Source organism: Lepus europaeus, chromosome 4, assembly GCF_033115175.1.
Source record: "Lepus europaeus isolate LE1 chromosome 4, mLepTim1.pri, whole genome shotgun sequence".
In the NCBI taxonomy this organism is placed as follows: domain Eukaryota; kingdom Metazoa; phylum Chordata; class Mammalia; order Lagomorpha; family Leporidae; genus Lepus; species Lepus europaeus.
This window is the reverse complement of record NC_084830.1, coordinates 139,184,567-139,306,462: the sequence shown is the minus strand read 5'-3', so window position 1 is coordinate 139,306,462 and position 121,896 is coordinate 139,184,567. Positions and strand designations below refer to the sequence as shown.

The following is a 121,896-nucleotide window of genomic DNA, read 5'->3' as shown; positions in this document are numbered from 1 at the left end:
CACAGAGAGAGGTAGAGACAGAGAGAGATCTTCCATCTGCTGCTTCACTCCCCAGATAGCCACAATGGCCAGAGCTGCACCAATCCAAAGCCAGGAGCCAGGAGCCTCCTCTGGGTCTCCCACGTGGGTGCAGGGGCCCAAGGACCTGGGCCATCCTCTACTGCTCTCCCAGGCCACAGCAGAGAGCCGGATTGGAAGAGGAGCAGCCGGGTCTCGAACTGGTGCCCATATGGGATGCCAACGCTTCAGGGCAGGGCTTCAACCCGCTGCACCACAGCGCCGGCCCCAGAACTGCTTACTTGAAACATTTTGAAGGTTATACTTATATGTAATTTTATGTCCTTTGAGTCTAATATTAGAAGGCAGCATTTTTAAAAATACAGGTAGTTGATAGAGAATAGACATCTATTTGGTTCACAGTTCTAGGGACTGAGATGTCCCAGAGCATAGCACCAGCATCTGCTTGGCATCTGGCCAGGGCCTTCCTGGAGCATCATCACACAGTGGAGGGCACCACGAGGAGAGACAGAGCAAATGTGCTAGCTGGATCTCTCTTATAGAGTCACTACTGCTGTTACAGGGGCTGCGCCTCATGACCTCATCTAACCCTAATTACCTCCTAAAGGTCCAACCCCAAGTACCATTCATGTGGATTTGAGAGGTAAATTCCAACACCTGAAATTTTGGGAGCAGAAGGGCTTCAGCTTCTTTCCCACACAGTCGCACTCACTGGCTTCCAGGCTGCCTACATTGATGTATCCCAAATCTTTAGGTGTTTCTAAGAGCTTATATAATCCTTATATAACCCACCTCATTCCCTTCTTCAGTAAAACGTGGTCCCTGCCCAACCTTTCTCCCAGTTTGCTCACTCTGCTGCCACCTCTGTTACCCTTCTTGGAAATGGTACAATGAAGGATGGTGTGGAAAGAGGGACCACAACCAAGGGACCCTTTGAAGCATCCAGAGTGCTCCATCTGGCAAATAAGATTAATAGCTGTGTCTGACCATCTGTGCACGGGTCTCAGCATGTGTTTCTCTTGCCTGCCTTGCTGGCTTTTTAGGGGCATTTGTCTTGAGGCTCAATATAGGACTCTGAGGTTCTGGGCCTATTTTCAGAGAACTCACTTGGGCCCCATCAGAAGGAGTGTGTGGCTCCAGGCCTTCCCAGGACCTAGGAAAAGTGGCCTTCATATAAACTGTTATGAGGGAAACCAAGGGCTAGGACCCTTAAATCCTGCCTGCACCCTGTGCCTCTGTTTCCTTACCTGAGTTGGCCCAGCATTCTTCCTTTCCTAAGAGGCTCTCCAGGGATGTACTCCCTGAGAGAAGAGGGATGTGTGTGTGTGGAGGGGAAGTAATGGTTTATTTTATGTGTCAATTTGGCTGAGTCACAGGAGGCCCAGATATTTAGTCAGGTGTTATTCTAGGTATTTCTGTAAGGTTGTTTTGAATGACATTAAGGTCGAAATTTTTTTTAACGTTGATAGATGCATATTTTTATTTATTTATTTGACAGGTAGAGTTACAGTGAGAGAGAGAGACACAGAGAGAAAGGTCTTCCTTCCATTGGTTCACTCCTCAGATGGCTACAACGGCTGGAGCTACACCGATCTGAAGCCAGGAGCCAGGTGCCTCTTCCCAGTCTCCCATGTGGGTGCAGGGGCCCAAGCACTTGGGCCATCCTCCACTGCCTTCCCGGGCCACAGCAGAGAGCTGGCCTGGAAGAGGAGCAACTGGGACTAGAACCCGGCGCCCATATGGGATGCCTGCGCCGCAGGTGGAGGATTAACCTAGTGCGCCATGGTGCTGGCCCCTAATGTCAAAATTGATGAATGTTGGGTAAAGTAGATTTTCCTCAGTAATGTGGGTAGGCTTTATCCAAGCATTTGAAAGCCCAGATGTAACAAAAAGACCCTGAGCCAAGATTCTGTCTAGCAGACAGCTTTTAGCTTTCGTCTGCAGCATCAGCTCTGACTGCCTCGGCTGGGGAACTATAGCTTGGACTCTCCTGGGTGTCGAGCTTCCTGGCTCACCCTGCAGATTTTGGATTTGTAAGCAGCTATAATTGCATGAGCCAATTCCTTATAGCAAATCTCTTTTTACACATGTATATGTACATATCTTAGTAGCTTTGCTTCCCTGGAGAACCCTGCTTAATATAGGGCCTTCTCACTTGGTTCCACCCCAGCTGCACTTCTACCACCACACGATCAGCTTTGCCTGTAGGGTGAGAGGGACACTGAGGTGAGGGTTGAGGGAACTGAGCTTCCCTCGTTGCACTCATGGCCTCTCCACGCTCCATGGCTTCCGTGCCTCTCAGATGACTCTCAATAATTCACTTCGGGACTCTGGAAGGGGGGAAGCCTCTGAGCAGTTACATTAAGGGAAGTGACAGTCCCTTCTTTTCTGAGTCAAAACAGCGATTCTTTCTTTTCCCTTTTTTGAAAACTTTGAAACATATTTCACCGTGGAGAGACTAGTGTAATAACCTGTGATACCCAGCTCCAGCAGTGAGCTCCTGTGGCCAGTCTCCTTTCCTCTCTTCCCTTCCACAATCCCAGGGGATTATTTTGGAGCAAATCTCAGACATTCTTCAATTTTATCTGTAGTTATTTCAGTATATATTTTTTAAAAAAATATTTATTTGAAAGGCAGAGAGAGAGAGAGAGAGAGAGAGATCATCCATCTGCTGGTTCATTCCCCAAATGCTCATAACAGTTGAGGCTAGGCTGTCTGTTCCTGTTAAGAACTATTTGTAGTCATTCAGGGCTACCAGCATTGGTTCAGCTACGTGTGAAGCCTTCCCTTTGGAGACGCTGCCCCAGAGCCTCCTGCAGTGACTGTCTTACTGTCAGACAGAACAGTTATTATTAGCATTTGTGCCTCAAGAGTGCAAGAGACTGCTTGAATTACTGCAGGACCCTACGTCCACTCATTTCCTGGACTCAGATAGCCACCTAAAGGAAGCCTAAAAGGCAGCTCTGTTGGGCATCAGCGTTTCCTATTTTCATGCATGCCTCAAATTCCTGTAGGGCACCCTTTGAATTGGCCAGTTTTCCATTGCCTTTCTGTCTGACCCTAAGGACCAGGATGCTGTCCAGCACTCATGAGGTGAGGAAACCCCAGGAGCAAACAGCATACACAGCAGCCCACCGAGCTAATGTGTTTCACCCTCCTAGATCATCATGGTGGCTTTTCAAACAAGATGCCATATATTCACCCTGCAGCTGCCACTGTGACCCAGCTAACTCCTTCATAGTCAACACGATGGTTCAAAGGACACTGTCCAGATGCCTTGTGAATCTGGCAGCTCCTCAGGGGAAGCACAGGTTCGGGGGACGTCTGTCTGCTTGGGAATGTGGTGAGTACGTTATCTCCTCCATCCCCTGGTAGTATGTTCCTGCAAAAACCATTTGCATTTTGCTATGGAACTCTCCTGGAAGCTTTTCTTCCAGTTACGGAGTTTCTTCTATTATCACTCAAAATATTGTGGATGGTTCATGTTAAGATTATGTTTTATCTTTCAGTTACAGAGAATTTGTAATGACTGGCACTTTAGCTTGTTATACTTACTTAATCAAAAATTTTAATGATATATGTATTTATCTATTTGAAAGGCAGAGTGATGGGGACAGGTGAGATTTTTCCATTCTCTGGTTTACTCCCTAACTGCATCAGAAGTGGGCACAGGATCATGTCCCAACTGCCCCACTTCTGGTGCAGTTCCCTGCTAATGGTCTAGGTGCTTGGGTGCCTGCCACCCATATGGTAGACCCAAATGAAGCTCCTAACTCCTGGCTTCAGCCTGGCCCAGTACTGGTCGCTACAGCCATCTTAGGAGTAAACTGGTGAATGGAAGATATCTCTCTCCTTTCTCTCTCTCTCTGTAACTCTGACTTTCAAAATAAATCTTTTCTTTAAAAAAAAAAAAAAAGAAAAGAAAAGAAAAGGCAGTCCAAGCCCACACAATTTGAAAAAATACACACACACACACACACACTTAAAAGTTGAGGGGCAGGAGTTTGGGGCAGCAGTTAAGACGCTGCTTGAGATGTTCACATCCTGTGTGGGAGCACCTGGTTCAAGGCCCAGCTCCTCTGCCTCCAGTCCCGCTTCCTGCTAATGTGCACCCCAAGAGGCAGCAGATGATGACTCAAGTGATTGGGTCCCTGCTACCCACGTAGGAGACCCAGAATAAGATCTGGGCTCCTGGATTCAGCCTGGCCCAGCCCTGGCTGGTACAGGCATTTGGGGGGTAAACCAGTAGATGGAAGATCTTCATCTATCTCTGTGTCTCTCTCTGTCTGTGTGTCTGTCTGACTTTCAAACAAAATGAAAATAAGTAAATCAATGGTTTTTAGAGGACAGCACTATGATATGGTGGGTTAGGCTGCCATTCGTGAAGCTGTCATCGTCCCCTATCAGTTTCAGCATAATGGCCCCTTTGGAAACAGCCTGGGGCTAACTTGTCTCCAAGCTGGAGTCTCATCGGCCCAGCACTGCGACCTTCCCCAAAACCATCCTGTGGTAGGATCCCGAGACTTGAGACTACTGCTCAGAAAGGCCACCATGTCAGCATGGCTCCCATTTTATTATCATTTTAGCTTTTACAGAAAACAGTAGCTGAAGGATGATATTGTGAAAGGAATGTGAAAGTTGTCAGAATTCAAATAGAGTTGCTTATGTCAGTCCAAACAAAAATAATTATAAATAAAGCCTGGAGACTGTGAAGAAAGGGTTCTTACACATAATGTCGTGATGATGACTATTACAAAAGACTCTGCCAGGACTTCAACATTACAGACATTACCACAACTTTATACACGGACATCTGCCCAGCGGCTGTTGGTTCAACCTTAGGCTGACTTCACTCTGGTTATTAATCGTTGTAGCCAAAAATCACTGTTTCAAAATATCTGATGTAATCCTCCTCATTTTTGCCTTTAAAATCTTTCCTTTGGGCTGGGCATTGTGGCATAGCAGGTTAAGCTGCCAGTTGGGAGGCCCATGTTTCCCATGTCAAAGTGCCTGGTTCCAGTCCTGCCTGCTCCATGCTTCCAGTCCAGCTTCCTAGTAATGCATGCCTGGGAGGCAGCAGGTGATAGTGCAAGTACTGTGGGCTCTGCCAACCATGTGGGAGACTTGGATGGATTTCCTGGTTCCTGCCTTTAGCCTGGCCTATCCCTGATTGTTGTGGACAATTTGAGGTGAACACCAGCAGATGGAAGATCTTTCTCTCTCTCTCTCTCACTTTCTCTCTCTCTGATGCTTTTCCTTTCAAATAAGTAAATAAATTTTAAAACAAACAAACAAACAAAACTTCCCCTTCCTTCAACTTTTTTTGACTATGTTGATAGTTTATTTTGGGGCCAGCACTGTGGCATAGAGGGTAAAGCCGCCGCCTGCAGTGCCGGCATCCCATATGGGTGTTGGTTTGAGTCCCAGCTGCTCTTCTTCCAATCCAGTTCTCTGCTATGGCCTGGAAAGGCAGTGGAAGATGACCCAAGTCCTTGTGCCCCTGCATGCGCGTGGGAGACTTGGAAGAAGCTCCTGGCTCCTGGCTTCAGATCGGCTCAACTCCGACCACTGTGGCCAACTGGGAAGTGAACTGGCAGATGGAGGACCTCTCTCTGCCTCTCCTTCTCTCTCTGTGTAGCTCTGACTTTCAAATAAATAAAATAATCTTTTAAAAAAAGACATTTTATTGTGACATACTTATTCCCGTTGCAATGCTCTGCTATTCCTGAAAATATTATTATCTTTAGAGAGTTTCTGATTGTTGATTGCTATTATTTAGGTTGTTAGTTTACACTTCCTTATGCCTCCACTGCCAGGTATTTTATCAATCATTTCTGAATTCCACTGGTAACATTTATCTGCAGTAACTGACTACAGATGGGAGCTGTTCTCCATGCCCTGAGTAACCCTGTGGCCACCTCCTCAGGAATCAAGTTCCCCCTTCTCCACCCTTTCACCAACCACATTCAGTAGTTGCCCTTTGTCTGCAGTTTCAGTTACTCACAGTCAACCATGGCCTGAAAATATGAAATGGAAAATCCAAAAATAAACAATTCATAAATGGAAAAAACACATACTTTGTTTTGCCAGTCTTTTTGTTCTTCTTCTTCTTCTTCTTTTTTTTTTTTTTTTAGTTTTATTTATTTGAAAGGCAGAGTGACAGAGAGAGTGAGAGTCAGAGAGAGAGAGAGAGAAATCTTTCATCTGCTGGTTCACTCCCCTGCTGTGCAATAGTTGGGGTTGGGCCAGGCTGAAGCCAGCAGTTTGGAGCTCCCTTCATGTCTCCTATGTGAGTGACAGGAATCCAAGTACTTGGCCCATTACCTGCTGCCTCTCAGGTGAGTATGAGAAGGAAGTTGAATGGGAAGCAGAGGTGGGACTGGATTCCAGTGTCCCAAACAGCAGTGACAGAACACACCACACCACAGTGCTCACTCACTTTTGTAAGCTTTAAATAGTGCTCTGTTCGGGGTAGTGTGAAGAAATCTTGTGATATCCCACCACAGCTTGCTGGTATATGAATCACTGCTTTGTCATCCACACTGTGTGTCTATACGATCCACCCTTACTCTAGTTTATCAGATGGACTGTCAAGTGTATATTGGATGCTCTGCTACCTGGTTTTTTTTTTTTTTTTTTAAGGGAAAGGGTTTATTGGGGAAAACTCAGCAGACTGGAGGGAAGGGGCAAAGAAGGAAAAGAGAGAGGAGAGTATAAGAGAAAAAGAGAGAGGAGAGGAGAGGAGCTATTGAGGAGAGAAGAAAGAGGAGAGAGAAGAGAGATGAGAACAGACGAGAGTAACCAGGAGAGCAGGAGAGAAGGGCCAAGAGACTTTTTTTTTTTTTTTTTGACAGGCAGAGTGGACAGTGAGAGAGAGAGACAGAGAGAAAGGTCTTCCTTTGTCGTTGGTTCACCCTCCAATGGCCGCCGCAGCCAGCGCGCTGTGGCCAGCGTACCACGCTGATCTGAAGCCAGGAGCCAGGTGCTTCTCCTGGTCTCCCATGCGGGTGCAGGGCCCAAGCACTTGGGCCATCCTCCACTGCACTCCCGGGCCATAGCAGAGAGCTGGCCTGGAAGAGGGGCAACCGGGACAGAATCCAGCACCCTGACCAGGACTAGAACCTGGTGTGCTGGCGCCGCAGGCGGAGGATTAGCCTACTGAGCCACGGCGCCGGCCACTATCTGGTTTTAGGCATCCACTGGGGACCTTGGACTGGATCTCCTGCAGATAAGTTGGGGAGATTCCTGTAGCTCAGTTAGCCAGAGTTGTTGTAGCAAATTTCATTTCTCCTGTTACCTCTGCAGTGATTTCTGACACCAACTGTGCAAGGAACCTCACAGAATATGGGCACAGCCCTCCACAAGATTGCCCTCACTTTGGATACTAGCTGTAAGCATGGGGGTTTCCAGGGTAACCTCACTTCTGATCAGCAGAAAGAAACTTGGAGGTTCTTAGTACCTCCTTATGTTGATAATTCACTAGAATAACTGGTAGAATTAAAAACTGTGCTACACTTAGTGATTATATTTTTATTATAGGGAGATATATAAATCTGAAGAGCCAAAGAGACAATCACAACCTCCCAGGAACAAAAATTCTTTGTTACCCATTGATAGGCTTACATTTTGCTTACCCATTCTTCAGCTGATGGACATTTGGGTTGTCTCCACTTTTAGCTGTTATGAATATTTTAGAATATTATTTATTTATTTATTCTCACTGTATTTGAAAGGCAGGGTGACAAGCAGAGAGAAAGAGACAGAGATCTGCTGTTCATCTGCTGTTTACTCCCCAAATGCCAGCAACAGCCAGGGCTGGGCCAGGCTGAAGCCAGGAGCCCAGAACTCAATCTTAATCTCCCACATGAGTAGCACAGACCTATGTGGTTTGAGCCAACATTTGTGCCTCCCTGGGTGTGCATTAGCAGGAGGCTGGAATTGGAAGTGGAATTCAAAGTGGCAGCTTGACTGCTGTACAGAAGGCCCACCCCACACTTCTGGTGTATATTGAATATTGCTGCTACAAGCTTTGTATATATACAAGCTTTTGTGTAGATATAGGTTCTTATTTCTCTTGGACATACTAGTGGAATTGCTGAGTTGTATGATAACTGTTTAATATGTTCTTATTTATTTTTATTTATTTGAAAGTCATAATGACAGAGAGATAGAGAGAAATCTACTTGTTGTTTCACTCCCCTAAATAGTCACAACAGGTAGGATTGGGCCAGGCAGAAGCCAGGAGCCTGGAATACCATCCGGGTCTCCCAAGTGAACGGCAGAGGTCCAAGTACTTGGGCCATCCTCACTGCTTTGCCAGGTGCATCAGTAAGGAGCCAACATGGAAATAGAGCAGCCAGGGCTCCAACTTGTACTCCGATATGGCATGCAAGTAGCTGCTTAACCTGCTGCACTGTGACATTGGCCCCAATGTTCTTTTTTTAAAGGAAGCCAGGAGCCCAGAACTCAATCTAGATCTCCCATGTGAGTGGCAAGAACTCCACTACTTGAGGCCTCACCTGCTGCCTCCCAAAGTGTGTGTCAGCAGGATGCTGAAATCAGGAGAGCTGGGACTCAAATCCAGGTAATCTGAGGTGGGTGTGGTCACCCAGTGTGCCATCTTAACTGCTATGCCAGATACCTGCCCCTGAATAAATTTTTATGTATGAACTGAAGTAAGGATCCAAGATCACGCATCTGCATGTGAATATCCAGGTGTTCCCAAGCCTTTAGTTGGAAATATTAGTCTTCTTATTGAAACATTCTTGTTAAAATCAGTTTTCTAGAAACACACAGCTTTATTTCTGAACTCTCACTTCTACTCCATTGGTCTCTATGTTTATCCTTATGCTAGTACCACCCTGTTGTAATTACCATTGTTTCACAACACATTTTGAAATAAGGATGTGTGAATCTCCCAACTGTGTTCTTTCGCAAGAAGTTTTTTGTGTATTTTGTGTCTGCTGAAATTCCGTAGGAACTTTAAGATAAAGTTGTCAATTTATACAAAGAAATCAACTTAGAGTCTTGTAAGAATTTCATTGTAGGTGAATTTGGGGAGAATTACCATCTTAACAATATTAAATACATGATCACAGAATGTTATTCCATTTACTTTTCAGTTCCTCTCAACAATATTTTGTAGTTTTAGGAATGTACTTTTTTTTTTTTAAAGATTTATTCACTGATTTATTTGAAAGGCACATTGTCGGCCAGCGCTGCGGCTCAATAGGCTAATCCTCCGCCTGCGGCGCCGCCACCCCAGGTTCTAGTCCTGGTTGGGGAGCTGGATTCTGTCCCAGTTGCTCCTCTTCCAGTCCAGCTCTCTGCTGTGGCCTGGGAAGGCAGTGGAGGATGGCTCTGCACCCACATGGGAGAACAAGAGGAAGCACCTGGCTCCTGGCTTTGGATCGGCGCAGTGTACCAGCCATAGCGGCCATTTGGGGGATGAACCAATGGGAAGGAAGACCTTTCTCTCTGTCTCTCTCTCTCTCACTGTCTAACTCTACCTGTCAAGAAAAAAAAAAAAAAAAGAAATAAAAAAAGAAAAGAAAGGCACATTGTCAGAGAGAGAGAGAGAAACCAAGAGAGATCTTCCATCCACTGGTTCACTTCTCAAATTGCTGCAACAGCCAGGCTGGGCCAAGCTGGAGCCAGGAACTGAGAACTCCAATATGATGTTCCCATGTGAAGTCTCCCAGAGTCTCCCACGTGGGTGGCAGGGACCCATAGAGTTGAACCATCATCTATTGCTTTTCCAGGCACATTATCAGGGAGCTGAGTTGCAAGCGGCAGTTGGGACTGAAACTAGCACTCCAGCGTGGGATGCCCGTGACACAAGCAGTGGCTTAATCTGCTTCATCACAACGCTGGCCCCAAGAATATTAGTTTTGTTCACCTTCTGTTGTCTTTAAAAGTATTTCATTCTGGGGCCAGCATTGTGGTATGTCAAGCTTAGCTGCTGCCCACAACACAGGCATCCCATATGAGTACTAGTTGGAGTCTCAGCTGCTCTGCTTATGATCCAGTTTCCTGCTAATGTGCTGGGGAAGGCAGCAGAGGATAGTTCAAATGCTTGGGCCCCTGCTACCCATGTAGGAGACTCATACGGAGCTCTGGACTCTTGGCTTTGTTCTGGTCCAACCCCAGCTTTTGAGCCCATTAGGGCAGTGAACCAGCAGATGGGAGATTGATTTCTTTCTGTCTGTCTCTGCCTTTCAAATACATAAATGAATATTTATTTTTAAAATATTTCATTATTTTGCTCCTATTATAGATGATTTTTTAATTTTTACAATGTTTATTGCAAGTATATTTCCTTTTTTTTTTTTAATTTAAATGCAACCCTCCTGGTACTTTTTTTTTTTTTTTAAGATTTATTTATGTTATTTGAAAGGCAGAGATACAGAGAGAGAGAAAGTGAGAGAGAGAGAGAGAAAGAAGAGAGATATCTTCCATCTGCTAGTTTATTCCCCAAATGGCTGCAATGGCCAGGGCTGGACCAGGCCGAAGCCAGGAGCCAGGAGCCAGGAGCTTCTTCCAGGTCTCCCACATCGGCACAGGGGCCCAAGCACTTGGGCCATCTTCTGCTGCTTTCCCAGGTATATTAGTAGGGACCTGGATTAGAAGTGGAGCACCCAGTACTCGACTCAGCACCTATATGGAATTACGGCACTGCAGGCAGAAGCTTAACCTTCAAGGCCACAGAGGTGGCCTTGCAAGTATATTTTCATACAATGGATTCTAGTATATTGATCCTATTTCTCACAATTTTGCCAGATGTGCTGACTAATTCTAATATATTTTAGTGATTCCATAGGATTTGGTTTGCCAGTATTTTGTTGAGGATTTTTGTATCCACATTTACAAGAGATACTGTTCTGTAGTTTTCTTTCTTTGTGATGTCTTTAAAAAAAAGATTTAATTTTTTTTTTTTAATTTTTTTTGACAGGCAGAGTGGACAGTGAGAGAGAGAGACAGAGAGAAAGGTCTGCCTTTTCTGTTGGTTCACCCCCTAATAGCCGCCGCGGCCAGCGCATTGCACTGATCCGAAGCCAGGAGCCAGGTGCTTTTCCTGGTCTCCCATGGGGTGCAGGGCCCAAGCACTTGGGCCATCCTCCACTGCACTCCCGGGCCATAGCAGAGAGCTGGACTGGAAGAGGGGCAACCGGGACAGAATCCGGCGCCCCGACCAGGACTAGAACCCGGTGTGTCAGCACCGCAGGCGGAGGATCAGCCTATTGAGTTACAGCGGCGCCGGCCAAGATTTACTTATTTATTGATTTGAAAGACAGAGTGACACAGAAAGAGTAGACAGAGATCTTCCCTTAGCTGGTTCACTCCCCAAATGGCTGCAACAACCACGGCTGGGCAAGCCAAAACCAGGAATTCATTCAAGTCTCCCATGTGGGTCACAAGAGTACTTGGATCATCATCTGCTTCTTTCCCAGGTGCATGAGCAGGGAACTGGATCAGAAGTAGAAAAACAGGGATTCAAACTAGAACATTGATATGGGATGCCAGTGTCACAAAGTGATGGCTTAGCTCAATGTGTTACAGTGCTGGCCCCTGTGATGTCTTTGCCAGGCACTCTTCTTTAACTTAACCACAATATTTATCATATACAACATCTTACCTTTAAAAACTACCAATTTAAGAATTATGCACAAGGATTCAAGTCAATGTTCATATTTCTTCCATTGCTCATGATTTAAATGGCCCATAAAGATCTCTCTCTGATGTGGACAATAAGGGAGTTCTCAGCATTAGAAAGAGTGGCATGAGGTTGTGTTTGGGAAGAGAAAATGGGATGGAAGAGAGTAAAAAAAAATTTTTTTTGAGAGCCCAACTCTTGACTTGGTGTGGAAGGAAAGAACTAGCGTGTGTTTGGTTTCAGATGAAAACACTACCACCAAAAGAAGGAAAAAAAAAAAAAGAAGAAGAGGAAGCTACAAGGAAACTGATTTGGGCTCAGAAAAGGAAGTCCTGTGACCACATTTTCAGCATAAAATCTATCACACTGCACCAGACATCTGACCACAAAGGCCACGTGGAAATAGAGCCCTTGCTTCCTAGTCCATCTGCCTCTCCTTGCCTCACTTCCTTCCTTCTGTAGGGTACATTACTCAGCCTTGCTTTATCAGCAAAATTTGCTCCATCTTTGGGCTGCACTTGGGGAACTCTGAAGCCCCACACTGAACTTGGCTGGATGAATCCTATCTCTAGGTTGGGATCTCTGTTCGATTCCGTTGGTATATATGTGTTTGCTGGAGCATCACACCATTTGGATTATGTAATTTTATAGTAAGTTTTGAAATCTGAAAGTTTGAGTACACCAGCTTTGTTCTTTTTCAAGATTCCCTAAATAATCCTTGATTTTGGTATCTGTTTCCTCAAAGGACAGTAGTAAAATATGCGGATTGGCACTTGTCCTTGGCCATGGTCTGAGTAGCACCCATTTCTGAGGCCCTGTGTGACCTGGCTCTGCTACCTCTCTGGCCTTATCCCCTCTCCTTCTTCTCCCCCTGCCCCACCTTTGGTTGCTCTGTTACAGCCTCACCGTCCTCCTCAGTATTTACTGTCACATCCCAAAGACGTCAAGATTTTTGAATTTGCTGTTACTTCTGCCTGAAGTGCTATGCTCCATACACCCCCAACCTCTCTTTCCCAACTCCCACGTCTCTGTTTAAATATTCCTTATCAGAGAGGCATTCCATGATAATCCTATATAACAATATCTGCTCCCTTTCTCTGTTTCATTTGTCTTCACGGCACAATCAGGTGTGTTACCACTACTCTCAGCTCAGGCTGTGTGACTTAAACAATAGTTTATTTTCTCACAGTTCTGGAAGCTAGAAGTCTGAGACCAAGGTGCCAGTGTGGTTGGGTTCTGGTTCCTCTTCTGGACTTATACATGATCCCCTTCTCACTGAGTCCTCACGTGGCCTTCGTGTGTGTGTGTGTGTGTGTGTAGAGGGGGAGAGAGAGAGAGCATGTGTGAGTTCTCCGATTTCCTATCAGAATACTAATTCTATTGGATCAGGGCCTTACCTCCCCACCTCCTTTTTTTTTCTTTGAGAGACAATGAGTTCCCACTGACTGATTCACTCCTCAAATGCCCACAACAGTCAATGCTAGGATCAGAACCAGGAGCCTGGGGGCTGGCGTTGTGGCATAGCAGGTAAAGCCACTGCCTGGGACACCAACATCCAATATTTACATCAGTTGGAGTCCCAGCCGCTCCACTTCTGATCCAGCTCCCTGCTAATGTGCTTGGAAAGCAGTGGAAGATGGCCCAAGTGCTTGGGTCCCTGAACCCACAATGGGAGATCTGGGAGAGGCTCCTGACTGCTGGCTTTTGCCTGGCACAGCCCTAGCTGTTGCACCCATTTGGGGAGTGAGCCAACAAACGGAAGATTTATCTCTCTTTCTTCCTTTCTCTGTATAACTCTGACTTTCAAATAAATTAAAAAACCAGGAACACCATCCAGGTGTCCCATGTAGGTGGCAGAAACCCACTCATTTGAACCAATACCACAGCCTCCCTGGGTCTGCACTGCCAGGAAGTTGGAGTCAAGAGCCAGAACTGGAAATTGAACCCAGGTACTCCAATGTGGGATTCATTTTTTATTTTATTAAAACAGGTCTCTGGTTTTTTTCAAGGATTTTATTTTTTTAAATTTTTTATTTATACTTTCATTGGTGGGGGAAATCTGACAGGTTGGAGGGAAAGGGCAAAGAAGAGAGACAGAGGGGATGGGGCCGGTGCTGTGGCATACATAGTAGCTAAAACCACCGCCTTCAGTGCCGGCATCCCATATGGGCACCAGTTTGAGTCCTGGCTGCTCTACTTCAAAGTTTTCTGCTATGGCCTGGGAAAGCAGTATAAGATGGCCCAAGTCCTTGGGCCCCTGCACCCGTGTGGGAAGACCTGGAGGAAGCTCCTGGCTCCTGGCTTCAGATCGGCACGGCTTCAGCCGTTGCAGCCACTTGGGGAGTGAACCAGCATATGGAAGACCTCTCTCTCTCTCTCTCTCTGCTTCTCTGCCTCTCTTTCTCTCTCTGTGTAACTCTTACTTTCAAATAAATAAATAAATCTTTAAAAAGAGAGACAGACAGAGGGGGATTGAGAGAGGGAGAGAGATCAGTAGAGATAGAGAGAGGGTGAAGAAAAAAGAGTTCAGGAGGGATAAGGAGAGGGGGAAAGAGGGGAATGAGGAGAGAGACGAGAGAGCCAAAAAATTTTATTTATGTATTTGAGAGGTAGAGTTACAGAGAGAGGGAGAGACAGAGAAAGAGAGAAGTCTTCCATCAGCTGCTTCAGTCCCAAATGGCCGCAATTGCCAGAGATGAGCAGATCTGAAGCCAGGAGCCTGAAGCCTCTTCCAGTCTCCCACTTGGGTGCATGGGTCCAAGCACTTAGGCCATCTTCTACTGCTTTCCCAGGCCATAGCAGAGAGATGGATTGGAAGAGGAGCAACCAGGACTAGAACTGCCACTCATATGGGATGCTGGTGCTGCAGGCAGAGGCTTAGCCCACTGCACCACAGTGCTGGCCCCCTGTGGGATGCATTTTTTTTTTTTTTTTGACAGGCAGAGTGGATAGTGAGAGAGAGAGACAGAGAGAAAGGCCTTCCTTTTTGCCGTTGGTTCACCCTCCAATGGCCGCTGCGGCCAACGCATCGTGCTGATCCAAAGTCAGGAGCCAGGCGCTTCTCCCGGTCTCCCATGCGGGTGCAGGGCCCAAGGACTTGGGCCATCCTCCACTGCCTTCCCGGGCCATAGCAGAGAGCTGGCCTGGAAGAGGGGCAACCGGGATAGAATCCAGCGCCCCAACCGGGACTAGAACCCGGTGTGCCGGTGCCGCAAGGCGGAGGATTAGCCTGTTAAGCCACGGCGCCGGCCGGGATGCATCTTAACTTCCAGGCCAAACACCCACCCCAGGGCCCTACCTTCATGACTTCTTTTAACATAAATCACTTCCTCAGAGGCTCTGTCTCCACATACTGCTGTGCTGTTGGTTGGGACCTCAACATATGAATATTGGGTGGACATAAACATTCAGTCCATAACATACATCATCCAGTTAGAACCTGAATTCCATATGAACAGAATTCCTGCTTCATTCCTGCTACATTCCCAAGGTTTAGCTTAGTGCCTGACACACAGTAAGCATTGAATGCATCAGTGTTTCTAGCTCCCAGCACTGTGATCTCCAGCACCACCTAACCAGGTCAAATTCCCAGGTCTGGCCGTCTACTATCAGGCTTCCAAGCCTTTGAATGTGCTGCATGTTTTTTTCTGGGATGTCTTTGCTAGGCAAACAAGGTGCTATTCATGGCTCAAGACCCAGATTAAAAATTTCATCTTCTGGGGCCAGCGCTGTGGTGTCACAGGTAAAGCCACTGCCTGCAGTGCTGGCATCCCAAATGGGTACTGGTTGGAGTCCTGGCTGCTCCACTTCCGATCCAACTCTCTGTTATGGCTTGGGAAAGCAGTAGAAGATGTCCTAAGTCCTTGGGCCCCTGAACCCACGTGGGAGACCTGGAAGAAGCTCCAGGTTCCTGGCTTCAGATCAGCCCAACTCTGACCATTGCGGCCATTTGGGGAGTGAACCAGTGGATGGAAGATCTCTCTGCCTCTGCCTCTGTGACTCTGCCTTTCAAATAAATAAATAGTTTTTTTTTTTTTAAGTTTCATCTTCTGCAAAAGTTCTTCATACAACTACCTCCCCTTATAGAGTTGATTCCTTCGTTTCAGTGAATCACGACTATTTTTCGTGTGTCTTCGTATGTTACTAGATTGAGAGTTCCTGAGGACATATGTGTTTCTGTCTCAGTATACCAGGCTCTAACACAGGGCCCCTGGTGGAGCCGAAATCCTGTAACTGATAAAGTATGATCAGAACAAGCCGGCGCCACGGCTCAGTAGGCTAATCCTCCGCCTTGCGGCGCCGGCACATCGGGTTCTAGTCCCGGTCGGGGCACCGATCCTGTCCCGGTTGCCCCTCTTCCAGGCCAGCTCTCTGCTGTGGCCAGGGAGTGCAGTGGAGGATGGCCCAAGTGCTTGGGCCCTGCACCCCATGGGAGACCAGGAGAAGCACCTGGCTCCTGCCATCGGAACAGCGCAGTGCGCCGGCCGCAGCGCGCCTACCACAGCGGCCATTGGAGGGTGAACCAACGGCAAAAGGAAGACCTTTCTCTCTGTCTCCCTCTACTGTCCACTCTGCCTGTCAAAAATAATAATAATAAAAATTAAAAAAAAAAAAAAAGGCCGGCGCCGCGGCTCACTAGGCTAATCCTCCGCCTTGCGGCGCCGGCACACCGGGTTCTAGTCCCGGTCGGGGCACCGATCCTGTCCCGGTTGCCCCTCTTCCAGGCCAGCTCTCTGCTGTGGCTAGGGAGTGCAGTGGAGGATGGCCCAAGTCCTTGGGTCCTGCACCCCATGGGAGACCAGGAGAAGCACCTGGCTCCTGCCATCGGAACAGCGCGGTGCGCCGGCCGCAGCGCGCTACCGCGGCGGCCATTGGAGGGTGAACCAACGGCAAAAGGAAGACCTTTCTCTCTGTCTCTCTCTCTCACTGTCCACTCTGCCTGTCAAAAAAAAAAAAAAAAAAAAAAAAAAAAGTATGATCAGAACAATTCAAAGGTGAGGCGCCCTGAGCTGACTGATTTTCTGTTACCAGAAATCTCTCAACAGGCTGGCTGAAGGTCTGTTGGGGACACTCCAGTGGGGTGTGTCCAGCTAATTCTGTGATCTTCCACTATTCTTTGAGTCTCATTCTGGTGGCCTCTTTAACTCTCCCATCAATGTTAATTTCCACCCCACCCACTCCCCATTCCCCATTCCTACCTGTTGGGCTATGGATGCAGGTCAGAGGCAGGCAGGAGCTCTGGGCATTCTCTCACCCCTCTCTCTGGTCCCGTGTGAGGCAAGTGTGTAGCTTTCTGCTGTATTTGCCCCCTCATTGTAATGAAGAAGGAATTCAGAAGGAACAGCATTCTCAATGCTTGATATCCTGGGTCTCTGTGTTAATGTGGTGCAGGGGGCACATCTTGCTTAAGCAGAAGTTGTCTGAGATGTTGTCCTATTTGCAAGTCAAAGTCAAGCCTGAAAGGGTTATCCACATATGTACTAAGTCAGGATCTGTCAGGTGGTGGGGCACAAATAGTTAACCCCAAATCTGGTAAAATTCACTGTGTCAGCAATCACTTTTTTTTTTTAATTTGACAGGCAGAGTGGATATTGAGAGAGAGAGACAGATAGAAAGGCCTTCCTTTTTGCCGTTGGTTCACCCTCCAATGGCCACTGCGGCCGGCACATCTCACTGATCCGAAGCCAGGAGCCAGGTGCTTCTCCTGGTCTCCCATGCGGATGCAGGGCCCAAGGACTTGGGCCATCCTCCACTGCCTTCCCGGGCCATAGCAGAGAGCTGGCCTGGAAGAGGGGCAACCGGGATAGAATCCGGCACCCCAACCGGGACTAGAACCCGGTGTGCCGGTGCCGCAAGGTGGAGGATTAGCCTATTAAGCCCCGGCGCCAGCCTCAGCAATCACTTTTACAAGCTCCCCACCTGGGACATTCCAAACCACCTGAACGATGAATTATAAATGAATAGCTCTGGTCAGCAGTTACTGATAAGTTTTCCTGCATGTCCTGTTCCCCATCATCTATCACAGTCTATGGTGACAGTAGCTTAAAAGTTCCCTCCATCTGTTTCCTTGGGAGGGCTGATGTCTTACTTCAGACCCCCTGCCCACTGTCTATGTGGGCTGAAATCCTATTTCAGACCCCACCTTGCTATTCTTTCTGCAATAAAAATGTTTTCTGCCTTGCCCAGTATGCTGTGAGCCTTCTTTGAACCCATATCCTAACCCTAACGTTAAAGAGAATGGAAGAGCTCCAGGCTTCTGCATTAGCAGGAACCTGGGTAGCCAGCTGGGACTTAAACAGCACTCTGACGTGGGATGTGGACAAGTGCTAGGTTCCTGCCACCCATGTGAGAGACTTGTGTTGAGTTCTGGGCTCCTGACTTCCATCTGGGTTGGCCCCAGCTGTTGCCAGCAGTTGGGGGGTAAACAAGCAGATGCCTTTCAAATAAAATGAAAATAAACAAAAATGTTGAAAAGGAATGGAAGATCTGGGTTCAGAGATAACTGCATCTCACATCTGTTTCCTGTACCAAATTTCCCATTATGTGGGAGCAATAACACCGTGAGTCTGCACCTGTGGGTGCAGAGGGGATTTGCACTTCTGGAGAGGACACCTGTGATTAAGAAACTCAGAGCTTGTGTAGAACAGGAGGCCCCCCCCTTCCCTGGGGTGGGGGTGTGGCGAGGAGAGGGAGAGGCAGAGGGGGTTAAGGGGTGAGAGAGGGAAAGAAAACAATTGGTTATGGGTTTTATTGCCTTTGAAAGGGAACTGCTAGCTCCTGAGCAGTACATAGAAGAAACATTGTGTATCTTCCAAGATAGGTTTACCATTCAAACTTTATTTTCTCAGGTGCTAGTAAGCCTCTGGGAAAGCTCTGACCACACAGCTGGGTATTTCTCCCATGCAGCCCAGCCCTAGCCAGAGTACATGCCCCAATCCTCTGCACCTGCACTCCTTTTGGAAGGCTGGTCGGGTTTCTAGGGAGTTAGGATGAAGAAAGTGTAAGTATGCTTAATTCCTCCGATTGGTACTATGTCCAGCACATAAACACCAGTAAAGTTCTGTTGAGTGAATGACACGGATCCATTTTTTAAGATTTTAATAAAGTGGGAAGCGGGGTGGGTTAGTCCAGAAGTCTGAAGGTGCTAACCAGGCTCCTCTGAAACCAGGGCAATCGGAACCCAGTCATTCTTTGCTGGTCCTTAGACAAAGCCCCGTGCTCCTTGGAGCAGCGCCAAGGTTCCAGACATCCCCAAAGCCAGGGGCGAAGGCGGACATGCTGGGAACACACCGAAGTTCGTCAGGTCCTCTTGGAGTTTGGAGGCTCCAGGGACCAGGAACGGATTTCCGTCCAGTGATAGGTTAACCACCTCGGGGAGCTCGCCCGGCAGCGGGGCCCTATTCAGCTTGTTGCAGCTGAGATCCAGCACATTGAGCTTGGCAGGCAGTCCCTTAGGCACCTGCTCCAGTCCAGCAAATGACAGATTGAGGGAGTTTAGCGCGCTGGGCCAGATGCACCCTGGAGTGTCAGCGCGCAGCGAGTTGTGGCTGAGGTCTAGGTGATGGGGCTGCACACCAGCCTCAGCCAGCGCAGCGCACATGCCCCGGAGTGTCTTCATTCCCGCGTTCCGTAGCGCTAGGTCCTGGAGGGCTGGGAACTTGTGGGGACAGAGAGCAGCGACCAGCCCGCGCTCGCCCAGCCCAGGATTTTCAGATAGGTCTAGGGTGGTGAGGGCGGAGAAGGTGCGGACCTGTTCGCAGGAAAAGGCAAGCGTGTGTGCTTGGGCAATGGTCAGTACCTGGAGGCCGGGCTTGAGCCACCGCTGCAGTTCGGAGAGCCAGGCGCCCCCTGTCGGCCACGACACGTTCCGGAGGCTCAAGGTGGAAAGCGCAGGTCCGGTGGCTTCCAGGGGCGGCGGCGGCGGCGCCGTGCCAGTTACCTCTAGGTCCTCGAGCGCCAGCTCCTTGAGGCGGGAGTACCCGAGCACGCGTAGGACGCCCAGCAGCAGCGGAGCAGGAACCTGGACGGCTCCCACGGTGAGCCGCCGCACGCGCAGAGCCTTGACTACGTCAGCATAGCGCCGCTGGTCGGCGTCGAGGTCGGCGTGCTGCAGGAACTGCTCCAGGCTGTGCCCACCGCCCCACATCTCCACCTGGACGGCAGGCATGCATTGTAAGGCGCTGGACCAGTCGGGCTGCGGATCCGAGAAGTTGCAGACACAGCGGATGTCGTCGTCGTCTAGCTCGCAGGGTTCTGGCGTGGCCGCAGAGGCGCGCAGCAGAGGCAGGAGCAGTAGCAACAAGCAGGGCACGCGCTCCTGGGAGAGACAGCAGAGGTCAGGGAGGCCCCAGCCGGTCTCTGGGGTCTCCAGGGGATCTTGCTGGGCCCCGAAACTGCCCACTCACCATGATTGATGGATCCTCAGGACCTCTGCGGCCCAAGTCTCTGGGAAGGGCTTTGGCGTGCTCGGTACAGTTGCGCTCTCTGGCTTCCAGGCTCCGCACACCGAACTGTCCCAACTGCTGGCAGCCTCTGAGAGTTTACGTAATCCGGAGATGTCACCCTGTTCCCTCTTCTGTGAACCCTGGTTGCTTCCCTGCCCACCCCCCACTTCCCTTCTGGGAAATAGTGCCATGAAGGATGTTGCAGGGAGAGGAGGTGGGGGCTCCATCAGTGCTCTGATGACGCAGGTGCCCCAGCTCGCCTGGTGCGTGTGGGCAGAGGGCGGTCCCGAGTGTGGTAGGCCGGGACTCTGCCCCCCTCCTGCCTGTGTCCCGGCGACTCAGCCCGATTCATTTCCTTCAACTTTTTCCTGCCTTGGTTACTATTAACCTTCCGCCACCCAAATGTAAGCTGCTGAATCTGCTCAGCTGGTAACTGGATGTTTTGTGAAACACTCCGTGAACTCCAAAGGGTAGAACTGGTTCAAGAGAAGGCAGTGAGTCTGAAAACCAACTCCCCTTCCTGTTTTTGCTTATGCGTTCCTTGGTTTCAGTAAGTAACTTTCTGAAAAGTAGAGGTGTTTAACAGGCACATTGGCCAAATCACTGGATCACTTAAAGTATCCGTTTCCTGTCCTGAAATTATGAAGCAAGGTTTTCTTTTCCTGATTGAGAAACATGAAATGCTTTGATGACTCTGGGACTGGGCCAGCTGCTTTATTTTTTCCTGCAGGCTTGAATCCAACCTGGGGCCTAGAACATTCCTGGGCATTGATAAAAGCTGTTTAGCTTGTTCCTCAAAATACAGAAGAAAACTAACCCCTGCTCTGAGCCAAATTCCTTAAACCCTCATAGAAACTCCACGTTCCGACCCTCCTTGTTGCAGATGTACATAGGTAGAATGTCTTCCTAACTTTCTCTACAAGTTTGTTTTGAGGATACTGAAGCACATTTTAAAGATTTGTTTATTTGAAAGGCAGCATGACAGAGAGAGAGAGAGAGATCTTCCTTCTGTTTGTTCACTCTCGAAATGACTGTTACAGCCAGATCTGGGCCAGGCTAAAGCCAGGAGGCAGGAATTTCACCCTGATCTCTCACACAGGCAGCTGGGGCCCAAGCTCATCCACTTCTTTCCCAGTGCACTAGCAGGGAGCGGTATCGGAAGCAGAATAGCCATAATTCAAACTGGCACTCCAATATGGGATGCCAACATTGCAAGTGGTGACTTAACTCACTGCGCCACAACAGTGGCTCCTGAAGCTCACTCTTCAAGTTCACCTAACAAATGCTTTGGACTCGTCACCCTGCTGCTTAGCGCTTGTTTCTTTAGAATCCCAACCAGCCCCCTCTCAGAATGGTTTGGGACACCTTTGTCGTAGAGGCATTCCTTACCTCTGCTTTTGGGGTAAATGGTTGGTGGGTTCGACAAGGATCAAACAACTTCCAACGCACATCTTGCTTTCTCCTGCATCTGCCAGTACATTTCCTGTGTCCTAAATAGGAAGGGTTGGACCCACACTGAATGAGGATGAATTAGTACATCTCTCATTTCACCAAGAAAAAGAGCAGCTGTGTGGGGGAGGGGTGTTGGTGCTTCCCATGAACAAGTCTTCCCAAGTCTATGCCCCTAGACTTCTGGGGAAAGAGCTACACGGAACTCTTAAATTCCATTTCCCCTTTAATTGAGGAGGAGCTGCACATCTGGTTCTAAGCCAAACAAGCAGGCCTCAGAACGCACTGCCCCCCGTGTGTCCTGTGGGGCATGTCCTGGCATCCTGAGCTATGCCCTGAGGCCAGCCCAGGTTACTGTGGCACCCTGGAGGACCAAGATATGACCATGGCCCAGAAGTCAGCAGGCAGATGTGGAATTCCAGCTCTGCCACTGATACTGCGAGGCTTGGGCAAGTTTCTGGGCTTCCTCCTTGTAAAACGGAGATATCAGTAGCACTTGTCTGTGAGTAAAGCTGCATCTGTTAAGGGAGCCTTGAGTGTTCTTCTCAGAGCCTCCACATTCAGTGGACTGAGGTCACGGCGGCTCCTCGCCAAAGCGTATCACTTGGGAGAGGCACTCTGGGCTGCCAGGTCCAAGCCACTAGGGGAGATGCTGGTTCTGCAAAGACCCCGGATTCACACCTCAATTCAACAAATACATATGAAGTCAGGGTTGGGGTGAAGGTCTGGGAAGCACACGTGACTAAGACAGCACCTGACGTGCTCCAGGTGGTGGAGGAGGCAAACATGGATCCAGAAATGTAGTCCGCAGACAATAGGACTTTTGCAGAGAGAAACTCAACGCGGCTTCTGGACAGAGGCAGCCAGCACTGCAGAAGACAGGACATGCCTGGGACTGGTTTTCGCAGGGTTGACAGTATTGCCAGGCAGAAAGAACCTAGCCTTCTCGGTGACAGGCCGCTTGGGGAGCTTTCCCTTTCCCAGAGCTTTGTAGGGGCGCGACCGCACCACATCAGCGGCGGATGTAACTCCAGCCTCGGTACCGGGTCTGCTCGCTGACCCTCGTCCACAACTTAGCAAGCTGCACGTAAATAATGATATTTTTCTCACTCGCAAAATGGGGGTAGACATTCAAGGAAGCAGCGCGCGTCAGCCGCTAACGCCGCGCGCGCTGGCGGTCGCCGCGTTATTCGCGAGATGGCATCGCGGCTCGTCCCGAGGCGCGTGTTGGGGGTGGGGAAGTTGTGTTTGCTGAGTGGACGGCGACAATGCCTGCCTGCGGCGGCCGGGTTCGCGGATGAGTTACTTTCATTCCCAGAACCGGTAAGGAGAGAAATCGGAAGCCGAGGGCTGGAGATTTAGACTCCAGCTTCCGTGCGGGCTCGGGGAGGATCTCTCAGACTCCGGCCCTAGCCCCGCCCCCACGTCGCCCCGCCCCCACGTCGCCCCCGCCCCGCCCCATCCCCGCGTGCTCCCCCCTCCTCCCCGCTCGGCTCTGCGGCTGCGCAGTTCCTGCCATTTCCTAAGCCGCCAGGCGGAGTCCCAGCCTCGGCGTTCCCTGCAAATATCCCGCAGCTTCGCCATGTGGAGGCGGCGGCAGGGCCGCCTCAGGCCGGTGGTCTGCGGGGTGGAGGAATTACGTTCTCGCCGGCGGGAGCGGGAGGCAGGTGCGGGCGGGCGAGGGAGCACGGGGGATGTGGCGGTCGGATAGGGTGAGGAGACTCCCGGCTCAGAGCCGCGGGCTCCGGGGCCTGGGCGTCCCTCCCACGCTCAGCCCGTTCCTTTGCCGCCAGAGCTGCGGAAGGCGCGGAGGGAGCAGCAGCTGATCAGCAAGAGGCTGCTGAGAGACGCCGTCCCAGAAGAAGCCGGAGAGGGCTGTGCGGCCGCCGTCCTCGGGGAAGCCGAGGTGAGGCTGCGGGCGGGCGCGCGGTGCTGTCCGCGCCCCCTGACGCCAGACTCCCGCCGGTGCCCGAGGTCTGCCCCAGCCCAGAACGCGAGCCGCCTGACGCCTCCATCCGTCCAGTGGGTTAGGACCGAGCCTGTGACTTATCATCCTGACGCCTTGTCCCTCGGGCTCGGATCAATTCCGGTCCTAGCCATTAGAAGTCTCAAGTCTTGAGGTGGCCCGCGGTCGCAGCTGCCACGGCTCTCTGTGGATACCACAGCAGCCTCCCGAAAGGTCACCTCACATGGATGGCTGCCACCCCCCATACATCTTTTAAAAACAAATAGAGCCGGCGCCGTGGCTCAACAGGCTAATCCTCCGCCTAGCGGCGCCGGCACTCCGGGTTCTAGTCCTGGTTGGGGCGCCGGATTCTGTCCCGGTTGCCCCTCTTCCAGGCCAGCTCTCTGCTATGGCCCGGGAGTGGAGTGGAGGATGGCCCAAGTGCTTAGGCCCTGCACCCCATGGGAGACCAGGAGAAGCTCCTGGCTCCTGCCTTCGGATCAGCGCGGTGTGCCGGCCACGACCCATTGGAGGGTGAACCAACGGCAAAGGAAGACCTTTCTCTCTGTCTCTCACTGTCCTCTCTGCCTGTCAAAAAGAAAAAAAAAATAGAGACCAGATTCCTGGGTGTGCCCCGCAAAGCCCAGCTTGTTTTAACCTCTGCCCACCCCCAGCCTTATCAGTTCACTCATCCCAGCCCCTTTCAGTAAACCAATCGCTTTCCTGCCTCAGGGCCTTTGCACTTGCCACATCTAAACTCCTTATTTGTCATCGTTGAAAACCCAGGTACCTGCACAATATCTGGAATATGGCAGATAGTTAGTGCTTACTGACTGAGTAAACGAAAGGGTCTGTTCATTCAGTGAGCACTAGGCATGCCTTGTGTGTGTTGCCTGCATTTGCATGTGTAGTTTACAAACCAGCAGCAAAGGCCGGCCGTGGCTCATTAGGCAAATCCTCCGCCTTGCGGCGCCGGCACCCCGGGTTCTAGTCCCAGTTGGGGCGCCAGATTCTATCCCGGCTGCCCCTCTTCCAGGCCAGCTCTCTGCTATGGCCCGGGAGTGCAGTGGAGGATGGCCCAAGTGCTTGGGCCCTGCACCCCATGGGAGACCAGGAGAAGCACCTGGCTCCTGTCTTTGGATCAGCGAGATGCGCCGGCCGCAGCGGCCATTGGAGGGTGAACCAACGGCAAAGGAAGACCTTTCTCTCTGTCTCTCTCTCACTATCCACTCTGCCTGTCAAAAAAAAAAAAAAAAAAAAAAAACAGCAGCACCACACGTTGGGATCGGCTGAGGCATAGGTTTTGCCAGGTTGAGAGGTACAAATGTTTTCTTTGAAGTAACCCACTAAGAATGCAGGGTAGATGTTATTCCTGCTTTTCAGGTGAGAAAACTGAGGTTCACGTCCCTGGTGGAGTAAATGGCAGGGCTGGTATTGGATCCCAGTTCTGATCATCTCCCTGACTGCTCGCTCGGTAAATGGGTACTTAGCAGCTGTGTTAGTGTCAAGGACAGCTTCCGGGATGGTGTGGTACTGGAGGACGCGCGGCAGAGAGCGAGCCAGGGCTTGAATTCTCTCCCTGCCCTGCCCTCCAGGTGCAGCAGTTCCTGTGGCTAGCCCAGCGGGGGACAGAGGAGAAGGCGAGAGAGAAGGCTCTGGTCAGCCTTCGTCGAGGCTTGCAGCACCTTGAGACACAGCAAATCTTCATTCGGTCCGTGTGGGCGGTGTGAGTGGATGGCTGGGGCTCTGAGGGGACAGGAAGGGTGGCAGGGATGGACCCCAGGCTGAGCAGGGCTCTGGTGCTCACCCACACAGGCTGGAGGGCAGCATGCGGACCCTAGTCGGGCTGCTGACCGGCAGCCGGGCCCTGTTGCAGCTTGAGGCGGCTCGGTGCCTGCACGAGCTCTCTCACTCGGAGCAGTCCGCGGTGGCCGAGGCCTGCCTGCCGGCCACTTCCTACCTCCTCACCTACCTCTCCGGTCACAGCTCAGACTTCATAGTAAGCCCTGTCCCCTCCTACTTTGTTCTTGGCTTAGATTTACACATTTTAGGCTTTTGGATCCAGTTTGAGTTGGCATGTGGTGGGGGCTGGGGTGCAGCAGAAAACCTGTTCCTCCTGATACCCATAGCTGGGCATCCAGCTGCTGTCTCCTCACCTTCTCGTAAGCCTCAAAGAGAGGGCTGCTGCACCCTCTCTGTTCTACCCTCAGGAGCTGTGTCTATATACGCTGGGTAATCTGATCGTGGAAAGTGAGGCTGTGAGAAGGCAACTCCTGCCACAGGGCATTGTTCCGGCCTTGGCCACCTGCATCCAGGTGAGTGCCTTTCTCCCTTGACGACTTTTACTCCTCTCCTCTCCACTTGCCGCTTGCTTTGGTTAGGTAGTTCCAGCCTCTCCCTTTGCCATGGGGCTGCGAGTTTCGGGAGACCTTATGATCCAGCTTCCAGAGTCAGATCCCTACTCTGTCTGCTTCCAGTCCCCACATGTGGCTGTGCTGGAAGCCCTTGGATACGCCTTGTCGCAGCTTCTGCAGGCTAAAGAAGCTCCAGAGAGGATCATTCCGTAAGTAAAGTTATGTCTCCAGATGTGTGGCCTGGAGAGGCCCACCCAGTAGTCCCTGGATGTATGTAGTCCCTGTCTGATGTAGTCTGACTCCCAGAGTTGCTGCCTATTTCAGGCCCTTGTGTCTGGCTAGCATGGGCTTTGGGTATGGAAACCTTCCCACTTGCTGTTAGGGTTTGGCATCTTTGTGGGTCCTACTCATAGCTCTGCTTCTGCTGGCAGCTCTGTCCTGGGCTCCACTCTCCCCCAGCACATGCTGCAGTTGTTGCAACCTGGTCCAAAGCTGAACCTTGGGGTCGCCGTGGAGTTTTCCTGGTGCCTTCACTACCTCATATGCAGGTAACACAGGGCAGCTGGGAGAATGCTCGAGCCTTTCCCAGGGCTCCCTTCTGTGACACCTTGGTCTTTGCACTTCAGTTTCAGAAATTGCTGTAGTCTGTTTTCATCTCCCTGTGGTACTCTCTTGCCCACAAGATCCACAGCCATAGGCTGTTCCCCAGATTAAAGGTGGAGCTGACTGGATGGTGACTGCTTCTTCCCTAGCCAGGTCAACAACGCCCTGCTTATCGCTCAGGGGGCTCTCTCTACTCTGGGGCTGCTGCTGCTGGAGTTGGCTGGGGCTGTCCAGAGACCTGAGAATGCGGGACTGGAGCTGGTAGGTGAAAAGGACAGGTCGGAGTCTGGGAAGATGTTGCTTTGTACTTCGCCCTTCCTCCCTCAACACTTACTGTCTTTGCAGCTGGCGTGTCCTGTGCTGCGGTGTCTAAGCAACCTGCTGACGGAGCCGGCAGCGGAGGCTGTGGCCGAGCACATGCAGCTCAGAGATGAGCGTGTTGTGGTGGCCTTGTTTGTCCTTCTGCAGTTCTTCTTCCAGAAACAGCCCAGCCTGCTTCCCGAGGGCCTCTGGCTCCTCAACAATCTCACTGGTACACACCAGAACCTGCCCAGGCCTGGGCCTTGACATACAGGGGCTACTCGCTCACGACCTATGCTGAGGTGGGGCCGATTAGGGGAGGCAGTGGTTCAGGTCCCAGTTTCAGGGGCTTCACACCGACATTTTTCCCTTCCAGCGCACAGTCCTAGTTTCTGTACCTCCTTGCTCTCCCTGGATCTGATTGAGCCGCTCTTGCAGCTGTTGCCAGTATCTAATGTGGTGAGCGTACTGGTATGTATGGAGTCCAAGATGCAGAGCAGTCCTGAGCCCCTACATATACCCTTAGCAGAGCTAGCAGGTGGTGTGGTGTGGCTTTAAGTTCAAACCGATGCGAGCAAGTCTCTAAGCTGTGCATGACTAGTTACTATCCTTGGGCAGGTCAACTAGCCACCAGACGCTTCAGCCACCTCATTTATAACAGAATAATCCTATCTCAGAAAGCAGATATGATGGGGTTAACAGAACATGCACACATAACAGCTTAGCATGGAGCCTGGGCATATATATGGTCAGCACTGCATACAAAGGTACTCTGGTGAGTTTGTGGAAAGCGGCATTATAAGGCTGGGGTGGGCGTTTGGGCTAGTGGTTAACGTGCCAGTGAGATGTGCATGTCCCATAGTGGAGTGCCTGGATTAAGTCCCAGCTCAGTTCCCAATTTCACCTTCCTGCTAATGCATACCCTGGGAGGCACCAGGTGATGGTTCAAGTAGCTGGATTCCTGACACCTACATGGGAGAAGTGGTTCAGGTTCCCAGTTCCTGGCTTCAGCCTGGCCCAGCAACTGCCATGTAGTTATTTGGGGAGTAAGCTAGCAGTTGGGAGCTCTCTTTCTGCCTTTCAAATAAAGATTAAGAAAAAAAAATTGATAAGGGAAAATTGATAAGGGGTGAGCATTGTGATGTAGTGGATAAAGTCACTACCTGTGATGCCAGCATTCCGTAGGGTGGCACTCATGTTATGGCCGCTTTACTTACCATGCAGCTCCTTGATAACAGCCTGGGAAAAGCAGTTGAAGATGGCCCTAGTACTAGGGCCCTTGCCACCCACTCCTCAAAAGCTTCTGGCTCCTGACTTTGGCCTGGCTCAGTCTTGGGTGTTGTGATCAATTGTGGAGTGAACCAGTGGATGGAAGACCTCTGACTTTAAAATAAATTAATCTTTGTTTATTTTGGGGCAAGTACTTGAAATCCATGTAGATTTTCTATGAAGTTTTTGAAAATTATTTATGTGCATAGATTTCAAAGTGTTTTTGCACTAAAATTAATTTTTTTGATTTATTTTTATTTTTTTCAATTATTTTTTTGGACAGGCAGAGTGGACAGTGAGAGAGAGAGACAGAGAGAAAGGTCTTCCTTTTTGCCGTTGGTTCACCCTCCAATGGCCGCCGCGCTGCTGCCGGTGCACCACGCTGATCCGAAGCCAGGAGCCAGGAGCTTCTCCTGGTCTCCCATGGGGTGCAGGGCCCAAGCACTTGGGCCATCCTCCACTGCACTCCTGGGCCATAGCAGAGAGCTGGCCTGGAAGAGGGGAAACCAGGACAGAATCTGGTGCCCCAACTGGGACTAGAACGCAGTGTGCTGGCGCCGCAAGGCGGAGGATTAGCCTATTGAGCCACGTCGCCGGCCTAGATTTGTTTATTGGAAAAGCAGTTACAGATCTATCTGCTGGTTTACTTGCCAAGCAGCTGCAATGGCCAGGGCTGGACCAGGCTGAAGTCAGGAGCCAGGAGCTTCATCTGGATCTCCCACGTGGGTGCAGGGGCCCAAGAACTTGGGCCATCTTCTGCTGCTATCCCAGGCATATTAGCAGGAAGCTGGACTGGAAATGGAGCAGCTGGAACTCGAACTGGCACCCTCATAGGAGGCAGCCATCACAAATAGTGGCTTAACCCACTGTGCTACATCACCAGTGCCCCACATTAACTTAGTTCCAGTTCCCACAAACCTTCTGAAGCACCCTGGTATGTTTTAGCTGGCATTGACACTTCTGGCTTTCATCTTTGTGGGGACCATTCATGTCTACCTGCAGGTGCTCACAGTCCTATGCAACGTTGCAGAGAAGGGTCCTGCTTACTGCCAGCGACTGTGGCCAGGGCCCCTGCTCCACTCTCTTGTGAACATACTGGCCTTCTCTGACACTGAAGTAGTAGGTCAGAGTTTGGAATTGCTGCACCTGCTGTTCCTGTATCAGCCAAAGGTAGTAGGCTCTTGGCCATGGTCCTCAGTTGCTGTGCTCTGAAGCTTCAGGGCTTACCACGGTCGCTTTCCTTTCCTGTCCTAACTGTAGTTGTTTCTCTGGGCTTGGCTAGTCTGTGTGGCCTCCATGGCAGAACCTTTAAACCACCTTTGGGGTGTACCCTCCTCCGGGAAGTGGGCTAATCCCCGGAGCTGTGGGAATCCAGTATTAGGGCCCAGAGACCCAAGCACTGGATCCTTTTCTCCCCTGCCCACAGGCCGCGGAAGCCTTTCTGCAGCAGTCAGGACTGCAGGCCCTGGGAAGGCGTCAGGAGGAGGCCCAGCTTCGCGCTCGAGTCCACGCTCTCCAGCAGACAGCTCTTCACAGGTGACCTGGCTTCTCAGCGCCACCTGCGCCTCCCCAACCCCACCAGCTTTGGTGCCCTTATTCTCTGACGAGAGAATTGGAGCCTTGGGGTGTTTCAGTTGATAACAAGGTTTTATGCTCTCTGTTCCCACACTGAAGCTAAGCAAAGATGACTGGATTCAGCTCCTCTTTGACCCAGCAGTGTGCATTCAGGAGGACCAGAGGGAGCTCAGTGTGGCTTGTTTATTTTGGGGCCCTGGATTTCCCCCACCTTTATTTGCCTCAGCAGCTGATGGCTTTTGGTGAGAAATAATAAAGTTTTATTTTTATATTAAACTGTTTTGCCTTGGTTGCACAAAATGGGCTAGAGGGTCGAGTGAGGACAAGAACACTCTGAGCATTTCACAGCACAACTTTATACAGAACACGGTTTTCCATACTGTAGTCAGTCCAGCAGAGCCCAAGTTTTGGGGCTCTTCCTCCTCTGGCAGTTTCAGGCCTTGCCACTTAGCACATTCTCCAGGGCTCTGGTTACCTGATCAGCACTGAAGTTGTTCAAAGAGACATTCTTCTCTTGGCCAAATGCTGTGTAGGGGAGACAGAGAAGTGGCTTGAAGAGTCAACTGTGCACAATCATAAAAGTCTATCTTACGATCTTGTTAGGATGGGAAGAGTGGTAAAGGAACATGACCAAGGGAGACTGCGTATGACTGGAATTAATCCAGTAGGTTCCAAACTCAGGAAGCTCAGTTTCAAATACAATCTTGGCTGATTCTGGGCAGCCACGATGAGACTGCAAGTGTTCCAGGGAGGCTTTAAAGGGGACATGTAGATGTTTATTTTTAACTTCCATGAGCAGTGTACTGTGTAGGCCCAGCCTTGGCTGGGGAACCCATTCTTCACTAGCACAATATACTGAAGACTATCTCTCTACTGGCTTTTGGAATGTGAACTTTCCCCCTTACTCCAATTATTAGTGCATGGCACACTACAGTAAGAACAAATCTGCCTCTCCCCCAGCACACAACATCCCTAGGGTGGGGTGGAGTTACAGGCTATGATTAAAATCCCACGATTCAGTTCACATGAATACTGCATATCTACTATGTATTAGGCAACATGCTAAGAAATTTCCAGATTGCAATAAACTAGAATGGGGTAATACGATAAGGGGCTAGAGCAATACAACATGGACAGGGAATGCCTTTTTAAGGTGGTAATACATCCATTTCAACCCAAATCACAACAACCTAACAAGGGGCCAGTCATGGAGACCTAGTGCATTCCTGGAAAAAGGAACAAAGGTAATGCATCTACCACGTTCTATCCTAGCTGCAGAGCTTTAGCTGTGCTCTAGACAGTTCTTATTCGGTTTCCAATCTCTACAATAAGAAAAAAAATCCCCTCGTGATTAACGAAATAAAGTGAGCCTTAGGTTAGGTAGAAGCCACTCAGCACAGGGATGGCATTACGCGTCCAACGTTACGGAGACGCTCACACCACTTGGAGCGGCACCGGCCACACGCAGTTGGGAAGGCCCTACGCCGCTGAGCGTCTCCTATCTGAAGTCGGCTCTGAACCACAGAAATGACAGCTCCTGGTCCCCGCGCAGGCTTCGACCACGTCCAAGTGGGTGTTGTCTAGGCTATAGAGCATCATAGGAACCCTGCGAATCTCAATTCCCTCACTGGCAACAAGGTCAACAGCAAGGCCAGAGTCCGAGTTCCTGTCTCTTCGCAGGTTTCTGCCTCACTCTGGGTGGCCCCTTCTCTTTTTTTACCCCCAAACCCCCGGCAGCCCGCGCTCACCGTAACGGGCCCACAGTTTGGGCTGCACGTCGGAGCATTCACGGATTAGGATGGGCAGGTCGGGGTTTGCCTTCTTCAGCTCCACGTAGCGTTTCTCGATGAAGTCCCTGTGGGGCCGGGAGAGCGCCGCGCGTGCTGTGGGCACGGTCCTGCCCAAACACTGGGAGGTCGAGGTCGTGACCCCGGCGTCCCGAAGCCCGCCCGCCTGCTTGCCTCACCACGCCACGCCTCACCTGACGCCCTGGCTGCCGGGCGAGCGCTGACATAAGTGGATGCGAATCTCACGCAGCCCCAGTTTTGCCCCGACCCCTCGGGCCGCTGCGGCTGCCGCCATCTCGGCTGCTACTGAAGCCCCCCCAAGGCAGGTACTTCCGGCCAAGTTCTCTAGTCGGACCAATAGCGGACTCCCCAACCTCCGCCATCGATTGGGTGATGTAGAGGGCGGGGTAAAAGTTTAGCCAATGACAAAAAAGCGTTGTAGGGCCGCAGTGAGGTCATCTCTGTGCGCAGGGTGGGACGGATGCGAGAGGGCGGGAGCGGAAAGGCTCGGAACACAAAGCACTGTGGGTTGATTTCCGAGGTGCACTGTGGGAAGGGCTTGTTGCGACGGTGTTGTTGGAAATTAGGCTCTTGCTGTCGTTGAAACGCAGGGGACAAGATGCCGGAGCGAGATAGTAAGTTCGGGTCATCTGTTCTTTTTTCCCTGCGGGACTCGGGGCACTTGACGCTTTACTTTGGCTGCTGAGCTTGATGGTGTGTGTGTGTGGCTTGTAGCCCAGCGAAGCTCCTGGGCCTATCAGCAGCTGCAGGCTCCGTTCTCAAGCCTGGTTGCTGCCCCCAGAGAGGACGAACAGCTTGTGGCTGTGGCCCCTCCTCCCTCCCCGCCCCCTTATTTACTCCTGGCTTGTGTCTGTTCCTTTTTCACGGAGTATTTTAGATGTGATCTTCAGGAAGCCTTTGTTGACCAGCCAGCGCGGGTTTAGGGGCCACTCTGCGTTACCACGGCTTCCCCCATGTCAGTACTTAGTACATTATATGGACGCTGTCGCTGTTCTTAGGTTTCTGCTGTGTTCTTCACGACTGCATTCCCATTTTGACACAGGACCTGACGCATGAAATTAAATTAATGCCAATTCTTTTCGATAGGCGAGCCGTTCTCCAATCCTTTGGCCCCAGATGGCCATGATGTGGATGATCCTCACTCCTTCCATCAGTGAGTATTTTGTTGTAAGGCCAGAGAAAGGAATACGCTGAGCAACGGTGGAATGGAGTAGCGGTGGGAGGGTGAAAGAATTGTGAATTTCTTATCAACAAGAATAGGCCAAAAGCAGTACCACTTGGCCTTTCATCGCTGTGAACCTTCAGTGGGATAGGCCAAGCACAAAAGATAATTCAGTCAGTTCTGGCGTGGAAGGTGCTAGTATTTTAGTTTTTTTTTTTTTTTTTTTTTTTAGTTTCCTTGATGTATTTTGAAGGGATTGCAGAGTGACAGAGGTAGAGACATAGAAGAGAGATTTTTCACCCTCTGATTGTCTGCCGAGGTGGCTACAGCCACCAGCACTGGGCTAGGCGGAAGCCAGGAGCTTAATCCAGCTGTTACTTGGGTAACATGGACCCACGCATTTGGGTCATCTGCTGCTGCTTTTCCCAGGCCATCAGCAGGGAGCTGGATCAGAAGTGGAGCAGCTGGGACATGAACCAGTGCCCATATGGGATGCCAGCACTGCAGGTGACAGCTTTTACCTGCTATGCCAAATGCCAGCCCCCGGTGCTAGTTTGTTTTTTTAAAATAAAGATGTATTTTATTTATTTGAAAGAGTTACAAAGAGAGATAGAGACAGAGAGAGATTGGTCTTCCATCAGCTGGTTCAGTCCTCAAATGGCTGCAATGGCCAGAGCTGAGTTGATCCAGGAGCTTGAACTCTCTTCTGATCTCCCATGTGGGTGCAGGAGTCCAAGGACTTGGGCCATCCTCCACTGCTCTCCTGGCACATTAGCAGAGAACTGGATTAGAAGTGGAGCAGTTGGGATGCAAACTGGTGCCCATATGGGATGCTGGCACTGCAGGCTGGGGCTTTAACTCGCTGCACCACAAGGCCAGCCCCAGTGCTAGATTTTTAAATGTTGTTTGATTAGACATTATACAGGAATTAATTCTTCTCATAGAATATTAAACTGTAGGGGGGCTAGCACTGTGGCGTAGTGAGTAAAGCCGCCGCCTGCAGTGCCAGCATCTGATATGGTCACCGGTTTGAAACCTGGCTGCTCTGTTTGTGATCCAGCTCTTCTGCTATGGGCTGGGAAAGCAGTAGAAGGTGGCCCAAGTCCTTGGACTCCTGCACCTGCATGGGAGACCTGGAAGAAGCTCTTGGCTCCTGGCTTCGGATCAGTGCAGCTCTGGTAGCTGCAGCCAGTTGGAGAGTAAACCAGCGGATGGAAGACCTCTCTCTCTCTCTCTCTCTCTGTCTCTCTCTGCCTCTCCTTCTCTGTGTAACTCCGACATTCAAATAAATAAATAAATCTTTAAAAAAAATTAAAGTATAGGAATTAAAGGTAAAGTTGTCATTGATAACATCCCCAGTTCTAGTCTGTTTCTTAGAGGTAACCATTGGAGAAAAATTTTCGTGGCAGTGACAAAGAACCCAGGAATCTTGTTTTTGACTAGACCTTGGACTGCAAAGTCCTGTTTTTTTTTTTAAAGATTTATTTTATTTATTTGAAAGAGCTACAGAGAGAGAGGTCTTCCATCTGCTGGTTCATTCCCCAGATTGCTACAACGGTCAGAGCTGAGATGATCAGGAGCCAGGAGCTTCCTCCGGGTCTCCCATGTGGGCACAGGGGCCCAAGGACTTGGGCTATCTTTCACTGCTCTCCCGGGCCATAGCAGAGAGCTGATTTGTAAGAGGAGCAGCTGGGACTAGAACTGGAGCCCATATGGGATGCTGGTGCTTCAGGCTAGGGCTGCAGGGCCGCCGCGCCACAGCGCCGTCCTCCTGAGTCCTGTTTTAGCAAAGAACTGAATTCCCCCGACCTCCACCTAACCAAGTTCATATTAGTAACATCTCCCTCCGTCTTTGTTAAATGTATCTGGAGTTGTGTTCAGTCTCACTCCTGTTATTACAGTCTTCAATAAATTCTTCCTTGGGGGAAGAAGACTAGCTTAAATACAAAGGGTGGGAAAGGAAAACTTCATTGGATATCAAGAGTAGGGAGGTTCTTGACAAATTGATCTAGCAGAAACCTTTCTTTTTAAAGATATGTTTAATTGAAAGGCAGAATTACAGGAAGAGAGAGGGAGAGAGAGAACACTCCCCAAATGGCCACAACGACCAGAGCTGGGCTGATCCGAAGCCAGGAGCCAGGAGCTTCTTCTGGGTCTCCTACATGGGTGCAGGGGCCCAAGGACTTGGGCTCTTTTCCACTGCTTTCCCATGGCATCAGCAGAGAGCTGGACTGGGAGTGAAGCAGCTGAGATTCGATCTGATACCCATATGAGATGCCAGCACTGCAGGTGGCGTCTACCTGCTACACCACAGCCTGGCCCCATAGTAGAATTCTTTTCAAAAACAGGTTGACAGGCTAAGGGAGAGCCCTAGTCAGAAGAGAGCACAAAGGAACTTGACTAGAGTTTGGTCAAGGACACGGTCCTTGTCAGCGTACCAAGTGATGTTATCTCTCATGCCATCAATGCTGTGTGACTGATACTTGGAAAACTTTGCGGTTTAGTGTCTCCAGTGAATGGACGTTTAGGTTGTTTCCAACTCTTGTTATTTTCAAAACTATAATGAAATATCCTTTACAGGCTTGCTTTTTTTTTTTTTTTTTTTTTTTTTACTAAGCTTTATGTATTTATTTGATGGGCCAAGATAGAGAGAGTGAGAGAAAGAGATCTTCATTCCAAATGACCCCAATGACTGAGACTGAGCTGGGAGCCTGGTATTCCATCCAGGTCTCCAAGCATGTGGGTCATCCTTCACTGCCTTCTCAAGTACATTAGCAGGTAGCTAGATTGAAAGTGGAGCAGCAGGGACTCAAACCAGTTCTCCTATGGGATGCTCTCATCACAAGTGGCGGCTTAATTGGCTGCCTCATGGTGTTGGACCCACAGACTTTCTTAGATACCTATGCTAGTAATCAACCAAACTAAATATAAATAAGTGGAGTTGCTGGGCCACAAGATACTTATACTTAAATTTTCATAGATACTGTGAAATTGAAATTGCCCTCCAAATTGGTTGAACTGTTTGTATTCCCGTGAAAATAAACATTTTCCCCAATTCTCTAATACTTTATTTATCAGACTTTTTTTTAATTTTTATTTTTTTAACATTTATTTATTTGAAAGGCAGAGTTACAGAGAGGCAGAGAGAGAGAATAGTATCTTCCATCTGCTAGTTCACTCCCCAGTTGGCTGCAGTGGCTGGAGCTGGGCTGATTCAAAGCCAGGAGCCAGAAGTCTTCTCCAGCTCTCCCATGTGGGTGCAGGGGCCCAAGCACTTGGGCCTTCCTCTACTGCCTTCCCAGGCCATAACAAAGAGCTAGGTTGGAAGTGGAGCAGCCCATAGGGGATGTTGGCTCCGCGGGTGTCAGCTTCACCCACTATACTACAGTGCTAGCCCCTATCAGACTTCTTAATAGCTAACATTCTAATATGTTGAAAGTGGCATGTCTTTGATTTAGTTTGTGTATTTCTCTGGTTTCTATTTAAGTTAGTCAAATTTTTCTCTTGAGTACTAATTTTTTTTAAAACTTTGCCTTTTCTTTTAGATCAAAGCTTACCAATGAAGACTTCAGGAAACTTCTCATGACCCCGAGGGCTGCGCCCACCTCTGCGCCACCCTCTAAGTCACGTCACCATGAGTAAGTCTTAGGTGACCCAACCCGTCTCTCATCTCCTTGGTGCCTTATCCCATTCTACTGAACCAGAATGTCTTAGGAGTTAGACTACTGTGTTTATGCCTGTGGTTCTAATGTTTTCACTGTTTCTCAGGATGTAGTCCATGGACCACTTGTACTAGAGTCACTATGGGTGCAAATGGGCAGCTTTCTGGGCCTATTCTAGCTCCATAGACTTAGACTCTCTGGAGTAGATACTTGGAGACACATAATTTTAAAAATCCCGTAGGTGTTTATGACGCTTTATGAAGTTTGGGAATTGCTCACCTGTTAATGATGTGGATCTCCACCTGCTTGAAATTCTTGCATTGTTTACTTTTTGGAGTTTCTGGAGCCATGGCAATACTTTGCCATCACTGAATTTGTTTCTTCTAGGATGCCAAGGGAGTACAATGAGGATGAAGACCCAGCTGCACGAAGGCGAAAAAAGAAAAGGTGAAGACACAGTGGGGGGATGTTGGGAAAGGTGGCTAGGGTTTGAGGGAAGGGAGTACAGACTGAGGTTTTCTGCTTTGTTACCGGAGAGGGATGATACTTAGAGTAGCAGTATAGGCTTTTGGAGTCAGCCTGGCTGTATTTAATCTCATTATCACCTTTTTTTTTTTTTTTCTTTTCAAGATTTATTTACTTATTTCAAAGGCAAAATTACAGAGAAGAAGGAGAGACAGAGAGATCTGAGAGATCTTCTGTACGATGATTCACTCCCAAATGGCTGCAGCAGCCATGTCTGGGCCAGGCCAAAGCCAGGAGCCAGGAACTCCATCTGGGTTTTCACATGGGAGGCAGGGGCCCAAGCTCTTGAGCCATCTTTTGCTGCTTTCCCAGGTGGACTAACAGGGAGCTGGGTTGTAAGTCAATAGCTGAGACTGAAACTCGGACTCTTACAGGATGCTGGCATCTCGGAGGGCAGCTTAAACCGCTGCTCCACACTGCTGGCCACATCATCACTCGATAACCTTGGGCATTTTCCTTAACCCCTCTAATGCATGGATGGAATAGAAATAGTGGTAACTTTTGTCAGCTTGTTAGGAACTTGAACTGTGAAAAGTATATTGTAAGTCCTTAATACCAGTGTGTGGCATGTAATGACCACTCACTAAATCTTTTTTTTTTTTTTTTTTAATATTTATTTATTTATTTGAAAGTCAGAGTTACACAGAGAGAGGAGAGGCAGAGAGAGAGAGAGGTCTTCCATTCAGTGGTTCACTGCCCAATTGGCCTCAATGGCCAGAGCTTCGCCGATCCGAAACCAGGAGCCAGGAGCCTCTTCCAGGTCTCCCATGCAGGTGCAGGGGTCCAAGGACTTGGGCCATCATCCACTGCTTTCCCAGGCCATAGCAGAGAGCTGCATTGGAAGTGGAGCAGCTGGGACTTGAACCAGTGCCCATATGGGATGCTGGCACTGCAGGTGGCGGCTTTACCCGCTACACCACAGTGCCAGCCCCTACTCACTAAATCTTGATTGCCTTCATTATGATTTATATGAAACAACCTTCTGGACCCATGCTGTGGACCAGCAAGGAATGAGTTACTTCCAGTTTAAATGTGGAAAATAATAAAAATTCAGAGGATTTTGTGATTGCTTTGTAGAAAAATCTGTCAAACATGCAGAGAATCAGTAGATATGGGGGGATTCAAGGGTTCTGAAGTGACAGATGGAATGTCCTAAGCTGGCTTTTCAGCTTTATTTACTTTTTCTTTTTTTCTCTAAAGATTTATTTTATTTATTTGAAAGAGTTACAGAGAGAGGTAGAGACAGAGAGGTCTTCCATCCGCTGGTTCACTCCGCAGATGGCTACAATGGCCAGAGCTGCGCTGATCCAAAGCCAGGAGCTGGGAGCTTCGTCCAGGTCTCCCATGTGGGTGCAGGGGCCCAAGGACTTGGACCATCTTCTACTGCTCTTCCAGGCCATAGCAGAGAGCTGGATCGGAAGAGGAGCAGTCAGGACTAGAATTGGCGCCCATTTGAGATGACAGCGCTTCAGGCCAGGGGCATTAACCTGCTGAGCCATACTGCCAGCCCTTCAGCCTTATTTCTATGAGCTGGAAAAAGCCTGTAGTTCTGGTGTTGAGGACGGGGTCCGCAGTTCTATCAGGAAATGTATGAGCTCTGACTGTCGAGCGCTGGGAGATCTGAGAGACTGACAGGAATAGTTCTGTTGACCTTGAGATAGCTGCTGGTGAGCCTTACACATGTACCTTTATCCTTTCACAGTTACTATGCCAAGCTTCGCCAACAGGAAATTGAGAGAGAGAGGGAGCTAGCAGAGAAGTACCGGGACCGTGCCAAGGAACGGAGAGATGGTGTAAACAAAGATTACGAGGAAACCGAGCTGATAAGCACCACGGCTAACTACCGGGCTGTGGGCCCCACTGCTGAGGCGTGAGTACCAGGGGGCGAGGGCATGGTTCCCTCAACATGTCAGTCACCTTATGAGCTCTTCCTAGTACTGCCCTTGCTCTGAAGCCCACACTCAGCTGTTTCAAAGGACACTTAGCGGCCACAAAGGATCACTGTAATGCGACCTCTCTCATCATACAGGGATAAGTCCGCTGCGGAGAAAAGAAGACAGCTGATCCAGGAGTCTAAGTTCTTGGGTGGTGACATGGAACACACCCATTTGGTGAAAGGCCTGGATTTTGCTCTCCTTCAAAAGGTGTGTCCTGGTGGACTGGTGGGGGAAATGCTAGTGTGTTGAATATTCTGATTCAGCCTATGAGGCGAGGCAGGCGACTCCTGGTGGTTTACACTATCTAACCTGGAAGAAGTGCTAAAGATGACTCCTTCTTAGAACTAATTGCGTACATCGTCTAAGTATCAGCCTCAATTTTGTATCTTTGGGAAAGCCTTCCTGATCATGTAGGTATGGTTAAGCAGGACCCCAATTCCTTACCTTCCAGTTCCTGCATGGGTCTTCTATTTTACTTACAGCAGTTACTGTTTCTTCTGCTACATGCTCCTTTAGAATAAGAACAGTGTCTGTCCTGTTTAATATTGTGTTCTGAGTTCCTGCCACAGTATGGTATAGTGGATGTTCCATAGAAATATGACAAGTGAATGTGTTTTTTTAAACATTATTTGCTTTCCTCTTAGGTACGAGCTGAGATTGCGAGCAAAGAGAAAGAGGAAGAGGAACTGATGGAAAAGCCCCAGAAGGAAACCAAGTAAGTAAATATCAAAGAAGTCTTGAGATTGTAGAAACGTGAGACCTAAAGTAAGGAACCCATTCAGTCTCCCCCCGATAAAAAATTTAAAAAACAATTTTTCCCCCCAGGAAAGATGAGGATCCTGAAAACAAAATTGAATTTAAAACACGTCTGGGTGAGTACAGGTTTTTATACTAGTGATTATGCTTTATAGGTGAATGAAAGGGAATTTATGGCCGGCGCCGTGGCTTAACAGGCTAATCCTCTGCCTTGCGGCGCCGGCACACCGGGTTCTAGTCCTGGTTGGGGCGCCAGATTCTATCCCGGTTGCCCCTCTTCCAGGCCAGCTCTCTGCTGTGGCCTGGGAAGGCAGTGGAGGATGGCCCAAGTCCTTGGGCCCTGCACCCACATGGGAGACCAGGAAAAGCACCTGGCTCCTGGCTTCCGATCGGCCCCTGGATATGTGATTTTAGACCATGACTTTGTTTCCTTTCCATTTGTATAAATTGGGTTGATGTTTACCTCATGGGATTATTGCAGGGTTGAAAAATGATACAGATAAAACATGCTAACCATGTTGAACCCTCATCCTTTTCCTCCCAGGGCTTCATACAGTGCAGGCTTGCAGTGCTGTCGAGAGGGCAGTGTAGAAGAGTGAACAGGAGCCCAGGCTTTTGAGTTAAGACTGCTTAGGTCCAGTTCTTGGCTCTGTTACTTGGTAGTTATTTGACTTTAGATAAATCACTTAATTTTCAGCCTTAGTATTCTAAACAGTGAAATAGGGATAATAATATTGTGAAGATTGAATGAAGCAAAGCATGTGTAGCGCATGGCATGGTGGCTGGCATAGAGTAAGGACTTAATAAATGGTGGCTGTTATAGAAGGATCTCATTGGCTATTCACTGTTCCTTGCCATTTTGTAGGTCGCAATGTTTACCGTATGCTTTTCAAGAGCAAAGCATATGAACGGAATGAACTCTTCTTGCCAGGCCGCATGGCCTACGTGGTGGACCTAGATGATGAGTATGCGGACACAGATATCCCTACCACTCTTATTCGCAGCAAGGCTGATTGCCCCACCATGGAGGTGAGTCAGAGTCCTGAGAACCTATCATATGAGCTTCAAATATGACAATCAGCCCCACTTCTGTCTTGTTTCTCACCTACCACACGACCAAGTACTGCTCATTTTTGGCTTCCTAAGTCTGGTTTGGATCCATTTACTTTTCTCCATCTCTATCAGTATTCTAGTCTATGCCACAATCTCTTGAAGCTACTAAAAGAAGTCCTTAATTGGTTCCTTACTTCCATTCTAGTTTCCTTCCAATATATTATTATTTCTATTTGCTGAGATGTAATTTATATGCCATATAATTTACTCTTAAATTATCCACATCAGTGCCTTTTTTCTTTTTACTGTCTTTACAGCTGTGTAACCATGACAATCAATTTTAGAAAATTTTCCTCTGTAATCATCAACACCATGCCTCCATCCCAACTTCCATTATGATTTTTTTTAACATAGGCTAGGGGAATCTGTTTCAAATTCAAATTTTTGTCTCATTACAGTTAAGTTTTCAATAGTTTCTTACTGTCCTTGAATTAAAGAGAGGAATCCACCACTGCCTTGGAGCCTTACAACATCTGATCTTTCTAGTCCCTTCACCATGACTTCCTGGCTATCCTGGCTTTCTTGACTGTTTTGGATTCACTTTGTGCATATTGTTTCATCTGTCTGGAGAGTCCTCATGCAACACCTCTTTTCCTTGTTTCCACCTCATTAATTGTAACTTACTTTTTACTATGTTAATTGAGTGAAAGAATAAATGAAGAGACTCCTGCTCAGCTGGATAATGTTCTTGCTTGGGGTTTTCAGGCCCAGACCACACTGACCACAAATGACATTGTCATCAGCAAGCTCACCCAGATCCTGTCATACCTGCGTCAGGGAACCCGCAACAAGAAGCTTAAAAAGAAGGATAAAGGTACCCAGAAAGCTTGGGAGAGCGCCGTCACCATTGTAGGGGCACCTGGGGATGGGACCAAAGCCTCCTGAAAGCTGTCGGCATGAAGGGAGCAGAGAAAAATGGAGCAGTGGAACATTACAAGGAGTTGGTTATATTCAGGTTCTGTCTGCTTCGCCCATCCAGGAAGCAATGGTCAGGTTTGAAGCATGAGGAGAGAGTGGGTAGCTTTTGTCCTTTAAACAGAAGATGTTTCAAAGTGCATTGAGATTTGGGGAGGTTGGTGAGGCAGAGTGGGAATTAATTCAGGAGTGTTTTCCTGACTCCTCTCTTGACTTTTCAGGGAAGTTGGAAGAGAAGAAACCTCCAGAGGCTGACATGAAGTATGTATTCCAGCCCCTGGCACCTAATCTCATGGCGGGGATGCCACATTTCTTGGCTTTGGCCAAGAAATTGTGGGGTGGACATGGTGTAAGAATCTGGAAAAATAGGGGCAGGTGTGTGGTGTAGCAGATGAAGCTGCTGCCTGCAATGCTGGCATCATATATGGGTGCTGGTTCAAGCCCTAGCTACTCCACTTCTGATCTAGCTCCCTGCTAATGTGCCTGGGAAAGCAGCGGAGAATGGCCCAAGTGCTTGGGCCCCTGCACCCACTTGGGTGACCTGCTGGAGCTTATAGCTCCTTCTTTGGGCCTGGCCCAGATCTCGCTGCTGTGGCCATTTGGGCAGTGAACCAGAAGGAAGATCTCTGTGTTTCTCCATTTGTAACTCTGCCTTTCAAATAAGTAAAATAAATCTTTTTAAAAAGTCTGGAAAAATGACCAGGGGAAGTGGAAATATGTGTGACTTTGCCAACTAGTGGTCTCTGTTTTCTTAGCATTTTTGAAGACATTGGTGATTATGTCCCTTCCACCACCAAGACACCTCGGGACAAGGAACGGGAGAGATACCGGGAACGGGAGCGTGATCGGGAGAGGGACCGAGACCGTGACCGAGAGCGTGAACGAGAACGAGAGCGGGAGCGGGAGCGAGAGCGGGACCGAGAGAGGGAGGAGGAAAAGAAGAGGCACAGCTACTTTGAGAAGCCAAAAGTGGATGATGAGGTGAGATGTGGGCCCTTGGTACCACCGGTGGAGCCGCCCAGCCAGGTGCAGGACCTCCCATTTATTATGTAAGTGCTTTGTGGCTTCCCAGCAGCCACTGAGTCAGCTAATGTGGGGAGCGGGTATGGGGGAACCATCCTGGACATGGGGATGAGGTGGGGTAGGGAATTGTTTCAGGGAGAGATGAATGGGAATCCCTCTTGGTGACACTCACCTCAGTTTTCTCTTTTCAGCCCATGGACGTCGACAAAGGTGGGTCATGTGCATGGTTTTTTCCATTAGCTATTACAGTGCTGCTTTCCCCGGGCTGAGTTTGATCTAGAGCTCAGAGCTGGTAAAGGTCAGATTGGGAAGCTTCTTGATTGTGGGTTTTCAAAAGAATCATGTCTTGCTTGCAGAATAGACAGGATGAGCCTGGAGTTCCCTTCACCTTCCTGGGCAATGGCAGGATATAGTTGGTCTTAGATAGCGTTTCCTGTAGCCCTCGGGTTTTGAGCAGGTGCATCGAGGTTAATTGTGCAGTGTTCTGGGTACCTTACCACCATCTCCTCCACAGTAACTCATTAATAATTGGAATGTGGATAAAATTTTATTAGATGAAAGGGTCTGTTGCCAGGAAAAAAATATTTTTACAAAAGGCGCAGGTTGGAAGTGTTTCAAGGGGAGGAAATTGTGAGTGCCTTGGTTCTAAGGCTGAGCAGAGTTCTTTTTTTCTCAGGACCTGGCTCTGCCAAGGAGTTGATCAAGTCCATCAATGAAAAGTTTGCTGGTTCTGCTGGTTGGGAAGGCACTGAGTCATATCCTTTATTTTAATATGTTCCTGGGTTCTGAAGAACTATCCCCTTTTCAGCTCTACCTCACTTGCCTCCCTGCTCCCTTTCGCCCCCTCACTCCTGCTTTATGCTGAATTTGACAGGGATGAAAGCGAGCCTTGCCCCTCCCCTGGGGGTCCCACTGAAGCTTAGCCCTCTCCTTAGAATTTTCACGTTGAGACTTCTGACCCTTGGACTCTCTTGCCTAAAGTTTTTCTGTAATGAAATTCTATCTAGTAGTTTCTTTTTTCCCTCCCCTCCCCTCCCCTTCCTTCCTTTCTCTCTCTCTCTCTCTCTTTCTTTCTGTCCTCCCTCCCTCCCTCCCTCCCTCCCTCCCTCCCTTCCTTCCTTCCTTCCTTTTTCTTTCAGATTTATTCATTTATTTTGAAAGGCAGAGGTACAGAGAGGCAGAGAGAGGGGTCTTCCATAATCTGGTCCACTTCCCAGATAGCCACAATAGCTGGAGCTGCACTGATCCAAAGCCAGGAGTCAGGAGCCCCCTCGGGGTCTGCCACATGGGTGCAGGGGTCCAAGGGACTCACTCAGGCCATCTTCCACTGCTTTCACAGTCCATAGCAGAGAGCTGAATTGGAAGTAGAATAGCTGGGTCTCCAACTGGTGCCCATGTGAGATGCCGGCACTGCAGGTGGCAGCCTTACCCGCGCTGCCACAGTGCTGGCCCTTACTATTTTCTTTAACATAGCATATGTTAAAGAAGCCAGAAGACAAAAAGCAGCTGGGAGATTTCTTTGGCATGTCGAACAGTTACGCAGAGTGCTATCCAGCCACGTACGTGAGACCCATTAAGGAAGGGGGGTGGCTGGGATTATGGAGAAAAACTTGGGGGGATGAGGTGGAGATTTGATTTGCTGGGACTCAGGGATATTTCTTACTTGGATTAACTGTTAGACTCTGGGAAATCCAGAGGGGAAGTCATTTCTAGGCAAACAGCCTCTGAGTCTACAGCATCTGTTTTACCATTGCTTCTCTTTAGGATGGATGACATGGCTGTGGATAGTGATGAAGAGGTGGATTATAGCAAAATGGACCAGGTATGGCATTGGAAGGATGGGGTCCTTTTCCCATATCTCTTCTTTCCTGCTCTACAGGAGTCTGTGTCTCACTTACTGGGCCTGACCCTCCTTTATTGCACCATTAGAAGCAGCAGTATTACACGTCAGGAGCAGCTGAGCTGTTTTTGAAGTTTCTGCACATGATCAAATGAGCTAGGGCCAGGAATCTTTGTTTCCTACAACAATATGCCAGGCTTTGATTTTCCTCCTGGTCCGTAAGAAGGCATTAATGCATGTGTGGAGAGGGCAGGAGGAATTGCAGTCTTCAGAAAATAAATGAACTTTATTCTAGCCAGGATTAAAGTTTTCCTTTAAATATTAAACAGAATTAATGTTGAAATATTATCTGCTTTTCCTTTATTCTCAGTGCACTGCAGTAGCTAAAAGCATTCTTTATTCTTGGAGCTTTGTTTAATTCCACCTCTGCCATTTACTAGTTTTGTGACTGCCAAATTGTTTTACTGTTTTTTTTTTTTTTTTTCAAGATTTATTTATTTGAAAGTCAGAGTTACACAGAGAGAAGAGAGGCAGAGAGAGGGGGTGGGGGCGGGGTAGGGTCTTGTCTTCCATCCGCTGGTTCACTGCCCAGTTGGCCGCAATGGCCAGAGCTGTGCTGATCCGAAGCCAGGAGCCAGGAGCCAGGAGCTTCCTCCGGGTCTCCCACGTGAGTGCAGGGGCCCAAGGACCTAGGCCATCCTCCACTGCTTTCCTAGGCCATAACAGAGAGCTAGATTGGAAGTGGAGCAGCTGGGTCTTGAACCGGCACCCACATGGGATGCCAGCGCTTCAGGCCAGGGCATTAACCTGCTGCGCCACAGTGCCAGCCCCTTGTTTTACTGTTTATGCCTCATTTTTATCATCAGGAAACTGGAGAGAAATATAGTTCTGTCTTAACTGACTTTGTGAGAATTAAATAAGAGGTGTTTAGGTGTGTATGTAGAATAATGCCTATCACATAGTTTGCAGTAGGTATTTATTATTTGTTAGGATAAGACTTTTTAAAAAAATTTTTTAATTTATTTTTTGACAGGCAGAGTTAGACAGTGAGAGAGAGAGACAGAGAGAAAGGTCTTCCCTCCGTTGGTTCACTCCCCTAATGGCCGCTACGGCCGGTGCTGCGCCGATCCAAAGCCAGAAGCCGGGTACTTCCTCCTGGTCTTCCGTGCGGGTACAGGGACCCAAGCACTTGGGCCATCCTCCGCTGCCCTCCCGGGCCACAGTAGAGAGCTGGACTGGAAGAGTAGTACCCAGCGCCCCAACTGGAACTAGAACCCGGGGTGCTGGCACCGCAGGCAGAGGATTAGCCTAGTGAGCCGTGGCGCCAGCCAGAATAAGACTTATGAATGGTGAAATGTGGGAATTGGGGAGAGTCTGGCTTTAACTAAGGGCTACAATTCTATTTCCACTGACTGTCTCTTCCCTGCCTATCTCCCCTTTCTGTTTTGCAACAGGGTAACAAAAAGGGCCCCTTAGGACGCTGGGACTTTGATACGCAGGAGGAATACAGCGAGTATATGAACAACAAGGAAGCTCTACCCAAGTGAGTTGTTAGAGAACACGGGCAGGGAGTGATGAGGCCTGTGGTGATTGGGTGAACTTGCCCACAAATCAAGTTAGAGGATGTCTGGATGATAAATTCTTCAGTAAGTTGTGACCCTGCAGGGCCCTCTGGGAAACCTTGCTTCTACTTTGCAACCTCTCATGCCTGCTTCGCTCAATGGCTCTTTTCAGGGCTGCATTCCAGTATGGCATTAAGATGTCTGAGGGGCGGAAAACTCGGCGCTTCAAGGAAACCAATGACAAGGCAGAGCTTGACCGCCAGTGGAAGAAGATAAGTGCGGTGAGTGGGACTGACCCTCAGGTGTGAGGCTTTCAGCTGAGAGGAGGCCCTGGCTCACGGGCCCAGAAATAGGCAGGGAGAGCCATGCAAGTGACCGAGGTCAGTCTTGAGCCGTGTCTGAATTTACTCTGGCAGTGTGACTCATTTATCACTCGTCTTTTTGCAGATCATTGAGAAGAGAAAGAAGATGGAGGCTGATGGGTGAGCAGCTTCCTCTGTGGGTCTGGTAAGAACTGCCTAGTGTGTGTATCTTATGCTGATCTGTTTCTCCTTTGATTGCAGGGTTGAAGTCAAAAGACCAAAGTACTAATCTCCAGTTCCAACTGGAGAATTTCCACAGGCTCCCCACTGCTTTCTATAGTTCCCAGAAAGGTTGCAAGGTGTTTTTGTGAATGTATATAAAATTTTGTCGTATAATCATTGGTTCCATTAAAATTGGTTAACCTGCTGTCTTGTCTTTTCTGTGTTGACCCTCCCTTCTGGGTCCCTGGAATTCCACTCCTCTGGTTGTGATTTTATAGTTAAGATGCCACTTGGGATGCCTTCATTTCATATAAGGCTGCCTGGCTTCACGTCCTGGCCCTGCTCCCAATTCCAGGTTCCTGATGATGTGCACCCTGGGAGGTACCAGATGGTGGCTCTAGTAGTTGGGCCCTTCCACCCACTTTGATTGAGTTCCAGGCATCCGGCTTTCTGCTTCACCCAGCTCTGCCTGTTACAGACATTTGGAGAGTGAACCAACAGATGGAAGATCTCTTTCAAATAAAAAAAAAAAAAATTTTTTTTAAAAGTTTTATTTATTTATTTGAAACAGTTACAGATAGGGAGGGAGAGACAGAAAGGGAGAGACCTTCCTTCTGCTGGTTCACTCCCCAAATGACCGCAATGGCCAGGGCTGGCTTTGGGCCTGGCTGAAATCAGGAGTCAGAATCTTCATTTGGGTCTCCCACGTGGGAGCATCTTCTGCTGCTTTCCTAGGTGCATTGTTAGGGAGCTGGATTAGAAGTGGAGCAGCAGGGACATGAGCTGGTGGGATAGTGACATTGCAGGTGCAGCTTAACTTCACTGTAACATGCTGGCCTTCAAACAAGAAGTTAAAAAAAAAAATTTTAAAGATCTATTTATTTGAAAGGCAGAGTTACAGAGAGGCAGAGAGAGAGAGAGAGAGAGAGAGAGAGAGAGAGAAGTCTTTCATGTCCTGGTTCACTTCCCAAATGGCCGGAGCTTGGCTGATCTGAAACTAGGAGCCAGGAGCATCTCAGTCTCCCACATGGGTGTAGGGGCCCAAGGACGTGGGCCTTCCACTGCTTTCCCAGGCCACAGCAGGGAGCTGGATTGGAAGAGGAGCAGCTGGGATTTGAACTAGCACCCACATGGGATGCCGGCACTGCAGGCATTGGTTTTACCCAGTATGCTACAGCACTGGCCCCCCAAATTTTTAAAATTTAAGAAGAAATCACACCTAGACGGATGTGTCAGTTCTTTCATGAGCTGTGCTGCTATATTCCTCGACAATAAGTATATTTATTGGCCAGCGTGCCCAGCAGAGAAGGAAAGAGTGACCCTAACTGATGGGCAAGATGTGGACAGAGGAACCTAAATGATTAAACTAACGTTACTCAAGCCTGTCTGAGGGCCTGATACCTGACACCAGGACAAATTCCCTGCATATTGGAGGCTGCTTAGCAGGCTGCTGGCCTGATCCCAAGGCAGTGCTGGACTGGCATCTGGGTGAGGGCATATGATGAAAATCATCATCTTTAGGGGGGTCGGTGCTGTGGTGTAATGGGTAGGGCCACTGCCTGTAGTGCCAGCATCCCATATGGGTGCCAGTTCGAGTCCCGGCTGCTCCACTTGATATCCAGCTCTCTGCTATGGCCTGGGAAAGCAGAGGAGGATGGCCCAAGTCCTTGGGCCCCAGCACCCATATGAGAGACCCAGAAGAACTGGCTTTGGATTGGCACAGCTCCGGCTGTTGTGGCCAACTGGGGAGCAAACCAGCGGATGGAAGACCTTTCTCTGCCTTTGCCTTTAACTCTGCCTTTGAAATAAATAAATCTTAAAAAAAAAAATCACCATAGGAACAAAAATATCTTATGAATTGATGCCCTCCTCGGAGCTAACGTAACACTGAGTGCCTCTGGCTGAAAGGATAATGGTGGGGAAGTGCTTTGGTGGAACTGGTGTAGTGTGGCCCTGCAAATATGGGAATCCCTATTGTAGGGCATTAGTTTTGGTGCCTCCATTTCACCAGAAAGTCTGCCCAGGTCCAGGGTGGGTTTCTGGCATTTGAGTCATTGTATCCTGCCCTTTTCTTCCTTTCTGCTCATTGTCAGAACTTTCATCCTGAGCTCCTCAATTAGGAGTCGCCACTTCTTCCTGGCTGGATACCAAGCTGGTGCTACCTGTGCTAAACCCGAGACCTGTGAGCTCACCAGATCCAAGGAATGCTAGAAAATTACCTTAGTTGTTGCCCTGGTCCCCCCCCCCCCTTGTATTATTTATTTTATTAGAGAGGGAGAGAGGTCTTCCATCTGCTGGTTCACTCCCCAGATGGCCGCAGACTGGTGTAAGCCAGGGCCAAGCCAAGAGCCAGGAGCTTTTTCTTTTTCCAGGTCTCCCTCGGGGGTGCAGAGGCCCAAGCACTTGGGCCATCTTAAGCGCTTTCCCAGGTATATTAACAGGGAGCTGGATCAGAAGTGGAGCACTTGGGACTAGAACCGGTGCCCATATGGGATGCCAGCGCTGCAGGTGGTAGCTTAACCCCCACAACGCTGGCCCTGCCCTATTTTCACCTGGATAGGACAAGGCTTTCTGAGTAAGTCAGCTTTGTGCATGACCCGTGAGGCTGACATTACACTGATGCAACAGCACCGAAAATGGCTAATTTCAGACAACACCCAGATTCAATGGTTGTAGGCTGTTGTCCCTATTAGGTCACAGAGACCTCTGGCTCAGATGAAGAAACCTAGGGCACTAGGAGCAAGATGTTTGGCTTGACTGCAAGGTTAAAATTGAGTCTCTCCAAGCTTCACGAAGTGGCCAAGGCCCTCTGATTAGCCACATAGCGAGAGACAAGGACTCTCAACACCACACAGCAACTTTTTCAGGCAGCTGCCCGGGTGCCTCAATTCTTTCACGCTTCTAAAAGCCACAGGAGCACCTGTTCCTTCTCATCAGCCCCACCCTGCAGGTGCTCCCATCACTGTGCATCCCCCGGAAACTGAGATAGCCGGACTCGGAGCCGTAGTGCCCGTTTTCCTCTTCAGGAACTCATTGGTAGCTCTAGGCATTGCCATTCCATCCGGCCTACTGAAAGTCCGGAACTAAACTGTAGCAACAGGTGCAGGGCACCACTGTTCGGTCCCGGAGAGGTTTGGCGCGGACGGCAGCGGCCTGAGCGTGTGCGCTGGCTGCCGGCGGTCTACGACCCCGTCTCGTGTGGGACTTTTGCCGCTTCCTGACCGCTCTGGCTGTTGTTTGCCATCTTGGTTTCACCACGCTACGAATGACGTCCCCTCTCCTATCGCGAAGGCATTAGTTCCTCCTCAGAGTTAACAGGAGCAACAATCGGTCAGGGAGAAGAACTTTAACGCAATTCCCGACTCTACGTGGTGACGAGGGAGGGAGGGAGGGGGCGACGGCCACACAGCCTATTCCAGCACGGGCTACAGCCTTACACAGCGGGCCGCGGGGCACCGCCTCTCTGTCAGTTCCTCCTACTGCGACGGCCGACCCGCCTCTTCCGGGTGACGTCAATGCCTGGCGACACTTCTGGGCCCGACTCCCGAAGAGGAAGTCGTGCCTTGGGCCACGCCTCCTGCCGTGTGCGTGAGTGCTGGCGTCCCTTCAGAGCCTCGCCAGCTACTCTCCGGAGCATGGATTACACGTGTGAGGAGAGGCCTGCAGAGGCTGCGAGTGACGAGGAGGACCCTGACTCCACGGAGGCCCCGGCCCGGATCAGGGACACCCCGGAAGACATTGTGCTGGAGGCGCCGGCCAGTGGGCTGGCGTTCCACCCCTCCCGCGACCTACTGGCGGCAGGAGATGTGGACGGGGATGTGTTCGTGTGAGTGAGCTGCAAGGTCCGGGACACGGTGGGTGCGGGAGCGCCTGGTCTGGAAGCTCCCGAGGGACGGAGCTGAGAACGTTGCAGAGCGACAGATTTTGCTGGACCCCTCTGGTCCGATGCGTCCTAAAACATTCGGCTCTGAACATGTTGCTACACAGATCTGTTAGAAGAACCGAAAGGAAATAAAAATAGCAGGGGTATCGTGACCGAGCCCAGAGACCATAGCAAGATAAAGAGGCATCTAAGGCCCTTTGTTCCCCACCAGATTATTGATTCTGAAACAGGCTCTACGGGGCGCTTGCTTTGTAGCTCCTGTCCGTTTAATTGATCTTTCAAAAACACAGATCAGACCATGGCCCTCTTTTGATTAAAACCCTTAAGTGGGCCGGTGCTGTGGCTCAATAGGCTAATCCTCAGCCTTGCGGCGCCGGCACACCAGGTTCTAGTCCTGGTTGGGGCGCCGGATTCTGTCCCGGTTGCCTCTCTTCCAGGCCAGCTCTCTGCTGTGGCCCGGGAAGGCAGTGGAGGATGGCCCAAGTCCTTGGGCCCTGCACCCCATGGGAGACCAGGAGAAGCACCTGGCTCCTGGCTTCGGATTGGCGCCATGCGCCGGCCGCGGCAGCCATTGGAGGGTAAACCAACGGCAAAAAGGAAGACCTTTCTCTCTGTCTCTCTCTCTCACTGTCCACTCTGTCAAAAAAAACAAAACAAAAACAAAAAAAAAACCCTTAAGTGAACTTTTGGGATTCAGTACAGATTCCATAATCTAGCTTTCAAGGCTCTGACCTTCTGACCCTTGCTCGCGCTTCCTTTTATTTCTTGTGCTCATTCATCCTTACCATTTTTATGTATCTTGAAGTCTCAGCTTCTCTGCACTTGCTAGTCTTTCCGCTTGGAAATTTCCTTTCCCCTCAGCAACCTGTTAGATGCTTACCTTAGAACTGGGGCCAGGTACCTTCCCCTCATAAACTTTATTATGACTTGTAATCACACATGCGTTTGTGTTATTATTTGAATTCCTGTCCCCTCCACTAAAGAAATGTTTTTCAAACTTTTAAATCTTGCTCCACAGTAAAAACTTTCTAGATTACGAATGAGTTGCTCTGGTCACTGTATCATGGTGACAAGGGAGGGAGGCATTAACAGCCTATCCTGGCACTGGCTACAGCCTTAACTGGGACACGGTGGGCCTAGGGGGTGCAAATGATTTACTCTGATAATTTTTAAAGGATTTATTATTTATTTGTCAGGGAAAGTGTAAGGGAGGGGCGGGGGAGGTATTTTCCATCCCCCGATTCACTCCCCAAATGGTAGCAACCACCTGGTCCAGTATGTAGGAGCCAGGAACTCTCCCACTCTGTCCCATGTGGGTGGCAGGAGCGCAAGTACTTGGGCCATTCCTATAATGTGCTCCTAGGCACATCAGCAGGGAGCTGGATTGGAAGTGGAGCAGCCAGGACCCAAATAGGATGCCAGCCATTGCTTAACGCATTGTGCAGCACTGCTGGATTTATCCCATCCTTATTACGTGTACACAAAATGCCACTTGCAGCAAATGGGTTATGACTGGAATGTGTAAAACCTTTTTGGAATGTAATATGTAGCCCATTATGTTTTCCATTTCGTCTGCCTCTAGTCCAGGGTAGGTGCTCAATACATGTTTGATTTTGAGCACAAGATGTAGGCTGGAAGCAGTGAAAGCCATTGAAGGTTTTAAACAGCAGAGTTCTGCTATGTGATTCGCTTATTTAAACCTCTTTCCCTTATTACTTAATGGCCATGGGCTAGGTGACTTATGTATTTTCATTTTTAAGATGGGAGTAACTACCACTTTGTAGAAGGGACAAGGTAGTCAGTCAAGTGTCCAAATGTAGGCCCCCTTCTACCACTGCCCGTATCTACAGTGCCCGACACTGAGGAGTCACCCAGACCTCCACCTTTCTGCACATCCCTCTAACTTCGGTTTATCAAGTTCTGTTTCTGCCTAAGAAAAGGTTTTAGACAGGGCTGGCACTGTGGCACAGTGGGTTAAGCCGCTGTCTGAGGTGCTAGCTTCCCATATGTGCATCAGTTCAAGTCAAGCTGTTCCACTTCCAATCCAGTTCCTTGCTAATGTGCCTGGTAAAGCAGCAAATGATGGCTGAAGTGCTTGGGTCCTTGCACTCTCGTGGGAGGCCTGCAAGAGGCTCCTGGCTTCAGCCTGGCCTAGCCCTGGTGGTTGCAACCATTTGGGGAGTGAACCAGCAGAATGATCTGTCTCTCCCTTTCTCTTTCAAATAAATCTTTTATTAAAAACAGAGAAAATGGGCCAGCGCCGTGGCTTAACAGGCTAATCCTCCGCCTTGCGGCGCCGGCACACCAGGTTCTAGTCCCGGTCGGGGCACCGGATTCTATCCCGGTTGCCCCTCTTCCAGGCCAGCTCTCTGCTATGGCCCGGGAAGGCAGTGGAGGATGGCCCAAGTGCTTGGGCCCTGCACCCACATGGGAGACCAGGAGAAGCACCTGGCTCCTGGCTTCGGATCAGCGAGATGCGGCGGCCATTGGAGGGTGAAGCAACGGCAAAAAGGAAGACCTTTCTCTGTCTCTTTCTCACTATCCACTCTGCCTGTCAAAAAACAAAAAACAAAAAACAAAAAAGAGAAAATGTACTTTGAATTAATGTACAGGTACTCCTGTGACTTAGAATGGGGTTACTTTCAGATAAACTCATTGCAAGTTGAAAATATCCTAAGTAACTCATTGAATATATTTGATCTATCAAACATCCTAGCTAGCAACCCAGTACACCATCCAGTATCAGCTGTGCAGCGTCACAAGAGTATCTTACTGCTTATTGCTAGGGTGGGAAAAGACCAGGATTCCAATGACAGTTTCTTTTTATTGTTTTATTTTATTTTTGACACGCAGAGTTAGAGAAAGGTCTTCCTTTTTCCATTGGTTCACTCCCCAAGTGGCTGCTGAGGCCGGCGTGCTGCACTGATCCGAAGCCAGGAGCCAGGTGCTTCCTCCTGGTCTCCCACGTGGGTGCAGGGCCCAAGCACCTGGGCCATCCTCCACTGCACTGCCGGGCCACAGCAGAGAGCTGGACTGGAAGAGGGGCAACCGGGACTAGAACCCGGGGTGCCGGCGCCGCAGGCAGTGGATTAGCCTAGTGAGCTGCGGCGCCGGCCCAAAGACAGTTTCTAATGAATGTGTACTTTGACATCATCAGAGTTGAAAAAGCCCAAGTAGTCTGCATATTGAAAGAAAATGAGACCTAATAATTTAAACTTGCTGGAAATGGAAAAATGGGATGATAAGCTTATAGGGGCCTGGAGATGTGTAAACAGGATCTCCTGAGTAGGTGGGCGGGGGTTTTATCGGTTTGGTCTCTGTACTCCATGCATCACCCTCCTACTGTCCCCCAGGTTCTCCTACTCTTGCCAAGAGGGCGAAACCAAGGAGCTCTGGTCCTCAGGTCACCACCTCAAGGCCTGCCGTGCAGTGGTGTTTTCTGAAGACGGGCAGAGTGAGTAAAGGCAGGCAGCCGGCAGTGTGTGGCGATGGGAAGGAAGCACTGACCAGCACTGACCTGTCACCTTCTCCCCCAGAACTTGTTACTGTCTCCAAGGACAAAGCCATCCACTTTCTGGATGTGGAGCAGGGTCGGCTGGAAAAACGTATTTCCAAAGCTCATGGGTAAGGGAGCCATTTGTGTGTATGAAGCTGGGGGTTGTGGGGGGAGGTAAGGACTGGGCAGTTCCTGCTGGGACAGAAATCCTCCAAGTGCTGCATCTGTGTGTCCAGGGCTCCTATCAACAGTCTGCTGCTGGTGGATGAGAATGTTCTGGCCACTGGGGATGACACAGGTGGGATCCGGCTTTGGGACCAGCGGAAGGAGGGCCCCTTAATGGACATGCGGCAGCATGAGGAGTACATCGCCGACATGGCTCTGGACCCAGCCAAGAAGCTGCTGCTGACAGCCAGGTCCAACCTCTGCCCTCCCCCCCCCCCTTTTTTTTTTAATGGAAAGGGGTTTATTGGGGAAAACCCAGCAGACTGGAGGGGAGGGGAGGGAAGGAGGAGGATAAGAGAGAGAAGAGTATGAGGGAGAGAGAGACCGAGGAGAGGAGCTAGTGAGGAGAGAAGATAGATGAGAGGCGCCAAGAGAGCCAGGTGTTCAGGAACAGGCCCTTTTAAAACTTTGCCGGAGGGCGGGCAGGGAAGCAGGAGCAGGAATCCCATTAGGATGGGGGTGGAGCTTGACAACAGTGGTTGGGCCATTTTTTTTTTTTTTAAGCTTTCCTTAGAGCTTCTGGCTAAGCCTGCTGCTTTGCTCTCTGCAGTGGGGATGGCTGCCTTGGTGTCTTCAACATCAAGCGACGCAGGTTCGAGCTGCTCTCAGAGCCTCAATCTGGGGACTTGACCTCTGTCACCCTCATGAAAGTACAGCTGAGTATGATGGGATCCTGGTATGTGTGCACTAGGGGCTCGGTCTGAGCTGGCGCCACAGACATGATCTGCCCTGTTTCCCTGCAGTTTGGGAAGAAGGTGGCCTGTGGCTCCAGTGAAGGTACCATCTACCTCTTCAACTGGAATGGCTTTGGGGCCACCAGTGACCGCTTTGCCCTGAGAGCGGAGTCCATCGACTGCATGGTTCCAGTCACTGAGAGTCTGCTGTGCGCTGGCTCCACCGATGGCATCATCAGGTGAGGGAAGCCAGGGCAGCCCTCAGGCTGTATGGGAAGGGCAAGCCCAGTTAGCCAGTACCCAACACTGTTCTTTCCCGGCAGGGCTGTCAACATCCTGCCAAACCGAGTGGTGGGCAGCGTGGGCCAGCATGCTGGGGAGCCCGTGGAGAAGCTGGCCCTCTCCCACTGTGGCCGTTTCCTGGCCAGCAGCGGCCATGACCAGCGCCTCAAGTTTTGGGACATGGCCCAGCTTCGAGCTGTGGTGGTGGATGACTACCGGCGGCGCAAGAAAAAGGGCGGGCCCCTGCGAGCGCTGAGCAGCAAGGCCTGGAGTACTGAGGATTTCTTTGCAGGGCTGAGGGAAGAGGAAGAGGGTGCCAAGGCTCAGGAGGAAGGGGAGGAGACGGAGGATGACAGTGACTGAGGGGCGAGTGGACTCTCGGCACAGGTCCTTGCTGGGCACATCTTTGTTTGCTGGAGTGGATCCTAAGGGAGGGTTGGAACCTGTAATACCCTATTGTGCAGCTTCAGATGCACAGCAGGCCCAGGACTCAGGGCGCTGATGGGACGGAGAACTTGCCCTGTGGCAGCTGTTCCCTAGGCCAGTGTAAAGACAAACCCTACGCTGGGGGGCCAGAGAGCACAGACACATGTATATACTAACCAGGGTTTAATATAAATACAACCAGCATAGAAAATGTCGAAACGATACATAAACCAAAACCATAGTGCCAAGTGCTAGGGACGAAGGGCAGAATTTCTGACCCTTTGGCTCAGCCGGTCCCCCCAAATAAAAAACCCGAAGTCAAAACAATAACAGATTCATGTGCAGAGGGCGGGAAGGAATAGCAGGGGAGGGCAGGGTGGGTACGTCACAAAGGGAAGACCAGGGTTAGGTGGAGACTCAAAGGGGAGAGGACAAGGCCCACCAGCGTAACTCAAGCCAAACCTGAGCTGCCCCAGACACACTGGGGCTATGTCCCAACAGGGAAGCTATCAGGCCGAGGCGCCTTCCCCCTTTTTAATCAGCTGGTCGGCTGCCCAGGCCTGCTGGGCTGGGGACCGACACAGGCTCTGCCAACCGTTGTAGGTTGCCTCTGTTGAGAGGACAGGGGTCACTGCTTAACTATGGTACCTGCCTCAGCCCCAGCAGACCACAAGAGGCTGGCCCCAGACTCACCCAGGGCCTCTAGCAGCCGTGCAGACACGGCATCCTTGGCTATCTCATGCCCATCCTGCCCATCTGTGGCTAGCACAACCCAGATGAGGCCACTGAAGGGCACTGGATGCCCAGGGATCACCACCTGGTACCAGAAGCGGTGCCAGCCAGCAGGGCCCGTGCCCAAACACTTGGTGAGGAATACTGGGCTGCCCAGTTTCATTCGTTGGCACAGCAGCTGCAGGGCAGCCCGAGCTCCTTGGGACCCTAGCTTGTCCCTGGCCAGGGCCAATCGGTTGCCCTCAGGCTGAAGGTACCGTAGTGAGGGACCCACAAGCTGCTGGCGCAGTCGCTGCCTCAGGTCTGGCTTGAGCCACTCCACAGCCACCTGCTCTCCGCAGAGGCGGGACTGCCCTGCAGGAAAAAAGACAAGAGACAAAGCAGCTCTAAGCCCTGGGCCCACCCAGTCCTGACCCTGGGAGCCCCAAGGAATCACACAGGTGTTTACTTAACAGCATGTGCATTTCCTGGTGTGACCTTCTGTAAAGGGGGGTGAAGTTAACTGCTCCTTGCTATAACCATCACAATGGCTTATCTTTTCTGTGATATGCTTGCTGAAAATCAGGCAAACTCCCAAATACCACATGCACATAGTTAATTCTCAAAACAGGAAAAGTTTCTAGTTTCTTTGAAATGCTGAAAATTAAAATTGTTAATGCACCTACAGTGGCTCTACTGGAAATAACTTCTGACATCAAACACGATGTAAGGTCATAAACCCAGGCACGCTTAACCCCAAATTTTGTGACTTCGACTGCTGTGTAAAGTGACTAGCAGAATGTGTCAGGCCCCCACCACGCCCCCGCCCCGCCCCGCCCCGCGCCTCCAGCCCTACCTTCCACCAGGGCCTTTTTGGCCATAGCAGCAGCGCGGTGCGAGCTGAACTTGAGCAGCGCGATCTGCGTGAGCGCCGGCCCGGGGCTGGGCAGCAGCAGCGCCTCTTGCAGGCCGGGGCCCAGCGGCTGCAGCGCGAGCAGCAGCGCGTGGTGGCTCAGACCCGGCGGCAAGCCGTCCACGCTCAGCTCGCACTTCTCCGTGCTGCGGCACACGAGCAGCGGGCAGGAGGGCCGCAGCGGGTGGTTGTGCAGCGTGGCAATGGCGGCCTGCGCGCCGCGCCGGGAGCTGTAGCGGGCGTAGGCGAACCCGCGGTTCAGGCCGCTGAAGGTCATCATTAGGCGGAATTCGTAGAGGCGGCCCACGCGCTGGAACAGTGGGATCAGCTGGTGCTCGTACACGTCCTGGGGCAGCCGCCCTATAAACACCTCGGACCCGGCCGGCGGCGGGCTGCCCACCCAGCCTGGGGGAGGGGGTGTGGAGGGGGCTCTGTCATCCACCGGACCGTCCCGAGTTCGCACCCGCGACCCTCAGTCCAGTGGCACAGTGCCCTTATCCCGGTCCCTGGCACAATTACGTAACTGGACTAAGGGGGCTGGCGGAAAGTAGGTTCAAGTTATGGTTCCTTTACTCGACGGGGCGGGTGGGCGGGGAGGCAAAGTCCAGTGTCCTCATCTGCTGGGGGAGGGGGTGTAAACTCGGGCAGTTTGGGTTTTTTGTGATGCCTGGGGCAGGCCCCTCCCCCAAAGGCTGGTCGGGCGCCGTCGAGGCTGCGGCTACTGTACCTGGGGGTGGCCCGCCATACTTCCTCTGCCCGTTCACCTGCACCAGCCGGATGCCCGTCTCCCTGACCCACGCCTCCAGGGCCGCCTTGTTCTCTGGATTCACCCTCTCACACCATTGCTGCGGGAAAAGGCAGGTTGGAAAGGCCGAGCGCAGAGCTGGCCCCCACCTCGCCTGCCGTTGGCGTCCCGGCGGCCACCCCCCGCTGAGCAGGCGGAGCTCGTCTGCGCCCACGCTCGCCAACCACTTACCTCGCACTCGCGCTTGGACTGCATGGCTCTCCCTCCTTTGCCCTCCCGCACCCTATTTATAACCTCCTCTGCGCTGGCCTCTGGAAGCTTCTCTACTCTTCCACCCCCCACGTTCTCATTGGCTCTGCGCGCGACCCCGCCTCTCAAGGGTGGAAGTATCCACTGCACGTGCGCCGCCGCGGGCCCTCGGGGAGCCGCAGGTGAAAGCCACAAACTCCGGCGGTGGAGTGCGCAGGCAGCCCTGCCTACCAGGCGCTGGGCGCTGGACCCTCAGGGCACCCTTCGCCCCACGGACCAGGCGGTGGGCTGCGTTTTCCGCTGAAGTGGCCTGAATGGGAGGCTCTGGCTCTGCAGCTAGACGTCAGAGATGCAGGCAAGCTCCAGTGGTTGAGGCAATTTTATTGGACCTTTGGCGACTGGCACTGGGGCCGAATCTGCCCCCGCAGAGGGCACCTCAGACCCAGGGCCCGTAGCCCAGGGGTGCATGCTGCACTCATCGGCTGCGGCCCTCTAGAGAAAGCGATGGAGTTCTTGCCCATTTTTGCCAGTGACTACGGGTAAAATCATAATACAAGTCTCTGTTTAGTCCACTCTCAGGTCTTCCTGCAGGGCCAGGAACGTCCAGAGCTGTTTTGGTGCACGTGCAGTTTTGTCTTCACCTCCGATGGTGCCGGTTGCACTTCCTTTCCTGACAGGCGGCTGCCTTCAGCAGATGCAGTGGGGCTGGTCTGTTCTCCTTTTAATTTCCTCCACCAGGTCTTCCCTTCGGACGTCCACCTGGCCAGGAAGGGGGAACAGGGTGGTATGAACATCTTCCACCGCACTGCGCCCAGAGCGCCTGATTCTTCCAACAGTCAGCAGCTCTGACTCGGCTGGAAGCAGGAGCCCAAGCCAATACTTTAGGCAGGCAGGCATGGGGTGTATGTGCTGATGGGGTGTTTACCCTGCGACAACCACAGCAAGAGGTTAGGCATGCCCTTAGGTCTTTTACAAGTTGGGACAATGTGAATGGCAGACCTTTGTTCAGGTCTTGAATGGGCATAGGCCTGCCAACATGGCATACACTCCCTAGTCCGATAGCTTTTCCTCGAGCCCCCTTACCTCTTCCCTGCTAGCCACTGAACGGAGCTTGATGACCCCGTCCTTGAGCTCCTGCTCGCCAATGATGGCCACCAGAGGGATGCCTGCCTCCTCACAGTACTGCAACTGGTTCAGCAGCTTTGGGTTCTTCTTGTAGAGTAGCTCGGCCTGTGGGGGACCAGGTGGAAGATGAAGGCTGGCTTCTGTTGTCCTCAGAGATAACCTCCTGGGGGCCCAAGCTGGCACGTGGTTCTTAGCTTCATTCCAAGATTTAATGCCAGGAGCCACTAGGGGGTGAGCTTTTATGTAGTTGGTGTCCAGCCCTCCCAGGTACGCTGTAGCCCTGGGGTTTGCCTCCCGTACCTTGATCCCAGCGTCCCACAGCTCAGAGACAAGCTTCAGTCTCTCCTCCAGGAGCTTCTTCTGTGCAGAAGCCACAAGGACCTGTGTCTCTGTGGTCCGTACCTTCTCCTCTAAAGCCTGGGGAAGGGGCAGATGAGAGAGAGCTGGGCTAGCATCTTCAGGGAGCAAACACAGCAGCCTCTAGTTAGTGCGTCCCCGCAGGGAAGGGGCCCAGTGTCTCAGCTAGCAAGTGGGTATAAGATAGGAGAGAGGAAAAACAGAAATGAACGGATTTGTAGTTATCATTTGCCAGAATAACCTTAGGCAAGGACAAAGGTACCTTATTTACAGTAACTTTAAGTTCATCTCCACCTAGGGCTTTTATGGTCCCCAAGAACATGCACACAGAAGTACCACTGTGAGCACCCCAGACAACCAAATCAATCCTGGCAGTTCTAGCTGCCACTTAGTGTCTGCCCATTTAGTAGACCGAGCCTCTCATTATTCAGCTACAGGGAAGAACTCAGAATGTGTGAGGATGAGGGGTAATGGGCAATGCTGTTGTTGTCCCTTGAGTTTTTCTAGAAAACTATTTTTTAATTTTTTTTTATTTGAAAGACAGCGCAAATGCGAGTGAGCTTTAATCCGCTGGTTCACTCCTAAAATGGCCACAATGGCTGTGATTGGGCCTGGCTGGAGCCAGGAGCCAGGAGTTTCTTCATGTGGGGTGAAGGGGCCCAAGCACTGCTGCTTTCCCAGGTGCATTAGCAGAGAGCTGATTTGGAAGTGAGCAGCTGGTTCCTGATCTGGTGCCCATCTGGGATGCTGGTGTCATAGGCGGTGGCTGTACCTGTTATGCCACAACACAGTGAAACGCCTGGCTGTTTGGCCTGGCCCAGTCCTGACTGTTGCAGCCATCTGGGGCGTGAACCAGTGGATGGATGACCTCTCTCTCTAACTCTGGCTTTCAAATAAATAAATAAAGTCTTATTTAAAAAAAAAAAAAAAAGGGATAGGGACAGTGGGAAAGTTGTCAGAGCATTCCCCAAAGGATGAAATGCACTGAGCTATTTAAGAGCAGCAGCAAAGGTCTTGGACTATGACGAGCTCCCCTGGTGCTATTCTAGGTACTATAGAGTCAATGCAGTCATCTGAGGGATCCCAGGTCTTCAGACACATGCTTCCCTCTCGGAGACAGTACTACAGCGTGCTGAGACTCTCGAGTTAACTGCCTGGATTTCAAGTCTGACACTGCCACTTGTCTAGCTCCCTGCTAATGTGCCTGAGAAGGCAGTGAAAAATAGTCAACATACTTGGGTCCCTACCACCCATGTGGGAGACCAGGACTGTGTTCTTGGCTTTGGGCTGGCCCAAACCTGGCTGCTGCAGCCATTTGGAGAGTGAAAACAGAGGATGGAAGATCTGTCTCTGCTTCTCTCTTTTCTCACTCTGCCTTTCAAGATAGTAACTACATTTTCAAATTCTGACCCACTTAGAAGTTTCAAGACCTTCAGCAAATTAATTCACTATAATGCAAATAATACAAGAGGACTCTACTAATTATGTTAGACAACGCATGAAAAGTACCAAGTACAGTGCTTGGCCCATGGCAGCAAAATGTAAGTATTCCGTGTCAGGAGGAAGCTCTGGATCGCTGATAAATCAACCATGATTCCTGACAGCCCTGAGGGAAGCAGGGACCCAGGGTACAGTATTCAGTGGAGAAAGGGAGAGCAGAGATCCACAAAACTGGCCTGTAATGGGTGGGAGTCTGTGAAGCGGAGCAATGTTCTTTCCATTTTTCTGATAGGCTCTTTGCCCAAACAGCACCACTTTCTCCCTTGGAGGTCAAAGATAGCTCAGATGCTATCCCATGCCCAGACTCTCTTCTTCCTACCCCCTTGACCTACCTCTAGTCTCTGCTCCACGATGGAGAAGATCCGTTCCACCCCAATGCTGAGCCCCACACATGGAACCTTGCGCCCTTTGGGGTCGAACATGCCCACCAGCCCATCATAGCGCCCTCCAGCGGCCACACTGCCCACGCCCAAGGGCTCGTCCCCTGCTTGAGCTGGGGTCTGCAGCAGCACTGCCTCATAGATCACTCCAGTATAGTAGTCTAGCCCTCGAGCGAGACTTAGGTCAAACGAGATCTGTGGAAACAAGGATGTGGTCAGTACCAGATTAGGGTCAGGGACCTGAAATCCCATTCCAGGGACCCCCCATGCCCAGCTTGACTCACTTTGTCATTAATGCCAAACAGGGTCAGATACTCAAACAGCAACTTCAGGTCTCCCAGGCCCTCCATGGCCTGTTTGTTTTGAGACAGCTTAGGATCCTGGAGCAGCTGCTCTACTAGAGACACTCCACCTGGGGAGACAGATTTGTGTGCCAGATTGACACAGAGAAGAAAAGGGTAGGACTGTAACTGTATGTACATATGTATGTGTGAACACACACTCTTCCCCCTACACACACCCACATACAATTTCAGGGAGGTTGGGAACAGGGAATGGCAGCTGGGGAGGCTGCTTTCGTTCCTCACCATGCTGCTGCACGTAGTCACCAATGCGGTCAGCCACCTCGGGTGCGAGGCCCTTCTCTCCCACCATCTCGTTCTTCACTTCCTCCCAGGATACCTGGACACACAGACACCAGTTGGGAACCTGTGGCAGCTTCCCTCCCAAAAAACAAGTATGGACCCTCTTTGGAGAACAGTCTAGAAGCAGAAGCTACCCTTTGACCTACATCCTGTGGCTACTCTTCCTTTGGTGGGCATGGTGGTAGGCACCCCTCTCTCCTAATCTCATTTTCCATTTCTTAAGGCAGGGTGAGATCTAGGAAAAGAGTCAAGTGTTTGGGTTGTCACCTTGTCCAGTTTGTCTACTGAGGAGCAGATAGTCCGGAACTTGCTATCAGGAACACCGCAGATGGCAAACATTCCATCTAGGATGCGCCGATCATTAACCTGCGGGGACCCAAGGCATAGTTAGCAAAGGTCTCTTTCAGTTACATGATCCTCAATAGCCCTAGTCATTTGGGCTACTGGTCCCTCTGCTCATTCTCCTGGGCAAGGCCAGGCCCACCTTTGCCCTCCCAGCCCCATCCAGCTCTGACCTTGACGAGGAAGTCGCCTATCTGAAGTGAACTCAGGATCTCACACATGATCTTCAGGCACTCTGCATCAGGGATCATGGGGTCAAACTGCCCAGCAATGTCAAAATCCTGCAGCAAGAGGGACAGCCAGAGATTCTCACGGTTCAGCCCCCTCAAGCAGCCTTCTGGGAGCTCTGTACTCTCTCCATGAAGGCCTATTTGCATGCAAGCACAGACTTTGTCCTACATTCTGTATGACTGATCAGCCTAGAGGAAAGCCCCAGCATTCTTGGGCTTTTCACCAGTCCTGGTTTCCTTTCCATCTACTACACTGTCCCTCCATTGTTTATTTCTTCATCATCTTAATTCCTCCTCCTGCTGTGGGGCAATTATTTAGTCTTAATCCTTAATCCTTGTTTTCTATGCTCATCTAGAAGCTTGCTATCCATCTTGGTGATTTCATATCTGAAGTATAATTTCCTCATCCTTTGTTGCTATCCCATCACTGTGAATTAACAGAAAAGATACCAGCCGTAGAGTTCTCCTGCTGACTTTGATTTTCTTATCCCTATGATGCCTTCATCTGCTGAGTATTAAATTTACACATGTAAAATAAAGATACTAATGTCTCCTGCCCTCCCCTCAAGGCCACTGTGAAATCTACATGAAAACACAATAGAAATCTTGAATTATCTGGGACAACCAGTTGCTCTGGACACCATGAGTATTCAATAGATTCTTGTGGTTTGAGGGAGGGCCCAAGTTACCCATCCTGTTCTACCGCTTCCCGGTACTCACACACTGGTAGAATTCCCGATATCGGCCACGGGTCATGGCTGGGTTATCCCGTCGATATACCTTTGCTATGTGGTAGCGTTTAATGTTGGTCAGTTTATTCATTGCCAAATACCGAGCAAAAGGAACCTGGTCACAGAGAGTTAAGGAGAAAGTGCCTCCTAAGACTGTCTGGAAGTTATCGCCACCAACAGAAGCTGGGGTCTAACCCCTCCCTGTGGGTACAACCACCACTCGTAAGATAAACAGCACTTGAACATCAGAATCAACTGTGCTACCACAAGGGGCAACTGAAGTGTCAAGAAAGAGAAAGGCTCCTTTCTGCTTGGTAGTGTCTCCCCAAGGCTACAGACTACTATCTAGCTGCCCGCCAAGTGCAGCAGGGGGCTAGACAGACTGGACAGAGCAGGAAAAGGGCCCCAGGTGGGCTCTCTAAGCAGATGATCTCTTACAACTTGGAGATAGCTTACTCATGATTAGATTGACAAGGCTATGTTCTGTTTAGCCAAAGATCAACTCATGGTTTAGAGAAATAATTCCCCTACTGCTAAGCCTCATGTTTAAACCTACCTATGTCTTCCTCTCCCTATCCCTGAGGCTGGAAATAGCCTCAGCCCCACTGAGGGCCAATCCATCCAAGGTCTTGAGAGCCCTGGCTTAGAAAGATACAGTGAGATCATAGCGAAGGGACAGTAACTCGCCACCCTGGTCCTTCAGGTCATAGATAAGTTTGGAATCTTCGCCATACTTTCCGGTCAGTGTTTCCTGGAAAAAACAGAAATGTGCTTAAAATCATAAATATAATACTCAAAAAGAACATAACAATTTAAAGAAAATTTGGCAAAAACCCACTACTCTATTGTGACATTTCAATCTGTCTACCTTTCTCTTCATCCCAGTTCTTAGGTGTTTAACATAGTTACAATGAAAAGGAACAAAAATTTTGTGTTGATTTTCTTCTTTCCATTTTGTGACACAAGTGAAGTATTATTTTTAAAAGACTCGTAACATTCTGGTGAGAAAAAGCTCAGTATTTACTTTCTTCCTAATGTTATACTGTTAGATGTTTAGGTTATCCTAATTTTCAAAAAATTTTCCATGACTTTTTAATAAGTATGTTTTGGTACTTAGCCTTTACTTTTCAAAACTATTATTCTTGAGGATAAACTCCTATGAGTGGATATTAGACCAGCAAATATACATGGTCCATGGTTTTATGATATCTGAGATTTGAGCAATGTCAAAAGCCCAGTGTCCTCTGGGTGTTACAGAGAAGTCCTTATCTGTCATGTCTTCAACAGGTGATAACTTATTTCACTTACTAGATTGGCAAGGATAAAAAGTCTAAAGATTCCCAACGTGTAGAATCAGAAAGAACCATATACTGGTTGGTATCATGGGCTGAATTGGGTCCTCTAATCCCCAAATGTGCAAGCTGAAATCCTAACCCCTGTCAACCTCCAAATTACCTTTAAAGAAGTTATTAAGCTAAGATGAGGTCATAGGGAAGGCCCTAACCCAATGTGACTGGTGTCCTTATAGGAAGAGGAAATTTGGACACAGAGGGAAAATGATGTGAGGACGAAGGGAGGAGCTGGTCATCTAAAAGCCATGGAAAGAGTCCTTGGGTCCAAGAAGGAACCATCCTGCCAATACTTCATCTCAGACCTGCAGCTTCCCGAACTGTTAGAAACCACATTTCTGTTGTTCAGGATACCCACTCTATGACATGCTGTTAGGGTAGCCTGAGCAAACAAATACAGTTGGTAAAACATAAATGGGTATACTCTTTCGACCGAGAAATTTCATTTATATGATTTGATCCTACAGATCAATGTCCACTACGGTGGACATTGATCTGAGCACTAAGTATCTATCAAAGAGTAAGACAAAGGCAGTGCCTGCTATCAGGTAATCAGAAACAGGCACTACGTTCATGCAGGGAAACAGTCGATGGGTGATTCCAGTCATAGCTACTCTAAAGGAAATCAAACAGGCTGATGTGGTAGACAAGGGCTACTTTAGGAAAAGACAGTTGGAAAGGATTATTTGAGGAATGGTATTTTAGCTGAGACCCTAAATTAAAATGTGCAAAATAATTTAATCTGAAATTAAAGTCATGCAAAGAACTTACGAAAAGGGAATTCAGAAAAGGGAAGAACAAGAGAAAAAAGAGGCCCTGAGGTAGAAAGCCAGTATGTTCTAGAAACAGAAAGAAGACCAGAATAATGTAATGGACAAGAGGAAGAAAAGCATGAGATGATGTGGGGAAGGCTGTGGTCAAATCATCTCTTGGTTTGTAAACCCAAGTAAAAGAGTTTGGGTATTTTTTTTTTTTTTTTAAGATTTTTTATTTATTTATTTGACAGCCAGAGCCACAGACAGACAGACAGACAGAAAGGTCCTCACTCCGTTGGTTCACCCCCCAAATGGCTGCCATGGCCGGAGCTATGCCGATCCAAAGCCAGGAGCCAGGTTCCCCACACCTAGTCTCCCACGTGGGTGCAGGGGTCCAAGCACCCGGGCCATCCTCCACTGCCCTCCTGGGCCACAGCAGAGAGCTGGACTGGAAGAGGAACAACCAGGACTAGAACCTGGAGCCCATATGGGATGCCGGCACCGCAAGCAGAGGATTAACCAAGTGAGCCACAGCGCCGGGTCCCAAGAGTTTGGGTATTTTAAGTACAATGGAAATCACTGAGCTTTAAGCAGGGAATGGTGAAATTTGTTTTGAAAATTCTTATTAACTTATGGGGAGAGGGTAGGAGTGACTGAGGGAGAGAGAAAGCACTTCCCTATTTACTGGATCCAAGTGCCCACAATGGCCCTGGGCTGAAGTAGTCTGAAGCTGGGAACTCACTCCAGGTCCCCTACATGGGTGGTAGGGACCCAATTATTTGCACCATCACTGCGCAAACCACTGTCAGGAAGCATTTGCAGGAAGCTGGAGTGAGGCGCTGGAGGCAGGGCGTGAACTTAGGCTCTCTGATACGGGACGTGTGCATCTTAACTGCTAGGCCAGAAACAGTGAAAACAGTAAAAAACTAGAACCAATGTCAAGGTCTACCAATAGAAGACTGGTTGCATATACATATGGTCTGCACACATATACATATGGTCTGCATGCATCTAGAAAATATCTTCATTAAAATGCAGGGGAAAGGAGCTAGAATAACCTCCACTCCTCATCAGGGCTCTCTTGGAAGCCATGGACACAACCAGGACAAATAAAAGGCTGCTCCGTGCCACTGCTGGACTCTTCCTCGTTGGAGAAGGCCTGTGTCCACAAGAGCAGCAGGGTCTTAGGCCCTCTCTCTTCTCATCCTCTTTGTTATTTGTATGTCCACTCTTCCACCATGCAGCTTCTCCCTAAATGTCTCACCTTTAGTTCAAACACAGGTGTATCAATGACTTCTGCACCGTGGCGCTTGAAGCAGCGGATGATGACATCAAACACCTTCTCCCGGACTGCCATCTGCCGGGGACTGTAGTCTCTTGTGCCCTTGGAGTTAAACAGCCAAGGAACCAGGGATGAGATTAAAAACAAACATGAGTAAGTTATAGAAATATAAAAGGATGACGTCAAGAACAAGAAAAGCAAATCCTGCCCCAAATTTAGATCTTCCTACAGGCTGCTGGGCTGTAAAATGGGCACAGCAAATTCCCTATTAAGTCCACACCCATTTGCTGTCAGCCTCCCAGATTCCATTTCTTTTCAACTTGGTTCTAGTTTCTAGAATTCTCAGAACTCTTTTCTCCAAGGAATTTTTCTAAAAACTCTTTCTGGGAATAATAGAGTATTTCCCTGCCTAACACAAATACCTGCCTGATAACAAGAACATAACCAATTCAAACTCGGTCAGCTAGTTGAATTCTAAACTCTATAAGCGCTTTTTTCTCCATATGACTATTCTTTTGAATCCTAATTAATAGTACTATTTGTTCTCTAATTTGCTTCTGACAACAGCCTTAAGGCATGGGCAGTTTTTTTTTTCCCCTCTGAATATCACAATCCCCCCCCCCCTTTTAAAAAAGATTGTATGTGTTTATTTGAGAGGCAGAGTTACAGACAGTGAGAGGGAGGGAGGGAGGGGGAGAGAGAGGTCTTCCATCCACTAGTTTACTCTCTCCAAATGGCCGCAACGGCTGGAGCTTTTTATTAAAAGCATTACTATAGTCAGGAGCAATTTACAGTTTATCTGACATGAAAGCAATTTTTAAAGAAAAAAATAAAAGGACATCATCACAGCAGAGAAAAACATATTTACCAAGTCGTGTCTGTAAACTTCAGGGCTGGTTCAGAGCTGAGCCAATGCTGTTTCAGCTATGTGGCTAAATAACAAAGTCCTTTAATTGGAAAAAGGTACCCAATTCTCTCTTTTCTCACTCGTTACTTATTCTTCTATTTATTTGTTTTTTTCTCACTCTACTTATTCTTCTATTTATTTGGTTTTACACCGGTGCGTCACCAGAGCACCAGACAAGGGAACTGTGGTGCTGTCTGCAAGAAGTCTTCCGGGACGTTAACTTTTCCGAAGGACTCTTCTCATGCAGTAGCTTAGGCAGAAGCATTCTGTGGCTGGATTACAGGACACTGAGAAGCCAGGCATTACTAAGGCCACTCAGCAAGCGCGTGGCAGTCAGGACTAGAACTCTGTTCTCCTTCCAGAGCAGTTTCTACTCAGGGCTTTTACCACTTACTCCAGCGCCTTTGGTCTCAGGCCCTCGTCCCACTCTTGCTATTTATTAAGGTTCCCAAAGAGGATTATACTTATCAGTATTTGCTGTATTAGAAATTAAAACTTCAAAAATGTGAGGACATTTATTAGCTCTTTTAGCAAATAATAAATCCATTACAGGTTAACATAAATGATACTTTTGGAAAATGCAACCATTTTCCAAAACAAAAAGATTTAGTGAGAAGAATGGCACTGATTTACATCCCTGCAAAGCTATAATGTCTGGATTCTCAAATATGCTTTTTATATTCAATCTATTGCAATGTTGTTTGAAGTATGTGAAGAAAATGTAGCCTTATACACATAGGTTTTTATAAAAGGAGGAGCATTTTATGAACTTTTCAGCTAAGCTGGTGTACAGAACTACACCAAAATTCAACTAGTACTAGTTTCTTTCTTTCTTTCTTTCTTTTTTTTTTTTTGACAGGCAGAGTGGACAGTGAGAGAGAGAGACAGAGAGAAAGGTCTTCCTTTTTGCCACTGGTTTACCCTCCAATGGCCGCTGTGGCCGGCGCATCTCGCTGATCTGAAGCCAGGTGCTTCTCCTGGTCTCCCATGCAGGTGCAGGGCCCAAGGACTTGGGCCATCCTCCACTGCCTTCCCGGGCCATAGCAGAGAGCTGGCCTGGAAGACGGGCAACCGGGATAGAATCCGGTGCCCCAACCGGGACTAGAACCCGGGGTGCCGGGGCCTCAAGGCGGAGGATTAGCCTGTTAAGCCACGGCGCCGGCCCTAGTTTCTTTCTTCCTTCCTTCCTCCCCTCCCTCCCCCTCTCCCTGTCTTTTAGGTCTTATTTATTTGACAGCGAGGCAGGCAGGCACAGAGAGAGAGAGAGAGGTCGATCTTCCTTGCACTGGTTTACTTTCCAAATACCCATAACAGCCAGGGCTGGACCATGTAAAAGTTAGGAGCCACTAACTTGATCCAGGTCTCCCAGAGACGTGGCAGGAATTCGAGGACTTGGGCCATCATTTGCTGCCACATTAGCAGGAAGCTGGATTAGATGTGGAAGTAGCGGGGTCAGCATTGTGGCGTAGTAGGTTAAGCCACAACCTGCATGCCAGCATCCCATATGAGTACTCATTCAAGTCCTGGCTGCTCCACTTTTGATCCAGCTCCATAAGTGCGTGGGAAAGCAGCAGAAGATGGCCCAAACACTTGGGCCCCAGCCACCCACATGGGAGACCAGATGGAGTTGCAGCTTTCTGGCTTCAGCCGGACCCTAACCTGGCTATTGTGGCAGTTTGGAGAGTAAACTAACAGATGAAAAATCTCTCTTTTCTCTGTCTCTCCCTCTCTGTGTGTAACACTGCCTTTCAAACAATAACAACAAAAAAATGGAAGCAGGCAAGATTTGATCCTTTGCATTCCAGTATGGGATGCTGGCATCCCAAGTGGCAGCTTAACCCACAATGCCTGCCCCACAAAGATTGGTTGCAGTATAGGCTCTTAAAGCTACATCAATGAATCCTTCCTACTGTCACATTAAAATCCTGCAATCTCTCAATTGCACAGGTAACTAGGCTAGTCGGATTCATAGAGGTAGAAAGTAGGATAGTGGCCACTAGATGCTGAAGGATATTGGAGCAGGGAGGTGCAATTTGGTGGGTACACAGTTTCAGTATGAAATGACAAAGGTTTTGGAGATGGATAGTGGTGACAGTTGTACGGCAATGTAAGTGTACGATGCTGGGGGATCTTCAAAACGTTCACAGAAAATGCATATTATTAACAGAACTATGCAGGGATTTTGTTAAAAATTTACACCAAAATAAACTTACCTTTTAATTCCATTTCTCCCCACAAAATTATAGAAATGTCTTTTACTTCAAGCTACTGAACTATACACTTAATTTTTTTTTTTTAAGATTTTTTTTTTTTTTTTTTTGAGAGTCAGAGTTAGAGAGAGAGAGAGAGAGAGAACGAGAACTTTCATCCACTGGTTCACTCCCCAAGTGGCTTTAACAGGGCTGGACCAGGCCAAAGCCAGCAGCCAGAAACCAGGAGCTTCATCCAGTCTCCCACATGGGTGGCAGGGGCTTTTCCCAGGCCATGAGCAGGGAGCTGAATCAGAAGTCCATCAGCTAGAACATGAACCAGTGCTCATATGGGATGTCAACGTCCTAAGCTGCGGCTTTACTTGTTAGCACACAACATCGACTCCCTCAAAATTTTTTAATGTGATAAATTTCATGTTACATGGTAAATGCATGTTACATGCATTACTATAACCTATACTTTGAATGGATTTTTAACCCATGCATATTGATTATTTGGAAAATATTGGTTTGCTGGTGATAGTTATACAGATATTGCAAATGTTGATAATATTTCATTACACAGGGCTGGCACAGTGACATAGCAGGTAAAGCCCCAGCCTGCAGCGCTGGCATCCCTTATGGGTGCCGGTTCAAGTCGTGGCTGCTCCACTTCTGATCCAGCTCCCTAATGTGCCTGGGAAAGTGGTGGAAGATGGCCCAGGTCGCTGGGCCTCTGCACCTGCATGGGAGACTTGGAAGAAGCTCCTGGCTCCTGGCTTCAGCTCAGCTCAGCTCCAGCTGTTGCAGCCATTTGGGGAGTAAACCAGTGGGTGGAAGACCTCTCTCTCTCTCTCTCTCTCTCCAATAAATAAATCTTTAAAAAATATATTTATTGGAAAGTAGAGGTGCAGAGTTACAGAGAAGGAGCAAAGAGAGACTTTCCATCTGCTGATCCATTCCCCAATGGCTGCACTACCAGGGCCTGGAGCCAGGGGCTTCATTCAGGTCTCCCATGTGGGTGGCAAGGGCCCAAACACCTGGATCATCTTCCTGCTTTTTCCAGGACATTAGCAAGAAGCTAGATCAGAAGTGGAGCAGCTGGAACATGAAACAGCACCCATGAGATGCAGGCATTGTAGGCAGTGGCTTTACTTGCTATGCCACAACACCAGCCCCAAGTGCCACTGTCTTGATATGTGATAAGGCATTAGCAGTTCTATTCATAAATGCTTTTGCACCTTTAATGAAAAATGTTAACACAGTGAAAAAGCTAATTATGTCTTAATATTATTGTAAAAAAAAACTTTTGCCCATGAAGATCCTGTGAAACAGGCTTTTCCCTATCATATTACAATACTGAGCTTTCTGTTATTAGTATGATTCACATGTCAAGAAATGTGTTTTAGGGGCTGGCGTTGTAGCATGATGGGTTAAGCCACTGCCTGTGATGACAGCATCCCTTATGAGCACAGGTTCAAATCCACGATGCTCCACTTCCTTTCCAGCTCCCTGATAACATGTCTGGGAAAGCAGTGGATGACAGTCCAAGAACTTGGGCCCCAGCTACCAAATGGGAGACCCAGATGGATTTCCAGGCTTTTGGCTTCAGCCTGGCACAGCCCCAGCCATGCGAGAAGACCCCTCTGCCCTGCACTCCTGGTCTCTCTGCCTTTCAAATACATAACATAAATCTTTTTTTTTTTTTTTTTAAATGTGGTTTAACAAACTACAGTGGATATTAACTCCCCAACATAATCTCATTTTTATTAACATTATGGAAACTTTCAGACATACAGAGAATAGTATTATGGCTTACTATGTGTCCCTTTCCTGGCTTCAACAACCCTTAACATCCACTGTTCTTATTTCATTTAAATGCTGACATTCTTTCAGAAGTACTTTAAAGTAAATCTCAGACATCGCATCATCGCATTCATACATACTTCAGTATGATTCTCTAATACATAAAGGTTTAAAAAGAAAAACTCAGAATATGAAAATGCCTTTCTTATAACCAACAAAACTAACTAGCCTCAATCTACCAACAAGTCATGTTATACATGCCCCTATTGCCTCAGCAATACTTTTTTATGAGTGGCTTATTTGAATCCAATTCTAAATGAAGGCCATGCCTTGTATTCGGTTGATACGTATACCTATATAAAAGTTTCCTTTTTTGAAAAAATAAGTATTTGTTGATGAAAATGAGACATTTGTTCTTAAAAAATTTTCAGATCCCAGATTTGATTAACAATGTTCTGAATATGTCATTAAATGGTCTAACACAGCATTTCCTATAAACTCATAGTTCAAAGATCTGGTCAGATTCAGGTTCAGCTTCTAGCAAGAATACTTCATGGGTGGTGCTATATACTTCTTACTGCACCACATCAGCAGAAGACTGTGTCTTGCTACCCTACTCTAGTGATGTTAAGACATCATTCAGTTTGGGTGAGGGCCAACCTATTACAAAATATCCATTAAGTTTTCTATTTTACAGATTGCATAATCATTGACATCACTGCTTTGAGATTTTATTCTGTCTCTCTAACCTTTGAAAATGAGTTGTGTGTAGTAAAAGAACTGTTCAATGAATTTAAGAGCCCAAAGTGTTAACCTTAACACAAGAAAGACAATATCATCTCTCTCCTTTGGAATTCAATTTTAAATATTCATTAAATACTTTTCAGGCACTGATTCTGAGCTTCAAGGTAAATAACTACAAAAAGTCGAGGCCGGCGCCGTGGCTCACTAGGCTAATCCTCCGCCTTGCGGCGCCGGCACACCGGGTTCTAGTCCCGGTCGGGGCACCGTTCCTGTCCCGGTTGCCCCTCTTCCAGGCCAGCTCTCTGCTGTGGCCAGGGAGTGCAGTGGAGGATGGCCCAAGTGTTTGGGCTCTGCACCCCATGGGAGACCAGGATAAGCACCTGGCTCCTGCCATCGGATTGGCGCGGTGCGCCGGTCGCAGCGCGCCTACCGCGGTGGCCATTGGAGGGTGAACCAACGGCAAAAGGAAGACCTTTCTCTCTGTCTCTCTCTCACTGTCCACTCTGCCTGTCAAAAAAAAAAAAAAAGTCGACACAATTATAAAGGTATGAGGCTAGTGCTGTGGTGTAGCTGGTAAAGCTGCTGCCTGCAGTGCTTGCATCCCAAATGGGCACCAGTTCGAGCCCCAGCTGCTCCACTTCCAATCCTCCTCTCTGCTATGGCCTGGACAAGCAGTAGAAGATGGCCTAAGTGCTTGGATCCCTGCACCTGCATGGGAGACCTAGAAGCTCTTGGCTTCGGATTGGCACAGCTCTGGCCGTTGTGGCCAATTTGGGAGTGAATCAGCGGGCGGAAGACCTCGCTCTCTCTCTCTGCCTCTCCTTCTCTCTCAGTGTAACTCTGCCTTTCAACTAAATAAATAAATCTTTAAAAAATATATAAAGGTATGAATGAGTGCCAAGGGAACCCCGATGAATGGGTAAATAATCTGTTTACAGAACTTACAAAGTGACACTTGAACAGAAATCCTGGAAGATGAGCTAGGACTCTCCAGCTTCATTCCTTTCTACTTTGCTTCTGTATTAGTCTTACAGGTCTTCCTTTGGTCCTGGCGACTACCAAAGTTCCCTCCTGCTTTAAGATTTCCATATTCTACCTGGATCTATCTTCTTCACACCCCTGGCTATCTCCTCCCTATCAGTTAGTATATGACTTCCTCAGTGACATTTTCCCAGACTCCTCAGTCCTGCTTTATTTTCTCAGAGCATCCTTCTTTATTTCCTTATACCACTTGCCACAACTGACAGTCACAATTGGATGATCTGTTCGGATTTTGTCTCCTTCGGTACAATGTAAGCTCCCCGAGGGCAGCCTGTATCGTCCACCATGGTACATTCACTGTCTGGTACAGCACCAGGGACGTGGGAGGCATGTTTACTAAATGAAAGGAGGAGCAGCAGCAGGTCGACTCCCCCGCATACCCGGCTGGCCTAGTTTCTGTCATCCCAGAATGACAGAATCCTCTGCAGTATTTCAGGTCCTCATCCATCACCTGCTCCGGGGAAACAGACATGGGTGCCCTCGTGAATGGAGTTAGGGGCTATCTCAGCGTTTTCTTCCAGGAACCCCGTTACCTTGGGAGTTTTGAGCATAAATTTGTGTTTGCTCTCATCAGGGCCCAGCTGTGCCTTCAGTTTCAGGAGTTTCGCCACCTCCTCTTCGATCTGTGGAGGGAAAGAAGACGCTGGGCTATCCCTCAGTCACTCCCCTGCCTCCCCCACCATTCATTCGGTATTCCTCCCTCCTCAGACTGCAGGGCAGATCTGTCTGCCCAGGCTTGGCTTTGCTTCTTTGGGCACCCACCCCGGCCACCTCCCTACGGAGCCCATCCTCCTTCCCTACCAGCCCGGTCCCTTCTCCCGCGCCCCTGACCTCTCTTCCGACGACTCGGGCTTTAAATTCTCCCTGGCTTTGCCTCGGCCCCTCCCCTGCCACCTGAGTCGCACCTGTTCGGCGCTGGCCTTCTGCTGCTTGAGACCTCGCACGCGCTCTCCCTGAAGTCGCACCAGCTCCTCAAGCGCCGCACGGTCGGCCATCCCTGCTGCTAACTGAAGCTGAGCCCCGCCCCGGCGGCCTCAACCTTAGCGTTCAGCCTGGAAGACTTCCGGCTATCGAGTCGCCCTCCTGTGCGCCTAGAGAGCCTCCGTCGGGTCTCAACATCGCTTCCGGCACCAACCGGAAGCGTTGCTCTGGGACGAGTGGAGCTCAGGGTCCTGAAGTGTACAGCTACCGGTATTCTTTTTGGAGTCCTCTTGCCTCATTCTCCGCCTTGGCATCCTGTCCTGGAAACCGGTGTCTTGCGCACGATGCCCCAGCTCGGACTCCTGCCCAAGAGGGCCTGGGCTGCGCTGTTCAGCCAGCTTCTGCGACCGCCCCCCTCTGCGTGTACCCAGGCGGTCCGTGGTCACAGCCAGGTGAGCCTGACTGAGAGCTCCAGTCGGCCCCGGCAGGGCTTCCGGGGCTGAAAGTACGGGCTCCAGTAGCCAGTACTCCAGTACTGTTGCATTAGGTTTTTACTGAGTTCCCACTATGTATCGGCACTAAACAGAGTTCTGAGTGCTTTGTTGTTTAATCCGCAGAGCAATCACGAGAGGTTGGGGTTTTTATAGTTTAGGAAACAGAGGCTGCAAGGTTAAATGACTTACCCGAAGCTTCAAGTAAGGGAGTGCTTTCATACAGATCTATGCTCTTGTCTGAAATTCTAAGTCAAATACATTAATTAATATTTTAAAGCAAAATAAATGGGTATTTCCACTAAATGAGATGACTAAAGACCATTAAGTGGACTGAGCTCGTATTAGAATTTAACTTCAGAATGAATTTCAAAAAACGTTTGAGGTTTTCAGAGAGTTTTGAATTTTGGGACTACAGATGTGAGATTGTGAACTTGAATTTGGACTTCAATTGGAGGAGAGTCGACAGAGTCTAAAACTACAACACCCTCTATTTCTGTAAGGCCCATGCTGCCATCCAGTAATAAAGTCCCAACTTTTCTGTTTTGCGTTACTTAGGAAGGTCCCTCAAATCCTCTCGGCAGATGCTTTGTCTCATCATGAATGATAGGACTCAGATATTTTACTAATTTTCCGCCACAGCACTCTACCAACCTGAGTTTTTTAGTTCAGTCAGGAAATCCGTTCCCTTTCATTCCATGGGCTGCTTTGGTGTCCTTGGGATGGCTCTCCTCTGCTTTCAAGTTGCATTTTGCCTGTCTCCAAGCCTACTAATCAGTGCTACCTTATTATAATTTCTTTTGCTGTTTAAGTAGGATCTGAGAACTGGAGAAGAGCATATTTGTGGTTCACAGTGTCAGAGACATCACAGGTCTGGCCAGCTTCCAGAGGAACCATATTTCATATTCCTTCTGACAGGTGGCAGAGTCAGTGCTGACATCCCAATTGAAACCACATCAAGAAACGCCAAATTTTATCATCAAGACCCCAAAGGTAATACACTTTGTTCATTCTGTCCCATTGGCATGCTTGGAAAACTGATCCCTGTTTTGGTCATCTCTATGATGCCTTTTAATTATACTTTTAAATTAAAAACAAACATTATTCTTGAGCTATTGGGTGGGGCCCAGAATCACCTGAACCCAAAAAATTTCAGTTCCATAACTTAGATTATAAAAAGTTTAGCTCTTTATCTTCAATGGATTTGTTTTTCAGTTTTCTTTTCACTGTGACTGCTTTTGATTTCCAGGGCACCAGGGATTTTAGTCCCCAGCAGATGGTTGTGAGGGAGAAAATCCTTGATGTGGTTGTTAGCTGCTTCAAACGTCATGGAGCTCAGGGATTGGATACTCCAGCATTTGAGCTAAAGGTAAGGAGAGAAGAGTGCCTGAAACCCATTTCTTCACCTGCCTTCCATGTCCTAAAGGGCTTTTCGTCTGTGCTTTGTAGTCATTGTTTGAATCGAGGCTGTTTCTGTTTGCCTCCTGCAGGAAATGCTCACTGAGAATTACGGGGAGAACTCTGGGCTCATCTATGATCTGAAGGATCAAGGTGGAGAGTTGTTGTCCCTTCGCTATGACCTTACAGTATCCTGAGTGCTGGAGCCTGACCTATCTCTTTCAAGTCCAGAGGGCTTTGTGTGACAAAAGGGAGGAGAGTAACTCTGGGATTGTACAAGTACATTGGCATCAGCCTTATTCCCGTTTCTCCCAGAAGGCAGTTCTGCCAGCAGATCCTTGCCTGGAGCCCGATCGTTTTACTTTAATGTGTATCAGAGTCCCTTCTAGAACCCTGCAGAAACACAGCTTCCTGGACCCAGAGATTCTTAAGTCTGTAACTGGAGCGGGATTCAGCATCTGCATGTTTTTATTTATAGTGTTCTTTTTTGAAGATTTATTTATGGGGCTGGTGCTGTGGTAAAGCTGCCGCCTGCAGGGCTGGCATCCCATATGGGCACCAGTTGAAGTCCTCGCTGCTCCACTTCCTATCTAGCTCTCTGCTGTGGCCTGGGATAGTAGTGGAAGATGGCCCAAGTCCTTGGGCTCCTACACCTGTGTGAGAAGACTCGAAGGAGTCTCCTGGCTCCTGGCTCTTGGCTTTAGATTGGCGCAGCTCTGGCTGTTGCGGCCAGTTCGATAGTGGACTACTGGATGGAAGACACCTCTCTCCCTCTCCCTCTCCCTCTCCCTCTCCCTCTCCCTCTCCCTCTCCCTCTCCCTCTCCCTCTCCCTCTCCCTCTCCCTCTCCCTCTCCCTTTCTTCCTCTCCCCCTTTCTCTTCCCCTCCCTTCCTCCCTCCCCACCTCTCTGCCTCTCTTTGTGTAACTCTAAGTTTCAAATAAATAAATAAGTAAATCTTTTAAAAAATTATTTGAGGCCAGCGCTGTGGCACAGTGGCTTAATGCCCTGGCCTGAAGCTCTAGCATCCCATATGGGCACCGATTCGAGACCCGGCTGCTCCACTTCCAATCCAGCTCTCTGCTATGGCCTGGGAAAGCAGTGGAAGATGGCCCAAGTCCTTCGGCCCCTGCACCCACGTGGGAGACCTGGAAGAAGCTCCTGGCTCCTGGCTTCAGATAGGTGCAGCTCTGGCCATTGCAGCCAATTGGAGAGTGAACCATAGGATGGAAGACCTCTCTCTCTGCCTCTCTTCTCTGTGTAACTCTGCCTTTCAAATAAATAAATAAATAAATCTTTAAAAAGTTATTTATTTGAAAGGCAGAGTTACACAGAGAGAAAGAGAGAGGTCATCCATCTGCTGATTCACTCCACAGATGGCCACAATGGCCAGAGATGTGCCGATCTGAAGCCAGAAGCCAGGAGCTTCTTCTGGGTCTCCTATGTGGGTGCAGGGGCCCAAGTGCTTGGGCCATCTTCTGCTTTCCGAGGCTATCAGCAGGGAGCTGAATCAGTAATGGAGCAGCCAGGGCTCGAACTGGTGCCCATATGGGATGTTGCCACTTTAGGTGGCGGCTTTACCCGCTACTCCACAGCACCAGACTTTATAGGTTTCTTTTGAAAAGATTTATTCATTTGAAATGCAGAGTTAACAGAAGGAGAAAGAGTGAGAGAGAGGCCTTCTATCCACTTGTTGACTCCCCAGATGGCTGGGCCTGGCTGAAGCCAGGAGTCATGAGCTTCTTCCAGGTCTCCCATGTGGGTGCAGGGGTCCAAGCACTTTGGACCATTTTCTGCTTTTTTCCCAGGTACATTAGCAGGGAGCTGGATTGGAAGTAGAGCAGCCGGGACTTGAACTGTTGCTTATGTGGGATGCCGGCGCTATAGGTGGCAACTTAACCTGCTACATCACAGTGCTGGCCCCCAACAGCTTTGTTTTTGACGTATCCCATATATAGTGGATGCCAAGCACTGCTACAGCTTGGGGATAGTGGGAAGCAAGCCAGATAAGGTCCTTGTTCTCATCCTAGTGGATGAGATCCAATTCCGAGAGGTCCAGTCCTCCTTAAAATCTGTGTCCTAGGACTAAGCTTTGAATTTCATATTCTTCTTTAACCTATTCATGTGAGGTCCCTTTTGCTCGTTATCTGGCTATGAATAAATTGAAGAAGATGAAACGCTACCATGTTGGAAAGGTGTGGCGGCGGGAGAGCCCAACCATAGTCCAAGGCCGCTACAGGGAGTTCTGCCAGTGTGTAAGTGACCTGATGGGGACAGCACAGTCTGATAGTTCCGGGGACTACAACCTGGGAATTGATTGATCATTAGAAAATTGTTCCTATGTTTTTTCTTTGTTGTAGGATTTTGACATTGCAGGTCATTTTGATCCTATGATCCCTGATGCAGAATGTTTGAAGATCATATGTGAAATCCTAAGTGGGTTGCAGCTGGGGAACTTTCTCATTAAGGTGAGGTCAGGGCTGAGGACTGGGGGATAAGTCCAGTGGCTTGGTGCTGTTTATGCAAGTCCCAAACCATAGGTGACCACAGCCTTTAAGCCTGAAGTTCAAGGACTTTCTTAGTACAGCTGTTCTACTTCTTACATTCGTGTATATTCTTTGCGAGATTTCCTTCCTATCCCTTTTATGAGTTGAGAGAATAGGGACTGCCATGATTTAAAGGAAATGGGGCTGACAGGGTGCTTGGGTCACTTCCATTGAGTTCACAGGTCAATGACCGGCGGATTATAGATGGAGTGTTTGCTGTCTGTGGGGTCCCTGAAAGCAAGTTCCGTGCCATCTGCTCCTCGATAGACAAACTAGACAAGGTAATGAAGAAAAGCTTCAGTAGTTCCAATCTGGGTTTCTGCCCTACCCTCAAACCCATATAACTAGAGAGAAACAAAGATGGTGGATGGAAGTGAGCTTATGTTTATGGGAGGAAGGTGGAGAGGCATTCTGAAGAAAGGTCTGAGTTCTGCTGTACAGTGGGGATCGTGGTGGATGTCTTAAGTTGCCTCTGCCTTTGCTGAGGATACTGTTAGCTACTTGTGACATACATACTGAATAAAATATGATGGCTTTTTCGGTTGAGAAAGAAGGATCTTGGGACTGAGCTGATGTGTGGGTGTTTATGCAGATGCCTTGGACAGATGTGAGACATGAGATGGTGACAAAGAAAGGCCTGGCTCCTGAAGTAGCTGATCGAATTGGGGACTATGTCCAGTGTCATGGTAAGAACTAGGGTTTTCAGAGTCGTGGTAGAACTGGACTGAGGGCGAGTGGTCAGATTCTTTCTCTGAAACAGCTTTCCATAACTGCGCTTAGCTGGCCTATATTTAATTTTTCTTTTACTTTGTGTCTTCTGGGGGCAAAAGCATAGGCAGAGGATGAGGCTCTGTTCATAAGAGACCAGGATCTTTTTTCCCTCATTATAAGACAACGAAGAGGGTTAGCTAGAGCATATAAAGCATAAATTGGACGAAACACATCTGGGTGACCAGCACAGACATTATTTCTTCCCACTTTTCTCCCCAGGTGGGGTGTCCCTGGTAGAGCAGTTATTCCAGGATCCCAGACTATCCCAGAATAAGCAGGCCCTGGAGGGCCTGAGGGATCTGAAGCTGCTATTTGAATACCTAACTTTGTTTGGAATCACTGAGAAGGTAAGCTGAGTCAGGAGTAAACCTCAAGAGCCTCCTGAGAGCCTGCTGGGGCCCTCAGGATCCTGAGTCTACTTTGGGCCCTGTCCCCACAGATCTCTTTTGACCTAAGCCTGGCTCGGGGCCTGGACTACTATACAGGAGTGATCTATGAGGCAGTGCTGCTGCAAACCCCAGCTCAGGCTGAAGAGGAGTCTCTGAATGTGGGCAGTGTGGCTGCTGGTGGTCGCTATGATGAGCTGGTGGCCATGTTTGATCCTAAAGGCCACAAGGTGCCATGTGTGGGACTCAGTATTGGAGTGGAGCGGATCTTCTACATTGTGGAGCAGAGAATGAAGGTAGCTCCTAGATAGGGCTGAGTGGGGTTAAAGGCCTGAAAAGCCTCGTGTTTCTAAAATACAGTAGTGCTGTTTTTCTGACAATTCTTTTTTGCTTTGCTTTTTTGGAATCGCTGGTTCAGAGGAAGTTTTTAGTAGTTTTACTGTTTTTTCTCTATTTTATCAGGCTCTTGGTGAGAAGATACGAGTCACAGAGACCCAAGTGTTTGTGGCCACACCCCAGAAGAACTTTCTCCAAGAGCGATTGAAGCTGATTGCTGAGCTTTGGGATGCTGGGATCAAGGTATGGTGGAGCTGACTTCTGAGCCAGGCCCATTTTTACCTTGAGCTTTGGGAGGAACTCCAGAACTTTTTAGTCTAACGACTAGAATGGCTTATTTGCAAAAGAGGTCCAGCCACTTAATTTTTACTACGTTGGAAATACATGTTCAGAGGTTTGTGTACTTTGTCACTTTTACATTCTCTACCGTGTTCCTTTGTAGGCAGAGATGCTATACAAGAACAACCCTAAATTATTAAGTCAGCTGCACTATTGTGAGAACACAGGCATTCCATTGGTGGTCATTATTGGTGAGCAAGAACTAAAGGAAGGGGTTGTCAAGATCCGTTCGGTAGCCAGCAGAGGGGAGGTAAGTGGAAGCAGGCAGAAACAGAAGCACAAGTGTGTGTACCTTTCCAAGATTCTTTTAAGAAGTATGTATTGTATTGATGAGGAAAAACTCCAGGATTAATGGTTGATAGAGATGAATGAAGAAGACCCACCCCAGACAACCATTGTAGCCAGTGAATATTGGCTTGATGGGCAAAGGAGAAACAAAATCAAAATGGGTGTTTTGAGACTGACCAACAGAGTAAACAAATCCCTTTAGTCTTGAGGATGTATGTTCTCCAGGTTACCTTGAAGCCCACAGTACATGCAGAGTAAAATGAATCTGAAAAAACAGTGATTAAAGAGTGAGTATCACTTCCTAGTTTGTCACTTCAGGGTTCTCGTATGTTTCAGGTGGCTGTTAAACGGGAAGATCTTGTGACTGAAATTCAGAAGCGACTGTCTGAGTCTTGATCCTTGCTTGAAAGCCATCTGCTGCTCTGTGTAGAAGAGATTTCATCTGGGCCAGAATTCCTGCTGGATTTCAGCATAACTGGCCAGGATAGGTGACAAGTGCTTCTACCTCCTCCATCCTTCCTGGATACAGAACTGTAGAAGGCCCTGAGGACTCCTGGGCTGATACGGGAAGCTGTTCTGCATGGGTGCAGATGGCTGGGATGTGAAAGACATTTTCCAGCTGTGGAAGCAAATTTGGAGTGCTGCTAAATGCCACCAAGAGGTGCTGAGGGGTTGCTGGGAGCAAGGCTCGGCTCTGGGAGAGCCCCCTCAGGCTGAGGATTCTGAACCATCAAAATCAGAAGGCAGATACTGGACCTTCCACAGCAGCTTTGGAACCAGAATCTGGGGGATTTGTCCTCAACGAACCCTGGATATGTCCAAGGAGTTTTGTAAAGAAAGCAAGGAGAAGCAATGACTGCTCTTTGCTCTGAGGGCAGAGATGCTATCCTAAGGGCATGGTGCCCAAGTTGATCTGTCATCTCTGCCAGCTACTGTTTGTAATAGTGGGGTTGAACTTCATAGGTGGCTTGTCAAGTTGGAGATCTGAGCTTTTGGAGACCATTTCCTATGCCAGAGTCATGCTCCAACTATTCCATGCCCTGCTCTTCTACAGGTGGTTAAATAATTTGTTAAATAAAGTATTAAATGTGGTAGTTTGAGTCATGTGTTACCAAGGGATTGGCTTGTGTAGGTCATGGCTTGTTTCAATTTAGACTGAAGAATTCTGTGAGCTAGAAGTAACCTCCCTGCGGTGTAGTCTGTGCAAGGAGCAACCACAGCCCCTTCTTCCACCCCCACCCCCCACTCCCCAACCCGCTGATAGTCATGTTGCTAGAAATCAACGTGTCCTGAGCCATCTGCCAGAGTGCTTCACCTGATTATTGCTGATGATTGGCCACCTCGTGTCCACTCATATTGAGGAAATGGTTTCCTAGAGACTGTATGACCTATGATGTCCCATCGTTGAAGGAAAAAAATGAGTTAACCAGAGTGATAGTATTGTTTCAAGAAAGAGAACCCTAGTGCAAAAAGCGCTCTCCATCTCTGCCTGGGGAAGGTTCAGCCGTTGCCAACAATTCAGTGCAGTTCAGGGCTCCATCCCTAGCAGCTGCAGGGGAATGAGACATCTAAAGTCCCTAATAGTACTTGGGACTTAAGGTTCAGAAACTCTTGACAATGCACGCAAAGTTGATTAGGGAAAGAGGCATTTTCAGAACCTGATTTAAACGTGTCGGCTCTTCACCGCTTGTTTTGAAAGCCGGTACAAAAAACGTTTGCCGGCGCCCTTACTTCCGTGTTGCTTCGTCCTCTTCTTGCGCCTGCGCCGTCTCCTTGGAGCAGAGGCGGGGCCGACAAGTCTGTTGTGAAAGCCCTCCAGTCCTTAGCCCGTTCAGAATACGAGACTCTAAGCTTATTGGAGGGCCGACTTGCTTTACGGCTCCGGGCCTCTTTTTACAGCATTTTCCGGCCTCCCATTCACTTCGCTGTGAAGATGGCGTCGGGCAGCGGGGTATGTGTTGTGTGTGAGGAGGAGGTTTTTGGGGGTGGTGGGGTTACTTCTCAGTGCTGAATAGAAACAAGCTCCTGCAGCGGACTGGCTTCCCAACTCTTCGCGGTCCTAGGGTCCGGGTTCGACAATTCCGGAAGGTGTGGGGTCTGTGGAACCGCGGAGTTCTCTTGGGTTGGGGTCCTGAGGCCACTTTAGCCTCTTGGTCTGGTCCGGAGAGTTTTCGCTTTCCAAAAATCCTGGAGCCGCCTTGGCGGTGCGGACGCGGTTCCTTCAGACTTTCTAGGGGTCCAGACGCCATAGCGAAAGGTCTTGAGCGCTTTCTTTTCCCACAGACAAAAAACTTGGACTTTCGCCGAAAGTGGGACAAAGATGAATACGAAAAGCTTGCCGAGAAGAGGCTCACGGAAGAGAGGGAGAAGAAGGATGGTGGGTGCCTGCTCTGTCCAGGGCTCGGGGTGTCGCGGCGGCGATGCAGTGGGCGGGAGAGTTGGGATGGGCTGCCCTCCTACAGGGTGGCACCTCTGGCAAAGTGGCCCGCGGCTTCTCCGCGTCTGAAGTAAAGAGGCTTTGTGGTGCTTTTCAGCTCTGTTCTCTGCCTGCTTGTCTTCATTGGTTGGCTCGTTTGGTGCTTTCCTGAGTTACAGAGACCGGGCTTCTTAGTAGTGACAGAGAAGTTCAGTGGACTGATTGGCTGCTGGGCATTACTGCTCTCAAAGACACCTTCTTTTCCTTGAGAGCTCTGAAGAGGCAGGAGAACATTCCTGGCGCAGTCGGAGACAAGCGGGGTACTGCCTGGAACGTGCGATCCTTTGAGCTGGCGCTCGCTCGTGCACGACATCAGGGGCGTCGTGGATGCTCCTCTCCTAGATAGAGCCCACTTTGGGAAAAGAAATGTCTGATTTTTTCTCATCTGTTTTCACTTTGTTCTGTTTACTCCCACACCACTTTTCACATGCTAACAATGCTGTTTTTGTTGTTAAGATTTATTTATTTATATGAAAGGCAGATTGACAGAGGGAGACTGAACCCTTCCATTGGCTGGTTCACTCTCCAAATGGCTGTAATAGCCAGGAGCTGGGAGCTCCTGCCGGGTCTCCCACATGAATGATGGGAGCCAAACTCTGGCCATCTTCCCTGCTTTCCCAGGCACATTATCAGGGAACTGAATCAAAAGCAGGGCAGCCCAGGATTCTAGCAGGCACTCCAGCAAGGGGCGACCATGTTGCTGCTGGCAGCTTAGCTCACTGCTGCAACACAGGCCCCACCCTCTTGGTTTTTCTGTATTATGTACTTGGTCTGTGAATAGATATTTCCTAAATATTGGCCCCCCTTTTAAAATTTGGCCATTTGTGTGTTATGCGTAGGGTATTTGCCTGTGAAGAATTCCTGAGTGTCCTTGCTCTTTTTTTGGTTGACTTGAAACTAATAAACTTTCTTGGGTATGCCGGATAATTAAAGGATCTGTTCCTAACTATGAATAAGTGACAAATTATTCCCTCTTCTCACCAGATTCACTTTTTTTTTTTTTTTTTACTCATATGTCCTTGCTCTTTTGAAAAGGCTGCTTTTAGTGGGAATTCATAACTTTTCCCCTCAGTTAATCAATAAATAGAAAACATGTAGCTTGTAGATTAGCTGGCTTTAAAGTCGAGAAAAGCTGTAGATAGTAGGGATTGCTTATCATTTTTTTTGTGTTCAGATTCTCCCTCACTACTGCTAACTGCTGCTGGAGGTGCCTGTTGTGGCCTTTTTTCAGGAATCATTAATTTTGGGTTTAATGCATTTATTTTCCTTTCTGACTGATAACTGTAATATTGAAGGGACTTCCTTCTCCATTATGTTTCAGGAAAACCAGTGCAGCCAGTCAAGCGGGAACTTCTGCGACACAGAGACTACAAAGTGGACCTGGAATCTAAGCTTGGGAAGACAATTGTCATTACCAAGACCACCCCACAGTCTGAGATGGGAGGGTAAGTGGTTTTTTATCTTTCCAAACAGCTAGTAGTAGGTCTAACAAACTATATATTATTTGTTTTAGGAAATGTTGAGGATCCCTAACCCCAGGATAATAACCTTGCTGCCTGTCATTTCGCTATTTGGTTTGCTTTACTTTGTCCTCCACGGTCTTAGGTTAACAATTAGTGTCTCCAGAAGTGGCCACTCTGTGGCCTTGTTCATGTTGGCAGTGTAACTGCTCCTTACATCTTCAAAGGGATTCTTTGTTAGAAGAAGAAAGGAGGAGAGAGTCTGTTGAGATTTCTAGGGGAGATATAGGTGGAACTAGGATGGGGCTTTGGAGCTGTTAATGGTGCAGAAAAAGGGCTGAGGTTCCAGACTGGCACAAAGGCTGCAGTTGCTACGGATTACCTGGTTGTGACCTTCCTCCCCGACCCAGACTGTAGCCTATAGGAAGAAGGTTCCCACAAGATCTTGCCATTCTTTTGCCACCACTGTTTCTCTGTGCAGTTAGGACTTCAAGCAGGAGGTCAGCATAGGTAGCAATGAGTGAAACTTCTTTGAGTGGCTATCATTCTTCTCTGCAGCAGTTCTGTCCATTGATACATAAATTAATAAGGGAACCCAAGGTTTAGCAGCATAAAACAAAAAGTTCACAGTGTGTGTGAGTGTGGAATCTGGAAGTGGCTTACCTAGGTGGTTCTTGCTCTAGGGTCTTTCATGGAGCTACAAGCAAGGAGTTGGCTAGGTTTGCATTCTTCTCGGGCTTAAGAGGGCTGAAGGATCTGATTCCAAGCTCCCTCACAAACCTGTAGTTTGGAGGCCTGAGTTCTTTCACCCTATGAACCTCTCTGTAGGACTGCTCACAACAGAGCAACTGCCTTTTCAAGAACAAGTGATTCACACAGAAATAGAAGCCGTGGTTTTTAAAACCTAATCTTAGAAGTGACCAGTCATCAGTTTGAACATAATCTGCTTACCGCACAAACCAACCCAGGTACAAATTGGAAGGAGACTACACAGGGTAGAAACACCAGGAAGGGGACTTATTATGGGGGCTGTTTTGGAGGATGGCCACTACACGATACTAAGAACTAAGGCTTTATGGAAATAAAATTTTAGACTTTAAAAAAAAAATAGAGTATTTGAAAGGCAGAGAGACAGAGAAAGAGGGAGATTCTATGTACTGATTTACTTTTCAACTGCTTGCAATAACTGGGGCTAGGCCAGGCCTAAACAGGGAGCCAGGTACTCCATCTGGGTCTCTATGTGGCTAGCAGGAACCCACGTACTTGGGCTATCATGTTCCTCTCAGGTGCTTTTGTAGGAACCTGGAGTAGCTGGGACTTGAACCAGGCACTGCTGTTTGGGATGTGGCCTTCCTAAGCAGTATCTTAACCAGCTGTGCCTCAGTGCCTACCCTGAAACCTTAAAACTTCTGAAATGAAGTTTACCTAAGAATTTGTATTTTTTAGTTGAAAAGGATAAGATCCTTGAAACCAGATTTGACCCAGTGCTGTTTCCTACTGTTTTTAGATATTATTGCAACGTCTGCGACTGTGTGGTGAAGGATTCCATCAATTTCCTGGATCACATTAACGGAAAGAAACGTAAGGCTTGGAGGTAGTTTGTGACTGGGATTGGGTTTTGGAGGTGGGTATCTTGGGCTTTTTTGTTTTATTTTTTTATATTTTTGTTTGAGAGGCCAAGTTACAGAGAGAGGGAGAGACAGAGAGAGAGGGGTCTTCCATTCACTGTTTCACTCTCCAAATAGCTGCTACAGCTGAAGCTGGGCTAATCAAGCCAGGAGCTTCTTCTGGGTCTTACACGTGGGTGCAGGGGCCCAAGCACTTGGACCATCTGCTGCTGCTTTAAGGCCATCAGCAGAGATCAGAAGAGGAGTAGCCAGGACACGAACCAGTGCCCATATGGGATGCGAATGCCATAGGCGTAGGATTAAACTACTACACCACAGCACTGGCCCCTGAATTTTTTTTTTAAGATTTATTTATTTGAAAATTAGAGTTACAGAGAAGGAGAGGCAGAGGGAGACAAAGAAAGAGAGCTTCCATCCACTGGTTCACTTCCCAAATGGTAACACCAGCTGGGACTCAGCCAGGCCAAAGCCAGGAGCCAGAAGCTTCTTCTGGGTCTCCCATATGGGTGCAGGGGCCCAAGCACTCAGGCCATCTTCCACTGCTTCCCCAAGTGCATTAGCAGGCAGCTGGATTGGAAATAAAGCAGCCAGGACTCGAACCAGCACCCATATGGGATGCCGGTGCTTCAGATGATGGCTTAACCCGCTACTCCACAGTGCCGGCATTAAATTTTTTTTTTTTTTTTAAAGTGCTGTTTTAAATTTTTATTTGAAAGGCAGGAAGAGAGAGATCTCTCATCTGCTGGTTTACTACCCAAATGTGGTCATCTCAAACACCTACAACAGCTAAAGATGCGCCAGGTTGAAGCCAGGAGCATAGGCCTCAATCTGGATCTCCCAAGTTGGGGGATAATGGGGACCCAGCCACTTAAGCCATCATTTGCATTCTCTCAGGGTGTATGTCAGTATTAAGCTGGGATTGAGAACAGAGTTGCAGCTCAAACCCGGGCATTTTGGTATGGGATGTGGGTGTCCCAAACAGTGTGTTAACTGCTACATCAAATACTCTTCCCTGGGTCTTTTTTTGATGCCTGGGGAACTCTTCTGTTGCTTTAGGTCAGGTTGTCTTTTACTTCATTATCACCATCAGGTGAGATTCTGGGCTCTCAGTAAGCCCATTCTATGTACTTCCCCTGGGCCAGGCTGGCCCCTCTGATGCTCATCTGCTTGATAAGGGAAGTTGGAAGCCATTTCCATCTTGTTATCTGGAGCTTCCGCTTCTAGGACACGTGGGGCCAAGAGCTTTTTATGTGTTTTTCACCCATTATTATTAATTTTTTTTCAATACTTATTTTTATTTTATTTGACATGCACAGAGATGGGGGAGAGGGAGAAATAGAGATCTTCCATCTGCTGGTTCAGTGCCTAAATGACTGCAACAGTCAGGGCCTGGGCTAGGCTGAAGCCAGGAGCCAGGAGCCCCTTCTAGGTCACCCCTGTGGGTGGAAAGGGTTCAAGGACTTGGGCCATCTTCTGCTGCTTTTCCCAGGCACATGAGGAGAGATTTGGATTGGAAGTGGAGCTGCCAGGACTTGAACTGGCTGCGCCCATATGAGATGCCAGTATTGCAGGCTGTGGCTTTACCTGTTGTGCCACAATTCCAACCCCAGCCATGGTTATTTTTGCTATGTGCTTTTTGAAAAGGTTTTTAAAAGGCTAGGAAAAGAATTTTTGAGGCTCTGAGGATGTTGTAATGACCTTGCCTTCTTATTTTGAACCTCACCCAGATCAGCGAAACCTGGGCATGTCTATGCGTGTGGAACGTTCTACACTGGATCAGGTGAAGAAACGTTTTGAGGTCAACAAGAAGAAGATGGAAGAGAAGCAGAAGGATTATGATTTTGAGGAAAGGATGAAGGAGCTCAGAGAAGAAGTAAGGCAATCCTGTATAGCCCCAGCTTTGAATTTTATATCGTGGCTCATGGGAGGATCCTCATTGCATCCCCAGCCCCAGAGTTGTATGTTCTGAATATTAGGGGAAACATTTATTGTCTTTATTTGAGTCTCTCATGATCTGAAGGAAATGACTCAAACCTACCCTTTTCTCCTGGACTCTCTGGGCCTTGCTTTTATGCATAATTGTGCTTTTATTTAATTTTTTAAAAAGACTTTTTTTTTTTTTTTTTTTAAAGAAAGTTTAGGGCCAGTGCCATGGCTCACTTGGTTAATCCTCCGTCTGCGGCACTGGCATCCCATATGGGTGCCGGTTCTAGTCCCGGTTGCTCTTCTTCCAGTCCAGCTCTCTGCTGTGGCCTGAGAGGGCAGTGGAGGATGGCCCAAGTGCTTGGGCCCCTGTACCCGCATGGGAGACTAGGAAGAAGCACCTGGCTCCTGGCTTCGGATCGGCGTGGCTCCGGCCGTAGTGGCCATTTGGGGTGTGAACCAACGGAAGGAGGACCTTTCTGTTTCTCTCTCTCTCTGTCTAACTCTGTCAAACAAATAAAAAAAGAAAACAAAGTTTAGAGTCAAAAAAAATTGAGAGGAAGGTATGGAGATTTCCTTTTTCTTTTTTTTAAAGATTTTATTTATTTGACAGAGTTAGAGACAGTGAGAGGGAAAGACACAGAGAAAGGTCTTCCATCTGCTGGTTCATTCCCCAAATGGCTGCCACAGCCAGAGGTGGATTGATCCGAAGCCAGGAGCCAGGAGCTTCTTCTGGGTCTCCCATATGGGTGCAGGGGCCCAAGCGTTTGGCCCATCTTTTACTGCTTTCCCAGGCCATAGCAGAGAGCTGGATCGGAAGAGGAGCAGCCGGGACTAGAACCAGTGCCCATATGGGATGCCGGCACCTCAGGTGGAGGATTAACCTGCGCCACAGCAGGTTAATCTTTCTTTTTTTTTAAGATTGATTTGTTTATTTGAAAGGCACAGTTAGAAAAGGAGAGAGAGAGAGAGAGAAGCTCTTCCATATGTTGGTTCACTTCCCAAATGGCCATAATAGCCAAGGCTGGGCCAGGCCAAAGCCAGGAGCTTCATCTGGGTCTCCACTGTGGATGCAGGGGCACAAGGACTTGTGCCATCTTCTGCTGTTTTCCCAGGCACGTTAACTGGGAGCTGGATGCGCAGTGGAGCAGCCAGGACTTGAATCAGTGCCCATAAGGGATGCTGGCATCACAGGTGGTGGCTTAACCTGCTGTGCCCAGCGCTGTCCTGAGATTTCCTGGTTCTCTCCTATACCCGTGCGTGCATAGCCTTAGTCTCTTCTGTGGATTAACTAAATTGATCAAGTCATCAAGAGACCCCTGGTACCAGGCTGATAGGATCAGAATTCTGTTTCTTCCATTTAATGGCTATGAATCTTGTCAAGTTATATATGGCCTCAGTTTCTCTATATTGGAGATCCAAGTGAAATATATAAAGTACTCAGAACAGTTCTTGGCATGTACTGCATATGCTAGAATGTTAGTTACATGCTTTTGTCTAACTACTTTCTCCCAAATATAGAGGAAATCCTGACACGTACACGTATCTTTTGACAATATACAGTTCAGGAGTCTGAGCTGAGTCTGAGTGGTTTCCCCCACAGGAGGAAAAGGCTAAAGCCTACAAGAAAGAGAAACAGAAGGAGAAGAAAAGGAGGGCTGAGGAGGACTTGACATTTGAAGAGGATGATGAGATGGCAGCTGTGATGGGCTTCTCTGGCTTTGGTTCCACGAAGAAAAGTTACTGATGCTTTCTATACTTGGCCTAATTTTGGCCTATGCTGGACCTAACTGTGTGTGTGTATGTGTTGGGGGTAAGGGAAACACTTCTTTTTGGGTACTGGGGAAAATCCTGAAGAGTGTCAGTGGGGAGGGCTAGAGGGTGGGTGTTTGTGATTTCCCTCTACCTTGGGAGAGGGCACAGGATGCAGAGGTAATGCTATGGCATATTCCTTGAGCCTCAGTTTATCGCTGGAGTCACAGGACCTCTGCCCATCTGAGTTCCCAATAAAACAAAACAAAACCCACCTTCCCTCGGAGGCTGCTTTCCCAAAAGCCTCTGCATCTTCATCCATTCACCTTCTTGTCTGAGCATCCTACCTTTATCCTGTGTTCTGCCTTTGTTTTAATTTTGACTTAATGTTCAGCCTGCAGCAGAAGGGATCTCAGGCTCCCCACTTTCCAGTTGATGGGATATCCTTGACAAGCCCTTCCTTCTCCCATCCTGCCCTGAGGTTCTTCAGCCACCTGTGCATGCATGTGTACTTCTGCCTGGGTCAGTGGTGTGTGCGGATGTGTGTGCATGAATCTGTCACATAGAGGGGGCCTGCGCTAGAATCTCAGAGCATTGTTGCCTTGGGGCCTGATGTTCTCGCCTCCTCAGAGCATGTAACAGGAAATTAAATGGGATGAGTGTTTGGTGTGGCTTGTGTCTGGTGAGTTTTTTAACATTGTTCTTCGGATGTAGACTGTTTCAACTACTGTTTGTTTCCTTTTACTGAGGATTTCTCTGTTTTTGTCTTCCTTGTGAGCAGGCTCTTGGAAGAACCTGTTTGATGCAAAAAAGAAAACAACAACAAAAAACAACAAAAACTCAAAACCTCATTGTGGGAGCCCTTGGGTCGCAGGGCTATTCAACATGTATAATAAATAGCATTGAGTGGGCCTGTTTCACATTTGGTGGGAACATTTCCAAAATCTTCCCTTTGTATGTTTTCCTTTATCTCACTGAGGATTTCCAGATAGAGCTTTTATACTCCTCCCTTCACTGACCCCTCTTCCCTTTCATTGACACCCCCCCCCCCCTTTTTTTTTTACTAGGTTCCTCCACTGTGCACTGTAGTTCCCTCTGATACAGTATCTGTGTCCAGAGGAGTCTGGACAAAACAGTTTCTATAATTTCAGTCTCCTTGGATCTTCCTTGTTTTGGAACAGCAGAGCTCAGTTTAACTTAGTGTTTCTTTCACTAGCTTGGTTGGTCTAGGCACAGTTACTGAACTTTGGCACTGTTGACGTTGGGGCTGGATAATTCTGTGTCACAGAGACACTACTATGTGTTACAGGATGTTTAGCGTCATCTCTAGCCTGTCCCCACTAGATGCCAGTAGTACCTCCTCCTACAGCTGTGACAATAAAAAAAGATACATCTATGTTCCTGAGTGAAGGAGGCAAAATCGCCCTGAGTGAAGGGGCAAAATCGCCTTTGCTCTGTTGAGAACCTTTGAGAATGATGCCGCCTTCCCAGCTATGGTCTGACTTGAGAGGTGGCACAGAACTAGCTAATGAAAAACAAACCCCAAATCTTTGTAGCCTAGACCAAGTACTGGACGTGGAATGTGGGGGGTGGGGGGACAAAGCAGTCAAACACAGAAAAGAATAATAGTCATTTTAAGCAGATGACTAATGCAACTACTGCTAGTGATTCTGTACCCTGAAAAAGGATCCACTTGGGTTAACAAGGTTGCCACCATGTGGCTTACTTTCTTCCTCTGCTCTGTCTAGCTCTTCAGGCCCCTTTCTTTAGCATCTGAACAACTGTGGATTTTGCAAAGCACCATACTCTTACCTTTGGATTTTCATACAAAAATCCCTTGCTGCCACACATGCCCTTTACTTGGTTAATTTTTTGATGCTGAATATTGCTCCAGGAACACTGTGACTGTGCCTTCTGTTGGGTTAAGGCATGGGTCAACGTTTTAGATAGAGTGTTGGCCTCCTTGAGACACCAGTGGATTGTTTCCTTGGCAGGATTATGTGCACTAGAGCTCCATGGGTAGTCTGCTGTAGTTGACTGGGTCATCTTGTCACTCCTTTCAAGGCAAGCTGGAGCAGGTTTCAGTTTTTTCCATGATTCAGTCTTCATTCTTTAGGAGGTCATCTAATTCAGTTTAGCTTCAAATGATTTCTCTCCCTCTATGGTACAACCTCTGATCACCTGTACTGAAAAGCAGTTCTATAGCTGATCTTTTCCAAAGGGCTGAGAAGCAATTACTGAAAAGCAGTTCTAAATTCCAGGTTCTCAAAGCCCTCTGGACTGACAAGTGATGTGAGTCTAGTTCATGAGTGTTTGGAGGGGCTTAAAGTGGTAGCTTGGAAAAGGGACGGAAGGAGATGGGGTGGAAATTCAGGAGTCCGGGGCAGTCCTAGATGATTTGAAAATCTCTGAAGAGAAGCTCTTGACGTTGGAAGTCTAGCTAAGCGTGGAAGATTTGTCTGGTTGAGGAATGTGCTTCTGAGAGTCTACCTGAGTTAATCTAGTTCTCAGGGCGAGCATGTCACAGGCAGTACTGTGTTAATGGAGCAAGGCATCAGGGTCAGATGTGCAGGGATTACGTTCTTAGGGGATGTCTAAAGTACTTAGGAACAAAAGATGATCCTTATGGCTCACCTTATGGTACCCTCAGGGCTTCCAGAATTTCTCCCATAACCTCCAAAAATTTTAAATGTGCAGATTTAATGCAGTGATTCTACTCAAGCATTTACCTTAAAAACATATTTGTGTGTGTGTACATTTACAAACAAGGACATTTACTACAGTTTTGTTTCTGATAGTAAAACATTTAAAATAATACTAGCACTTTTATGCTAGGATATAATGGAGCCATTATGTACAAATAATGTACTGACAGGGAAGAACTCCAAGACTAAATACCCCAAAAAAGAAAAAAAGTCATGTAGTTTACATATATAAGTAGAGAAAAGTGGCACACTGACATATTCAGGAAGGAAAGGAATTTTAGGAAGAGAGGTTACCTGTTTACAGTGTCCGTAAGAATACGTATGAAAAGTAGTAACAGGAAATAAACTATATTTCTGATTTAGTAGCAAACTTCCAAGATCAGATCTGAAATACGTATTTGTAAAGATTCTACCCTCCCCCGCCCCGGATCCGCACTGGCTTTGGACATCCGAGTTAGTCCGGTGACCCTGTGAAGTTGCTGGGCGGGTCGGAGGCAAGCTGCAGGGCCTGCAGAAACGCGGGGTGGGTTGGGTGCCGCTGGGGAACAGCTCCCCGGGAGTACGGGGGCGGAGCCGCTGCTGCAGGTCCCTGGGTGGTCGCGCGTCAGCCTTGTGGAGGCGGGGCCACAATGAACAGTCGTGGACGCTGAGCGGTCCGGGAGTAACCGGTTCCTGGTTTGCCCTCTATGACGTCTGTTTGTGACGCGCGTCTCTCTGAGTCAAAGCACTGTGATCTGACAGCAGCTTCTGGGCTGGCTTTAGCTCAGCGGTTCCTTCGTCTACTGGATCAGACCTAGTCACCAACTCGTTGGTGGTTCGAGGCCCGCGGGTGCTTTTCCAGTCCTTTTGCCTCTACCCCCTCATTAAAAAGAATCTATCAGGAGTTCCTGGAGAGGTGGCAGATCTAGCGCTGGGACTTAAATAAACAATTAAATTTTTAATTACTTTCCGTGCATAGTATTCTGTTTTTGTTCCAATCTTTACTTTTAATATTATATTTTGTAATGTCCTCTTTTGCCTGAGGCCCTGAGGACTTTTTCTCTCAAACTGAACTTCTGACATTCCTTAGATCTTCCAAATTAGTTTTCCTAGATTCACTCAAGAGCCTTTTGATGTATAGACTCAGGTTTTATTCCCAGAAACTTCTGCTAGTGTAATTTGGAATATCATGCCTGTTCCATTATTTTAGTCGTCCTCAGGGACTGCACTATGTGTTGAATCTTTTTGCTGTTGTATCTACCACTTGTTTTTCTTGATTCTTTTTATTACATTCTTGATTTTATTTTCATTTTCTTGACTATTTTTATCCCTTTCCTCAATACCAGTTACTGTATTTTACATAAAATCTCATTTCCTTTAGACCATTGTATAATTTAATCTGTTTTACCTATGATTTTTAAAGTTTGATATTTCCTGATATTGACTTACTTTCTTTTTTTCCAGTTTGGTGCCCTTTCTTCCTTCTTTCTTCTTTCCCTCATTTTTCTTTTCTTTCAGTTGAAAGAGTTATAGAAGGAGAGGGGGGGCAGAGAGGGAGAGGAAGAGGATCCATCTTCCATCTGGGTCACTCCCCAAATACCACACAGGACAGGGCTGTGCCAGGAGCTTCATTTGGGTCTCCCACATGGGTGCAGGGGCCATCCTCCACTGCTTTCCTAGGCACATTAGCAGGGAGCTGGATCAAAAGCAGAGCAGTGGGGACTCTAAGCGGTGCCCATATGGGATATGAGTGCCTGTATTGCAGGCAGCATCTTTACCCACTATACCACAGTGCTGGCCCCAATCTTTTTGTTCTTTTTAAATTTATGATCTGAGTTTTTCTGATCACTATTATTTCATGTCATTAAATGTTGAATGTATTTGATTTACATTGGAGTGCTGTGTTTCAGTTTTCTCATTTCATGGATATGTTTTAAATATTTTAATTTTTAGTTTTCTATATGTGACATTATAAACCTTTCATTTTGTGTGCACTTTGAAACATTTTATGTTCCAGTTTTAGCAATGACCAAAGAGGGCAGGAGTTTGCTTAACCAGGGTTTGTTAGCTCAAGCATACCCTCTTGTGTTGGCAGAAGAAAGTGCATCTCCTCTCACCTCACTGTACTTCTAGAGAGCTTTCTCTCTCTCTCTCTCTCTCTCTCCTTTTTTCCCTTTCTCTCTCTCTCTCTCTCTCTCTTTATTTATTTATTTGAAAGAGTTACAGAATGAGAGAGAGAGAGAGGTCTTTCATCCAATGGTTCAATCCCCAATTGGCCGCAATGGTTGGAGCTGTACTGATCCGGAGCCAGGAGCTTTCTCCCTGTCTCCCTTGTGGGAGCAGGGGCCCATGGACTTGGGCCATCTTGCACTGCTCTCCTAGGCCGCAGCAGAGAGCTGGATTGGAAGTGGAGCAGCTGGGATCTGAACTGGCGCCCATATGGGATGCCGGCACTGCATGTGGTGGCTTTACCCACTATGCCACAGTACCAGCCCCTAGAAAGCTGTTTCTTGGCCTGAAGCACCAGTTGGATGTCTTCTGATTTTATGATTCTTCTTCTTTTCTATGAGACTTAATTCTCGCTGTTCGATTCCTTCTTCCTCTTCACCATCAAGCATTCAAGATGTGCCTCTGACCTCCAGAAGCAATACCATCCCAAAATTGCTGTTTCGGGTCTCAAATTCTTTCATGCCCTTCTTTTTAATACCTCAGTTCCTTTCATCTGCCAGGGTTCTCAGACCTGTCTTCAGCATTTCTTTACTCAAGGTGGAACTCTTTTTCTGGTGGTAGTTTTATCTGTCTTCCATCCTTACTGGTCCCCTACTGATTTCTATTTTTTTCTGTGTGGTCTTGGATTCTCTTCTTCACCTTGTCCTGCAGTTGGATCTGCTGGGTTTGGATTAATATTTACTTGCTTATATGTGAAATGAGGTTTATAATTTTCTTTTTCTTCCAGTTATGCTGTAGCCATAGGTGGTTCTATTTGCTTTCCTTAGTTTTGTTTGTTTTCATGCTATGTGGGGAGATAGGAATTTTGATGGCTGACAATATTTAGATTTGTCTATTTTTTTTAAAGGCAGAGCAACAGAGAGCAAAAGAGGGAGAAACACATACAGAGAGATAGATTTTTTTTTTTTTTGACAGGCAGAGTGGACAGTGAGAGAGAGAGAGAGACAGAGAGAAAGGTCTTCCTTTTGCCATTGGTTCACCCTCCAATGGCTGCCGCGGCCGGCACGCTGAGGCCAGCACACCGCGCCGATCTGAAGGCAGGAGCCAGGTGCTTCTCCTGGTCTCCCATGCGGGTGCAGGGCCCAAGGACTTGGGCCATCCTCCACTGCCTTCCCGGGCCACAGCAGAGAGCTGGACTGGAAGAGGGGCAACCGGGACAGAATCCGGCGCCCCGACCGGGACTAGAACCCAGTGTGCCAGCACCGCAAGGCGGAGGATTAGCCTATTGAGCCGCGGTGCTGGCCACAGAGAGATCTTCTATCCACTTGTTCACTCCCCAGATGGGCATGACAGCCAGATCTTGGCCAGGATGAATCCTGGGGTCCAGAACTCCTCTCCCATGTGGGTGGCAGGGATGCAAGCACTTGAGTTGTTATCTGTTGCTTCCCAAATTCATGATCAGGAAGCTGGATCAGAAGCAGAGCAGCTGATACTCAGATTGTCACTCTGATATGGAATTGTGGCATCTCAGGTGGTGGCTTAACTGGCTATGCCATCATCCATCACAATCTTTTTTCCGATTTATTTTATTTATTTGAAAGACAGTTACAGAGAGAGTCTTTCATTGTGCTAGTTCACTCCCCAACTGGCCACAATGGCTGGAGCTGCGCCGATCTGAAGCCAGGAGCCAGGAGCTTCTTCCGGGTCTCCGTTGCAGGTACAGGGGCCCAAGGACTTGGGCCATCTTCCACTGCTTTCCCAGGCCATAGCACAGAGCTGGATCGGAAGTGGGGCAGCTGGGACTAGAACCGGCGTCCATATGGGATGCCGGCACTGCAGGCTAGGGCTTTAACCCGCTGCGCCACAGCGCCGGCCCCCATTCCAACCTTTAATTGTAAAATACAAAGAACATAAAATGTATGATCTTAACCATTTTAAGCATTTAATTCAGTGGTATATTCACATTATTAAACAGTCATCACCACCACCATTTCTCGCCAGAACTCTTTATCTTGCAAAACTGAAACTCCAGACCCCTTAAATAATTACCCCATCTCCCCTTACCTCCAACCCTTGACAGCCACCGTTCTACTCCTGTCTATGCGAACTTGACTTCCAAATACATGTATATTCTTGAACAAAAGAAGAGGAACATGTATCCCAGTGACCAGCCTCCCCCTCCTCCCTGAAGACTTCCGGGAAAGGAAGTGGAATGCTGTGGAGGGAGGTGTGGTACCCAGCTGTCATCATCTGGGCAAACAAACCTGTGAAATGCAAGACGTAGGAAGCCTTCTCAGGACGCCCTGGCTTGGGCCTTGGAAAGCAACAGTTGCCACATCCCAGCTGTTTCTGATGGTTCCTAGGGAAATCAAAGCCCTCCTTGTGCACAGGCTGCTGTGGTGGTGCACTTCCGTTGAGGGCCTAGGCAAGTTCTCTGTGTTTGCTGCTTTCTTCTGATGTTTCTAAAGACATCTGACTCTGATTTTCAGGCTCCAGATCTTCATCCTCCCCAAGTCTGTGACTGGTGCTTGGCTGCCAGGTGTCAGCTGGCATTTGATAAAAGTGCTCTTCTGGTTTTTCCAATTTCATTTCCTGGTGAGGTTTTAAAACGTTCTCTGTATATTTGCTGAACTTTTCATTCTGTTTCCCCATTCTGTACCTCTTGTTTGTTTTTCTCAAGGTTCCGCCTTTCCTCATTCTACTTTCAGGTAAACTTAGGAAGACTTCAATGGGTTAAACCATGAGGTAGTCACAGAAATCATTAAAGAAGAGCAAGCAGTAAAAGAAAACCTGGCTATTCTCATTAAACCTACTAGTTTTTCTTTAGATTTTCCATGATATTCTGATGTTTATAATCATGCTAATCTTTTTATGTATTTATTTCTATTCCTTGTGACTTTTATGTCCTTCTCTTACTGTATCCACTGATTAGGGGACAAAGTTATGAGAGCAGGAATCCCTGTTTTCTTGTGGATTTCAAAGAGAAAACTTTCATCATTTAGCCACTAAGGATGATGTTTGTTTTAGTACTTTTTCCCCCTAGATATCCTTTTTCTAAAAAAAATTATTTATTTGAAAGGCAATGCTAGAAAGAGAGAGAGAGAGAGAGAGAGCTAGGACACAAACCAGTATCCATATGGGATGCTGGCATAATTTTTTTCTTCCTATCAATTATTGCTAGAGATGTCTTAAAATTTTTCATTATGAGTCTCTTTTGTTCTGTAATTTTATCTTTTTCATTATTTGTCTCTGTTCTCTCTTTCTTCCTCTCTCTCTATGTATATATAAATCTTTTTTTTTTGCTAATGATTTTTGATTTTGAAACATCTTCTCTGATATTATTGTAGCCTCACAGATTTCTCTTGGTTTATATTTGATTACCATTCTTTTTCCATCTTTTTACTTTCAACCTTTATATAACCTTAAGTTTTTGATGCAATTTTTATTTGCTGTATATAGTTGATATTTTAAAATTATTATCTGATTATTTTTATTTCTTAAGTGAAGCGTCCTGCCTATATAGGTATATTTTTTAAAAAGATTTTTAATTTAGATTAGCTTTGAAATGAGAAAAAACTCGGAAAGACTGTAGGGAGAGTTCTCATATAGCCCTCCCCCAGTTTCCTTCATCATTGGTATTTTGTTACCAAGGTATACCTGCCACAACTAGGAACTATCATTGCTGTGTTAGTACTAACTGCACTCCAGACCTTATTTGAATTCTATCATTTTTCCCACTAAATTCGTTGGTGTTGTTGTTCCAGAATCCTATGAGGATCCGCATTGTGTTGAGCTGTCTTGCGTCTTTAACCTCCTCTAGTCCCTGGGAGGTTTTCAGTTCTGGTTTTTCATGATTAATAGTTTGAGGGTTATTAGGCATTTTGTTAAAAGGTTTCTCAGCATGGGATTGCCTGATGACTGAGGTTTTAGAGTTTGGGGAGGAATATAGAGGCAAAACATCCTTTTTACTACTTGTTAGAGATACATGCTATCAACATGGCTTACTACTGGTGATGCTAGACTTGGAAGACTTGGGAATATTTGCCTTAACTGCCTTATAGGGTTGTTATGATAAGGCAATATTTAAAGCTTCTGAAAGCATTAATAAACTATAAAATGCAATATAAATACCAATGATAACAGTAGGCTGAAAAAAAAGGTTCCCTCCCAAGAAATTTACACCCCAAGAAATCTCTGGAACTTATATATATTTTTTATTTTATTTTATTTTTTTATTTTTATTTTTTTGACAGGCAGAGTGGACAGTGAGAGAGAGACAGAGAGAAAGGTCTTCCTTTTTGCCGTTGGTTCACCCTCCAATGGCCGCCGCGGTAGGCGCGCTGCGGCCGGCGCACCGCGCTGATCCGATGGCAGGAGCCAGGTGCTTCTCCTGGTCTCCCATGGGTGCAGGGCCCAAGAACTTGGGCCATCCTCCACTGCACTCCCTGGCCACAGCAGAGAGCTGGCCTGGAAGAGGGGCAACCGGGACAGGATCGGTGCCCCAACCGGGACTAGAACCCGGTGTGCCGGTGCCACAAGGCGGAGGATTAGCCTAGTGAGCCGTGGCGCTGGCCTGGAACTTATAAATGTTCCTTTATATGGCAAAAAGAAGTGTGTGTGTGTGTGTGGGGGGGGGGTGATCACAGATGTACTTAAGTTAAGGACTTTGGGATAATGAGCTGATCCTGGATGATGTGAGTGGGCCTGAACGCAGTGAATGTTTCCCTGTAAGAGAGAGGTAGGGGGATATGAAGACAGAGCAAGGGAGAGAGTTAATGATGCCTTTGAAGTAGCAGAAGAATGTTGGCAGCAACCTGAAGCTGGAAGAGGCAGGAATAGATAGATGCTCCCCACTCACCCCAGCCACCTCTTCAGGGCCGTGGCCTTGCCCACACCCTGATTTTGGCCCAGTAATCCTGATATTGGACTTCTTGCCTTCAGAACTGTGAGAGAATAAATGTCTGTGTTAAGTCACCAAGTTTGTGACAGTTTGTCACAGAAGCCATAGGAAACTAATATAGTGTGTTCTAATATATACTTCAAAATGTTTGTGGAAAATAGAATTAAAGAAAGTTTATTTTGGTGCAAAAAATTTTGAGATCAATGCATTTTTTTCCATAATATATATTTCCATGAAATTTTTAAAAGAAAGATTTATTTTATTTTATTTGAAAGGCAGAGTTAGAGGGAGAGGCAGAGAGAGAGAGAGAAGGAGAGATCTTCTATCTGGTGGTTCACTCCCCAAGTGGCCGGGTGGCTGGGGCTGGGCTAAGCTGAAGCCAGAAGCCTGAAACTCCATCCATTGTCCTATGTGGGAGGCTGATTTCCTGGGAGCATTTGCAGGGAACTGGATCTCAAATAGAGCAGCCAGGAGTTGAACCAGCGCTCATGTGGTATGCTGGCATGCCGGCAGCCACTGTGCCACAGTGCTAGCATCACCCATGAACTTTTCAAAGATCTCCAATACATATATATATATATATATATATATACACATATATGTGTGTATGTATATGTATATATATTATGTATATTTATATATATATTACTTAATATTAACTTAGAGATTGACTGTTCAGGGGCAGGCATTATGGGGCTGCAGGTTATGTAGCTGCTCGGGACAGTCTGTGATTTCTTTGCATGCCTCTTCAAATCTGCATTTTGAGGGCAGGTTTGACACATGTGGACCCTCTTCTGTCCTCTGTGTATGTTCCCACTATGTTTACCTTTTCCCTGGACATCAGGAGAGAGCTGTTTTCAAAGAAGGGCTTAACAAGTCGTGGATCACTAGGCCTCTTGCCCTGCCCTTCCTGACCTCCAGCTATGGGGACACAGCCCAAGTTCATATCTCAGCTGTCTGCCACATGACATGGAGGCTCAAAGTGTCCCAAGAACATGCAAGCAAACATTAGCTGCTTTACTTCAGAGACTCAGGATGACAGACACTGGCCTTGACTGTGCCTTCTGTAAAGTCCCTGGCAAAGCAGGTCAAAAGGAAGCCTAGGAACTCTCATCATCTGGATAGGTCCCCAAAGGACACATGTTGGAAGCTGTCTCTGTCGCAGCATCGTGGGGCAGGGGGCCTCACCACAGGGGACGAGATCATGAGGGCCGAGACCCTGGTGTGGATTAATGCTGGTTCAACAGAGGCTTAAGCTTTCAGGTTGCAGTTCTTCCTTGCTACTCTGCTGTAGAAGGACCCAGCACAAAGGCCCTCACCTGGTGCAACCCCCTCAATCTCAGGCTCTCTAGGTTCCAGAACTGTAGCCAACCACATTTTAAGTGACCCCGCCTGGCATACTGTATTAGCAGCATAAACTGAACTAAGACGTGAACTGACAAATAGGTGAGGAGTTCAGAGGTTAGCCATGAAGCTGGCATCTGGGGTTTTAGACTGAAGCAAGTTGATTTGATATGAGCTTAAGTTTTTTCTCTTATTTAGGTGCTAAAAGAATTAGGAGTGTGAGAACATTATTTAACAAATTAAAGCAGAAATGATCCATGTATGAGGTTACTTCAAAAAATGTATGGAGGGGCCAGTGTTGCGTTATACCAGATTAACACTCCGCCTGCAGTGCTGGTTCAAGTCCTGGCTGCTGTACTTGCAATCCAGCTGTCTGCTAATGTGCCTGGGAAAACAGCAGAAGATGGCCCAAGTCCTTGGGCCCCTGCTACCCATGTGACCCGGAAGGAGCTCCTGGCTTTGGCCTGGCTCAACCCTGGCTGTTGTGACCATCTGAGGAGTGAGTGAGGAGATAGAAGATATATCTCTCTCTTTCCCTCTCTTTCTGTAACTCTGTCAAATAAATAAATAAGTCTTTAAAAAACAAAAGTTGTGGATCCTTGAGTGAATTAGTGTGGGTGAAGAGCTGAAGAAATGTGGGGTTGTGACACAAACCAGGAAAGTCAGCCTTGGGGAGAATCTTTGGAGACTCCTCCATGAGTGAACCTGCTGTCCACAGAATCTCAGCTCCCCAGCGTTCTGCTTTGCTCCCTCACTACTGCTGTCTTTCCCAGGTGTGACTTACATCTCCAGCTGCCCAAACCACTTGAGAAAATTTGAAAAAGAAACTGTTTCAAAACAGAACATCAAGGAAGAATAACTTCCCATTCTCAGACAGCTCTGGACAATTTTGGTTACATACAGAGTTGGCAGGGAAACATGGCAAAGCCGTACCCCTAAACTTCTATATGAAGGAAAACAAATGGGGCCGGCACTGTGGTGTAATGGGTAAAGCCACTGCCTGTAGCACCAGTGTAATGTATGATATTTCACCACGCCACTCTGACTGCTCATATTATTATAGGAGGAAGCATTCACAAGTGAAAAAATCATCACAATTATTGCACAGATACCTGCTGGGTGTCAAGTCTGGTTTAAGAGCTTCCGTAGATGTCATGCCAGTGGTGTGCCCAGGGATCCATGGGAGGGGTGCCTGTTCAAGTCTCGGATGCTCCACTTCAAATCCAGCTCCCTGCTAATACATCTGGGAAAGCAGCAGAAGATGGCCCAAGTGCTTGGACCCCTCCACCCGTGTGGGAGACCTGGAAGAAGCTCCTGGCTCTTGGCTAGTGTGCAGTGGGACACCAGATCTTCCTTTTCCTATCTAACTGTAACTTGGTCTATCTGTTGACTAACATTTTCTCATCACTGCTTCTCCTTTACCCTTCCTAGCCTCCGGGAACTACTGTTCTGTTTCTTTAACTCCTTCAACAGCACCACTCTTAAATTTGGTTTTCTGTTTCTTTAACTCCTTCAACGGGAACTACTATTCTACCCTCAGCTTCTACGTGATCAACTTTTTTAGATTCTACCTATAAGTGAGACCATGTGACTGGCTTATTTCTCTTAGCATAATGTCCTCTGGGACTATCCATGTTTTCACAAATGGAAGCGTTTCATTTTTTTTTTTCCAAAAAAAGTTATTTATTCCCCAAATGCCTGCAGCAGGAGCTGGGGCCAGGCCAAAGCCAGGTAAATGGCAGGTACTCAAGTACTTGAGCTATCATCTGCTCCCAGGATGTGCATTGATAGGGAATTGGATTGGAAGCAAGGTAGCTGGGACTTGAACTAGGCACTCTGATATGGAATGTGGGCATCCTAAGTGGCAACTTATACTATGCCTCAAATCCTGCCCCCATTATTATTATTTTTTAAGATTTTTATTTATTTATTTGACAGGTAGAGTTACAGACACACGCAGAGAGAGAAAGGTCTTCCCTCCATTGATTCACCCCCCAAATGGCTGCTACAGCCAGCGCTGCGCCGATCCAAAGCCAGGAGCCAGGTGCTTCTTTCTCGTCTCCCTCGAGGGTGCAGGGGCCCAAGAACTTGGACCATCCTCTACTGCCTTCCTGGGCCACAGCAGAGAGCTGGACTGGAAGAGGAGCAACCAGGACTAGAACCGGTGTCCATATGGGATGCTGGCACTGCAGGCGGGGAGGATTAACCAAGTGAGCCACAGCGCCGGCCCCCTGCCCCCATTATTTCATCCTTCTTTGTTTGAATAGTATTCCCCTCTGTGTGTGTGTGTGATGTGTACCATATTTTCTTTATCCATTTGTGAGTTGATGGATACTTTGGATAATTCCATTTCTTGGCTACTGTGAATAGTGCTGTAATAAGTATAGAAGTACAGATGTCTTTTCAACATACTGATTTCATTTCCTTTGGCTATTTCCAGTAGTGGAATTACTGGATCATATGGTAGTTCTATTTTTAATTTTTTAAGGACCATCTGTACTATTTTCCATAATGGCAATACTAATTTACACCAACAGTTTTTATAGCTACTATTAAAAAAGGAAAGAAGGAAGGAAGGGGAAGAAAATATATAAAAAGTATTATCAGTTATGTAAAGATCCACTTTTCTCCATATCTTCATTAACATTTGTTTTCTTTCTCTTTCTGGTAATAGCCATTCTAACTGGAGTGAGGTGATATCTCATTGTGGTTTTGAGTTGCATTTATCTAATGGTTAGTGATTTTTTTTTTATTTTGACAGGCAGAGTGGACAGTGAGAGAGAGAGGCAGAGAGAAAGGTCTTCCTTTTTCTGTTGGTTCACCCCACAGTGACCGCTGTGGCCAGTGTACCGCGCTGATCCAAAGCCAGGAACCAGGTGCCTCTCCTGGTCTCCCATGCGGGTGCAGGGCCCAAGGACTTGGGCCATCCTCCACTGCACTCCCGGGGCACTCCCAGGCCACAGCAGAGAGATGGACTGGAAGAGGAGCAACCAGGACAGAATCTGGCGCCCTGACCGGGACTAGAACCTGAGGTGCCGGCGCCGCAGACAGAGGATTAGCCTATTGAGCCACGGCACCAACTATGGTTAGTGATTTTAAGAATTTCTTCATATACCTGTTGGTCATTTGTATGTCTTTTTAAAAAGATTTATTTATTTGAATAAGAAAGAGAGGGGGAGAGAGAGAGAGAGAGAGAGAGAGAGAGAGAGAGAGAGAGAGATTGATTGATTTCATATGCTTGTTCACTTTCCAAATGCCCACAACAGCTGGGTCTGGGCCAGGTCAAAGTCAGGAGCCAGGAACTCCATCCAGGTCTCCCACCTGGGTAACAGGAACCCAAGTACTTGGGTCATAGTATGCTGCCTGCTAGGTGCATTAGCAGGAAGCTGGATTAGAAGCACAGAGTAGGGGCCAGCATCGTGGCATAGTGGGTAAAGCTGCTTCCTGGAACCCTGGCATTGATATCCCATATGGGCACTGGTTCATGTCCTTCTGCTCCAATCACTCCAGGCTGAAACCATGTGCTAGGATTTTTACCCAAGTCTCGCATGTGGGTGTAGGGGCCTAAGGACTTCAGCCATCCTCTGCTGCTTTCCCAGGTGCATTAGCAGGAAGCTCGATCAAAAGTGGAGCAGCTGGGACTCAAACAAGTGCCCATATGGGATGCCTGAACTATAGGCAGCAGCTTAACCTATTATGCTACAATGCCAGTCCTTTGAGAAATAATGCTTTAGGGCCATTGCACATTTTTTAAAAATAATTTTTTAATTTTAATTTTAATTTGAAACATACACACACATTTTCCATCTGTTGATTCACACCCAAATGCTTGCCAGGGCTAGGCCAGGGCAAAGACAAAAGCTAGGAACTCCATCCAGGACTCCTACCTGGGTGGCAGGATCCCAAGTACTTGAGCCATTATCTGCTGCCTTCTCAGGTGCATTAGTAAGAAGCTGGATCAGAGTAGAGGAGTCAGGACTCGAACCAGACACTCTGATATGGGATCTGGGCATCCCAAGTGGCGACTTAATCTGCTGTACCACAGTGCCCATCTTCATCTAATATTTCTTATAGTGAAAAGATTCAAAATGTTTTATTCTAGTTTTTAAAAATTTTGTTTGAAAGGCAGAGTGATAGGAGAGGAGAAAGAGAGAGACAGAGACAGAGAGAGAAATTGATTCTAGTTTTTAAGAGAGGAATATATAGTATATTACCATCCAGTGGGCAGTAGAGCTCCAGGACTTCTTTCTGTTATCTAACTCTAACCAAATGCTCACTAATCAAACATTTCCCAGTCCTCCTTCCCTACTGTGCTCCCCAGCCTTTGGGAACCACCTTTGTCCTCTCAGCTTCTATGAGATAAACTTTTTCAGATTTCCAATATGAGTGAGATCATGTGGCACTTGTCTTTCTGTGATTGGCTTCTTTCACTTACATAATGAACTCCAGTTTCCTCTGTATTGTTGCAAATGATAACATTCATCATTTTAAAAATTATTTATTAAAATTCATGTTAGGCAGAGAGCATTAGACAGAGTCAGGGAGAAATCTTCCATCTGCTGATTCACTCTCCAAATTCCAAATGCATGCAATAGCTGGAGCTTAGCCAGGCCAAAGCTAGGAGTTAGCAACTCATTCTGGATCTTCCACATGGCTGGCAGGGGCCCAAGTACTTGAGCCATTATCTGTTGCCTTCCAGGGTGCACATTAGCAAGAAGCTGGCTTAGAAGAGCTGGGACATGAACCGATGGACATTTAGTTGCGATTTCTTGGCTATTGTGCTGGTTCACTCCCCAGATGGCTGCAATGGCCAGAACTGCACCAATTTGAAGCCAGAAGCCAGGGGATTCTTCCAAGCTTCCCACATGGGTACAGGGGCCCAAGCGCTTGGCCCATCTTCTACTGCTTTCCCAGGCCATAGTAGAGAGCTGGATTGGAAATGGAACAGCTGGTCTAGAACCAGTACCCATGTAAGATGCTGGCACTTCAGGCCAGGACTTTAACCTGCTGCACCACAGTGCCAGCCCCCTTACAGATGCTCTTTAGTTTGATGAACTCCCATTTATCTATTGTTGCTTTTGTCTCCTATACTTTTGGGGTATGATCCAAAAACAATCCTTGCCTATTCTAATGTCTTGAAGGACACCCCCCCTAAGTTTTCTTATTGTAATTTCAAAGTTTCAAGTATTACATTTAGATTTATTATTATTATTATTTTTTTTTGGACAGGCAGAGTGGATAGAGAGAGAGAGAGAGAGAGAGAGAAAGGTCTTCCTTTTTGCCATTGGTTCACTCTCCAATGGCCGCTACAGCCAGCGCATCTCGCTGATCCGAAGCCAGGAGCCAGGTGATTCTCCTGGTCTCCCACGCGGGTGCAGGGCCCAAGCACTTGGGCCATCCTCCACTGCCTTCCTGGGCCATAGCAGAGAGCTGGCCTGGAAGAGGAGCAACCGGGATAGAATCCGGTGCCCCAACCGGGACTAGAACCTGGTGTGCCGGCGCCGCAAGGCAGAGGATTAGCCCAGTGAACCGTGGTGCCGGCTCCTCTTAGTATTACTCTTGCTGTATTCATAAGTTTTTTAAAATTTTATTTATTTATTTATTCGAAAGGCAGAGTTACAGAGAGGCAGAGGCAGAGAGAGAGATAAGTCTTGCATACTCTGGTTCACTCCCCAAACGGCCACAATGGCCAGAGTTGGGCTGATAAGAAGCAAGGAGCTAGGAGCTTCCTCTGGGTCTCCCACATGGTTACAGGGGCCCAAGGTCTTGGGCCATCTTCCACTGCTTTCCAAGGCCACAGCAGAGAGCTGGATCAGAATTGAAGCAGCTGGGACTTGAATCATATGGGATGCCGGCCCTGTAGACAGCTGCTTTACCCACTATGCCACAGAGCTGGCCCCAAATATCTGTAAGTTTTAGCTTGTTGTGTTTCCATTTTAATTCGCTTCAAAAAATTTTTAAATTTCCTTCTTGTTTTTTCTGTGATTCATTAGTTTTCATGGATTAATTTAGTTTCCAGTTTTTCTTGTTATTGATTTCTAGTTTTATTATATTGTGGTCAGAAAAGATACTCAGTACGACTTCTATTTTTAAAAAATTGTTGAGATTCACTTTGTGACCTACCATATGATTTATCTTGGAGAATGTTCCATGTGCTATTGGGGAAAATGTATATTCTGTAGCATTGGATGGAATGCTCTATAGATATGTTAGGTCCAATTAGTCCAGAGTCCCACATGGGTAGCAGGGTCCCAAGCACTTGGGCCATCTTCTGCTGCCTTCCTAGGCACACTATCAGGAAGCAGGGCAGCTGGGACTAGAACTGGCGCTCTGGAATGGGGAGCCTATGTTGAAAGTGGCGGCTTAACTTGCTATGCCACAATACTGGCCCCTAGGATATATTTTAATTGCTGCTTCTTTGTTGACTGTCTGGATGATCTATTTCAGAAAGGGAGTTTTATGGTTCCCTACTATTACTGTGTTAGAGCCCATTTCTCTCTTCAGGTCTATGAATATTTGCTTTTTGTAGTTGGGTGCTCTGATATTGTATACATATATACTTAAAATTGTTATTTTCTCTTTCTATATTGAATCTTTTGTCGTTATTTAATGACCTTCTTCATCTCTTCTTACTGCTTTTGGTTTAAAATCTTCTTTATATTTATTTTCTTTTGTGTTCCATTTTCAGGAAATATCTTTTAAAAAAAGATTTACCTATTTGAAAGAGCTGGAGAGAGAGAGAGAGTGGTCTGTTTATCACAATTGAACCTGTGCAGTCAGCAGAAGTCCATAGTTGATGGAGAGGTGCACTCTTTTTTTTTCTTACCCACCCCATGTTGGGGTTCACTCTTGGCAGTATGTAGTCTGTGGGTTTGTATAAATGTATACTGACATGGACCCAACAAGACAGTATTCCTAGAATGAGAGCTTAAAACCAAGATGACGGGGGCTGGCATTGTGGGGCATTGTGGTATAGTGGGTTAAGCTACCACCTGTGATGCTGGCTTCCCATATGGCCACCTGTTTGAGTCCTGACTGCTTCACTTTCCATCCAGTTCCCTGCTAACCTGGGAAGGCAACAGAAGATGGCGCAAGTCCTTGGACCCCTGTACCCACATGGGAGACCTGGAAGAAGCTCCTGGCTCATTGGTTTGGCCAGGCCCTGCCCTGGCTGGTACACCCATTTGGCAAGTAAACCAGCTGATGGAGGGGTCTCTCACTATCCACTCTGCCTGTCAAAAAAATTGTTGTTTTTTAGTCTTCTTTTTTAAAAAAAGATTTTATTATTTATTTATTTGAAAGGCAGCATTACAGAGAGAGAGGGAGAGACAGAGACAGAGAGAGGAAGAGAGAGAGAGAGAGAGAGAGAGAGAGAGAGAGAGAGAGAGATCTTCTGTTAGCTGCTTTACTCCCCAGATAGCTGCAATGGCTAATGGTGGGTCATGCTGAAGCCAGGAGCTTCATTCAGGTCTCCTGCATGGGTGACAGGGGCCTAAGCACGTGGGCCATCTTCTGCTGCTTTTCCAGGCCATTATCAGGGAGTGGATGGAAAGTGGAGTAGCCAGGACTCCAACTGGTGCCTATATGGGATGCCTGCTTTCCAAGTGGTGGCTTTACCTGCTATGCCACAAGGCTGGCCATGTTTTTTAGTCTTTTTTTTTTTTTTGACAGGCAGAGTGGACAGTGAGAGAGAGAGACAGAGAGAAAGGTCTTCCTTTTTGCCATTGGTTCACCCTCCAATGGCTGCTGCGGCCGGCACATCTCGCTGATCCGAAGCCAGGAGCCAGGTGCTTCTCCTGGTCTCCCATGTGGGTGCAGGGGGCCCAAGTATTTTGGCCATCCTCCACTGCCTTCCCGGGCCATAGCAGAGAGCTGGCCTGGAAGAGGGGCAACCGGGATAGAATCCGGCACCCCAAACGGGACTAGAACCCGGTGCGCCGGCGTCGTAAGGCGGAGGATTAGCCTGTTAAGCCACGGCGCCGGCCCATAGTCTTTTTTTTTTTTTTAAGATTTTATTTTAATTTATTTGAGAGGCAGAGTTACAGACACACACAGAGAGAGAGAGAGACAGAGAGAAAGGTCTTCCATCTGCTGGTTCACTCCCCAATTGGCTGCAATGGCTGGAGCTGTGCCGATCCAAAGCCAGGATCCAGGAGCTTCTTCTGGGTCTCCCACATGGGTGCAGGGGGCCCAAGTATTTTGGCCATCTTCCACTGCTTTCCCAGGCCATAGCAGAGAGCTGGATTGGAAGGGGAGTAGCCAGGACTGGAACTGCTGCCCATATGGGATGCCAGCACTGCAGGTGGCGGCTTTACGAGCTATGACACAGGGCCCCAAGGGTACTGTATTCTTTTTTTTTTTTTTATGATTTATTTATTTATTTGAAAGTCAGAGTTACACAGAGAGAGGAGAGGCAGAGAGAGAGAGAGGTCTTCCATCCGCTAGTTCACTCCCCAATTGGCTGCAACAGCCAGAGCTGCGCCAATCCAAAGCCAGGAGCTTTTTCCATGTCTCCCATGCAGGTGCAGGGGCCCAAACACTTGGGCCATTTTCTGCTACTTTTCCAGGCCATAGCAGAGAGTTGGATCAGAAGTGGAGCAGCCAGGACTAGAACCAGTGCCCATATGGGATGCCAGCGCTTCAGGCCAGGGCATTAATCCACTACACCACAGCACTAGCCCCCGGGTATAGTATTCTTGACTAGCAGTTTTTTTCCTTCTGTATGGTGAAGATCTCATTCCACTCCCTTCTGGCCTGTAAGGTTTCTAGGTGAATTTGGGCCCTTTATGTATTATTTTTCCTTTTCTCTTGTAGCTTTGAGAATCTTCTCTTTACCTTTAACCTTGGAGAGCTTGATTATAGTATGTTTTAAATAGACATGGTTGAATTTCATTGACTGGTGACCTCTGACCTTGCACCTGAATAGTTGTATGTCCCTCTGGGTTTGGGAAGTTTTCTGTTATTATTACTTTGAATATGACTTATCTCCTTTTGACAGTCTCAAGCCCCTCTTGAAACCTAACGACTCAGATATTTTCTCCTCTCATGCCATCACAAAGTTCTCTTAAACTTTTTTCATTCTTGATTCTTTTTTCCTTTATTTCCTTAGACTATGTATTTTCCCTTTTCAAAGATGTATTTATTTAATAAAAAAGATTTATTTATTTATTTGAAATGCAAAGCTACAGAGAGGCAGAGAAAGAGAGAGAGAGAAGGGTCTTCCATCCACTGTTCACTTCCCAAGTGGCTGCAACGGCTGGAGCTGGACTGATTGGAAGCCGGGAACCAGGAGCTTCCTGCAGGTCTCCCACACAGGTGCAGGGGCCTAAGGACTTGGGCCATTTTCTACTGTTTTCCCATGCCATAGCAGAGAGCTGGATTGGAAGTGGAGCAGCAGGGATTTGAATCAGTGCCCATATGGGATGTCAGCACTGCAGGTGGTGGCTTTACCCACTATGCCACAGCACTGGCCCCTATTTATTTTATTTTATTTAAAAATTTTTTAAAAGATTTTTCTAGCTTGATTTTTTTAAAGATTTATTTATTTATTTGAAAGTCAGTATCACAGAGAGAGAGGAGAGGCAGAGAGAGAGAGGTCCTCCACTGATGGCTCACTCCCAAAATGGCCGCAATGGCAGGAGCCTCACTGATCCGAAGCCAGGAGCCAGGGGCTTCCTCCAGATCTTCCAAGCGGGTGCAGGGGCCCAAGGACTTGGGCATCTTCTACTGCTTTCCCAGGCCATAGCAGAGAGCTGGATCGGAAGTGGAGCAGCCAGGTCTCCAACTGGCGCCCACATGGGATGCCGGTGCCTCAGACCAGGGCATTAACCCGTTGTGCCACAGCACTGGCTCCCCTATTTATTTATTTTAAGTCAGAGTTACACAGAGAGAAGAAAAGACAGAGAGAGAGAGAGAGAGAGAGAGAGAGAGAGAGAGAGAGAGATCTAGCATCTGCTGGTTTGCTCTCCGAATGGTTGCAATGGGCAGAGCTGGGCTTGGTCAAAGCCAGCAGTCAGAAGCTTCCTCTGGATCTCCTACATGGGTGCAGGGGCTCAAGGACTTGGGCCATCTTCTGCTGCTTTCCCAGGCACATTAGCAGGGAGCTGGATCAGAAGTGGAGAAGTTAATTCTGCAACTGGCGTCCATATAGGATACCTGTGTTGCAAGTGGCAGCTTTACTCATTATGCCACAAAGCCGGCACCTTGGACTGCATATTTTCAAATAGCCTGTCTTCAAACCCACTGATTCTTCTATTTGTTCTATTTTGCAATTTATGCTTTCTTTCACATTTTAAATTTTGCTTAGTATGCTTTTTCAGTTGACAGATTGCTGATTTTTTTTTTTTAAGAAGTAACTCATCCTTGGGTTCTTCTTTATTTTATTTTATTTTTTTTTTACAGGCAGAGTGGACAGAGAGAGAGACAGAGAGAAAGGTCTTCCTTTGCCGTTGGTTCACCCTCCAATGGCCGCTGCGGCCAGCGCATCTCACTGATCTGAAGCCAGGAGCCAGGTGCTTCTCCTGGTCTCCCATGCGGGTGCAGGGCCCAAGCACTTGGGCCATCCTCCACTGCCTTCCCGGGCCATAGCAGAGAGCTGGCCTAGAAGAGGGGCAACCGGGATAGAATCCGGCGCCCCAACCGGGACTAGAAACCGGTGTGCCGGCGCCGCAAGGCAGAGGATTAGCCTGTTAAGCCACGGCGCTGGCCCAGATTGCTGATTTTTAAATTTACTTCTATTGCTCTGTCAAATATGTTAAGTATTAAATTATTTCTCTGTGCTATCTTGAAGTTCACTGAATTTTCTTTTTCTTTTTTAAAAATGTATTTGTTGGCCAGCGCCATGGCTCAACAGGCTAATCCTCCGCCTAGCAGCGCTGGCACACCGGGTTCTAGTCCCGGTCAGCGCGCTGGATTTTGTCCTGGTTGCCCCTCTTCCAGGCCAGCTCTCTGCTATGGCCTGGGAGTGCAGTGGAGGATGGCCCAAGTGCTTGGGTCCTGCACCCCATGGAAGACCAGGAGAAGCACCTGGCTCCTGCCTTCGGATCAGTGTGATGAGCTGGCCGCAGCGGCCATTGGGGGGTGAACCAACAGCAAAGGAAGACCTTTCTCTCTGTCTCTCTGTCCACTATGCCTGTCAAAAATTAAAAAAAAATGTATTTGTTTATTTGAAAGGTAGAGTTACAGAAGAAGAGGGAGAGACAAAGAGAGAGGTCTTCCATCTGCTGCTTCACTCCCCAAATGACCTCAATGGCTGGAGCTGGGCCGGTCCAAAGTCAGGAGCCAGGAGCTTCCTCCAGATCTCCCACAAGGGTGCAGGGCCCAAGTTTTTGGGCCATCCATCTTCTGCTGCTTTCACAGATGCATTAGCAGGGAGCTGGATCAGAAGTAGAGCAGCTGGGACTTGAACTGGCACCCATAATGGGATGCTAGCACTGCAGATGGCCACTTAACCCGTTGTGCCACAGCACTGGCCACATTGAATTTTCTTAAAATGGATATTTAAAAATCTTCATCCAGGGGCCATCCCTGTGGCACGGTGGGTTAATCCTCTGCCTGTGGCAATGGCATCCCATATAAGTACCTGTTCTAGTCCTGGCTGGTCCTCCTCCAATCTAGCTTTCTGCTATGACCTGGGAAAGCAGTGGAAGACAGCCTAAGAGCCTGAGCCCCTGCACTCACGTGGGAGACTGGGAAGAAGCAGCTGGCTCCTGGCTTTTGATCTGGGCAGCTCCAGCCATTGCAGCCATCTGGCCGTAGCACTGGTTTTTATCATGGTGGGCATGGCACTGACACAGGTAACTCTTTCCTTCCTCATTTCCCAAGAAATAGTCCTGTAGTTCCAAGGTTCATCCAAGAATGGGGGAAAGGTGATAAAGCCAGTTCCTTGATCACTGATGTTGGCACTAAGCATCTTTTCTTACTGTTACACCAAAACCAGGCACTGAGGACTCTGACCTGGCATCTGTAGCTCTTGTGAAGGTCACTTTGTGGATGACTAGCTGTTCAAATTGATATCTTTGATGAAGACATTTATCTGGATTTCTCCCCACCCCCTTTTTTAAAAATACACTCAGGGAATCTATAGTGTTTTGTTTTGGGAGTGCTATTGGCTGAATGTTTGTATCCCTATAAAATTCATATGTTGAAACCTGATCTCCAGTGTGTTCCTTCCTGAATGGGATTAGTACTTTTATAAAAGAGCTGCAGCCTGTTCAGCCAAATGGGGGAAGAACCAGGAAGTGGGCCCTTACTAGACTGGGAATCTCTGCTTGTATTTTCCTTCTTTCCTGAAGTGATCTTTGGTTCCCCACTTAGACTGTTTCCTAGGTATTTTTTTTTGACAGGCAGAGTGGACATTGAGAGAGAGAGACAGAGAGAAAGGTCTTCCTTTTCCGTTGGTTCACCCCCCAATGGCCACTGCGGCCGGTGCACCGCGCTGATCCAAAGCCAAGAGCCAGGTGCTTCTCCTGGTCTCTCATGCGGGTGCAGGGCCCAAGCACTTGGGCCATCCTCCACTGCACTCCCAGGCCACAGCAGAGAGCTGCACTGGAAGAGGAGCAACCGGGACAGAATTCGGTGCCCCGACAGGGACTAGAACCCTGAGGTGCCGGTGCTGCAGGTGGAGGATTAGCCTAGTGAGCTGCGGCGCCAGCCTCCTAGGTATTTTTTTAAAGACTTATTTATTTATTTGAAAGTCAGAGTTACACAGAGAGAGAAGGAGAGGCAGAGAGAGAGAAAGAGAGAGAGAGAGAGAGAGAGAGAGAGAGAGGTCTTCTATCTGCTGGTTCACACCCCAGTTGGCCGCAATGGCTGGAGCTATGCAGATCTGAAGCCAGGAGCCAGGAGCTTCCTCCGGGTCTCCCACGTGGTGCAGGGACCCATGGACTTGGGCCATCTTCTACTGCTTTCCCAGACCATAGCAGAGGGCTGAATTGGAAGTGGAGCTGCCAGGTCTCGAACCGGTACCCATATGGGATGCTGGCACTGCAGGTGGAGACTTTACATGCTACGCCACAGCGCCGGCCCCCCTAGGTATTATATGATCACAAATGATGCTGCAATGAATAGCTCTACATATATAACATTTAATACTTATGGAGACATATTTAACTTCTTAGATATTGACAGTTCAAAAGACAAATGTATTTAAAATTAGTTATTTATTTAAAGTCAGAGCTACAGAAAGATCAAGAGACAGAGATATCTTCCATCTGCTGGTTCACTTCCTAGAAGGCTGCAACAGCTGGAGCTGGGCCAGGCCAAAGCCTGGAGCCAGGACCAAGGAGTCAGGAGCTTTTTCCAAGGTGGGTGGCAGGGGCTCAAGCAGCTGGACCATCTTTTTCCTGCTTTTTCCAGACCATTAGCAGGGAGCCATATGGGAAGTGGAGCAGCGGGACTTGAACTTGCACTCATGTGGGATGCTGGTGTTGCAGGCTGTAGCTTTACTTGCTATGTCATAACACCAACCCTGCATTTGTCATCCTTTTTTTTTTTTTAATATTTATTTCTTTATTTGAAAGTCAGAGTTACAGAGAGGCAGAGGCAAAGAGAGAGTCTTCCATCCACTGGTTTGTTCCCCAGATGGCTACAGTGGCTGGAGCTGCGCCAATCTGAAGCCAGGAGCTAGGAGCCAAGTCGTTGCAACTGCTAGGGCTGGGACAGCCTGAAGCCAGGAGCAAGGAACTACCTACGCAGGTGCAGGGGTCGCCAGAATGCCGGCTGCCCAGTGGAAGTTTCTTGATAATAGAGCTCAGCATCAGTTGGGTGATGGCTTCTTTGAAAGCTGAGTCTAAATCTGCCTAAGTTATTTCCTTTCAGTAGTCTCCTGAAATTCTCATGCAAATATTATTCAGTATACTACTCACAAATAATCCACAACATCAACAGTTAGTTTTTGTTAGTTAAAATATAAAAGATGGGGCAGGCGCTGTGGCTAAGCCTCGGCCTGTTGCTCCAGCATCCCATATGGATGGAGGTTGAGTCCCGGCTGCTTCTCTTCGGATCCAGGGCTCTGCTGTGGTCTGGAAAAATAGTGGAAAATGGCCTAAGTGCTTAGGCCCCTGCACCTGAGTAGGGGACCCAGCAGAAGCTCCAGGCTCCAGGCTTTGGATTGGCCCAGCTGCTGCCAGTGCCATTGTTTGGGGAGTGGACCAGTGGGTGGAAGACTTTTCTCTCTGTCTATAATGCTACCTCTCAAATAAATAAATAAATAAATATTTAAAAAATATAAAAGGAAGGGAAGATGCCTTTGTTGACGTAAAGATGTAAAAAGGCAGAATCCTGTGTTCTCTCTTTCCCCCACTGTGTTGTGGTACAGTAGGTTAAACAGCTGCCTCCAACACCTGTGTTGCATATGGGCTTAGGTTCGGACCAGCTCCACACTTTTTCTTTCTTTCTTTCTTTCTTTTTTTTAGATTTATTTATTTATTTGAAAGGCAGAGTTACAGAGAGGCACAGGCAAAGAGAGAGAGAGAGGTCTTCCATCTGCTGGTTCACTCCCCAGATGGTCACAATGGTTGGAGCTGCACTGATCTGAAGCCAAGAGCCAGGAGCCAGGAGTTTCTACTGGATCTGCTACATGCTCCACACTTCTTGTTCGGCTCCCTGCTAATGCACCTGGGAAAGAGCTCTCTCTGTCTCTCCTCTTCTCTGTAATTCTGCCTTTCAAATAAATTTAAAATAAGAAAAAGAAAGGCAGATGCTTTATTATAGTTACAAAAGCATGAGCCGTAACTCTGGTAATTGGATCCCTGCCACCTACAGAAACCTGTACTTATTTTGCAGCTTCTGGCTTTAGCTTCAGCCCAGGCCCAACTATTGCAGACATCTGGGGAATAAATTAGCTGATAAGAACTCTTCACATCTGTCTCTCTGTCTGTCTGTCTGTCTCTTTCTCTCTGCTTTTCAAATAAAATAATAATTTTAAAAATTGAAAAGTGTAAGCTATAGAAGAAAAGAAATAAGTTGGGATTTATTAAAATGTTTAAATTTTTTATGATAGAAAACACTGTTAAGAGAATGAAAAGAGAAACCCCAGACTTGGAGATACTACTTCCAAAACATTTTTGATAAGAGTTTAAGTCCAAAGGTATAAGTGACACTTAAAACTGAACAGTAAGGAACCACTCAAGGGTGTGTGCTGTATGGGAACTCTTTGTACAACTCTATCAAGTTTAGTTGGTGGAGACAGCTGGAATTCAGGTCCTTGTCTTCCCATTGTTAAGGGGCACTGGAGGCAATCTCAATTCTTATCTCATGTCTAAGGAGAGTTTTCACACAGATGGGGACAGTGAGCAAAGCAAGGCTTATTGGAAGGAAGCAGGAAACCTGCTGCAGCAGTCAGGACGGAGGCTCTGCGGGAGGCGTTGCCCCCACAGATCAATATTATTCAACTTTCAAATTGCTACCCAGTTGTTCTAAGACCAGTGTATAGAATGTATTTTTGATTTCAGTAAACAGCATCATATATTAAATTTCCACAAGTACCTCCTTTTATTTGAAAATATGTCCCCTTCTTTTGTATATTATTTTGCAAGTACCATAGGCTTTATAACGTGTTCCAGTATTTTATCAACTTAAGCCCGGTGCTTTGTTCTTTTTCAGAGTTTTCTTCACTATTATTTTTAGATTCTATACATGTTCATACATTGATAATAAGCATCAACTTAAAAATATGTCAACAGCAATGAAAGTAATAAGGTAATATAGAAATAGCTAAAGAATTAGGAAGATTTTCTCTCTTTAAAAGAATCATTGTGTGCACTTAATATTTACCTAAAATAATTTAAAATTTTAAAAATTGTAAAATATATATAACATAAAACTTACCATCCTCTGGGGAAAAGGTTTCTTAACAGGTACTAGGTTATAGCTACATAGGAGTAAGATGTTCTGGAGTTTTTTTAAGCAGTAGAATGACAAAAATTTAAACCTTATACTACAACTTATCTCTTTTTTCTATGGCTTAGGCTTTACAATTTTTAAAAAAAGATTTGTTTATTTATTTGAAAGGCAGAATTATAGAGGCAGAGGCAGAGAGGTCTTCCATCCATTGTTTCACTCCCCAGGTGGCTGCAATGGCTGGAGCTGTGCTGATGTGAAGCCAGGAACTAAGAGCTTCTTCCAGGTCTCCCACACAAGTACAGGGGCCCAAGGACTTGGGACATTTTCTACTGCCTTCCCAGGCCATAGCAGAGAGTTGGATCAGAAATGGAGCAGCCAGACTAGAACCAGCGCCCATATGGGATGCCAGCACTGCAGGCTGCAGCTTTACCTGCTATGCCCCAGTGCTAGTCCCTCTTTCTCTATCTCTCTCTTTCTCTCTCTCCTTCCTTCCTTCCTTCCTTCCTTCCTTCCTTCCTTCCTTCCTTCCCTCCTTCCCTCCTTCCCTCCTTCCTCTTTCTTTCTCTCATCCTCCTCTCCCTCCTCCCCCCTCCCCTCCTATTAATTTGGACACAATCAATATTTTCATGCTATTAAGTCCAAAGGACTTAATGTAGTGACAAGGGATATTTTCCACTTTGTCAGTTTCACTGTAATTTCTTTCAGAAGTACATTAAATTTTTCCACATGTTGTTTTGGATACTTCTTGAATAAATTCTTTTTTAATAACAATCATTTTATTTGTAGACATGTCTTATTTCTTAACTCTAAATTATTTATATATGAAGATTGTTGATTATTTTATTTTAAAATTTATTTTATTTGAAAGGCATAGTTTCAGAGAGGCAGAGGCAGAGAGAGAGTTCTTTCATCTGCAGGTTCACTTCCCAAATGGCTGTAACAGCTGAAGCTGAGCCAATCCGAAGCCAGGAGCCAGGGGCTTCTTCCAGGTCTCCCATGTGGCTGCAGGGGCCCAAGGACTTGGCCGTCTTCTACTGCTTTCCCAGGCTATAGCAGAGAGAGTTGGATGGAAGGTACTTCTTACAATATTTTTTGGAAAGGCTTTTAAAATAGTAAGTTGCACAAAACTATACTATTAGTAAAACTGTTTCCTTCAAGACTGCCACTAGAGATACGCCATTCTAATTCTGTATCTTCCTCCTTTACTTTTTTTTTTAAACATTTTATTTATTTATTTGAAAATCAGAGTTACACAGAGAGAGGAGAAGCAGAGAGAGGGAGAGAGAGAGGTCTTCCATCCACTGGTTCACTCCCTAATTGGCAGCAATGGCTGGAGCTGCACTGACCCGAAGCCAGGAGCTAGGAGCTTCTTCTGGGTCTCCCAGGTTGGTGCAGGGGCTCAGGGACGTGGGCCATCTTCCACTGCTTTCTCAGGTCATAGCAGAGAGCTGGATCAGAAGTGGAGCAGCCAAGTCTTGAACTGGGCCCATATGGGATGCCAGCACCTCAGGCCAGGGCGTTAACCCACTGTGCCATAACGCCAGCCCCTATCTTCCTCCTTTACCACCATAGCCTTTGGACCCAGAATTCTGGAGTGTGGATGCTAAATATGTCATCTAGGGGAGCTGGCACCATGGCTCACTTGGTTAATCCTCTGCCTGCAGTGCCGACATCCCATATGGGCGCTGGGTTCTAGTCCCGGTTGCTCCTCTTCCAGTTTAGCTCTCTGCTGTGGCCCGGGAGGGCAGTGGAGGATTGCCCAAGTGCTTGGGCCCCTGAACCTGCATGGGAGACCAGGAGCAAGCACCTGGCTCCTGGCTTCGGATCGACGCAGAGCTGGCTATAGTGGCCATTTTGGGGGTGAACCAACAGAGGGAAGACCTTTCTCTCTGTCTCTGTCTCTGTCTCTCTCTCTCTCACTGTCTATAACTCTACCTGTCAAATAAAAAAAAACTTAAAAAATGTCATCTAGGAATTAAGGAGATTAAGTAATGAGCTTGACCATTAGGCCTCTGTTTTTATTAAGAACAAATTGTGAGAACATGCTGGTGAGGGAGTTATAACTTAGGTTATTATCTACAATAATGTCACTCATTTACTCATCTTATTTTAAACCACATGATTCAGAATAAAAACTTTGTATAAGTAATATTGTAAATTAAACCCATTTCAAACTGAGATAAAATTTGTTTTGATTAGAAATGATGTTATAAAGAATGTAGGATGGGTTCATTAGTAGATATAAGTTTACTCTGCATTAGAGAACTCATACTGGTAAAAACAGAAAATGCAAGGAACATGAAAAGAGTTTTAAATTTAATTTAGTCTTTACCATAGTATAATGAATTCATATTGATGAGAAACTCTATGAATGTTAAGAATTTGAGAAAAGGAGCTGGCACCATGTCGCACTGTGGCACCGGCATCCTGTGTGGGCGCCGGTTCAGGTCCCAGTTACTCCTCTTCAGTCCAGCTCTCTGATGTGGCCTGGGATAGCAGTGGAGGATGGCCTGGGTGCTTGTGCCCCTGCACTCGCATGGGAGACCAGGAGGGATGGGAGACCAGGAGGGAGCACCTGGTTCCTGGCCTTGGATTGGTGCAGCTCTGGCTGTTGTGACCATTTGGGAAGTGAACCAGCAGAGGGAGGACATTTCTCTCTATCTCTCTCACTGTCTGTAACTCTGTCAAATAAATAAATAAAATCTTAAAAAAATAATTTGAGAAAGTTGTTACTTGTGTACACAATTAAATCAACATCAGAGAATTCATACTGGCTAGAAATCCTATGTATATAAGAAATATGGGAAGGTCTTTAAACTAATTGAGTTTATATGGGAAATCAGAGAATTCATACTGATGATAAGGTTTTTGAATACGTGAATTTAGGAAAGGCCTTATTTATGTAGAAAAGTTACAGAATATCAGAGAATTCATACTGGTGAGAAATCTGATGAATGAAAGAAATATGAACGGACATTTAGAATTCAGTCTTTACTATATATTAGAGAATTCATACTGGTGAGATATTTTATGAATGTAAGAAATGTATTGAGGCCTTTGTTGTGGGTAGACAAGTTACTCAACAGTATGATACTTACCAAAGTGAGACATTCCATGAAGGTAAAGAATGTAATTCTCTCCTTCCTATGTATTAGAGAATTCATACTGATGAAAATTTTTATGAATGTAAGTAGTTCAATAAAATGTTTATTTGGGCAAGATCACATTTATATTAGTGTTTAAAAAGCATTCTGAGTTTAAAGAAAATGGGAAACCATCAGTGTACATCAACAAGTTATTTGAGATTTGAGTATTCATGTTGGTGAGAATCTCTTTAATTGCAAGAAATATGGGAAGGCTTTTAGATATAATCAAACCTCAGTACATGTCAATGAAGTTAGTCTAGTGCAAATTATTACAAATGTAAGAAATATAAGAAAGCCTTTAGTCAATAAAGATGTCCTAATGTGCAAAAGAGAATTCATACTGATGGAAAACCCTATGCATACAAAAAATGTAGAGAGACTTTAATCAATGGCTATTAAATTGCTCAGCTTCTAGAACTTCATAAAGAGGAGACACCCTATGAGTGCATGGTGTGTGGGAAGACCTTCACTCATGTTAGAGATAATCGTTCTTTCGTCAGATACTTCATTCTGGTGGCAGGTATAGTGGTGCAACAGTTGGACCATTGCTTGGTGTGCCCCCATTCCATATTGGAGTGCGTGGCTCATGTCTCAGCTGCTCTGTTACCAATCCAGCTTCCTGGAGGGAAGGAGGTAATGGCTCAGTTCCTTCGGCCCTTACTGTGCAGTAGGAGACCTGATGTAGTTCTACATTCTTGATTTTAGCCTGGTCCAGTCCTGGTTCTTGCAGAGATGTGGGGAATGAACCAGCAAATGAAATTCCCTCTCTCTGTCTTTCTCTCTGTTGCTCTTTCAAATAAATAAAGGTAAGTAAATAAAACATTAAAAATACAACTCATACTTGTGAGAATAAATATAAAGCATAAAGGAAGATCTTCGGAGTAGCATTTACGTTTTTCAACATGAGAGAGTTTATAATATAATTTAATTAAACTAATAAAGCATTCACTTTTTATATCTTTGTTTGGAGAATATCAAAATATCTATCCTGGAAGAAAATTTTGAAAATGTAGAAATGGTACATGCTACCTTAACCTGTGTCTCTTTGACTGATACACTTTACTGGGTACCATTTAGAGTTACAATGGATGCTTTGGAGAGCATTATATTTTGGACTGGATGGTATATTTAAAATTTTTATTTATTTATATTTTAATTAATTAATTATAAATATATTTATTTTCATCTACTTGAAAGGAATAGAGAGCAATTGATTTTATCTGCTAGTTCACTTGCCTAATGCCTGCAACAGCCAGGGATGGGCCAGGCCAAAACCTGGAGCCTGAAATTCCATCTAGGTCTTCCATGCAGGTGGAAGAGGCCCAAGTACTCCATATTATCTGCTGCCTCCTAGAATGCATTAGCAGGAAACTGGATTAGAAGCAGAGGAGCTGGGACATGAATTGGCACTCTGACATGGGATGTGGGCATCCCAAGCGGCAGTTTAACCCACTGTGCTGCAATGCCTACTCCTATTTTTATTTATTTGAAAGGCAGAGAGACAGAGAGGAGGGAGCGAGGGAAGGAGGGAGGGAAGGAGAAAAAGAGAGAGAGAGAGAGAGAGATCTGGTGGTTTACTCCCCAAATGCTCACAATAGTCAAGGCTGGGCCAGACTGAAGTGAGGAGTAGCAACTCAGTCTGCATCTATATTTGAGCCATGATCTGTGGCCTCC

The 121,896-nt window shown here is 47.8% G+C and overlaps 9 protein-coding genes across 14 annotated transcripts; 5 read left to right on the top strand and 4 right to left on the bottom strand.

Moving 5' to 3' along the window:
* The first annotated feature begins 1,529 nt into the window (after positions 1 to 1,529).
* TMCO6 (transmembrane and coiled-coil domains 6) lies at positions 1,530 to 29,862 on the top strand. Of its 6 annotated transcripts, none has more exons than XM_062189003.1 (13): positions 1,530 to 1,628; positions 3,180 to 3,361; positions 23,358 to 23,470; positions 25,105 to 25,220; positions 25,325 to 25,508; positions 25,720 to 25,824; positions 25,987 to 26,072; positions 26,295 to 26,411; positions 26,616 to 26,727; positions 26,812 to 26,998; positions 27,143 to 27,237; positions 29,038 to 29,205; positions 29,462 to 29,862. In XM_062189003.1, the coding sequence occupies exons 2-13, from the start codon at positions 3,268 to 3,270 to the stop codon at positions 29,573 to 29,575; spliced, it is 1,491 nt and encodes a 496-aa protein (XP_062044987.1). In that variant the 5' UTR covers positions 1,530 to 1,628; positions 3,180 to 3,267; the 3' UTR covers positions 29,576 to 29,862. The 6 variants fall into 6 exon arrangements, with proteins under 6 accessions (XP_062044987.1, XP_062044984.1, XP_062044985.1 ...); XM_062189000.1 differs by having other exon boundaries at positions 25,105 to 25,235; XM_062189001.1 differs by having other exon boundaries at positions 1,536 to 1,628; positions 3,228 to 3,361; positions 25,105 to 25,235.
* CD14 (CD14 molecule) lies at positions 18,753 to 20,423 on the bottom strand. Its single transcript, XM_062189751.1, has 2 exons — positions 20,077 to 20,423; positions 18,753 to 19,988 (listed from the first exon to the last, which is right to left on the bottom strand). Exons 1-2 carry the CDS (start codon positions 20,077 to 20,079, stop codon positions 18,873 to 18,875), a joined length of 1,119 nt encoding a protein of 372 aa, XP_062045735.1. The 5' UTR covers positions 20,080 to 20,423; the 3' UTR covers positions 18,753 to 18,872.
* Positions 29,863 to 29,946: 84 nt separating the features above from the next.
* Positions 29,947 to 31,733, bottom strand: NDUFA2 (NADH:ubiquinone oxidoreductase subunit A2). The gene is made up of 3 exons (XM_062189007.1): positions 31,592 to 31,733; positions 31,359 to 31,465; positions 29,947 to 30,135 (listed from the first exon to the last, which is right to left on the bottom strand). The coding sequence occupies exons 1-3, from the start codon at positions 31,690 to 31,692 to the stop codon at positions 30,044 to 30,046; spliced, it is 300 nt and encodes a 99-aa protein (XP_062044991.1). The 5' UTR covers positions 31,693 to 31,733; the 3' UTR covers positions 29,947 to 30,043.
* Positions 31,734 to 31,907: 174 nt separating this feature from the next.
* Positions 31,908 to 46,642, top strand: IK (IK cytokine). The gene is made up of 20 exons (XM_062188999.1): positions 31,908 to 32,032; positions 32,505 to 32,571; positions 36,126 to 36,218; positions 36,630 to 36,689; positions 38,470 to 38,637; positions 38,797 to 38,911; positions 39,349 to 39,419; positions 39,530 to 39,576; positions 40,326 to 40,489; positions 41,279 to 41,387; positions 41,710 to 41,749; positions 42,244 to 42,469; positions 42,703 to 42,721; positions 43,188 to 43,266; positions 43,990 to 44,070; positions 44,276 to 44,333; positions 45,806 to 45,894; positions 46,086 to 46,194; positions 46,361 to 46,395; positions 46,477 to 46,642. Exons 1-20 carry the CDS (start codon positions 32,017 to 32,019, stop codon positions 46,502 to 46,504), a joined length of 1,674 nt encoding a protein of 557 aa, XP_062044983.1. The 5' UTR covers positions 31,908 to 32,016; the 3' UTR covers positions 46,505 to 46,642.
* A 3,339-nt stretch (positions 46,643 to 49,981) lies between these two features.
* WDR55 (WD repeat domain 55) lies at positions 49,982 to 55,796 on the top strand. The gene is made up of 7 exons (XM_062188997.1): positions 49,982 to 50,263; positions 53,674 to 53,774; positions 53,857 to 53,944; positions 54,053 to 54,232; positions 54,592 to 54,691; positions 54,785 to 54,954; positions 55,039 to 55,796. The coding sequence occupies exons 1-7, from the start codon at positions 50,073 to 50,075 to the stop codon at positions 55,358 to 55,360; spliced, it is 1,152 nt and encodes a 383-aa protein (XP_062044981.1). The 5' UTR covers positions 49,982 to 50,072; the 3' UTR covers positions 55,361 to 55,796.
* A 132-nt stretch (positions 55,797 to 55,928) lies between these two features.
* On the bottom strand, positions 55,929 to 58,047 carry DND1 (DND microRNA-mediated repression inhibitor 1). Its single transcript, XM_062188998.1, has 4 exons — positions 58,024 to 58,047; positions 57,775 to 57,892; positions 56,991 to 57,452; positions 55,929 to 56,509 (listed from the first exon to the last, which is right to left on the bottom strand). Exons 1-4 carry the CDS (start codon positions 58,045 to 58,047, stop codon positions 56,052 to 56,054), a joined length of 1,062 nt encoding a protein of 353 aa, XP_062044982.1. The 3' UTR covers positions 55,929 to 56,051.
* Positions 58,048 to 58,383: 336 nt separating this feature from the next.
* On the bottom strand, positions 58,384 to 74,464 carry HARS1 (histidyl-tRNA synthetase 1). The gene is made up of 13 exons (XM_062188995.1): positions 74,329 to 74,464; positions 73,957 to 74,046; positions 66,719 to 66,838; positions 64,006 to 64,101; positions 63,340 to 63,465; positions 62,563 to 62,670; positions 62,315 to 62,413; positions 61,991 to 62,084; positions 61,688 to 61,815; positions 61,356 to 61,598; positions 59,467 to 59,583; positions 59,125 to 59,271; positions 58,384 to 58,800 (listed from the first exon to the last, which is right to left on the bottom strand). The coding sequence occupies exons 1-13, from the start codon at positions 74,416 to 74,418 to the stop codon at positions 58,729 to 58,731; spliced, it is 1,530 nt and encodes a 509-aa protein (XP_062044979.1). The 5' UTR covers positions 74,419 to 74,464; the 3' UTR covers positions 58,384 to 58,728.
* Positions 74,465 to 74,557: 93 nt separating this feature from the next.
* On the top strand, positions 74,558 to 81,984 carry HARS2 (histidyl-tRNA synthetase 2, mitochondrial). The gene is made up of 13 exons (XM_062188996.1): positions 74,558 to 74,796; positions 75,754 to 75,828; positions 76,085 to 76,204; positions 76,326 to 76,421; positions 78,361 to 78,486; positions 78,592 to 78,699; positions 78,960 to 79,058; positions 79,370 to 79,463; positions 79,768 to 79,895; positions 79,988 to 80,230; positions 80,397 to 80,513; positions 80,713 to 80,859; positions 81,234 to 81,984. Exons 1-13 carry the CDS (start codon positions 74,689 to 74,691, stop codon positions 81,291 to 81,293), a joined length of 1,521 nt encoding a protein of 506 aa, XP_062044980.1. The 5' UTR covers positions 74,558 to 74,688; the 3' UTR covers positions 81,294 to 81,984.
* A 758-nt stretch (positions 81,985 to 82,742) lies between these two features.
* ZMAT2 (zinc finger matrin-type 2) lies at positions 82,743 to 93,689 on the top strand. Its single transcript, XM_062188993.1, has 6 exons — positions 82,743 to 82,848; positions 83,181 to 83,274; positions 84,695 to 84,818; positions 86,341 to 86,414; positions 88,189 to 88,334; positions 89,988 to 93,689. The coding sequence occupies exons 1-6, from the start codon at positions 82,831 to 82,833 to the stop codon at positions 90,129 to 90,131; spliced, it is 600 nt and encodes a 199-aa protein (XP_062044977.1). The 5' UTR covers positions 82,743 to 82,830; the 3' UTR covers positions 90,132 to 93,689.
* Positions 93,690 to 121,896: the final 28,207 nt, after the last annotated feature.

Excerpts from the sequence above, each read along its gene's own strand:
- TMCO6 (XM_062189000.1), top strand. The coding sequence starts at position 3,268 with ATGGTTCAAAGGACACTGTCCAGATGCCTTGTGAATCTGGCAGCTCCT. Across the intron at positions 25,236-25,324 it reads ATTCGGTCCGTGTGGGCGGT|GCTGGAGGGCAGCATGCGGA; the intron begins GTGAGTGGATGG and ends TCACCCACACAG. Across the intron at positions 26,073-26,294 it reads GCTCCAGAGAGGATCATTCC|CTCTGTCCTGGGCTCCACTC; the intron begins GTAAGTAAAGTT and ends TTCTGCTGGCAG.
- NDUFA2 (XM_062189007.1), bottom strand. The coding sequence starts at position 31,692 with ATGGCGGCAGCCGCAGCGGCCCGAGGGGTCGGGGCAAAACTGGGGCTG. Across the intron at positions 31,466-31,591 it reads CCCGGCAGCCAGGGCGTCAG|GGACTTCATCGAGAAACGCT; the intron begins GTGAGGCGTGGC and ends CCGGCCCCACAG. Across the intron at positions 30,136-31,358 it reads CAAACTGTGGGCCCGTTACG|CATTTGGCCAAGAGAAGAAT; the intron begins GTGAGCGCGGGC and ends TCCCCTACACAG.
- IK (XM_062188999.1), top strand. Across the intron at positions 38,912-39,348 it reads ATTTTGCTCTCCTTCAAAAG|GTACGAGCTGAGATTGCGAG; the intron begins GTGTGTCCTGGT and ends CTTTCCTCTTAG. Across the intron at positions 39,420-39,529 it reads AAGCCCCAGAAGGAAACCAA|GAAAGATGAGGATCCTGAAA; the intron begins GTAAGTAAATAT and ends TTTTCCCCCCAG.
- WDR55 (XM_062188997.1), top strand. The coding sequence starts at position 50,073 with ATGGATTACACGTGTGAGGAGAGGCCTGCAGAGGCTGCGAGTGACGAG. Across the intron at positions 50,264-53,673 it reads GTGGACGGGGATGTGTTCGT|GTTCTCCTACTCTTGCCAAG; the intron begins GTGAGTGAGCTG and ends ACTGTCCCCCAG. Across the intron at positions 53,775-53,856 it reads GTTTTCTGAAGACGGGCAGA|AACTTGTTACTGTCTCCAAG; the intron begins GTGAGTAAAGGC and ends CTTCTCCCCCAG.
- DND1 (XM_062188998.1), bottom strand. The coding sequence starts at position 58,047 with ATGCAGTCCAAGCGCGAGTGCGAG. Across the intron at positions 57,893-58,023 it reads AGTCCAAGCGCGAGTGCGAG|CAATGGTGTGAGAGGGTGAA; the intron begins GTAAGTGGTTGG and ends CTTTTCCCGCAG. Across the intron at positions 57,453-57,774 it reads GTATGGCGGGCCACCCCCAG|GCTGGGTGGGCAGCCCGCCG; the intron begins GTACAGTAGCCG and ends CCCCTCCCCCAG.
- HARS1 (XM_062188995.1), bottom strand. The coding sequence starts at position 74,418 with ATGGCCGACCGTGCGGCGCTTGAGGAGCTGGTGCGACTTCAGGGAGAG. Across the intron at positions 62,085-62,314 it reads CAGTAGACAAACTGGACAAG|GTATCCTGGGAGGAAGTGAA; the intron begins GTGACAACCCAA and ends CTGTGTGTCCAG. Across the intron at positions 59,584-61,355 it reads TCGTGGAGCAGAGACTAGAG|GCTTTAGAGGAGAAGGTACG; the intron begins GTAGGTCAAGGG and ends CCCCTTCCCCAG.
- HARS2 (XM_062188996.1), top strand. The coding sequence starts at position 74,689 with ATGCCCCAGCTCGGACTCCTGCCCAAGAGGGCCTGGGCTGCGCTGTTC. Across the intron at positions 76,422-78,360 it reads CCCTTCGCTATGACCTTACA|GTCCCTTTTGCTCGTTATCT; the intron begins GTATCCTGAGTG and ends TATTCATGTGAG. Across the intron at positions 78,487-78,591 it reads ACAGGGAGTTCTGCCAGTGT|GATTTTGACATTGCAGGTCA; the intron begins GTAAGTGACCTG and ends TCTTTGTTGTAG.
- ZMAT2 (XM_062188993.1), top strand. Across the intron at positions 83,275-84,694 it reads AGAGAGGGAGAAGAAGGATG|GAAAACCAGTGCAGCCAGTC; the intron begins GTGGGTGCCTGC and ends ATTATGTTTCAG. Across the intron at positions 84,819-86,340 it reads CCACAGTCTGAGATGGGAGG|ATATTATTGCAACGTCTGCG; the intron begins GTAAGTGGTTTT and ends TACTGTTTTTAG.